Source organism: Strigops habroptila, chromosome 1 (genome assembly GCF_004027225.2).
Source record: "Strigops habroptila isolate Jane chromosome 1, bStrHab1.2.pri, whole genome shotgun sequence".
NCBI lineage: Eukaryota > Metazoa > Chordata > Aves > Psittaciformes > Psittacidae > Strigops > Strigops habroptila.
Genome location: NC_044277.2, coordinates 91,901,330 through 92,037,012, shown reverse-complemented (window position 1 = coordinate 92,037,012; position 135,683 = coordinate 91,901,330). Strand labels below are relative to the sequence as shown.

Genomic DNA, 135,683 nt, shown 5'->3' with positions numbered 1-135,683 from the left:
GCAAACCAGATGACAATAAAGGAGAGAGTAGGGGGAGAAAATGTCCATGTGGTTGCTCGTGAGTATGCTGCTCCTTCCCTCGAGCGCAGCTATAAGCAGGCAAACCATCACAGGGCTTGTAGGGTGAGAACGTTCAAAGAAAGCCTGCAGAGCTGCTGCAAGTTCATCCAAACACAAACCTTCCTTCTTATGTCTTCTATCGCTGCCATGGGGATACTACTGCATTAAAAAAAAAAGAAAAATACAAAATTTGGGGCTCTCAAAACCCTTTCTTGCCCTGACCTTCTGCCCTTGGCAGCTTATTTTAAAAAATGCTGGAAAGGTACAATTGCAATGTAGTGTGTTATAATTCACCAAGACCAGAAGGCGAGTAAAAGCCATGGGGCATTTTAGATTGTTGCAGTCCTGGAGCCGCAGTGTGTGTGATGATTTTAGCTCAGCAGTCTCCAAGCTACAACCTGTTGCAACTCTCCATATTGCTTGTGGCTGCTGGTGCTTCAAGGGCGGGTTGATAGAGAGAAGAAAGGCTGTAGCCAGGGGGCCAGTGCAAGCTGGAGGCTGCTGTTTTCATGTATTTTCACTGCTGGCCTGTACTGCAGCTACCAGGTTAAAGCATCTCCTTCCTCTTGATCCAGAAATTTTTTCCAGATGCAGCGTGAGAGCCACTGAAGTTTCTCTTAGGCTTGCGGATACATGATAGCTGCGAAAGACCAGGCGCTTGGGACAAGGTTGCTGCATGCTCCACAGTGTCCTGCACAGGATTCCCAGGTATGTGACAACCTGGTGAGAGCAATGCCACCTGCCAGATGAGCCATTTCAGGATGTGTAAGATGGCTCTGCTGTGCGTGTACCCTGCAGCTACTCTGAGAATACACTGCAAATACACCTTGTAGAACAAGCACACGCTGCCCATGCAGCTTATAGGATGTGTGTACGTACCTGTTTGGGGAAAGTGGCTACTGGTCATTGGTGTAAATATTTTCGTTGCACCTTCTGAGAGAGAGCACCTCTCCTATAAAGACAGGCTGAGAGAATTTGGCTTGTTCAGCCTGGAGAGGAGAAGGCTCCAAGGCGGCCTTAGAGCAGCTTCCAGTACCTGTAATTCTGATTTTCCAAAGCTTCCCAGAACAGCGAGAGAAATCCTCTGAAATTGCAACCTCTGCATTTGGTCTTTTCCAGCGTTCTCTACTGCCAGGCCACGCAGTAAGCGCCTCTGGTGGTACAGAAATGCCCCATGGCTATCCTGCAGCAGGATAAATAGCCTGGCGGCGGTGCGATGGCGCGGTACCGGGGCGCCTGTGCGGATCTGGCGGGTGTTGAACCGCGGAGGAGGGCCCGGGGCGGAGGGACCCCCGCCGGCAGCGCCGCAGCCCACCCACAGGGGGCGCCCGCCCGCCGCAGCTGCGCAACGCCCCGCCCCGCCCGCGCCGCCCGGCCCGGCCTCCCTGCGGCGGGCATGGCGGCGGAGGATGAGGCGGAGCTGGGGCTGCTGGAGTGCCGGGTGTGCTTCGAGCGGTACGGCCACGGCGGGCAGCGGCGGCCGCGCAACCTGCCTTGTGGGCACGTCCTCTGCCGGGGCTGCGTGGAGGCCCTAGGTGGCCCCGATCGCCGGCGGCTGGAGTGCCCCTTCTGCCGGCGGGCCTGCGGCTCCGCCGAGACCAGCGACTGCCTGCCGCTGCTGCAGCTGCTGGAGGTCCTGGGCCCCGCCGGCCACAGCATCCCCTCGGCCCTGGGCAGGAGCGGCGGCCGAGGGGCGGCCGGGCCGGGCCCCGCGGGCCTCGGACTCCGGCTGTCGCTGGGGGGCTGGGGGTCGCTGGTCAACCCCACTGGGGTGGCAGCCTGCCGGAGGTCGGGGCGCCTGGCAGTGGCACATGACGGCAAGAAGAGGATCCACGTCTTTGGGCCGGGTGGATCCTGCCTGCAGCAGTTCGGGGAGCGGGGGGACGCGGGCAACGATATCAAGTACCCGCTTGATGTGACGGTCACATCAGACGGGCACGTGGTGGTCACTGATGGTGGGGACTGCTCCGTGAAGGCCTTTGATTTCGAGGGAAGGGGGGTCCTGGCTGTCCGGGAAGGTTTCTGTTTGCCCTGGGGCTTGGATGCCACCCCGGACAGCGAAGTTATCCTGACCGACTCGGAGGCAGGTGCTCTGTACCGCTTGACGGCCGACTTCAAGACGCGGAAATTACGGAAGTGTCAGATGATCCAGTCTCGGCTCATCAGCCCAAGAGGGGTTGCAGTCTCCCAGACCTCGGGTGCTATCGTGGTAATAGAGCACCTGAAAGCTCAAGGACCGAACAGCAGCAGCACCCGAGTGAAGATATTCAGTGCACAGATGGATCTTGTCGGCCAGATGGATAGCTTTGGTCTGAACCTTGTTTTCCCTTCCAAAATATATACTACGGCTGTGGCCTTTGACAAAGAGGGTCATGTTGTAGTAACTGATATCTGTAGTCAGGCTGTAATATGCTTAGGGAAACCTGAGGAGTTTCCCATCTTTAACCCTCTAATTAGCCATGGGCTTTATTATCCTGTAGGACTGACTTACATGGCAAACAACTCCCTTGTTGTTTTAGACAGCGGTGATCATTCAATAAAAATATTTAGCTCCACCTGAATGGGTTTAGATGCTCACTGCTATAGGTTCAAGCTGCTTTTGGCCACAAAGCACGCAAAGTTCTGGTGCTAGTAGTGTGTAGGAAGGAAACATTTTCTGGGCTTTAAGTGAAGCTGTCCTCTTTGACCAACGTGCTGTGCTTCCTGCAGAACTTACATTGAATCTCTTGCATGTCCATAGGAGAAGACCTGGCAGTTGCAGGCTGTAATCAACAATGAATCAAGTATAAAAATAATTTGGCATTTTAAAACTATTCCATGCCTTGACAACCAAATGTTTTGGGCACTTTTTGACAAGGAAGAACAATGACATTTGCAAAGCGATGCATCAGTTGTTTACCAGCATGTAGTTTTCATTATTCTTTGTTAAGCAGATACACTAATAAGAGTGACAGTTTCTGTTTCCAGGATTTCTGCCTGAGAAAGGAGACTGGCTTGGCAAAGTGATAGGAGAAATGGAAGCTTCAGTTCAAGGTCGCCTGAATTCAGCTAGGATCATTGTGACGGAGGAGCTACCGCTGATGAGTGAGTTGTGTGAAGTGAATTAGTGCTCGAAGCCTATTTTTTCCATACTGGGGAAACACTCTTCTGGGAGCACTCTTCCCTCTACTAGTTTATTCCCACCTTTATTAGGGTTCTACTGGAGTACTTGATCTTCCTGTATAATGCACAAGTCTGTGTCTATACTTGGAGATAACTTGGTGTGTGGCTACCAGCATGTGCAGCTTTCCCTAAAAGCTCCTTGAAGTATTTGTGTTTAGACCACAAGTACTTCTGCATATATAAGATTGAGTTGGCTGTGCTACTAAGACACCTATGCTTGTGGACTTCCCAATACTGCCCTCCACTGTCTAGTCAATAATACGGTACTTTTGCACCCATAACTTCAAGATTCCACTAACAATTGAAAGGTTGTTGAGACATAATAAAGAAAGAGGGACGTAAGGCTCATTTTTTTTCCGAGCATCCAGTGAGGTTTTGTTGACTGTGAGTACACAGCAGGTTTAGGTCAGTTTATATTTTCACTAAAACAGTTTCACTGGGGACACAAGTTGCCTTATTTCACAGTGGAAATTAAGGTTTATCTGAATGATTTTGAGAAGGATTTAACACCCTCCTAGAAGTCACTGCTGTGTTTTTAGGCATATACCTGCTACTAAAATGACTACTTAGGTGGTTCAACATTAGAAGGAAGTTAGATACAAATGTAAATGCTCTCTGAGTTAGAGACAGGTAGGTTAAAGTGGCATAAAACTTCTAGGGTCATTTATTTAGTCACTGAAATCATTAATACTAACTAGCAGAATTTGAAATTCACATGCAGTCTTTCTACCAGTACATTTTTAATCTGCCTTTTGGTCTGACTTCAGGGCATTTAATAACTGCATGTATTGCTGCACCAGTGATTTACCAATACTTAATTCACATTGCGGTTTAGTGGTTTAGCCCTCTAAATCAGACAATGTATTAATCTGTCTCATGTTAACATTTATATAAACAAAACAAATCTATTAAATGCAGCTACTTGTAAAGGTTAATTGAACAGTGACATGCCAATAAAGTGTGATTTGCTTACTCCTGTATTGAATAATTTAGTGAAAAGTCATACCTTTATTTTTCATGGGTTTCTCTGTTACAAGCCCATCCCTCTATTGCGGTTGCCCTGTAGATAGTTTCTTTTTTTCCATTTGGAGATACCCTGCTAAAGTTGTGGTAGGATCATTTGTTGCTATTGGAAAATATAAGGACCTGCATATTTGGTCTTTTCCAGCCTGGCCAGAGCCTCTGGTGGGACCAGAAATGCTCCTTGGCTACTCCACAGTAGGAGGTGTACGGCCCTGAGCAGGAGCCCTCTTGACGGGCCAGGAAGAAAATTTACTCAGAGAAGCAGCCCCCTGGATTATATGTTCCTTTTTAGGTGCCAAGGAGACGTCTGTCTTTGAGGGATATAAAAATAATTAGATAACACTTCCTTTGGGGAACTGCTTTGTTTCAAAATGCATGCAATACCATCACTGCTGTATTCATACATAATTAATAGTTTATCACAATAGCATTTCCTCTGAACTGAGGGCTGTGAGCTTTCATCTCCTCAAACCTTTGTGTGCCTCAGGAGCTTGGTTTTGCTGCTGAGCTCATGGATGAGCAAATTTCCTAGCACCTACTGCAACTTTCCAGCAGCTCAAATGCCGATTTTCAAGTATTTGACTCATGCTGGCTTAAAATCTACAAAAACTCCCATTGTTGCCCATTCTGCTTCTATCTTCTTTGGTATATGCCTAGAAATCACTTGGTGTTTGGGTTTGTAAGCAAAAGAAACTTTGTGCCTTTACCTAGTTTGCTGTATGCTGTCTCCTCCAGTCTCTGCTTCAGCTACCTACCGAAAGCAAATGTAGACTTTCTGTGTGAATGGTGTGACTGTTTTCATTTTACTGTAAAGCTTGGTGCTTACTGTTGTACAATTCTGCATTGAGGAAACCATTACATTCTGTCTTAATTCACTTTATGCAGGTGCCTAAATTGAGAAGCCGTAAAGAACTATATAAAACCATGTATTAAAAATCATTCTTCAGCATGTAAGGAAAATGCAGCAGTAAACTTGAAATCTTTCTTTTGTCACACAAGAGAATTAAAACAATAATGGGAGACAGAGATCCACCAATATGTTGATAACAAACTAAAAAGCCTTTGACATTTTTACTTTCTCTTGCCTCTTTCTTTATGCATATATGCACATTTCCCCTGTAGCTACTGTAGATATTTGTTGCCTTCAGGGTGGTATGTTAATGCCATCTGCTTTTCAAAGGCCCAGGGGATGCCTAGTGCCCCTATCCATTGGCATATCTGTGGGAATTTAGTCACAGATTTCAACAAAAAACAAACTTATGTTCTGAGAGAGAGATGGCAAAGGGTGAGGGGCCCATACATGAACAGATACCGTTAGGTAGGTGATGCTTTTGGGGTCTGACAGGGGATAGCTAGATGTGTGCTTAGCTTTGGAAGGGAGTGGTGGCTATTTCATCTAGGAAGTAAGGTGGGACTGCATATGGTCTCATCAATGATAATTACTGTTGTGTTGATTTTAAAACAAGAACCTAAAGTAAGCTTTGCGTAACCCTCTGCACCTTGTTCTTTAACGATATGGATTAAACCCAAACAAATATAATGGATAGTACGCCCCTAATGTCATCTCTTCAGGCCTACTATAGAGTGGTATGTCTGTTGTGCACACACCCTCTGCAATTCCTCTTTGGTTTATTTTTAAGCACTGGTGTCAGGTTGCTATCGGTGCATATAAATATACCAGAGTATGTTTACAGTGTTTAGGAATAAAGAAGGCAGAGGAGTTTCAGAAATGGGTATTAAGACTGTGTTCTGTAACATACATGTTTCTTGGTTTGCTTGTGAAGAAGATAATTTTAGATAAAGAATATTTTGTTTTCAGATTGATGAATAAAGAGAAGAAAGAAATTCGTCGGGGCGGGGGGGGGAGAAGGAAGGTTAAATTTACTTAATTTTGGCCACTGTCTGTTCAACCATCTGCCCATTCCCTCCAGCCACATTGCCACGCACATCAGTTTGAGGTTTGTATTTTCACAAAGCATGGACGTAACACCACTGTAGCATTTTTTTTGACATGGACTGATTCCAGTGAAGAGGGGGTCTCCTGTACTATCCAGCTCCCAACCACTAAGAGTTTTATAGAGCAGGGTCCATCAAAGTGATGGCCTTGAATCCAGGAGACCTGTCCTTTCTGGAAAGCAGGTAAAAAAGCTTTCTCCCCTGGGACCTAGGCTTTCTCTGGGGTGCTCCTAAGTATAACCTGTCTGATTCTTCTGGACAGTTTCAAAGCTATCTGGTGCTGGAGAGGTTCTCAGTGAGCAGATGATGCACTGCACTTAAGCCTTTTTCTCACTGCTGCTTTCCAAGAGATTTACAGATATTTGGTAAGTTGGTGCTCCAACATCTCTTTGAGGCAAACACAATATGAATGTCCTGGCCCTGCAGCTGCAGACAGAAGAGCTGAGAATCAAGGTAAGCCTTTGGCAGTTTTGAGACTAGATCTCAGACTTCCCATTACAAGGCTGGTGCCATAATAAAGCAGGGAGAGTCTGTGTTTAATTATCCTCTTATCTGGGAGTTGCCTTCCTGATTTTGGAAGAAGTTTTGACATTTTACTGATGATTTTCTTGTCACTAATTCCTTTGGTGTTTCCTACAAATCATGAAAATTAATACTTTTCTAAACCACAGTGTATTCCTAGATAATTGCTTCCAGTGCTCTCCACAAAGGTGCGTGGTTTCCAAGTTTTGAAATGCTCTGTCAGGAGGCGCACTGCTGTGAAGCCCCAGTGAAGCGATCAAGTTACTTATTCCATGTTGAGGATAGAAAGGAAGAGATCAACTCTGAAAAGGGAAAAAAAATGTAATGAAAGGTGTCTGTGGCTTAAGCAGAGGGCGAACTCCGAGTCAGAGCACAGAGCACACCCATCGTTCCAGTAAAGGGAATACATTCTTAAGATGTGAAGCATTTCAGCCTGGAAAATGGACAAGACGATAAGGGCTGATGCCTCTTGGTTAGCATTGACCTCTGGCAGGGGAAGAACCTACATTTGACAGATTTCCCAGCCACAATTAGGCACTTTTCAGAAGATAATCCCTAGGAGAGCTGTTACTTTCAGCTCTGTATTTGTAGCAAAAATCTGTGGGAAATGAAGAGCTGGAGCCAACTAAGCATTTTAGGGAAGTATGTTCCCTATAACTGAATAAAAACATACATAGCATTTTTCTAAAATCTCTCTTAATGTAGGCAATTTTTGTTCTTTTTTCATGGGAGAGTGCTATATGGGCAGTGAGTTGAGGTGAGAATAAATCCAGCTTTCATGGAATATAATGGGGTTTTAATCAGGAAAATACTGCTAGTTAGAAGATTCTGTAAACCATTTTAACTAAATATAGTTACATGCTTTGTAATGAATAAAGGGTAGGCAATTTTAAGCAGGATATAGGATTAGAGCGATAAAATTATAGATGAGAAAATGAAAGAATTTATTTTGAGAAAACTTTGAACATGTAAAAAAAAAGAAACAAAAATGTCCCTTATCAAAGCTTGATTTTAAAACTTCTGATACAAAGAAGATGATCTTGAAAGAACTATCACACCTACAGAATCACAGGAGGTAACTAGTTTATTTGGTTTTTTGTTCCAAATATAAATAGGTAAAAAATAAAACCCATATGAAAGTATTAATGCTTGTCTAGCATGATTTCCTGGATAATATGGACTATAGAACTTAACCGGTATTTAGTAACTACTGGCCTGTATAGAAAGTAAGAAACAAAGAACAACCATCCTTTACTCTCACAGGCTAAGGAGCTAACGTGAGAAGAAAGATAATGTCATTAAAGGTATGACTTTAAAGATATGGCTTTGTAAGAAATCCATCAAAGAGACAGATTAAGTATTAAAGATGTCTAATCATCTTCATAAGAAAAGGATGTGCCTGGCTGCCTTATTTGTCACTGTCCTTACATAGGTAGGAAACAGGGCTCTTCAGTGAATTCCGCACCAACTTCCACTCCACTTACAGCACGATTTTATGGAGCCAGAAGTATTTCAAATACGTGTATTAGGCTTTTTCTATGCTTATTATTCCTTGAAGGGACTTGTTTGAGTTGAGGCGTGCTCTGTCATGAATAGTTTATCTGTGCAGTCATGACTACTGCAAATGGAATTGTCCACATAAATAAACGCCACAGGACTGGGCTTGAAGTCGGGGGGATTCAGGCTAGTGCAAAGGTTTGCCCTGGAGAAGTCTTTGCAGCACACTTTATTATGACAATTTCTGGGAAAGCTGCTTTGGTTGTTTTTTTTTTGCATGCTGAAAGCCCTGTGCATGTTTAGACTAAATTATAACTAATTACAACTTTCAACATCAGAAATCTTCTGTGAAACAAATTCAACGTAATGGTTTAGCTTTTCTTATTTATTCCTTCAAAACATACTGAACCCTTGCCTGGTTCCTAACAGTCCATCAGACTTAGGTGGATCGGTACCACACCTCCGTTTTGGGATGTGTGGTTGCTCAGTTACCAGCAGGCTGGGTCAAGACTCACTCTGGACTGGCATTAGTGGAGACCTTACACCTGAACTGCTCTTGCAGATCCTGAAGAGGACATTATTGGTCTTAGCCAATAGGTTAGGAAACCTTCCAGCAGGTTAGGAAACTGACAGTGTTTTCACTGTGCTAGAGACAACACTGTAGATTCTAGGTCCCAAGAAGACTGTCAGTGTCAGAGGGTTTTTAAGGTCGCAGGGTAGTTAGCCCCTTTTTGTTTCATTTCAGATGGAGGAATGCTGGCTTTTAAAGACCAGGTGAAAAGTTTCTTCCCCAGTATAGCAAAGTGAAATTGAACTTGCCCCAGGCCCAGGATGAGAGCTACAGGTCTCTTTATCATTTATTTTGTGATGTTCATAAAGCTGTTCAGTATTTGGAGGATGTTATTGTTAAAATGCAGCTGACATTATTGTTCTTATATTTCCACTGTGTCGGTGTTACTGAGAAAAAACCCAAAACCAGCTACTTTTTCTAAGTGTGCCTTGAAGGCAGAAGTAAATCTTGTCTTCCTTGTATCTTTCACTGCAGTAATAAAAAACATGCAAGTGAATTATTTTCCAACATCTGTATTGCGTGATGGACTTTCGCCCTTTTGCTTGCGTTGAACTTGAGCCTCAAGTCAGTTTTCCTGATGATAAGCCTAAATTTTTGATTACTGAAATTCAGCCACGTTGCTCCTATTTGTGCCTATTTGCACAGCCCTCACCCATTCTTCCCAGTTGGTTGTTTAGTCCATTCCAGAACTGTATTTCTCATGAGCTGTTGCTCAGTCAAACGGTGTGGTGTATATGTGTGTGCTCACACCACTTTGATTTCAGAACAAAGATTAATTCCCCCAGAGGTTCCGTCCATGTTTTAGTTTTGCTGTTTCTTTTGTAAAACTGCCTTTCATCTTTACTGTCAGGTTAAAGGGAGGAAACCTCAGATCACAATATGAATGGTGGGAAAGGACTTCAGTTATTCAGGGAATACATTTGGGAGACAAGCGTGCAAGCTTTATTACAGGAGAGAAAAGGGTGAAGGACAGTATCATTTAAACTGTGTGTGGACTAACGGTTTTAGGAACCCTTCTATCCCAGCTCCCCCTGTGCAGCTCCATTTGTAATAGTGACTGTGGGAAAAACTAAACCAGAAGTTACTAACTTGCAAGACATTGGCTTCTTTCTATGGTTATCAGCAGCAGACTGATCCAGAGGTCCTCCCGTATCAGATTTAGTGGATGACTCCTATTACTGGTCTGAGTTTCCCTGTCAAATGCTGGCATAGACAAACTACAAGAAGGCTGGAAGCCTGCACAGGCTACTTGTTTCTCTAATGTTTTCCAGCCCATAAAGAGCAAGCCTTTTTGCCATGAATCAAAGAGGATGACATTTGAAGTAACATGACAACAAAGGACGCCCAGTGGTTGAGCTATTCGACAATCTTCAATCTAAAAATGAGGGCATGATCTGTTGCTGATAATTTTTTTGTTGATGATTACGAGATGGTAATATTTGGTATGTGTTCTTCAGGCCGGGGAGAACTGGGAGGAGGAGTGATTAGATGTTTTGTTTTCTAAATAAAAGATCCTGAGTCTTGTGCTACACCTTAATTAGCACCTTCAGCACTTGTTTCCACCTTCTATGGGGACTGATGAAACCTGTTGAACTTAAAGTGAATCTTCCTGTTGACTCCAGTAGACAGCAGTATCTGTGCTGAGCTGACTTCCGTATGATTTAACAAAGGCAGTTCCACCTCCTCTCAAGGTTTTGCTTCACTCAGCTTCCTGACATGCTGACCTCCCGGTGTGTACTCTTCTCCTTTCTAATCTATTTCAAGCAAGAGCTTCTTTTCTTCTCCACACTTTAGAAAGATAACTCACATTTGGCTGGAGCGCACATCTGCAGGCATCACTAAAAAGTAATTGCGTAAGGAGAAATTTTGGCTTCCCAGCATGGTTACTAGCTCAGCTTACTTAGTAAGCAAGCTTGGTGGATGCACTCCTCCCTCCCCACCCTCCTTCTCCTCCCAGGGGCAGAGCTCAGGTTCTAAGTCTGAGGCAGGGTAGCCAGCAAAGTTCAGCTTCTCTCTGAAAGCAGAAGGTAAGCCAGCAAGGGGACTGTGACTGAGTGCAGAAGGGTTAATAGGAATGCTGCACTTCTGTTCCAAGAGACTGCTGCCACTAATCAGGCTGTTTATATTTACAGCTTTCCCATTCATCCCTATTGAGCAAAAAGGCTGCCTCTGAAAACAGCCTGAGCATTGCTGTGTGTTAGACAGACTGCGTGTAGTATCTGATTGCTAACTGAAGAGACTTGGAGAGTGCAGACTCACTTATTTTTTACCCGTGGTAAGGCACACACCTGCACTTAGCAAAATGCACAATAATTAGTGATGCTTTGGGCAGTGTTTGTGAGCCAGCGCCCTGCTCACAAGTGCCTTTAGTCTCCATTTGGGACTCACAGTCACAAGAGAGCTGCAGAGATGTGCTGGAGTGACGCTCGCATACCAGACATTCCTTATCATAAAGATGAAGAGGGGCGAGACCTCGCTGGGTAGAGGGAATAATGGAAGGGTTCTTTTCTTCAGTTTGCTGGGGCCTGCCTACTGATTTAAATTGTAAATAATGTTAGAAACCAGCTGTGGCAGTTTGTTGTTTCTTAGGAGAAGCTTCTGATTTCTGCTAATATATAGCAGAAAAGGAAAAAAAAAAGGAAAAAATATAGATCTACCAATTTAACATCAATCCCTTATCATAATTAATAGTTATATTAACCACAGGTAGGTAATGTCAATTCTTTTGGGACCCCGTGATCTTTTTTAACAGTACAAAACTCTTTCATTTTCCTTCCCTTTCCACTACCATAAACTATTATCATCACCATGATGTTTAAAGACTGTATAGTGGCATGTGTCTGGTAGCGTCAGCAGGACAGGTTCCCTGCTCTCATGGCATCTAATACAATCAAGCTCACTCTTAAAATTAGCTAGTTTTAGTCCTCTGGTCTTCTGTGTAAGAGGCCATTCATTCCTCTGAGGGTAGAAGTCAACTCATTTCCAGCCTGAGTGTGTTATGAGACAGAATCACAGAAGGGCTGAAGTTGGCAGGGACCTCTGGAGATCATTGGGTTGAACCTCCCTGCTCAAGCAGGGCCACCTATAGCTGGTTGTGCTGTTGTACAGGATCGTGTCCAGATGTTTTTTGAGTATCTCCAAGAACGGAGACTCCACCACCCCCCTGGACAACCTATGACAGTGCTCAGTCACCCACAGTGAAAAAGTGTTTCCTGATGTTCTAAGAGAACCTCCTGTGTTTCGGTTTGTGCCTATTGCCTCTGGTCCTATCTCTGGGCACCAGTGAAAAGAGCCTGGCTTCATCCTCTTTGTACCTTCCCTTCAGCTATTTATGTACCTCGAAAAGATCCCCCACTGGAGCCTTCTCTTCTCCAGGCTGAACAGCTCCAGTTCTCTCGGCCTTTCTTCATAGGAGAGATGTTCCAGACCCTTAATCATCTTTGTGCAGCCCTGCACTGGTCTCACTCCCGCAAGACCACGTCTTTCTTCTGCTGGGGAGCCCAGAACTAGGCACAGCACTCCAGAAGGGGCCTCACCAGTGCTGAGTAGAGGGCAGGGATAACCTCCCTTGACCTGCTGGCAGCTCTCCTCCTAATAGCCCAGAATGAAAGGGCTGCATAAAGACAGTTCACACCCATTTGTTCTTGTGCTAGTGTTTTCCTTGAACTTGAGTAGCACCATACATTTAACTGGCCTGAAAGGAAGCATAAACAGCCATATCCCCTCTCGGTCTTCATTTCACTAGACTAAACAAACTAAACTTTTATAGTCTGCTCGTTTGATAATACTCAGCACTCCCCAGTTCTTCCAGTAACCCTTTTGTGGGTCTGTTGCAGCTTGAACTCCCCTTCCCTAAATGCTGTACTGAGTTTTCCAAGTGGAGTCTCAGCAGTGCTTTTTACAATGTCATCCATACCTCCTCTTTCACTGTAGGAAACAATGTGCTAAGAGCCCCAACGACATATGTTTTTGTTATGGCATCACTTGGTTGTGAATCCAGGATGAATACCCACAGCCCTACTCCCCCCAGTATAATTTAGGAAAACAAATTTAGGAAAGTATTTGAGTTGGGGGTGGAGTGTTTCCTGAGGTGAAAAAGAGATGGCATACAGATAATTAACATCAATAGCAATAAAAATGTAAATAAAGCCATCAGCATATAATTTCTTCCCTGACAGCTAAGGAATGTGAGCTACACAGCACGTGGCTAGCTGTCAGAAGAGGACAGAACTATTGTCCATATCTGAGGTGAGGATTGCAGGGATGTTAAAATCCCTGCCAAAATCCAAACCCCGCCTAAGATAACAGAAAGGTTCACTTTGGATTCAGTAAAAACTTCGGTCAGATTTCCAGGGTGTAGGAAAACGTATCTGAGCAATATAAAGGATTATTCTTGCTACTTTTTTCCCCTTTTTGGTTCCCATCAGTTTCTTGGCTATAGCTGCATTAGTCTGCTTCTAAGCTCATTTATTTCATTAATACAACTCCTCACCTATAAGCAGGAATGACCATTAAAGTTCCCATAGAAATGTGAAACAGTTTCTTCCTGCTAAGTGATAGGAGAAGGGAAACAGAGCTCCCTGCCCCTGTTCTTCAGTGAGTGGAGCGAAGGGATTATCCTCTGCAGAATGGTCATGGAGTTAAATGCAACTAAATTGGGTGGCTCCTCTCACAGATGGGTCAGTCTCATCCACTGCTGCATCTTGGGGTGAAGTTTCTAGAAGACTATTGTAATACTGTATCAGAGGCAGGGAGAAAACATCGTACCTGATCAGTGAAATTACATTTGGTATTTTCTCCCTCCGCAGCAAGGAACGTTTCAGCTTGATTGAGATGTGGATGCGGCTGCCTCAGGGACACTCGCTGTGACTGTTCACCTCTGATCCCAGGGTGCCATCTACACTCAGGCACTCCAGGGTGGGTGTGAAGGCAGAGGTAGGGTCCTGCAAGAGGTTAGGACCCCATCTAGGTAAAGCCAAAGGGGTCACATGTAAATTAGCCTGTAAGAACAGATTTAGTCTGTTCACCACTGAAAGAGCCTGTAAGCCAACTCTGTTCAGAGTAGGTTTAAACTGCAGGGCCTGTTAAAAGCAATATCCTACACAGCAATTGAAATACATGGCTGTCAGCCGTGTAATGTGGCTTTGAGCAGCATCTCTCAGGCAGGGTAATGTTTAGGTGCTTCTATTCTGCACTTATTCCTAACACTTGCAATTAAAACTACTTCTTTCTGAGTGAGCAGCATCTCTCAGGCAGGGTAATGTTTAGGTGCTTCTATTCTGCACTTATTCCTAACACTTGCAATTAAAACTACTTCTTTCTGAGTGTCAGAAGAGCACTTGTCACCACAGTCCCTTTCTGAGCCCAGAGTGTTGCCATAAATATGCTGGACAAGTGTTGCCATAAATATGCTGGACATAGGAGACGATTTTTATGCCTCCAGCACAGCTTTAGAGACAGTCAAAACAGATCTCTGGTAAGACAAGCGTGGCAAACATCCAGCCTGACTAACATCCAGCTTGAATTGGGACCACAATGGAAGTGGAAAAGCAGCCCAAAAAGTGCCCTCAGCCAGGTCACTGGGTAAAATCCTGCTGTTGAATACTCTGACATAAATTCATCGTATGTGTCCACTGGGGTTACTTGTAAAGTAACCTGCTGATGTGTGTGAGACATTAATTTGGTTCCCTGTGTACAATTATGGGCAGGCACTTGCTTCCCTGGGCGCTTTCTAAATGCATTTCATTCTATTAAAAATACAAGTTTGTGTGCATAACAGGACAGTTATTTGTGTGTTTTGCCACAATTGCAGAGTCATGTTTTATCCCACCTCTCCAGTATGAAATATTTCTCCATTCACAAATGGCCAGGACTCTTTCCTGAATGCTAAGTGCTATTTAAAAACACCCTAATTATCCATTCTTCTTTTCAAACGTCAGTAGAAGATTTATCAATTATTTTATTAGAGCTATGATTTCTTCCTAGGCTTTTTCCCAATGTAAGTGTAATATATTAGATTATTAACCTTAAAATATCTGTTGGTTTCATTATACAGTATTTGTTCATTTACCTCTTTCTCTCAAACTGGATGATGCTGTAATTCGTTTGGGTTGAAAGTAAAGTTTTGTTTTCTCTGTTAATTCCAATTTAAAAAAAATGCTCAGTAAAAATTTGGAAACTGAAAGAAAACTTAAACTTTGGTCAATCTTATAAAATATGTGCCTTGGGTTAAATTTAGTAGTAAAACCCCTCATCATAAGCACCTTTTGGACTTCAGGTGCTGTAAAATTAAATTTTTGTCTTTCTTTTGACACTTTCAACACCAAAGGAAAAACACTGCTTTGCTTCCTGTGCTCTCACTGCTGCCAGCTCCTCCTCTGCTCCGGCTCCTGACACGAGATGGAGTTAGACGTGCCAGTGACAGCATGCACCAGTCAGGCACAGCAAGATACGTGCTGGGGACGCTGCCGACAAGATGGATATTCTTGGCAGGCACTGTGACATTTCCCCCTGCCCCTTGCTGAAGAAAGGAGGTCAGTGGAATGCCGGCCATACCGGTGGGACTTTAGGCATCAACTCTGGCTGCACAGCGTTGCTCCCCTGTTTCCATGTCAGGAAGTAGAGCAATCGATCCTTCTGCTCAGAATGCATGGGAAGACATGGGTATGCCTTCATGTCAAATCACATTATCTGTGTTATGCCTTGGGAAGATGCAGAGCGGTTGGAACTTCCCACTAGATTACAGTAAGGAGTGACGTTTTCTTTATGCTCTTTGCTGAACTATGGATTGATAGACAAATGTATGGAAATGCTGAAAGCAAAGAAACAAAAATGAAAGAGATGGAAAACAAGAGACAGGCAAAGATTCAATCCTGGCTCTAGTAAAGCTGCAAAAATCCTGTTGACTGCAGTGGTGCAGAACCAGAACAAAATAGGGGGTGGAGGAAATCAGGGAAAGGAAAAGGAAATCAGGGAAGGATGGCTTCACATGATATGGTCCCCATGGTCCCATCCCTTTTCCCCTCAGCCACCATTAGTATCCGCTTTCTAGAGCTCTCCTCTTTTCTCACCACTGAAGCAGTGAGCTGTCATTTCTTATCTGGTTTCTCCCATCCATCCATCAGCATGTCTGGGTTAAGTGGCAGCTAATTCTGATGGGTGAACGATCCATCAGTACCTCTTGCTGGTTCCCATGGGGCATATAAACTGATCAAGCTAACAAATGCTGACAGGTGAGAGGCAGTCATCCACAGTTGCTACTGGTAGCAAAGACAGAGGTGTAAAGGGTTCCATATGTTAGCTGTGTTCAATGGGGAGACACAATTCCAGAAGAGAAACATCACCCTGAATTGCACTTAGCTCCTCCAGTCCTTCACAGATCGCTCTTTGGGCTACCTAACGATCTCATGCGGCCCCTGTAATGTAACCCTCCTCCTATTCTGCTGTAATGCCAAAGGTTAGGGGAGGCCAGAAATACATTCTGCTGCATGCATGCTGCCTAATAGATGTTGTTAGGTCACGATACAGATCTTGCTAAAAGCCCTTCCTCAAGAGGACAGAAAAACTTGGTGGAACCAGCACCTCATTCTTGGCAGTTGTTTTTCAGGGCATGTTGGTGTGAATGAAAGAACAAAAATCCTTTTCCCAGTTACCTAGCACTAGAAAAAAAAATCAGGATTTCACAAGAAGAGAAAAGTTGCAGCCTGTATTAGGAAAAACTAGGTTGCATCTCCCTTGTTTTTTGCATGGCTGGCTTTCTGCACCTGCAAGTGGTGCAATATAATTCCAGACATTAGCAAAAATCTTCCCAGGACTCTTCCCACTGCCAAAATCATAGTCAATCTCATAAAGACTCCCTTAAGTTTCTCTTCAGCTAATATTGTTTTTATTTAATCTTGCAGTGATGTAGTTTTTCCACTAAGAGGTGGAAAATTGAGACGGAAGGGAGTATTTTCCCTTCCCTCTGTTGGCGGTCTTCTCTTACCCAATTGTGTCCAAGTTTCACTGAACAACACCCTTTCTGCACAGCCATTTCAGACTTCACGCCTTATCTCGAGCCAGCGCTTACTTTGATCTGGGTTCTTACAGTCTGCAGGCATAAGTAGGATGTCTCATTTCAACATCGTTCCTTTTCTCGTTGAGCCACATGCTTATGATGCATTTCATTAGGAACTTCATTCCTTATGCCTACTTCCATAGGCAAGAAATCCACATGCCCCAGCTCCTGCTGCTGACATTCTCCAGATGCCCGGCTCTATTTGGTAATGCTTCTCTTTCGCCGCACTAAGTGCATCTCTCACTTCCTGTCAGCATTCTTGCAAGCCATGGCCTTTTGGGGCAGCCAGGCCTTCTCCAGAGATGTTCGTCTCAGCCACTTTGCAGGGCTCTTCTGGTTGGTGTGCTGGCAGCCAGGGTGTGTGTGGTGTTGATCTTCTAAGCTCCATCCGCTGTTTTCACCTCTGTTAGAAAGGTCTGCTCTTTCTCAGTGCAGCAATCTATTCATCATGTTGTTTAACCCATTCTACTTGCAATGGGAGCAGACAGAATAATTCCATCTGGGTTTCAGCCTGTCTTTTCCGTAAATAAAATGTTACAGACATTGCTATTTTGCACTAGGATTTCTGCCAGTTAGCTGCATTGATGATAAGGATTGATTCTTTGGAAGATATTTTATTGAAGCTAAGGCAGCACTTCTGGGGAGAAAATGAAGTTTTAACAGGACACTTCAGAAAGAAGGCTATTCTAGGATCATAAGCCTACTGCAGTTTTAACTAAATCTTTCTCATCCTGTCCACTGGAAACTGAGCCATCCTTGGAGCTTGTGCTTGCTGGGGTAACACACTGCTGTCTGTGAATACTTTACTCCCTGATGTTCAACTCCCACTCACAGTAGATGGACGCAACCTTGTCTTCTGGCGTTTGGGCAAGCACTTGTCCACAATGGCCCACCACTGCCTGGAAAAGCAGTATGGTGTGAGCAGCCTCAGCCCTGTTGCAAGGAGGCAAAGCACAAGCTGAGGCCAGGGCAGGGCTTGTTGCTCCCTCACCTCAAGATGCAGCACTGCTGCCAGGCCTCGGTAATGTACAACACACACATTCACCCGGTCATCCGTGCTAGCTCCAGGCCTGCGCTGTGACATGCAGGTCCTGCATCTGGGTCAGGGCAATCCCAAGCACAAATACAGGCTGGGCAGAGACTGGACTGAGAGCAGCTGTGAGGAGAAGGACTTGGAGGTGTTGGTTGACAAGAAGCTCAACATGAGCCAGCAGTGTGCGCTTGCAGCCCACAAAGCCAATGGCATGCTGGGCTGCATCAAAAGGAGCGTGACCAGCAGGTTGAAGGAGGTGATTCTCACCCTCTACTCTGCTCTTGTGAGACCGCACCTGGAATATTGTGTCCACCTCTGGGGCCCCCAATACAATAAGGACCCGGACCTGCTCAAGCATGTCCAGAGGAGGCCATGAAGATGCTCTGAGGGCTGGAGCCCCTCTGTTATGAAGATAGGCTGAGAGAGTTGGACTTGTTCAGCCCGGAGAGAAGATTCCAAGGATGCCTTAGAGCACCTTTGAAGTACCAGCAAGAAAAGGGACTTTTTGCAAGGACATGTAGTGACAGGACAAGGGGGAATGGCTTTAAACTGACAGAGGGTAGATTTAGATTAGACATTAGGAAAAAATTCTTCCCTGTGAGGGTGGTGAGACACTGGCACAGGCTGCCCAGAGCAGCTGTGGCTGCCCCATCCCTGGCAGTGTTCAAGGCCAGGTTGGATGGGGCTTGGAGCAACCTGGTCTAGTGGAAGGTGTCCCTGTCCATAGCAGGGGGTTGGAACTGGATGAGCATTAGGTCCCATCCAACGCAAACCATTCTGTGATTCCGTGATTATCTTCTAATGGAGCATTGCACATCTCTTGTCATTAGAAGTCCCCTAGTGCCATGGCATTCCATTCGGGGTGCTTTGTCGGCTTGTCTCTGCGGCCTTTCCTTGCCACAAGAAAACCCGGTGCCCACTCGGGCGCTGTCACTGTGCGGTGTCAGCGCGCACCCGCCCAGGCCGTGACGGCGGCTCTCGGGAAGGCCCCGGGACACAGCCCCTCAGCAGCCGCTGCCCCCAGACCCGCCGCGCTGCCAGCCCCCGTCCCTGCCGTCCCCGCCGTCCCGCCCTCTTAGCGCATGCGCGGCCCAGCGCGCCAGCGCCACCTTCCCGCCCTTTTCGCTACTGCATGGAGCAGCCTGTCGCGCGTGCTCACTGGGAGGCAGCGGCCGCCCGAGGCGGGGGGGGTGGCAGGCGTAACTCCCCCTCCCCGTGTACCGAAGGCGCTCGGGTGTTTCCGTGCCTTTCCGTCTCTGAGGCCGCTCCCCGCCCCTCGCCGCTCGGCTGGGCGCCGCAACCCCGGCGGCGCGGCGGGAGGAGGCGGAAGATGGCGGTCGGGATTGGCGGGGAGGCGGCGGCAGCAGGAGCCGCAGCAGCAGCAGTTATGCAAACGAGGCCGTCGGCAGCCAGCGCCAGAGCCCGTGTGGACCGCGGCTGAGCAAGGAGGCGGCTGGGGCTGCGCCACCACAGCCCTCCCCGGCGCCGGACCCTGCTCCTCCTCCTCCTCCTCCTCCTCCTCCTCCTCCTCTCCCTCCCTCACCGCCTCTCGCCTTCCCCGCCTGCCCCGGCCCCCCCGCCCTCGCCCCGGCATGGACGTTGGTGCTCCGCCGTGTCGCTGTGCGCGGCGCTGCGAGGCCGCGAGCTGCCGCTGAGCGGGGCCGCTCCCGGGGGAGGGGGGAAGATGTCGGACACCAAGGTGAAAGTTGCCGTCAGGGTCCGGCCGATGAACAGGAGAGGTAACCGGCCGGCGGCGCTGGGGAAGGGGCGGCGGGGTGTGAGGAGGGGGCGGCACCAGGGCGCGCCTCAGGCGGCTTCTTCCCCCGGGCCGGCGGGAGGATAAACCCCCTCACTGCACCCTCACCACCGCCACCCCCCGCCGCCTGCCCCGCGGTCCCTCGCACAGGCACGGCTGCCCCGGCGGCGGGGAGAGCGGGGGGTGCTCTTTCTGGCCCCGGCTACAGCCCCCCGCCGTGTCGCCTTGCAGAGCTGGACCTGAATACCAAGTGCATCGTGGAGATGGAAGGGAACCAGACGGTGCTTCACCCTCCGCCTTCCAACACCAAGCAGGGAGAAAGGTAAAACCCCAACTCGCCGTGCACCAAATGAAAACCCCAGCCGCGCCTCCGCCGCCTCACCCTCGCAGGCGCTTGGCTTTGTTAGGGGAGCGCCGGGGTCCCGCTGGTCTTACGCGGTGCCTTTCGGGGCAGTGGGCAAGGGCCGGCGCTGGCCAGGGGTCACTGCGTTGGGCTTGCTGCTCCGGGAAGCAAAAAGCAGACCTTCTTTCTTACCTGACCTCCAGAGGGGAGTCGGAGGTACCCACATTAGGGTGTGCAGACAGAAGATCCCTACTGGCCTGCCAGGTTTATAAGCTCGTTCTTGATTAACTGCTCAAAAAAAAAAGAGCTGTTGATTAGGCAAGGACTTAGACTGATTGTGTGTGGTGGTTTCACAAATTTCCCCGGAGTGGAGTGCAGGCTGCTAATAACTTGGTGTAACATGTGAGGGAACAAGAAGCAGAATCCGAGTTTTATGGGAGTGATGGTATTTGTTTTAAGTTTGTTTACTAGGTTTTAATGTGTTTGCATTTGAAAAGGCTGTAATTGGTAGATTCTCTATTAATTCAGTGTTGTTCTGTGAAGTAGCCTATGAGAATATGCTAAAATAATTTTGAAATGTGGCATTTAGTTGTGATGCCCCAGTAAAGAATACCCTTGGAAATAATCCAAAATACCAATGCACTAGACTGTAAAAATAGATCAGAACAGGAAAAGATTTCGTTCCTTTGAGGGAGTGTAGGGAAAGACGGGGAGGTGCAAGGGGAATAGTTACGTTGTATGCTTTATCTGTTCAGTTACCTGTTGACTGCTTAACTTAAGTTGATCTGTTTAATGCCAAGAAGTGTGAAATCATTTGCATGGTTATAAAGATTTTAATCTGAACATGTTCCTACTACTCAAGGTTTTATTAAGAATATTTCCGATCTAGTTCATAGTAGTAGTTATGAAGAAGCTAATGTGAGCTTTTTTCTTCAAAGGCAATATCATGCTTTTGTAGTTTTACAGCAGAAGAGGTTGAGACGTTTTCTACTTTTACGTGTCCAAGATGTGAAGCGGCTTCTCGCATTAATCCACATACGGGAATATAGCTGTAATCACAGCAGTTTAACTTAAATCCAATTTGCATTGTCTTCAGAACCATTGTTGTGGCTCGTGTGCTGGCCTGGGTCTTAGAGATCTGTGCTTGTTTCCTGCCTTTTTCACAGGTCTTTGTGTGATCTTCTCCAAGCCATGCTGCCTCTGTGGGCCTTAGCATCCCATCTTGATAATGGAAATCTTATTTTTCTGGAGACTATTCTATTTGAGAAAGTATGGGTTGGGTTTTTTTTCCCTCCTGTATATATGGCTTCCATCACAACACTGCTATAGTAAGAGTTACATTAACTCTTTAAAGTGAGTAGATTTGACAGATATAAAACACGAAATACAAATCAAGTTTACAAAGCAAGAACAGAATTAAGACTTAAAAATCGTTACTTCAGTAGACTAAAGAGCCTAAGGACCAGATGGCTTAGTAAAGAGCCTGTCGTGTGAATTTTGCTTGTTGTGCATGTTGGCCGCAGGTATTCAGTGGGACGGTGCCATGGCTCTCTTGTCTCTTGGGAGCTTTTGTGGCTTGTGTTTATCTGGCTTTAATACCTGTAATATATATAAGTTCTGTTACTTGCTTGGAATTTGCTTCTGGTTCTGTGCCAGGAGCCTTCCGGGTGAGCTGCGACACTTGTGTGCGACCTCGCTGTTGACAGCTGCGTTGGCAAGTGATAGCTGTCCTGCTTGCAGCCCAGAGTGAGGCCAGGATTTGGCTGGCTGTTACATGTGTAACTTGTGTGTTTGAAACAACTGCCTCACGTGTTACTGGACATAACAGTCAGAAATACAGATCTGAAGTAACTCGCATGCAGACATGTAGTTTGGGTGCCGCCTTAGTGGCAGATGTTGTATGTAACCTGCTGAGGTGCCTAATGGACTTGGCACTTGCCTAGTGCCTTGTGGAGATCCTTACATTTTCTTCAGTGCTAAAATGCTGATTTCTCTATTTTTGTTCAAGATAAATAGTTTAATTTCTCATGACAAAAAATGAATTCTGTTCTTCTGTGTGTACGCACCATTAAATGTCTGTATCAACTGGCTCTGAATTGCTGAGTAGTTGCTGCTTGTACTTGGATTGATGCCTTGGCAGGGCTAGAGATGTCAAATGGATTTTTGGTTTTCTTTGTGTAGTTTGTTTTTATATAGCTCAACTGGATTTTTCTTTCAGAGCAACCATGTCATTGCAGAAATGATTTTGCTTGTTAGGGTGATTAATTGGTCTGTCTCTACTATATGCATTATTTTAATATTCTGTGTAGTCTTACCTTTTCCATTTTGCATTTTATCTTTTTATATGGAAATTTCCCTTTTCTAGCTGAATGGAAGTACAAGTTTGTACTGCACTTTGGAATAAGAATAAGTAGCCTTCTAAAGCAGATTCTGTTTCCAGGGCTGCTTTTCTTAATTCATCTGAAGCCAAGAGACTATAGGGTGTGGGGAGTAGAATTCAGGACCATGCTCTTTATTTGTTTTGTTCTCTCAGTTACAATATTAAAAGATACTGACAGACTTTTCAAAAGTAAAATTAGGTAGCTCTTTAATAATTATAACATCTGCTCTTGGAAAAATATCCAAGGTTAGGGGAATCTTCTGTAAGGAGTTATTGAATTAAATCTAAGTTCAGATGCCCGCTGTTAATCAGTCTTTAGGTTTTATTTAAGGGTAGTTCTGAAGGATTTTTGATGGGCAAGTAATGATCGTTTTACAAGTGGTGAAAAGAGCCTAAACTGCCAGACAATGCTGTCATTTGTCCAACTTTCCCTATCATATTAGAGCTAAAGCAGTAATTTATAACCATAAATTAGAACAGGGTTCTAACTGCATTTTTCTAACTGGTAGACCACACAGCATCTGCACCTTAACAAACACAGCTACAAAATAGTAGTTGTTATTAAATATAAGTGGTGTGTCTTTTTATAAGCAGCAGGCCTGCTGTTCCCCACAGACACATGACTTGCAGTGTTCTAAACTAATGAAGGAGGAAAACAGAAACATAATAAAACTGAATAGTGAGTCTGAAAGTTCAGCACAGGAAAATCTTTATCAGCTGAAATAATAGGAGGCAGAGTTCAGAAGGGAATGGTTTTCATTAGCTTGTATCAGGTATAATCTCTGGTGGTAAGTTGGTGGTTGGACTTCATACCTTTAACCCTTGTCTTATTAGTAGGAGTAGTTTCTTTTACATCTGCCTAAGTGTGCTTGTGTGTTGTTTAGTTACTTCTGTCTCTCATCCATTTCCTCCCTCAAACCAATACAGATTTCCCCAGAAGAGCGTTTTGTCTTTCTGGGAACCCTCTGTTATGTTTTTTTTTCCCTCTGTCTTCACCTGGGAATCTGTATTTCCTTTCTCAAAGTACACTCTCCCTGAAAAAAATGTTCTAACTTGCAGTCTTTTAAAAGTGGGCATTATGTTTCAAACCCAATTGTATACATCCTGCTGTCTTCCTTTAAATGTTGGTGGTTGGCAATAAGGTACAGCATTAAAATGTAACTAAGAGGTAATTACAGTGTGGAGTTACAGTGTTTCAAAATATTTTGTTTTTAACAATGGAAATTTCACACCTCTCCCTACATCTTTGAAAGATCTGACTTTACGTTAGGGATTTTATTTCTTACTAGGACAAATGAGGTTTTGCCGGGTTCCTCCTCTGCTTTTGATTGTTAAAATATGCTTTCCGCCCTTTCCTTTAAGCAACAATTTTAACACATAGGATCTGAAAAGTTTTAGTTCCCTGACAACAGTTCTTCATGACATGATTTTTCCTTTAGTAAGCATAACATTTGTCTTGACAGAAATAAACAAGGAACTATGGAGACAGTAGAACTGAAATACTGTTTCAACTGCAGTTTTGACCGAAACAAATACTTGTCTATTGGGCAACTTACTCCATTAAAGCACAGCACCCTTGTGCAAACTTTGCCTTATTGGAAATTTCAGGGCAGAAAATAAGAAAGAAATCTCAGAATGTAGAGCTGAACTTAAAATTACCACTTTTTTTTTTTTTTTTTAATTGTTATTAGTAATTTATTTCCTGAAAGTATCTTTCTTGCCTTTATTTAAAAAAACATTTTATGGCCTGCTTGCTGTGTCGTCTTCCATCCTCATTTTGGTCACAAAAAAGTAGCACCAAGGCCCAATTCTACTTAGGTAAAACTCTTAGAGCTCTAAACTACTAAGAATGTGGTGGCTTTTTTTGAGTAGGTTTAAGCTCTTTAATAAAATAAATATATAGGAAGAGATGTGAGTGTATCTAGGTTTTGTAGCTCATGATACTTTTCAAAGATGAATATCTGAAGCACAGATTTTATCCCGAGGCAGCTTGTCCTAAAGCTCTTGTTTCCAGAAAACAGCTGTTGCTCCCCCTGCCTCAGAGAAAACATGGTTCTGGATGGTCTCTAGCGCATCGTCCTTCGTGTGGTGGTTGTGACGCTTAACCTTCTTGGATATGTTGCTTTGAATAACATCAGAGATGAGAGAAGAGTGCTGCTGTAGGGAGAGGAGGTGCATTTCTGGTAATGGTCACTTTCTCAGGCTGAAACTTGTGGAAGCTGAAGTAGGACAGCTGCTAATTATGTCCTTATTGGAAGGAATGATTGATGAGATCATGCCTTTGATGAAATATACTTCAGATTACCACCTGTCTGAGGTAGGTCATAAAATAATAGCAGGCAGCAACTCTTATCTTTGTGTGCAGGAAATTGTAAAAGTCATCTGACTTAAACCTCTTCTGTTACCTTTCCTGTTAGACATCCATGTTCAGGATGTGAACTGTTAGCTTTGAACCTTTGCAGAAGAGTTATATTTGAGTTATGAAATATGCGTGGTTGGAAAATGGCATTTTGGGAGCTATTTTTGCTTTACTTTAATTCATTCATGCCTCAGATGGGACACTAGATGCAGTTCCTTGAAATAACTTTTCTTAAATTCCATGTAATTTGAAACAAAATGAGAAAACAACAAATTTGTAATGCAAAATACTGTGTGGCATGGCCCTTGGTTCTTCCTGAGGTGGCCTGAACTGTGAATAAATGCAACATCCATTATATTACCATGTTTATAAGATCCAGACAGCTGTTAGGACCTTGTGCTCTGGCCTTAAAATGGCATTGCTAGAAGAAACTACCGTTGGAGGCTGTTGGGATTGTGGGTAAGTAGTACTTAGCTGGCAGTATTTCAGAACAAAAATAGATAAAGTGTTTGAAGGGAAGGAAGACTGTGCTTGGTATGACCATGTTTGGGCAATCATTGCTTTGTAGCCATTCTCTGCTTTTGGACTAGTGAGTGTTATGTTCAAATAGTTCTGAGTAAAGCGAGGTTCAGCTTTGAAGCTGTCAATTTTTTCTGTTTTGTGATGTTAGAAATGCCTACATTGTGGAACATGAAAAGATTGGTTAAAAAGATTAGCTGGCCTTTAGGCACACTTAGCTTCTGTGTTTAGAAGGGGCAGGTACACATGTACTTGCTTGTTACTGCAGTCAGAGGTGTTTTTTGATACCTGGATTACTAATCAATACACCTTGAACCCAGGACAATTGTTCATTTAAATGAATTATGAATTTTAAAAATGTGCAGCTCTTTTTTTGCCTTTTTCTTTGGGGAGATCAGGACTAAGGGAAAAGTTCTATTTTCACCTCTTTTGCCCCCTTAGTATGAATAGTAGACAGCTTTCTTCTTTTGAAAACAAGATTATCTTTGCTCTGCTGTGCATCTAGTAGGTTTATTAACTGTGCATGTGGTAAGATTTCAGACTTATGATTAGATTCACTGTAATTTAATAGTTTAAATTTTTCTAAGTTATACTTGTGAACATATTGTAGTGACCCAGGCATGGACTAGATTCAGAACACCTCAGGAAGTGCTTCAGAAGTCCCTGTTCTGCAGAACCTGGGCTCAGAGGGAAGCAGTGCACACCAGCTGCCTTTCCCTGGAGGTCTGTACCACACAGTGCTGGGGTTGCACATCTTAGTACGAAGTTTTGGGGACAAAGCAAATCCCTTCTTGGTCTCAGGTCTGCGGTGGAGCATGCACAGGCTGTTGTTCAGGGAGTCAACCTGGTGGTATGTCTGGTAATAAGATTAGAGCTAAATCTTCAAATTGATAAACGTCCTTGTTGCAGTTGTGTTTGAGAAGTTGGACGCAGATCGAGTAGCAGAAGCTGCCTCTGGCTGTGTTACCGGTGTCTCTTGCGTGGACAGACTGTCCTTAACAGTGGGAAAGTAGTGCAGTGTCTTTGCCTATTTGGCCCGCCCTGGGCATGTTTTAAATCTATTAATGGAAACAATTACTGCCTACTATAGCAAAATGCCAGCTGCTTCAGCAGTGCTGTGCAGATGCTGTTGCTTAACTGAATAATTTCACCAGTTGCTTGGTTCCTTGTATTTTATGAGGATGTCTGTTACTGATGGCCGTGTGGACAAGGCTCGTCAAGGAGGTGTGGAAGTGTTGGCTAGAGACAGTGACTTTTAGTCTTCAGTAAGTGCAGCCTACAGAGAAAAGGCCCGCACTGTGCAATGATGTGCACCACAGGACTCAACTGTCAAGTTAACTTGTGACCCAAAGCACCAAGTTAACTAAAACAGTCATGCTGTTGGCTAGAAGTAATGTTGCTGTGTGTCTTTTTACAAGAGACAGTAGAAGGGATACAAGCTTGTCTAGTCAGTACCTGACTTTGTTGATAGGAAATTGGTCATCAGAATTTGAGGTGGAGCTTGAGTTGACTGTGTGTGTCTTTATGATCATTCAGTAGCATGTGATGGGTGTTCACTGGTTGCTGAGGGAGGAGCTCAGTGAGTAAACGATGAGCAGATTGAAAAGTTGCTGTATGAAGGTCAATCAGAAAAATGCATTGCTGATAGGACTTGAAAATCAATGGCACAAGCTCAAGATATCCATGTCAATGAAGAGCAGGAGTTACACAAGCTGTTTTCAATGCCAAGGGAGGGTGTCCCTTTATGTCATTTCTTGTTTTGGGAGGAAAAGGGAATCAATGGCTTTCTGACGCTGTAAGTGTTAGTTAACCTCTGCAGTTCTGGCCTTTATTTTTGATAGTTGCCTTTTAATCTAAAAATAATAACTAAAAAAACCCCAAAACCCAACAACCCTCAGTCATCAAAAAAATCTATTTAAATTCATAAACATATCCTGGACTAATACATTCCTTGGTTATCAGCTACAACCTTTATTGGGCATTTTGCTACATCCTAAATCGAGACATCCTCAAGCACGTACATGCTTACCAAATACATCTACTACTTCCTCAGATAATGTGAAGTTAGTGGCTTGTAAGATGTAACTTTTTCACTAGGAGGTAATCTGAATGTTCTGTCTCATTTCACATAGATTACCACAGGGCAATCTAAATGGTAACAGCCCCTAATGAAGTCCTTAATGATTTATCTTCCTGTAGTAACTTAATTGCTATTTAAGTGTTATAACTTTGTCCTAAGTTTTATACCACAATTACTCTTTTGACAGATAAAGCCATTAATGTATTTTGGTGCCTATTAATGGCATAATACTTATTTTGAGGTGTATCAATCAGCACTGTGGTAGAAAGGTGTGTCTGAAACGTTGCTGTATGCTTGTGTTAGTCTGTGGTAATGAGCATGGTTAATGATGGTGCTGAAGATAGGGGCAAAGAGCTTCACTGTGTATCAGCACCAGGATATAGTCTGTTTTCTAGGTGCTAGCCCCACCAAACCTGTGCTGCTGCCTCTGTGTGTTCAGTAACAGCATAGAGAGTAGGCTAGTATTGGCTTACTTTGTGATTTGTGGTGTCATTGCATCTTCTTTTTGTAGTGTATGTATATTCCAAGAATTTTAAGCATTTAATGAACATGTATCAAAGCAGCTGCTGTGGCTAGAATGGCATGCTTATCTCTGCATGTGTTTATGAAGATACTGTTCAATATGTGTAAAAAACTACCAGGATGCATTGTGAATTGTAAACTTTATAGAAGGTATGATGCTTTGTTTTAAAAACGCATTGCTGAAAATGTCAACACTTGAATTTTTTCCTGACTTTTTTTATTAGAGAATATTTTAAACTTGCAAATAAAATGAAAAAATGCACATAATGCCCTATTTATTGAGTTACATTTTCTTAGTTTCTTCTGTAGAGTTAGACTCCACAGTCTCTTTTTAAACATGAATGTCAATCCCAAGTATTGTACAAAAGCCTCCAGGTGAGTTTTAAGTTTTCTTCTAGTATAAGGCTTCAAAATCCTGAATCTTTCTTGAGCTACTGGAATAATTTTTCTAGCATCAAATCCAAGTATGTGGAGCTGTCTGTTTTGCTTAATATTTTTTATAGAATGACAAGGAACAGCAGATCTTAGATAAGAAAGCACAGTACTCTATTCTTCCCATGTGGTTTCCACTTTTTGTCTGACTTGATGATTAAAATCACATGCAGTGTGGCTGAGAAGGCCTTTCACAAATTTGATTCTTTCAGAATTGAAGGAAAATGATTGGGAAATACTTCATAGTTCTTGGTTTTGTTGCCTATTTACTTCAAATTCAATTTTACTTTCTGATTCTAAAGCCAAGGCTTGTTTTAGAGTAGATGAGCTTTTGCTAAAGATAAGTCAATGGAGGATTCCAGTGGAGGCTCAGAGCTGGCAGAAGTTTTCTACTGGCAGAGCTGCTTTATGGCCCTGAATGAGCAGCATCCTGGTCTGCTTTGGGAAATTTCTTTGTCAGCATCTTTCTGTGTGAGTTTTTTATGTATGCAATGTGGTGAAGTTTGTAGTGCTCCAGACTTGTTTTGGCTCAGTAGTGCCACCTCCCTGAATGATGCAAGTCCTAAGCATTTTGATGGTTTTGGGTATTTTTTCCTTGCTGTTATAGCATGTTGTCATTCCCTATTTCGAGATGTTTCTGAATTTCCATTAGATTTCAAATATGTTTTCAGAGAATTTTATCTAATGAAATCAGGCTGAAATAGAAATTGGTCATTTGACAAAATAAATATTCCTGTGTTCACTGTGTGTAGCTGAAGACATTAATACATATCTATCCTCCTAGTGCTCAGCAAGAAGTTTTAAAGTTTGAGTATGTATTTTAAAGAGGACTTTGCAGTTATGTAAGGAAGTAAGAGTAGAAACCATCTGCAGTCTTCGTCTACTTTGCTGTTGTACTGTATTGGGATAAAAGATGGTTCTTGAATGTTTTGTTGGAAGTGTATTATGGAACATCATCCCACCACTGAGGCTTTCCTGCTTTGGAGCTTTTACTGTGACCACAGTGGATATGCTATTCTGAAACAGTCTTAAAGACAGTCTGGTATTTTCCGTAGTGCCTGTTATGTTTATAAAGAAGAAAGTTTTGAATAGTTCTCATTCTTCTTCTGGTGTAAATCTAATCCTTCCACCTGCATTCTTGACTGGAGTGCCCTTGAGAAATGCTGCTTCAGTGGCTGCGGAGAAACTGACACATAAGGAAGCGCAAAGAATGGCTTGTTAATGGATATGCTGCTGACGTGGTAGAATATAGAGAAAGGATATTTGGGGACCAGGACTAGAAGGATAACAAAAGGCAGAAGAGAGATACAGAAATGGATGCCCAGCAGTGTGATGAAACTCCTCAAAGTACATGTTGGAGGAAAACAAACCAACCAAAACCCAGCAGCATCCTCTAAGCTTTTTTCCATCCTCCTGAAAATGTGTATGAGAAACTGGCATTCTCCAGGGTGGTACTACAGTCTTCATGTGTGTTCTGATTGAGATCCAAATTGAAACAAAAAGGAAAACCAGTTCTTGTAAACAGACCATTGAACACTGTACAGCTTGCCATGTAGTTTACTTGTCAAGAGCTTCCAAGTCCTTAGTATGTTTATTGTTTGAGGTGTTTATAACATTACAGCTAAGTTCATGTTGTGTTCCTAATTTTCAATGCATAGTCATAACTCATTTTAACACTAAACTTTTACTGTTTATTACATTAAACATCATGATTGAGAATCTGTGTAAATTGGCTGTGAAATAATCTAATTGGAAACACTTGTGTGTCCATCAAAAGGATGATGAAAGTCTTTTTGAAGATGCAGCATTTAAGTGTTCTTAATTCAGTAGACGTTCTGTCCCTCTCAGCATCCCAGTTCCATGGTTGGATTCCCTCTTCCTGTCAGAAGTGCTGTGACTGAAAGAGGGGGATGTCTGACTTGCCCATGGTGAAAGTTAGAAGGTAGCTTTTGCCAATTTTGTTTTCAAGTGCTCAGCAAATTGTAGTGGATGAGTACTGAACCTAGATAGACATCAGTCTAGTCTCTCCTCTTGTTTGATTACCCTTTGGGGCAGGCTGAATTCTCTCAAGTAGCTCTTGAAGTTTCAGTTTTGCAGCTGTGAATGTGGCAATGGGAAACTTTTTTCCAGAAATACTAATGGTGTACAAGCTTTGTGCCCTTAGTTTAAACTACCCTTATTGGCATCAGCACATACAAACTGCTTTGCACGTGCTTCAAGGAATGTAGTGTACCTTTATTCGAAATTTCAGAATGGCATCTAGCAACTTTGTGCTAGTTTAAACACAGAAATGCAGATCTGCAGTGCTGGGCAGGCTGAATGCCCTTTAGTGTTTCATAATGCTCATGTGTGTTCTGAGTTACGGTTCTTCTGGTGTGTGGTCTGACCCATGTTATTGGCTGCTGTTTGAAAATTTATTACCTGAATGAGGAAGAAATTCATGGCTCACGCACAAGATTGATCAAATAGACTTTGAGAATGTTTTTACATTCATGAGACCAAGGTGTAAAATGAGTTTTATGACAAATCTCTCTAAGCCAACTTGATCTTGATCTGTCATCCTTTGTTAAGAAGGGTGTTGTAGGATGACTCTTGGAGGATCTCGCAGTTTAAATGCTTGTGTTTTTCTTAAGGTATGTGCATCTTCATCATGGCTGAGAAAAGACAGAGGGAAGTGAGTTGCTCACATAAGTGACCTCTTGCCTGCTTGCCTTTGCTGTGATTAAAAGGGGAAAGTAAATGCTAGGGCTTTGTCCGTGGACTTTGAAATGAAATCTTATGAAATGGAAGCACAGAACTGAAATCTGAGGGAGGAATTTTTCACCAGGGTATATAAATGAAAGAAAATAGAAATATTAACAAGGAAGTGCGGTTGTTATGTAGGAAAATTGAAAACTAAATTAGCTAATTTTCATATTTTCAGGAAACATTTAAGCGTAATAAGAGTCTGACAACCTGTTGACTGGTAGCTGTAATGAGTTATGATGCAGTTTAGCGAACTCAAAGTGAGTGTTGAATTAGACTAGGAAACTTGTATGTTTTTTACACATAATGGTGGACGAGGTTTGTACTTGAAATACTTTTATAATTATCATTCTACTTGACATCCAAAATAGCAGGCAAGTTATAGATTCCCTACCGAGAAGTTTTCCTCTTAAAGACCTAGATTAGGTAATTCATGATTCTTTTAAAAATCACATGAATTCTTTGTGTTCTCTCCCTATAGCTGTTTCTGCATATGAGGTAGGTCACTTCTTTTGCCCAGTACTGTTCATTAAGAGTATTTGAAATGGGATGCTTGCCTTAGGGTCTTTCTACCCATACTCTTTTACTTTAAGTCTCAGTTTGCAAATGTAGTAGATGGAAATAAATTGAAATGGGCTGGAGTTACTAGTCAAAAAACATGACTTTTAGCTGGTTTTGGAGTAGAATGGCTAAGCAACAAGGAAGCAGTTGACTCCTTATTACATTGAAAATTGAGTGCTGCTGCTACTGCTTTTTTAAAATATTAGTGATGATGGTCAAAGTGGGAAAGCTGCACTGAAAAATTAATGTGATCAACTTTTTAAGTAATTTTGAACTTAATTCTGTATTTTGTTTGCACTGTTGCTGCTCACCTGCTTGGCAAACTGCTGACCTCACTAATATTTGCGTTCTTGCATCAGTAATTAATGTAATACTTATCAGAGTTCAGACCCTGCGTACCTTTCATAGGACTTTTCATGGTGTTTCAGACTGATCTACTTGTTCTGAGTCTTTCTTCTTCCTTAATAGATGACTCCTCATTCTCTTCTAAGTATTTTTGCCAACTTTGTGAGCCACCACACCTAATTATTCTGCTTTATTTCTTCTGGCTTGTTTTGTGTAACAACCCTATTTGCTATGCAGGCAGATCTGTAGGTAGATCATTTTGGCTGCGGGTTATTTATGGCAGAGCTAATTAGCTGAGTTGCATCTCCCGAAACAGAAGAATCGCAGCTCAGTTTCATGGAAGTTCAGCTGATAAGCGTTGTGGGGCCTCACCTCCTCCTGTGTGGAGTCAGATCAGAAGACTCAGTGCTGGACTCCCACACCCTGGTTGCACAGTGGAAATACTGGGTGCCTAGTAAGGCTTCGTTAGCCTGTGTTCTCCATGCTGTACCTGGTGTTTGTGGCTGTCCTTGTGAACTTGGAGATGGGAGGAGGTGGCAGCAATGGAGTCAAGAGCAATGCCAAGGATAGGAGAGGGCAAAAAGTAGGTGGGTGTGTTTTTACTAGTTCAGATACAGTGCAGGATGAGCACATGTTTAGGTAATGAGGGGGGGTCTCCTAAAACCCAAGAGTACAGGGGACTGGCTTTGCAGGGATAACTAATTGACTCCAGTGTTGATTTGGTGTTTGGGAGTACCTGCAATATGCTCCCAAGCATACACTTTGTGTTATCTGGAATTTTCTGTTCTTGAGAGTGTTTCAGCCTGTGCTCGTTGTGAGCAGTAGAGCTGACTGTGATCACAACACAGATGGTGCTAAATGGAGCTATAAAACCATGTATAAACATTTTAGGTAAATTTAAAGTACTTCATTAAGTATTAGAAACAATGTATTTGAAATACTTTGCTGAAAAGTGGGGTAAAACTCCTATTGACCTTACTGATTGAGCTGAATGTTCAATGGGAAATTTGCAGTACTGCATGGGTATTTGCAGTACCAGGAAGAAAGTATTCATTAGGAAAGAAAAAATTTTTCACTGTTCTCTCTGTGAAAGAGACTTTCTATTGTGTAACTGCAGTACAGGATCGCTTGCTCGCATTTCATATCCCAGTGCGGAAAGCTAGGTCTACCTTCTTAACTGCCTCTGAAGAGGTGCCAGCACAGGCCATAGACTGTATGGCAGTTCATGGGTCAGCATGCACATGGCTGGACCAGTAGCCAGGGCTGATTTACCAGCATGCAGGCTCTTTAAACATACACAGCTAATCTTAATACTAAGCCTCTGTGCAATTTCTGTGTGCAAACATATCCATAGATAAAGTTTATGCCTTTCTCTGTTCTTCTCAAATGTGACTTTCATCTTTCTCTACCTTTCATCCTCCTGACCTTCTACCTGCATTCTCTTATGCTCTTTAAAGATAATGTTTAAAGTGCTACCTCTGGAAATGATGGTGTTTCAGAATAAGACATTGAGTGCTGTTAGCAACTCCCAGCAGCACTCTGCTGCTTATTCTGAATTGGAAGCTTTGATTACATTTAGTCATCTACAGTTGGTATGGTAGCATGTGTGTGTGTTGCTTGTGTCTCAGCATCTTTGTCTGCTTTTTGTGTCTGTCTCTGTTAAGTAACTTACCTTGTAGAACTCTCTGACAGTGGTTGTTGGCATTTTTTCCTTCATGTTATCAACTACTTCAGATTTATGTTCCTGTGTGCTAAGTATCTCTCTCCTCTTCTGAAACTCATAAGGGCTGAAAGGATGACCCTGTTTTCTAATTTAGATTTTGATTATTATTTCCCCCCCTCTTTTCCCTGCAATAAGACAAGTCTTAGAAGGGAGTAACTTTATTTTCACAATGCAATTGTGCTTAGCATGCTGCTGCATGGGAGCTAAAACAGTAAGCTAGACCCCAGTGAATTTCTGTGGGTTGATACAACCTCTCATGTTCTTAAACTCTCCCTCCCTGAACTTTGCATGTTTCTTTGCTCACAGTCTTCAGGCAGGGGCTGTGCACTGATTTGGTACCTAATCAGGTGCTCTCCAGCACCTGAAAGTGTCCATGCACCTTCTCTGTTTTTAGACCTCAGCTTGTGTCTTTGCCACTTTTTTGCTTTGTGCCTGTGCTAATAAAAGCCTGGCTGAACTCAGTGTCTGCTTTTTATCTGGCCAATAAACCTGCAAGATGAGCAAAATTCTCACAGGTCATGGCAGTGGGAAGATATTTCAAACACCTTCTACCTTTCCCTATAACAATACAGTAGTGTTCCACTCTGTTAAACAAATGCTCATAAAATGAATTGTGGGTATAAACCTGGCTCTGCAGTCTGAGATCACAGCTCAAAAAAACATTTTGAGGGGATAATACTGTTGGCTGCAAGCCAATGAGGGGAAAAAGGTTCAGGGAGGACTTAAATAAGAATGAACAATTTTTCAAGAAAGAAGGATTATCCTATCTTGAAAATATTTGAGCTGTAGATAGACTTTGGGCTATTTGAGTAAAATCCCATTGAGAATACCGCATGTTGTTTGGACACGTGTTTTAAATGTAAATGAGTATTTGGAGAGAAACAAATTGTTTAAGGAAACAACTATTTTGTGACAGTGGTATGCTGTGCAGGCTGGTAGTCAGAGTTCAGGATTTCTCTGCTTGTGTATTTTGTAAAGATTCCTGTACGATGTCTACCATCAATAGAGGTAAGAGTTACATAAAGTAGGAAGTTAGTTTGGGAACATGATTATGATGAGTGGTAATCTTTGATTAAACTGTCTCAAGAATTTGGTAGAGAAGTTGCTTAGTTTGTCAGTGTGGCCTTTAAACTATCTGAAAGATCTGAGAAGATCCAAAATGCAGTTTTTGTTAGTAATTGTAGCCTTCTGGAATTTTCAGAAGCTAGATTCCTGATCTCCTGATTTCCTATTGTTAGTTAGTTGTGTCTGTATTGTCCGTTACTGTGTCTCTTGGAGCTTAACACCGGTTGTGTTGGGAAGTAGACCCGACAGCCTTTCCTGTAGTGGCTTTTGAGAATGAGAATAGTAATTTTGCTACCAAAGTCATGATGTTGCTTCAAATTCATGGCCAAGTTCTGTGTAGAGAGAAGTTCTTGATCTCCAGTAGGCACTTTTTTAGAGTAAAATTATCTTTAAGCTAATCTGCCAGGTGCCTATTTCAAGCATGTTACTGTGCTTTTATCCAGGGCAATGCATGGAATAAATCGATGAGCAGAAGTTTGATGAAGCATGTGAAAGGAGTTGCATAAGTAGTTTGGCTGGGCTTGTGTGAAATGCTGGGGTTTGGGGGAATGGGACAGGATTGAGCTGAAGATGAAAAGAGGTTTTTAATGCTTCTGTTAAAGTTACATTTTAAATTGGGTTTGATATTAAAGGCTTCAAAATACTTTTCAGAGTTGCTAAGCTTATAGGTCAAAACCCCAAAAGAACAATCTAGTAAGCAAATCTAATAGTAAGTTAGAGATCTCTGTAGATTGTTTACAAGTTTTGACTTGAAAAGATTGTAGAAACAGAAACAGGGCATTCCTCTTTTTTTTTTTTTTTTTTTTTTAATATTTGACGTAGTGTTTTTCAAGTAGACATCAAATAGCTCCTATTTTCTGTCCCTTTTCTAGAATTGCCTTTTCTGAATGCTCAGTTCTCTGGTGAACTCAAAGGCAGGTGAAGAATAATCAGTTCTGAGTGCGTTCTTGCTGTGAGAAGGGTTATTTTTCATCATGTTCCCTGCTTCCTTGAACAAAGTGTTCCAGCTGTCTTTATTCAGCAAAGATACCATCAGTTACAAGTAATTATTGGGGCAAATCAGGTTATGAGCTGTGGGTTTTCTTTTTGAGAGGTAAAATGATGAAAATGTCTATTGCAGTCTAATAATTCTGCATATGGCAGATCTGACCTGAAGTTCTGTTTCTGAGGAAGAAAAACATACTGTGGATGCTTTCTCATGTTGAACTTTAGAGTTCAAAAGATAAGATATGAATGAGTGCTGAATTCAACAACAGATGTGTTCAAAATTGTCTGAATCATTTATCCCTTACACACTGGAGTATCTTTCGTATATTTTGAAATACAAACCATGGCATTTCAAAGGGCTAAAAATAGTTGGTCAAAGTGTCAATGATGATCCTTTCATCATGCAGCTCCTCCAGATGTGTTGGAGGAGTATAAGGGAGAACATATCCCATCTACTTAATTCTTTTTCAGGAACCTGCAGAGGTAAAATACTGTATTCTCTCAAGATTAAATTCAGTTTGCAAATTGCTTCAGGAGACTTGCCTAGTAGGCACACATCAGCTCTCCAGTAAGGTTTTTTCCTGACTGTCTTCTAACTGCGTTATGTTCATAGTAATGAGTATAAAATAACACCTCTTTTTGGGAATAGATAACAACTAATTTTAATTATATGGTTGTAGCTTTTTAATTTACATATGACTGGCAGGAAGCCAAGGCCTCCAAACTATTTTGTGCATCAGTACTAAACTTAAAATCTAAAGCTGCCAAAAGGAGCAAGTAGCAAAAAAGTAAAAGAAAAAGACAATCAAAAGCCACAATTTCATGTAGGTGATGTGAACTGGCTGAAGTATCTGGGCCAGGCAAACTTTGCTACCTTGCAACTGTTGCTTGTGGCTCAGCTGATTCTTGGTAACTTCATTATGTCTGAGCTTATTTGAAGTATTGAGATACATAGAATTAATGGCTGTTTACAACCATCAGTTTGCAACATATAATAATTTATGCAGAGATAGTATCTCTGAAGAAATATTATTTGAAGGCAGTTTATGTACTGAACACTAGGTTTGCATAGTGTTAAATCTTTAAATTTGTCTAAAAAGGAGTCTTCCTGCTCTTCACCCATTTCTGTTAACTGGTTTTGGATGTTTGCAGCTAATGCAGCTTCCTGTTTTAATAAGATGATAATGAGATTTCCCCAAATCATGATACAGTGATTTAATCTTAGTCTCTATTGAATTGAAGGTGTCCATTGTTAAAATTGCAGCTTTGCTCTTTTATAGACTGATCACATTTTGTGTTGATGTTTTATAAAAATCTGTTGTAGCTGATAAAATGACTTCAGATCAAGGTTTCTCTCTTTCTTTCTTGGAGCTGCCCAGGTTATTGTATGTCACTGCTAGGAGTGTGGTCATTTAAGTTGAGCATTGAGAAATCTGTGAATGAAAGCTTGTAAGCTTGATTAGTCTTCTGGAAGCAGTGTTACTTTTCTTTCAGTTTCCATACCTACAGAATAAGGTACACTGCTGGCTTTCAGACTGCACTGCACCTCTGTTGGTAAGGCATGTAGAAAGTCATCAATCACCTAAGATTCAACTGACATTTGCTTGTGGTGTTAGTAGCAATATTTTAGGGAGGGTAGGGAAGATGGATTTTAGGAAGGCATTGCAAGGGATCACCATGTGGAGCGGTCAGTCCTTAATTTCAGTACGGATTTATTGGACAGTTTGTAGTAGCTTAGAAGCAAATATTTGAGATATTTGGAAGTTGCAGTATCAACATAGGTTCTTAAACCCAGCCACAAAAATTCCCTGTGTTTGGGATTTCTGTGTGTTACAATGGTCAGTGTATTAATAAATAGTAAAACCATTCTGATTTTATAATAGGAAAAGTAAAACCTTTGAAAATAAAAATAAAACAGGGAAGAATCAACATTAGTTTAATTTTCATGTAATAAAACCCACACAATCTGACCCTTGCTTTTGGTTCATGGCACATTTTCAAAAGCTGAAAGATCTTTACTTCTGGCAAACACGATTAGTGTCTACCATTTTCAGGAAAAATTTCACTTTTCAGTTGCTCCTGTGCAGTAGTCACCTTACAAATTGGTTGTGAAGGGGAGCAAAATGCTGACAAACTTACTGTGATGTATGAGATACAGATTACTAAATAGAAATATGTGAAGAAAACTAAAAGTCAATATTTATTATCAATAGCTTTACCTATTCATTCTCAACTGCACCTTTTTCTATATGAAGTCCATGTGAGGTGCAGTGCTGATTAATTCCTCTGAGTTGATGAGGTCAGGTTGCTTGGCATAGTAGCTACACCTCTGCCATGTACCTACCTTCTTACTCCAGCTTCTTAAAATGAAATGCTGCATAACTTAGGACTGAAGGTTTCAGGTGTTTTCTGCAGAAAAGTGAACAAAACTGCAGACAGCTAACTTAGACTAGGTGAACAGCTCACCTCGAACTCCAAAGTGTGATCAGGTAGTGCTTTGAACATCAGATGAGGTGACATCAGAAGTTACTACCCTTCAGCTGTTTAATACTGTACCCTGAAAGTTAATTTCAGTGCTAAGTAGTTTTCTTGAAGAAGATTCTCCTCTTGAAGAGGTGTTTTGTAGCATTTAAGTTTCTTCCCCCATTCCCGTGATACTTATAAAATGTTTTAATGAATATTGTTGTAAAAAAGGTAAATGAATAACTTTACAGATCTATTATACCAGGAACAGAAGGTTTCGTAATGTACCAAAGACAAATAGCTAGAGCTCAAGTCCAGTGAAGGAAGGGCAGAAGTGCAGTTACTTAGTTACTGGAAGAAACTGCTAAAGGGAAGAAAGGATGTACCTGCTAACTTAAGGAAACAAGATAGGTCTTTCCTTTTGCCTTTGACCATCTCGTGCTTCTCCTCTTTCTGGACAAGTCACTCTCCGTTCTGAAATGTAGAAGGCTTTGACCTTGTGTGGCCTTGGACGAAGCTGGGATAGTGGTTGCCATCCTCTAGGTTTCTGATGCCACAGAAAAATGTTGGGGTTTTTTCTTCAAAGCCTGCACCAAGAATTACACCTCTGACCTTTTCTTTGTTTAATATTGTGTCTCAGGGTGCTGGTGGGGTGGGTATTGGCAAATCAAGAAGAGTATAGTGAAAATTTAAAAATGAACAGTGTAATCTGAGTCGCAGTATGGGATTTCATAGGTTTGAGAGGAAGTATCCGGTAACAGATTTTTGTAACTGTCAAAGAGAGATGGTTAATTAACATGTTTTCATTGTTTATGTCTACCAGCTAGGACCACCTTCTTTAACAGCAGCTTTTTCTTTGATATTTGTCTGTGTATTTAGGCTCAACAGTTGACTGAAAGATAAGAGTAATAATTGGGAAATATGGAAAATTGAAGCCTAGTGCAGGCAGAAGAAGGTTGATCACTGAGACAAGTAATGCTTTGAACAGAAGCTGTAGAAGGACAAAACATAAAAGAGTGTTATGGATTATGAGCTGTCAAGAGGGTTTCTTACAAAGTATGTGGATGAGGAAGAAGAGTTGTTTAGTTTTGGGAGAGCGTGATAGTCAAGAGCTGGTGACAGTTCACAATTTCTGCTGTATGTATGCATGTAATAAATAAGCAGAAAGTTGCACATACTCAATTAAACAAAGTGTGTTTCCTTGGGTTTAGTGCTTACTGCTGCCTACAGTAATATTGCTGTGACTTCAGGGAGAAGGGAGGATGGAAAGCCCACTAAAACTGTGGTTAAATTTCATTTTTAGTATCTCACAGATCATAGTCCCAGAATTCTGCAGTTTGCAAGCAGAGGAGCATAACATTCCCCAGTGTGTATTTAAGATGACAGATTGCTTGAGTGTTCTCCAGTAGTTTGTCAGGTGTCTGTTTAAAATATGAAAGGACATTTAAAATCTTAATGAACATTCAATTAAGTATTGTTTGGGAGAGGAAAAAAACCTGTTTCCTGAACACTTGCTTCAGAGGTGCTCAGTCTCTAACTTCCTCTTGAAGTGTTAGGGATGTCTTTGATTTTAGAAATTTGTTTCAGTTTGTATACAGGAAACAGCTTATTGCCTTGATGTAGCAGCTTTTCATTTTTGAAAATAATTTTAGCCTAGTCGATAGGCATGCTTGGAATAAAAAGTACCTGTAATGCTCTTTGAGATTGTTATTAAAAACAGGTGCCAGGTGAATAGAGTTGCTTGGTGTTGGGTGGATTTTTTTTTTTTAAATGGTGAAAAGGTTCAAGGAGATGTTTAGTTGCTTCCTTGAGATAAGCAGAAACTTTGCTATGCAAGGCTGCTGTTAATGAGCTTGACTTTTATTATTGCCAGCTGAATAAGCAGCTCAGAGCAGCTAACAGAATTTTGTATTAGTCTTATACCAGCTGGAGTCAGCACAGATGGCAGTAATAGTTTCCATCACTGGGCAAAGATAAATGGCTGCTCTGTTGTAAACATGGAGGAGTGTTAGAGACCCCAAGTAATGTATTTGTTAGTATTTATTAAGATGCATTGAGTATCTGTAACACCAAGTCCTGAAGCAAACAATGTTAAATTTCTGTGAACTTCATTATTATAGACAAACCTTGATGTTAAGGAAAGCACCTTGTTAATAAATAAACTTAAATCAAGAAGATGGAGAAGTGAAGTGTTTGTAAAGTGGCAAGGTGTAATGAATCAGATGGTGTATACGTGCAGTCATGGTAAACTGGAATCATCTGTGTCTCACATTTGGAGGAAAAAATGGAGACTGAATTGTTGAGAAATGTTTTCTTTTTCCTCAGTCTGTGGCAGAGATGGAGAACAGAGGCAATGTCTCACATAGGGACTGCAGGAGGTTGCAAATGGAATGGTCAGTGTTCAGCATTGGAAGAAAAAAATCCTGTGATGCAAGTTGAAGCTTAGATGAGTTGATTTAGCTGGAATTGGGTCAGAAGGCACTGGTTTCTGTTGGGAAGGGATAATTGCTGTAAATCTCTTATCACAATTTTCTGAGATTATGGAAGTAATTTGCAGTAATGAAGAATAGATGGCTTTCAAAAGCTCTTCAGGAATTGGTCTGCAAAAAAATTTTTCATAAAAGTAACTGGTCTGGTTTGGCTTTCTATGAATGCAAAAACATTTGAAATGTATTCTCTGAAGAAATGCATCTGCTTGTGTGTTGGGGTTTTTTTTTTTTAAGTCTATTCCACTTCCTTCCCTGCTCTTCCCCAAAACATGAGAATGTAGGTATTTTTAGTTATGCCTTATGCTCTTACTAGGTTTTGGGGTTTTATATTCTACATTTTGTATCTTTGTTCTATTCAGCACCTTAATATTTTTGTTCAGCATTGTTTTAGATCCACAGATAATACCATCATTTCAGATAACTTTCTGTACTTGGAGGTGGTGCGACAGCTGTGCAGGAATGATTCTCTTCTGTTGTCTTTTGAGAAGTGAGTGATGAAGTGAATGATGAAGATACACAGAAGTGACCTGCATAGGAACAGTAGTAACTCATAAAAAAACCCCAAAACTCCAGACTTAACTGTTTGGGATTTTTCTTCGATTATGGCATGGAAGAAAAAACCATTAAATAATTGCTTTGACTGTGGAGCTCACTGCAGGATGTGGTCAAGGAAAGAATTGAGCAAGACTGGGAGAGCAAAGATGGGCTTTTTCGTAGTTCCGTGCCAGAGTAACTGAGCCTTCCCTTGCTGAATTGCCTAGACAGATTGCCTGGAGAAGTGGTAAATGCTCCATCCCTGGCAGTGTTCAAGGCCAGGTTGGATGGAGCCTTGGGCAGCAAGGTCTGGTGTGAGGCATCCCTGCCCATGGCAGCAGAGTTGGAACTGGATGATCTTAAGGTCCTTTCCAAACCAAACCATTCTATGATTCTATGTAGAAGCTCTAGCATCTCATGCAACGTTACAGGTAAAAGTGAGTGAGCATATATATCTGATATGGGTTTGAATTGCACTTGTTTGCATAAGTTAGTAATGGTTCAGATGACATCTTGGAAGACTGTTTCTAAGGTTGAGTTATTTAAGAGTTCTTTGCAATTCTCCCACTAGTTAATCTAGCGTCGCTGTTGGCAATGAAAGAGGAGTGAAGGTAGGCTGGGTGTAAGTAAGTCTGCTGCTTTTGGGTGACAGAAACACTCAAGGTTCTGTCTAATGTTGCCATGTTGTGCTGCCCTTCTGGAGAAGAGTTAATGTGAAGGGATTAAATTCTAACTTTGGTTTTATGTTCTAGGCTGTCCCATGTTTTGGTACCAAGGTGAGATGTGTGAAAACAGTAATCGTCCATTCAGGGAAATCTGGGATGTATTTCACTGTGTCTTCCTGGACAACAGTTCGGGTCTGACCATGAAAGTACGATGGGGACTTGCAGGTGCTAAAGCATACTTAGTGGATAGAGTACACTTTTATTTTCTTTTGTGTTTTTTCACACACACGCACGCACACTCACACTTTCCTTTCCCTACCCTCTCCCTCCCTCCTTTCTTCGTGTGAGCTGTGTCTCTGGAAGAGAGTTGCTATTGTGTGATGAGGAGACCTCCAAGAAAAACTTTTTGAGACAGTTCTTCAAATGGGCCATATAATCAATTTTTTTGAAACAAGCTTAAAGAGAAGTTAGGTTTGTACAAGTCTACTTCTGAGCTGCTTAGTTAGTTGGAAATGACTACTTCACCCAGATCTTCCTGTATTCTTTTCCCTGCTACTGCCTCCCCAAATTAAAACATACATTTCCAAAATCTCTTGCAGTTGGTTGCTTATACTCTGAAAGCTTAACTAGGAGCTAGTTGCTTATATTGCAGTAACGGTAGGTTTACTTTAGATATACTAAACTATTCTCTAGGACTGGCATTGGATACATAGTCTGTGCTTGTTGTACTATTCAGAACTTAGGTATTTTCCAAAAATTCGTTGTTGTTTGTTTCTCTGCCTTTTAAACAGAGAAACTATCAGTCTCTTTTTCTGGCCTTTGATTAGCATAGTAAATAAACTTGAGTCACATCACTTGTTTATACAGATCAGGAATTTTTTTCACAGCTTTGCTCCATTTCTACAGAGCATCCTTTTGCAGTAGTTCAGCATTACATTTGTCCTGAAGTGTGAAGTGCTTATGGGAACAAAAGCTCTGCAAATTGTTCAAGGACTGATTTGCTTTTGAAGCAGAATCCCTGATTTGCTTTCATGCCAATAGTTAGGCAATGCCAATAGTTAGGCAATGCCAATAGTTAGGCAATGCCAATAGTTAGGCAATGCCAATAGGGAAACAACTGCTTTTGCTGGTAATTGTTTCTTCAAAGACTTGTTTGGGGCTGCTCCTTCAGGAGGAGGGCGCATGTTTTGATGGAGATTATTATAGTGTATTTCTATCACTGTTTTTCTGAGGAGAATCTTGGGAAAAGTGTTAATCGTCCTTGAGGTATTACTGCAGCATAAGAAAGAAAAGCTCCTCTCTTGTGCCTCACATATTTAAATGATGCTGACTGTGCAGTTTGTGTTGTTTGTGCTGTGGGTTAAGCATTAATATGTAGTATGTATATGTAACATGCCCCAGGACATAGACACATGAGTCGGTTAACCCATGGCATTTCAAGCACTCTGTTTTGAAAGATTGCAGACACCTCATGAACCCCTTAAAGGTGATTTGTCTATAGATACAGGACTAAGTATATCTCTGGATGAATTCAGGCTGCAGTTCTCACGCTTAAGTTCCTGCTTTTCAAGGCACAGTCCTCTGTTTCTGTTTCTGACGGGGCCTGGTTTATATATACACCTGGCTTGATCTAGGGTTATTACTTAAAACTTGCTCTTTCTAGTCTGGATTCAGAAAGTGTTGTATCTTTAAGTTCTTTGGAAATCTGGTAGCCAAATACTGAAGGGTGATGAGTCTAGCCAGCCATTGGATTATCATTCATGTTATTGCAACTGGAAGTGCTGTGTTACCGTAGCTTTTTCTGCTTTGTTTTTATACATCATGTATTTTCCCTGTGGAACAGACCAGGTGATTTACACATCCTGTTCAGATATTTTGTGAAGAAACATTTTCTGTCCTTGTATTTCTTTTACTGTTGATTTAGAGTCTGAGCCTATTATGAAACTATCTTTGCATATAGGAGAGGATAGATTCAGTTGCTTCTTTGGCCTAAACAGGTATATGCTGAATTTCCCATCAGAATCTACAGTGGCTTACAGAGCTCTCCCATGCACACCCTTATCTTATGTTCATCACATCTGACTGGACTGTTGCTCTGGAAACCGCTGCAATGTCGCAAGTGACTTCATTATGATTAAATGAGGGGAAAAAAAATAGAACAAAAGAGCACATTCCTGTTTCAACATGCAACTTGGAAACTGTCTCACATACATTCTCTGTATTTAACAGCACTTTTTGATGATGGGACACAGATCTGCTCTGCTAGTCGGGAGAAAACTCTATAATTTGAAATTGCTATTATTTGTTTCCTTTAAACAGAATCAGTAATCGACTGATGTAGTTACAAGGATAGCTGGTTTAGATGCTATTAAAAGCTTTGTATGAATCTGTCAAAAAAGAGCCCATTAGTGTTTACAATTATATTTTTGTCCCTCACAGAGACTTAATTAGTTGTCTTAAACACTGAGAATGCTTTAGTTTCCAATTATACCTGGGATTATTCTCTATTTATTTCTAGTACCTGTACAATATTTGAGTTTCTAAAGCAGGTCTGTAACTGCCACTAAACAGAAGACTATAAAAATGTGCCAAGATGCTGCAAAATTACTTGGCACTGGCTTAGCATTCTTACTGATTCGCGGTTACTTACGTGTGTTTTTCTTATTCCATACTTAAGAGCTTGTCTGGTAAGTTTAAATCTTTAATTCTGTATAGTAAATAAATACAACTTAATAATGACTAAAAAAGTGGAATACAGAGTTAAGGTTTTCTAGACCTGACCCTTGTCTTTTTCTTTCCACTTAACTCTCTAGAAGCTGCTTGCTGAAGGTTACACAGTCTCTGGTTTTCTGAATGGAAAACTCTTCTATTGGTTCAGCTTCCATTCAAAAACATGGTTGGAGTCAACTCAGTGGTTCTTGCTTGGAGGTGAGAGGGAGAACAGTAGCTCTGCAGAGGTGCCACCACTCCCTGGCACAGGGGTGAGTGTACAGTGCTGGTTGGATGTCTGGCTAATTCACTCTGACCGTCCTGCTGGGCCCCAGCTGTGGGCCTGGGTTACTTGCTGGTTTCTGTAGTAGTGTGGTGTGCTGCTGGTCACGCGTTGGTGCTTCGCTGGGAATCTGTCCAGAACTAGTTTCTGAGCTGTGACAGCCTGTCCTTGTTCTGGGCCTTACAATAGAGGGGGCTGCTCGATGAGGGATGGGCATTTGTTTGCGTCATTGTTTGGAGCACTCTTTGCTGCTCCAGCTTCTGTGCGAACATGAAATTGGTAATAGGTCTGCAAAAGTTTAGAAAGACTTGGCATACATATTTCCATTAAGACTTTAAAGAGGATTGCAAAGCTGAGGGGCATGCGTACAAGGAGAACTGATTCCAGTCATGTTCAGCTTGATAGGTGCCACCACAAATTAAGATAATGAGTTTGGGACAGGTGTTTAAATCAATTTTTTTTTTCCTCTCTCCTTCTTTCGTTTGGTTTTTTTTTTATTGTCACTGGTTTGTTACACTGAATGAAGTAGTTGACTTGTGAGATAGTGTCTCAGTAGTGGCTGAAGTATGGAAAGTAAAGAGGGTGAGGCATGCTGCAGACACACAGGAGTAGGTTTTTCTTTTGTTATATCCATAGGAATGGCTAAAATCGTCATTTGCAGCCATTGATAAACTTTACTGTCATTAATACTTTTAAGTAAGTTGTCATTTTCTTCCCTAACAGTGTCTAACACCTTCCTTTTTTGGCAAAGCAAAATCAGTAAGCTTATCCTGAGTAATACATGAATTATCTTTTCCATTATCTCTCAGGAAGTTCTGGTTGTTTCTGAAACCTTGCGTACTACTGATCTGCTACCTGAGGAATGTGTCCACTCCCTCTATTGTATAACTATGTGCTGTAACCATTAATATGAATCTGTTGTTCAGTGGTTTTTTTCTGGAAAAATAATTAACAGTATCAAAACAGTGTATTTTCTTGTACAAAGCAATCATTTTCTCTGAATGTATGTTTTTATCATCTGTGTAGGTAGATGTGCATGAATATCTTATCTCTAAGAATCTTTGCATAATATCATGTGCCCTGTTGCTTTTGTTGCTGGAATCCTAAGTTAATTTCTGAATCATAAATTCTGATCACAATATGAAGACAGTCACTTAGTCATGCTATTTCTGAAGCTCTAAAGTAGGACTTCATTATGAAGTATTGTGAATACGTATGTTCCTGAATGACTTAAATACTGGTAACACTCACATGCAATGTGTGCATTTATTCAGTCAAAACTCCGTCACAGTAATCCTTTGAATTGTCATCATGTATGAGGTAGGGTGTGTAAACAGCTATTTAATTCACAAAATTCAGACAGACTTATTTTCATTGCATGCTGTTACTGAACATATTTGATATTTTTAGCAGATACACATTGTACTGACGCACCATAGTTGTGAGAGGCCAGTTCTTTCTGAACTGCTATTTATAGGCTGGCCTGGAATGCTCACATGATGATATTGTTTGTAATCTTAGGCATTTATATTGCCAGCGATGCTATGGCAAAGAGCTGGTCAGTATTTCCATTATACAGTTCCATTTCCAAGCTGTATACCTAGTGCCTAACCTAAAGGTTGGCTTGGAGATTGAGGATGTATGTCCTCTGCAAGTGGCATAAATGCTGTCTTCGTATTTTTGAAAGAGTTGTGTGATTGTAATGACTTGTACATTTCATTATCACGTTGCTACAACAAATATTAAAACACGTGGAAGTTAAAACAGGATTTGAAAAGTATCCATGGAAAAATAATCAAAGAATAGGCAGAAGACTGAAACCTAAGCATTGCAGTTTGTATGCGAGGTCACTCTGGTACAGTTCAATCAGAAATGTCCAAGGCACGAATGGTTTAGAGCTGAGTTAGTGAGACCCTGTTGAAAATACAGGGCAAAATTAATGTTGGCAATATGTCAATGCTTTGTTTCAAAGTGCTCTTTAGTTTTATTAACTTAGGTTCACTCCAGTTCCTTAGCCCAGTGATTAAAAAAAATAACCAACAACTTCATTTGAGGAGAGTAGAAAAGGAGGAACAGAAAATAATCAAGCTAGGAGGAAAAAACTACACTTATGTGTATTTGTTATAGAGTATGTCAAGGCAATAAGGGGAAAATCAAATTTATTTTTTTTTTTATCTGCTTAATGGATTTTTTTTCTGTCCTACCTATGCTGATATTCTTTCTCCTTCCTTTCTAAGCTGGTTTGAGTTGCTTACTTTTCACTTCAGGATAGTTAGCTTTGATTGGTTAAGTACGGTAAGACTTTCCTGTGTTTGTCTTACGAAGTTCAACCCTCAATACTTTATATCTTCCGTGTTTATTAGCCCTCAATTTTATTCTCTAATACCATTTCACTAGCTTAATTTACAACCCAGCAAAGGGTACTCTTGGGTATTTAAACATTGGCTTTAGAAGCAAAACTAAACTTCTTAAGTTTAGTTTAAATTTTGAGAAATCTTAAAATCTTACCAGTCAGCTTTTGGATCTTGAGCGCTTGCTTTCTGTTTTAAAGAATTTGTTTTTATTGCCAAGTTAATCTCAGTAGCAAACAATGGGAAGGAGGAGGAGTTGGATGTCTTCATGGAATCTCCGGTCATCTCTTCTGATTGTTTTTCTAAAGCTCCAAAAGCAGCTTCAAAAGTTCACACTAATTAAAAAACAAAATAAATGTACATTTACTAGTAATATTCTTTCTAAAATCTCTGTTGCTCAAAAGGTGTATTTTCCTGCTGGTTATGAGTAGAATCTCACCTAGTGGTGTTCTCAGAGCGGAGTATTATTACAACACTGAACAGGTTGTCTTAGGACAGCAGCAAAGGTGATACTTGAAAAAAGGGTATTTTTTTATAATTAGGCCCAGGCTTTAACACTTGCCGTTGTGAAGATTTTTCCCATCTATGGGTGTGCAGAGCAGCATCTTGGTGCTCCGTTCCCATTTGCTTAGCATAACGCCACTATGATGGCATTGATTGTCAATGCAGGTTTTGAAGAAACTAATTTATGGTTGCTCTTTTCATGTCTTTTCTGTTAACAAAGAGAAAGGTGGTCCTCTGAAGAAGCACATCTGGGGGTGTGCAGAAGAAGAAGTAGCTATGCTGTGCAGAGCGTGAGTCCACAGTGCTGTCACTGCGGGGTCTTGTGTAGAGATTTCAGTCAAGGGGGTGTTAGTATATCTGTGTCCAGCTTCAGCTGCCTATGGAGGGACCTTTGCTCACTAGCGCTTACACTGCTGCAACTAGGTGCTATGAGGTAAAAGTTGGAGTTCACCACCACTGTCTGCTTCTGCTCTTTACTACCACAATACATGGAGAAATGACCACTGATTGTCATTCTCTTCTATAAGGAAAAAATAATCTTTCTCTTCTACTTGCTCTTTTATTGTCCCCTTCTCCTGCCCAAAAGATTGAAGATTTTCTTTATCATGCTTGAAATGAAGAATGAATTAGTTTTACAAGAGAATTGAGCGCGGGATCCCCACTTAACAAAACAAAGTCAGGAGAGGGTTTTATGAGACTTGGTGTACAAAGGAGGCTTTCCCTCTCTCCCTCTAAAGGGTGTAGAACGGTAGTAAAGATTTTTTAGTTTGACAAGCTGGGGTTGCATTTGATTTGATGTGTGCAATGTTATCTTCCAGAGAGTTGTTTGAATGAGAGAGGATTTAGAAAATTTTGATGCTTCCTGCAGTGCTTTACAAAAGTTCTCTCTTATCTGCCCAGAAGTCAAGAGTTATGGTTCTCACAGTAACTAGAGTACTTACCCTAAATATCTTGATACAGATAGTCTAAAAAAGTGCCATTTGGAAAAGATAGATTTCTATTAAAAGGTTACAGTTTTTATGTAACCTTGTTTTGTGCAACTAACTTATTTTTGGCTGAGCTTGACAGTAATTTTTATACAACTGATGTGTGACTAAAGGAAATGTTATATTGAGCTTTTGAGTTTTGATTGTACCTGTTAGGGGTAGATTCCATTGCCTAAAAAGAAGGGATTTAGATTAGGAAAGACACATTACATATGAAATAATTGCTTTTCTGTTGACTAGTTAGCTACAGGTGTTGCACAGAGGAATAGGTTCAGTAAGAACCTATAGAGAACATCCATTTCTGTAGGTGGGTAGGTACATTAAGGGAGGTACCTTAAGTAGAAACAAAATTGCAATTCCAAAATGTAGCTGCTCAGTTTATAACATAGTAATGGAGATGGAAAGATGTGTGTTTGAAGGAATCTTTTGTGTGTTACTTTTGTCTCGATCTTCAGTATTTAGAAAGTGAGGGATAGAATCATAGAATCATAGAATCGTAAGGGTTGGAAAGGACCTTAAGATCATCTAGTTCCAACCCCCCTGCCATGGGCAGGGACACCTTGCCCTAAACCACGTGGTCCAAGGCTCTGTCCAACCTGGCCTTGAACACCGCCAGGGATGGAGCATCCACAACCTCCCTGGGCAACCCATTCCAGTGCTTCACCACCCTCACGGTAAAGAACTTCTTCCTTATATCTAATCTAAACTTCCCCTGTTTAAGTTTGAACCCATTACCCCTTGTCCTACCACTACAGTCCCTAAGGAAGAGTCCCTCCCCAGCATCCTTGTAGACCCCCTTCAGATACTGGAAGGCTGCTATGAGGTCACCACGCAGCCTTCTCTTCTCCAGGATGAACAGCCCCAACTCTCTCAGCCTGTCTTCATACGGGAGGTGCTCCAGCCCTCTTATCATCCTCATGGCCCTCCTCTGGACTCGCTCCAACAGCTCCATGTCCTTTTTATGTTGAGGACACCAGAACTGTGCACAGTACTCCAAGTGAGGTCTCACGAGAGCAGAGTAGAGGGGCAGGATCACCTCCTTCGACCTGCTGGTCACGCTTCTTTTGATGCAGCCCAGGATATGGTTGGCTTTCTGGGCTGCAAGTGCACACTGCCGGCTCATGTTAAGCTTCTCGTCAACCAACACCCCTAAGTCCTTCTCCTCAGGGCTGCTCTGAATCTCTTCTCCACCCAACCTGTAGCAGTGCCTGGGATTGCCCCAACCCAGGTGTAGGACCTTACACTTGGCTTGGTTAAACTTCATAAGGTTGGCATCGGCCCACCTCACAAGCGTGTCATGGTCCCTCTGGATGGCATCCCTTCCCTCCAGCGTATCAACTGAACCACACAGCTTGGTGTCGTCAGCAAACTTGCTGAGGGCGCACTCCATCCCACTGTCCATGTCACCGACAAAGATGTTGAACAGGACCAGTCCCAACACCGATCCCTGAGGGACACCACTCGCTACAGTTTTCCAACTGGACATTGAGCCATTTACCACAACTCTTTGCGTGTGGCCATCGAGCCAGTTTTTTATCCACCGAGTGGTCCATCTATCAAATTGATGTCTCTCCAATTCAGAGACAAGGATGTCGTGCGGGACAGTGTCGAACACTTTGCACAAGTCCAGGTAGATGACGTCAACTGCTCTGCCCCTGTCCATCAGTTCCGTGGCTCCATCATAGAAGGCCACCAAATTGGTCAGGCAGGATTTCCCCTTAGTGAAGCCATCTTGGCTGTCACCAACCACCTTGTTGTTTTTCATGTGCCTTAGCATGTTTTCCAGGAGAAACTGTTCCAAGATTTTGCCAGGCACAGAGGTGAGACTGACTGGTCTGTAGTTCCCTGGGTATTCCATATTTCCCTTCTTGAAAATGGGGGTTATATTACCCTTCTTCCAGTCATCAGGAACTTCACCTGACTGCCAGGATTTTTCGAATATGATGGACAGTGGCTTAGCAACTTCATTCGCCGGCTCCTTCAGGACCCGTGGATGGATTTCATCAGGTTCCATGGACTTGTGCACGTTCAGGTTCTTAAGATGGTCTCGAACCTGATCCTCTCCTACAGTGGGCCTAAGGTCTTCATTCTCACAGTCCCTGCATTTGCTTTCCAAGACTTGGGTGGTGTGGTCAGAGCATTTGCTGGTGAAGACTGAGGCAAAGAAGTCATTAAGAACCTCAGCCTTCTCCAAATCCATGGTAGCCAGTTCTCCTGATAGCTTCTGGAGAGGGCCTACATTGTCACTAGTCTGTCAACGAAGATGACTGTAAAATTTTCCACTGCGACCTGTTGAGAAGACAACTGCAAATAAAGCAAATACTTTTAGTCCTTTAGATTATGAAATTACTGTTTCTAGCCTTCTTTCCTGGAGTATTATTTCATGGATGAAGCTTTTAGATTGGATAATGCCACAAATCTGCCTGACGCTTCTTTTTATTTTTTATTTTATTTTTTTTTTCTTTTCCCAATAAGAGAAGAACAACCAACCCCTGAATATTGTATCATGTCCTAAGCTTTAGATTTGATTGTGCAGACAGGTCCTAAGAAAGAAGAATATTTTTGCTGTATTCCACAGCTCAGTACTGTCATTTTGGTTTTGGACTTCTGTATCATCTTTTTGATTGCTGCGTTTTTTTAATCTGCAACTTCTTCTGAAACAATGGTAAATGATGTGTTAGTAATGGCATCATCATTTCAGATAATTGCAGAAAGCTGATCAAGGGGCTCTGCAGTTAATTTATCAACGCTGTTAATTTAGTTTAAAAAGTGTCTAGCACAAGCTTTGATAGCATTTTTTTTTTAGAGTCAGACAATTATTTTGTAGCATGATTTTCAGCAATTCCTATGTGAATGGTATTGGGTGCATAGTTTAGCTGAGGTCTTGTACACAATTTTGTTCCCTGTGGAAGAGACATATTCCTTCTGCAAGTTTCCTTAGCCTCTTTGTAAAAAGACTTCTGGAAGATTCATGACTTAAAATAATTTTACAGGTCCCAGTGAGTTATTTTAAGCTAACAAGGCAATGATATTTATGCTTCAGGGGTTTTGGAGGAAAAGAAGCCAGTCACAACCCATGGACCGTGACTTTCAATTTCTCTTGGTTAATAAAAATCACAGACTCAGTAAGGATGAGCCACTAAAATCTTCTCCCCCATTGCTGCACATCTTGTGTGGAGTCCTGGAGAGGTCTCTGCTTGGTTTGGTGTTTCTTTTATAAATGAACCGGGGAAGGGATTAATACTGGTATGACAGAATATGTTGGCAGCACTACGCTGCTGCTGCTGTTGTTAGAGCATGGCAACCACAGAAAGTTGTGGGAGGACCTTTAGGTGGGTTGTGGCTGGCTCATAAAAGAGTACATGAAACTCTCTGTGAAACACAAATCTCTTCTAACGTTCTGTACCCAGCATGGTTTCTGGAGTCCCTGTTCTCAGGAGAACTATCTTGACATTATGCTCATTCAAGGGGAACACCAGCTTAGCATTCAGGAAATGGGTGAAAAAAGTTAAGAGACTGCTATGATCTACTGGGAAAGCATGTTAGGAAAGAGCAGGGAGTGAGGGAGGAAGCTTCGTGTCTCTCTGCAGCTGCAAAGTGATCTTGACTGCTGCGTTCATTGTGGCCCTCCCTCTTCAAAAAGGCATGCTGGACCCAGGAAGAAGAAGAGAATGGCAGTAAGGGTGGTGAGCTTACAGACCACTTTTACATGAGAAACCAATACAAAAGTGAGAAGTCTTTGGTCTAGAAGACAACAGCAGGGGAGGGGAAACGGGTGTGGTTAGAGATCCGCACATCCATAAACAGCAGGAGGAATGATTTACTGTCTGTGATCTCACAGGAACTGTGGGATTTTACCTTAAATTGTCAGGAGATAGGTTCAGAACAAATAAAAAAGTATTCCCATAATTAAACTGTGGACTGTGTCACAGGATGATGTCACTTTTAAAAGTTCATATGATTAAAAAATGGTTAGGTAAATGAATATAGAAGAATAATGATCAAAGGCCATTAAGCTCAAACATACCGGTTAATTCTGTCTGAAGTTTCTTACTGCCTGTGGCTGGTGAGAGTGCCTGTTTTCTGCACCTGCACTAACCTGCTGCTGAGCTTTCCATTGTGTTCCTCAGGTGGCTTGATTAAAGGGTCTAATGCCTGTTAGAGGTAGGATCTGTCCCTTATCTGATATGCCAGTGGCCTAGTACTCAGTGCAACTTCACCTCTCTCTCCCTGGCTTCATGTTCCCATTTGCACATTGATGTTTACTGTGCACATGCCCTGCATTGGTACAGCTGCTTTCTGGTTCTGTAAACTAAATCAGCAAAGATAATTTTAAAAATAAAGAATGGCAAAGCAAACCAGTGCTCCCCCCTGACACTGCAGCCCCTCTTGCACTAGATTTATCTAGCAGAGGCACAGCTGAATATGACAGACAGTGGTACAGAGCTGGGAACAAGAAGCTGGAGGAGATCAGAAACTTCTTAAACTGGCTTTGCCTCTTGAACAATTACAGTGAGGTTTTCTTAGAGCAACTGTTGCCAATGTCTGTTAGTCTGAAGCTTACTCATTCTGCCTCAGACCTGAAACAGAGCATGCACACTTGAAACCCTACCAGTTTTTCCTCTTCCCCACCCCTGCAGAGATAAAACTATTTCACCTGCAGCCTAATTAAAGATACAATCTCTGCTTTCAAAGTTTTCCTTTCTCCGTTTCTGATACGTTCTCAGAAAGAATTCACTTGCTAAAGTAGTTCTTCAGCTTTTAGAAATTAAGTGATTTCTATGGTTCTTGTCTCCTTTTTTCTTTCTGAGCTCTAATGCAAACTGAATTTTTTTGTAATTCAGCCCTTTGCAATCCACAAAAGACCTGGGCAATGGTTCTTCAAGAGTCCTGTAGGAATATAGCAAAGACTAGTTATGCTTTCTATGCAAAAATATTCTTGTTTCTACAAATGTACATATTTTCCAAACTTTAAATTTGATTGTTACTTCATAAGCATTGCAGTCTGAATACAATGTAGGAACTGCCATTCTAAAAGATATTTGGTAGAACCCCTTTAGAATATTATCTACACTTCAGTTCACTATGCTTAAGAAATACAAATTCAAACTGATTTTAAGATAGCTAGAGGATTTCAGAACCTACATGGAAGTGGAAGAGCTAGGAGGGAAGAGTAACATATGAGAGCAATATGTTGGAAAGCTGAGTTGGATTCAAGTGTTAAATTACAGGACAATGTTGATACAAGAACAAATAAATAAGATTTAATTTCTTCAACATCAAAAATTGGGAAAGCTTTCTAGACAGCAGGAGAATGAGTAGCCTTCCATGAGGCAGAACACGACTGCGAATTGTTCAGACTTTATCTTAAAAGACTTTATGGCATTTTTGGCTGTAACACTTGTAGACTGCATGTCCTGGAGATCTTGTTTGATCCCTTGCTGGGTTCTTCATAGCAGACTGACTGTATCTCTTTGGAGACATGAAAAAATTTCAGGCATAAAAACCAGGTGTGAAGGTTGCTGGGCTGCTACAAGTTTTATATTTCATGTTGAATATTTCTTTCTATGAAACTGATGCGTACGGGTTGGTGTTGGGACCACATAATCTAAGGATTTTTAGAGGTGGTTTTTTTTAATTGATTCTTAATTGACACAAGTCTGGAATGATAGTAATGGTTAAAAATTCCTGGATCACAAACCTTGCAGATCATCTTGTAGGGCCACATAGAGCCGCTGGCCCAGGACCACATCCAGACGGCTTTCGAGTGTCACCAAGGATGGAGCCTCCACCACCTCCTTGGGCAACCTGTGCCAGAGCTCAGTCACCCTCAGAGTGAAAAAGTGTTTTCTGATGTTGAGAGGGAACCTCCTCTGTTTCAGTTTGTGCCTCTGGTCCCATCACTGGGCAGCACTAAAAGGAGTCTGGTTTTGTCTCTTTGCACCCTCCCTTCAGGTGCTTACACACATTGATGAGATTCCTCCTTGAGCCTTCTGCTCTCTAGGCTGAACAGTGCCAGCTCTCTCAGCCTCTCCTCACAGGAAAAATGCTCTAGTCCCTAATTTTTAACTTTTTAACTTTTAAATGTTTTTTCCTGATTCTATTATTCTCCAGTATATAAAGCCAGGCTTTCTTAAGAACATGAATTCAACCATTTAGGATTCAGTTAGATCTAGAAGAAGACTGTGTTTAATATTGAATTCAAATACCATTTGAGTCTTTTAATCTGTGATCTGTTAAGGTCATATATTCCAGTCATAAGATGATCCTTGTTTGTTTTTTTTAACCCTGCAGAGATGTTATTGTTATTGTTGCTACAGCTCTGAATATTTCCTATATTGTTGTACATAAGTAGTGTGTACTTAATTTTTCAGTCCAGGAAAATTTAGGGATCTTTTTCCACACTGCTAGTTGTAGTGGTTGCACTAGAAGACTGGAGTGTTTGTCACTTCTCTCATTTATGTCTTATTGTGTAGTATGTGTTGAGGAGGTGGTTGTCATTACTACCAAATGCATGTTACTACACACATAACATCATGCCTGCTAGAGAGGTCTTGCCTGCAAGCTTTGCTGTAAAAAAATAGAAATCTTTGTGGCTCAAAGTAAAATAACATTTATACAACCTGTCACAAATTCACAGCTCTCTGGGAAAGGGGGAGCCTGTTAAATTTTGTTGGTCTCATCTCCCCTGTTGTATAGAATGTGTTCTCTGACAAGGTATTCAGCCCAGTAACTCATTTACCTCTTTAGTGAGGTGTGTATTGTAAAATACCTCTCTGCCAGAAAGGCATCTAACCTCTGTCTGAAGCCCCCAGATGGAAAATCTGTGAGTGCCATTGCACTTGCCGCCCTTCTCTGCCAGAAATTACCTGTTCACAGATCCTAAAATGAGTTCAGGTTGTGCCTTTTCTGCTAGGGTCAGTAACTCAGCGCTTGATATCTTCTCTTCGTGAACATCCCCTGCCTTGACACTTGTTCTCTTTTTGTTAACTGATAAATTTGGAGCACGCACTGTGGAGAATTTTTTTCTAGCCTTCGGGTGACTTGTGGTTCATTTCATGGCACACTTGGTTACTAGAGCTAACCGGCTTGCTGCCTAGGCTTTGTAGAGGTAAGTGGTCTCACTTGTGTGAGTGCTATACAAGAATAAAGTCTCCTCAGTGCTTTTAGGTGTTGGTCCTGCAACAAATCAGGACAGCTTATTCACTTTGTCTATTTATGTAGAATTGATCTGAGTTCACATTCTTGGTCTGTTGTTCACACAATAAGCCTTTTCTATCCCATGAATCATCATCACCACCTTTCTCTGCATAATGTCCACTTTCTGGCAAACGGTAGCAGTTGTTAACACTGTCTGTTAAAGCAGATAATGTCATCTTCTCAAAGTCATCCAATCATTCTCAAAGTTGCAGCCAGCCAAGTTAGACTTTCTTCTGCAAAATCTTTTTAGAGAAGTGATGAAAATTGCTATGCTAATGTGTATTGTCATCACACCTGGGGAAAGTTTTAATTTTGAATACAAATTAATGAACAATATTTTCTTTCTGATAAGTTCACTTAGTATTCATGTCACTAAAAACGCACGCCAGGGTGAAACAAAAACAGTACTTTGTGAATTTTGCTGTGTCTTAGGCAACTTTTCCATTCAACAGTTGCATTTGAAGAATGCTAACACATGTTTGCAGAGCTATGTGAAAGGATGAAGTGTCAAGCACAATTAGCATCTCTCTTGAAATCTCATTAGTAATATAAAGCAAAATGGTAATTTTTACTGTTGTATTCAAGAAATATGACAGTGAGTCTTGGGGGTTCTTGCCTGTTATCCGGCCTGAACACATGGTCAGGCCTGTTGCACATGTATCTTCAGTATCTTCTCAACTGTATCCTTGTTCTGATCGAATAAGAAAGGTTATGCTTGCACCCCCAGCAAAGAGAGTGATATCCCACCCTCTCCCCGATGAAAGTAAGGTATTAGAATCCAGGTTCAGCTCCAGTTACTTGGTTAACGCTTACGGTTCAGTTCTTTCCAGTAGTATTTCTTTCCATAGTATTTCCACTGACTAGAGATCTTCTGTCTTGATCCTCTTCAGTGAAGCTCCTAATCACTGTTTATATCTTTATAGCCAATTGTAATGTAATTTTGAACAGGCAGAGTAACAAAGTTGAGTTTAACTTATGAAAAGATAAAAGATACGTTGCTTATCAAATTTCCTTCGCATGCCTTTGAAGGTGATCTGTCTTGCAATAAATACTGTATATAGTGATAAAATAGCAATATTATTTTTCAAATATCTTTGAGTGCTACCTGCGCAACAGGTCTGTCTTAACTGCAGCCTAGTTTTTTGATGGTTCTTAGAGGCAGTATTTCTGAAGGAATTTCTAAGGAGCAGTAGTGTTGAAAGGAAACATTTTCCATTGAAGTTAGAGACTAAGGAGGTAGCTGATACCTGGGAGCAGCTAGCCCAAGTGACTGGTTGGTTGGGTGAAAGAGCCTCAACAGAGTATGTGCACAGAGTTGAAATGCCAGTTAATGCTTGGGGTGTTTTTCTCCTCGAGAGCAGTAGTAATAAATGCAACAGAACGAGAATAATGGGTGCCTAATAAATGCCACATAAATTTTTATTAACAGTTCTAGAATATGTTTCCACATTCAGGCTAAGAATCATTCATTTGAGGCTAGTCTTAAGAGCTAATAGATCTAGGGTTCCAAGGCTGGATTCTTCTTCCCCTTCCTCTTTTCCTCATACGGACTAGTTACTACTCATTTATATTTTTTCATATTCCGCTTTATTGTAAAGGAGTGAAAAAGAACTGTTTTTTAAAGGGTCAGGACTACTTTGTAGTGTAACTACTATTAGTAGGAATCATGAGGTAGACTTGCCTTTTTGTACGAGTCTAACTGGATGTTACAAGAGCAAGTGTAATATGCTTGTGATTGTGGTTATGTTGTACTTCTAATAGGTGTAGCAGGTTTTCGTTACAATAACTAGAGTCTTAGATAAGTTTTGAATGAGTATAATTAAAGACTGGGGGGAAATGGATTATTTAATGTGGTAGGGGGCAGGGTCCCAGCAGTCATGATTGATTTAGAGCTCTTATTGCAAAGCAGAATGACAATTTTAGTAAGTTTTTGCCTATTCAGTAAAGCAAATTAAAAATTAACTCAGAGATTTTTCTTTTGCTGAACTTTCTAGCAAAGGGATAGATTAATCTCTCTGCTTATGGTGACTGTTCTAAGCTGGTCGCTGTTTGCAAAGTGACATGCTGTTGCATGTAGGACAGGTATCAGCCCTTTTCTGAGGAGTCAGTAGAAGTTCTTTTTGCATGAATACCAAGGCTTCAGTGTAAAGATGAGAACAATTTGAACTTCAACAAATTGCTGGCATTGGAATAATAATGCCTTGGGCAGGAAAAATAGTCAGAACTTGTGAGTGAAGGTAAGTTAAGGACTAGTGGTGTTCCAGAGCAGTTGTCACTTTGTTTTCCATCTTGTAAATGTCAGAATATAATGTCTTTCACTTATTTTAATGAGCTTGTGTTGGTTTCATAACCTGTGGTGCCTTTTTTTTTTTTTTTTTTTTTTTTTTTTTTGTGGATGGTTCATCACTGCCTTAGTGAATGAACTTAAGTTCCTGGAGCAGAACTGTGTTATGGTGGAATATGCAGGCATTTTCCAGGTTTCTTTTGTGTCATGGAAGTCACTCTGCTACTGTAATGTCTATTGTGCTTAATTTGCTTGGCAGTAATTGTCATTTTGATTTCACTGTCTGTCTTTTCTCTCTTGCATATGGTAGGTTTACGGTGAGTGGCACAGATTCTTCATGCAGTGTTCCATAAAGCTGGGAGAGCAACATATTTTTACAATGTGCATCTTTTTCTGGTGGTGTTTCTGATTATGCTAAGCTTATTATGCAGGCACTTGCTCAAATGGTTTTACTTGTTAAAATGTTTTTTCTTTGCTGTTCTTCAAAGGATTTTTTTTTTTTATCTGTAAAGAGACTTTTGCAGGGTAGGAAGATTAAACAGATACAACAGGGCATGTGCTGCCCACTTTATGCAAGAATATAAAATAACTAATCATCTATATTTGTGTATGTATGTGTGCTCATTTGGTATGTAAAGTAACTCTTCCAGGAATCCTAGGATCGATTTGTGATGTCAGCTTCATTACTGAGCTCTGCAGGAGATGCCCCAGCCATGCACAAAGATGGGACACTGTTCCCTTAAGGGGCGTTGCCCCTGCCATTTCCTTTGATCTTCTTATGCATTTAGAAAAGAGAAGGGAAAAACGGGCAAATAAATGTGCTTTTTCTGTGTTTTTTGTGGAGAAAATGGTGTACTGTCAGTAGTTTGCAGTACCTGATCAACTGAAACTGTTACTGTGGCAGACTTTGATCTTTTTCTAGATAGGTGCTTTTGTTAAGTAGTAGAGTGTCCATTAATAATACATAGGCATGCTTTTTAAGATGCTTAGTGTCAAGCCTGCAAGTAACAGCCTGCAGTGATAAACCATGAGACAAGGAAGGGTGCTAGAACTCCTTGATCTTCCTGCAAGGGTAGGAGAAACGTCATCTCCTTGCTTTTACATAATTTACGTTGTTTGCAGGTTTGGAGTGCTGAATGTCTCTGCTGCAACTGCTCTGAAAGCCTTATGTACATGTTAAACAAACAATGCAGTTACTTCAGGAAAGCAAGGTGCACTGGTTATGATGGTCCTACCACTGGTTTGTTCCCGTGCACTCTGCAAGGCAAATGCACACTGCTGATTATTTTGTCAGCCTGAGTTGTAAGGCAGCCTTATTTAAAAAGCAACAAACAAACGCTCAAAAAAATGCTACAATATTTGTTTTGAACATCTGGCCTTTAGATTCCAAATATGCTGGAATGTAAAAAAGTATTATTTTTGGCAGAATGATCTTTTCAATTTGTTCATCTTTACGCTTACAGCAGAGAGAAGGAAGACTTTCTTTCACTCATCGTACAAAAACCTGAGGACTCCTGTCCCTTTTCCAATATATTGATAGTTGCTTGTAATAATTCTTTTGATCAGTGATCCTGAGGAGTACATCAATGACTATGTAGCCACTACATATAAACACTTCATTATATATTTGGGAAAACAAGGAGTACCATGAATTTGCTGTGGTTGCACATGTGACGAGAGCAAAAAGGTATTTCAGAGTCAGTGTCTTACATGGTGATTTCTGGTGTAGTCAGCTTAGAAGAGCAAGCCGCAAAGCCATGTGGTTCATTCATCATCTGCTATAGATACTATGTGTGGTTACTGAACATAGCTGCTTATGATTGCTTCATCTTCATTAACTAATTGTGAGAAAGGAAAAGAATCCACCGAATACTTTCCAGAATGTGGAATAATTATAGTACAATTGTGACCTACTTGGCTGCTTAGCACAGCCAAATTGGAGATGAATTGGGCTGTGTGGATGTTGTTCCAAAGAATCTTAAGACCTGTTTTTCGAAGATGCCTTGTTCCTCTGTCTCCTTCAATGTGGACTACCTAGTTTTACACCTACGGTCTTGTTTTTAAACATAACTTGTCCCTACTGAAGGTGACTTTCTTGACTGGGAATGAGTGGGGTGATGAAACCCCATTATATGGAATGGGGAGAAAAAACCAATTCTTTCAGTTTTTTGATATATAAAATGTTTTTCCTGCTGGTAGAAGTGACATTTTGTCAACACCGGTTAAGGGACAAAAAATCAAGTGTGGATCTGAAAGTGGTTAAGTCTTTAAGCTGACAGTATTGTGTACTTCTGGATGCTCATATTGCAAGGATGTCTTCTGTTGCTTCCTATTGCACGTGACTAGTTTTCTAGTGAGAATGTGTAGTGCCAACTTACATCAACTTTTTGTATGACAAAGGGAGACTGCTGTGAAATAGTGTGGGTAGTTAAAAAAAGACAGAACAACCTTTGCTGCTGTTAATCTACTAGCAAAGCACACTCCTCTCATTGTATGCTGTCAGATGCAGTGGGTAAATGGTAGAGAGAAAATGTGGATGTAGACAGGAAGAGTTCTCATGTGCTAGCATAGACCGTGAGAACTGGCATTGTGAATCACTTCTCTTAGCAAAGGTGAGCAGCATTAGGAATCCAGTTTTAGCAAGAGACAACAGGAAAAAAAAAAGTTTGCACTAGCACAAAGCTTTCTAGAAATTGGTTTTCTGCTTCTGGATAAAAATTTGAAGTAGCTACACACTCTGTGATCTTGATGTGTGTTAGCCAAGCAGGACAGGAGAGGCTTAGTACTGTTGTAAAAGATAAAGCCTGAGTAGATACCTGCAGCAGACATACTGCTCAGTGAAGTTAGAAAATCATTCTAGTGATATTTTACTAAAGTCATAATGACTTAAGGGCAAAGGCACAAGGAAATTCAGAAGCTCAGTGGGCTTCGTGGTCATTGAAATTCATGCTTTTCCTCTGACCTATGAGAATATTTTACAGGCTCTTGGTGGTATTTACCTTGGGTTTAAGTTCTAGGCATGTGAATAGAGTCAGTCTTCCATCTGAGTGTGCAGATGGAAGATGCCTTTCATTAGGTTAAACCAAAATCCACTGTTGTGCTGATGCATTACAAGTTTAGGTAACTGATAATTTCCTGAAGTGTACTAGCTGTCCACTTTAGAGAAGATTTTGTTGTCATTCACCACATATACCTGCATGTTGTCATTGATGCCGTGGATGATTAGACATGGACTCAAAAGTTCTAACTGTTGTATCTCTGTGATCTGCTGTCTGTTCCTCCTCCCCCTGCCCCCCCCAGCCCCAGCTGTGACATGGAATCACCACAGTTTTATAGTCAGCGTTTGGTAAAAATTCAGGCAAATTCACTTATATATAAAGCTGAAAGCGGCTGGTTTGTGAGGAAGGAAAGAAACCATGAAGCACATATTAAAACAAAATACGAAAAATTGATGGATGCTAATGCAGGTTTTATAGCACATCTTTAAGCTGCTACAGATGTGATTTCTGGTAAACTGTAAACAGTTCTTTATTTATTAGTCTGAGCCCTTTGAAGAAAGTATTTTGGAGTGTCTCCATCTGAATCACTGCCAGAATAATGGGTACAGTGAGTTGGCTAGCTGGAATTTCCAAGTAGCTTAAGAAAATCTATCCTGTGAGCCAGTATAGCTGACTTAGTCCAGAAGCTCTTGATCATTTTGGTGCTGGTGATCCTAGCAGGTGACTTGTGGAGTTGCTAGTTTGGTCTTAATAGCGAAAGAGTTCAGAGCAGTAGAATGTCACATATGATAGGAAACTGCAACTCCTGGTGCTTTGAAATTCAGAGGATCAGGGGTGAACATCTTCCTTCCAACTGGGAAGCTCTGGTATCCACCAGAGGTTTGAAAAGTTGCTATTATGCTATTCTTAAAATGGGCATCAGAGGAAAATAAGAGGAAACCTCCTAAAAGAGGCTTACATTGTTTAAGTAAATATCTTAAGAAATGCGTTAAACCATTTGTTTACTTCAGCGATGTTCTGTACCTTTTCCAATTGCGGCTTATAAGAATGATCTCAGGAAAAAAATACAGTTAATACATTTTTCTGTTGGTTTTTAACTTCAATTAAACTGTTTAGGGCTTCTGTTGAACCTGTACAGCAGTCTGTCAGGAATTCCCTAGGAAAGTTAATGTATTCTGGAATTATTTTTCAAGATACGAGTGTATTTAAAAACTTTATAAAAAACTTTTGAATGCCTTTCTTTGAAGGAATTGGAAGTTTAGAGCTTGTGCTGGGCCTCTGGCTGGACAAGTAGATGGAGAACTTTCATCCATATCCATATCTTAGAAACCTTACTATGTTCTCTGCTTGTGCTTTGTCTGTAGACCTTACTGGTTTGTGTTTTTCCTCTCCGTCCGTATTTGTATGATTTTTATTTTTGGCCTTGATGTGAAGAGCAAGTAGAAATTTCTTCTGTGTATCACTTAAAGCTTATTTCAGTACATAATGCAAACCTATGCCTAAGGTTGTAGTCTTCATGAATGGCCTAAGTCACTCTAATTCTGTACCATATTTTCACCTCCTCTCACGCATTGGTATTAGCAACCACAGGGCTGCATAGTGAGACAGGGCAGTGATCTCACTTGAAGCCAATCCCACCAAAAAATCTCAAACTGATTTAAGTTACTGTGTGGTCTTATGGCTGCTAGTAGAAGCATAGAAGCATTTAAGGACAAGTTGAAGTACTCTGAGCTGGTGTCTTTAGTTTGGGGGTCTGTCATTTCTGTTTTATTTCTGACGGCACTCATTGGAGTTCTATATAAAGGGTAATGGTGTTTCTTTGTTGGCTTCCTATGCTCTGTGTAGGCGTTCTGTGGCTAGGGAAAACAAAACACAGGTTTATTTTTCTTCACAATTCTATAATCTCTACAAGAAACATTTATTTGACTCTTACCTTGATCTTGCATGTGTACCATTGCTGAAGTCAGTGGGGCTTCACCCTGGCACCGTGGTCTGCCAGTTTGCAGGCTCAGTTTGTTTGCCACCCACGATGGGCTGTGGTTTGACTTCTGCAACAAAACAGATGGTTGTCTTCCTTCTAGAACTGAGTGCTGTTAGATTTTTATGCTTACAAGGAATCTGACATTTTCCTTTCTATTTAATGTGGGTCTGTATTAGTAGTTAAGTAGTTACTTAAATGGTTAAAAATCTGTGGTGTATCATACAAATACCTTCTGGTTTGATTATTCTTAAATACATTGTGGATTACAAAAAAGTTCAGATTACAGTAATAATGTACACTGACTATGTTTCTTTTCTTTTTCTTTGCTCCCTTCCCTTTATGTGAATGGTGTATTCGTACTTCTCATCATTGTTGCTGATTTTTTTGCCAATCATCTAGAAAACCACCTAAGGTAAGTGTTTTGTCTCCTTTTGCATTTGTACCGGCTTGCAGATGTTGAGCAATGCAGAAGTGTTGAGTGTATTGCTGTAGTATGTGATCAAATACAGCTTTGATAAATGAAAATACATGAAAAAATCTATTCCTCATACTTCTAAGTTAAAGACTTTATAATTCCAGAAACATACAGTTTAATCCAACTGACATGCAGGCAAAGCATGACTTGTTAAAGCTGTGACTGGGACAAGCCATGATCTTGCTGCATTCATAAAAGCATTAGAAAGAGTAAATACGTATCATGTGTTAAACATTTAATTGCATACAATTATGCTCAGAATTTAAAATATTGTTTTTAAAAGATGGCAAAATACATCTAGTGAGAAACAGAACTGTTCTTGTTTGTAGTTGGTGATATTCAGGGGATTAATGATTTGTGTAAAAGTAGCCAGTGCACTGGAATTTGCCTAGAAAAGATTCTCTGTGTTGTTTGTAATACAGGGAAAGGGAGGGAGAATGAGTGTTAGGTACTCATTGGGATAGAAAAGGAGTTTTATTGAGATGGCAAATACAATATCGGTACAGGGCTCATAGCAATGATAAAGTAAAAGGACCGTGAGAACTACATCACATCAGCACATGCAAAACACTGCACTGGTATTTTGCTTCAGCAATTTAATGATAATTTTATCCTTTCTGTTGAATGGTACTTTTTATAGCAGAAAGCTGTAGTTAGCTGTGAATGAGCTATTACATTATAGTATTTTCTTTGATTTGTAGATTTTCAAGGAATAGAACATGCAAATTCTGCAGGTATAGCAGATCATTCTGTAGGCCTCTTGGGAATAGAAATTGGGAGGCATATTGATCTATATATCTGCCTTGTATGGTTATCTATGGACTTATGGTTCAGACAGCTATTTTATATGTGTGCGTGCATATATAAAAATTAAATCTAAATATCTATTGTTTTGATTAATTTTTTTAAGTGTCAGAAGAAAACAGCTGCTCAGTAGTGATGTGTCTTGTTCCCAATAGGCAGGGAAGAATGGAACAAACTATTTTAACATGAATTGAAATAATCATATTTGAAAAGAAGAAAAAAGCCAACAAACAAAAATGTAATGTAAGGTCACAGCAGGTGAAAATGCATAACACTGATACTAAAATTTAAAAAGGAAGGCTGTACTGATTTACACTCCTCCCCCCCCACCCTCCCACCCTGATTCAATTTCTTAAAATTATGGACCTGGTTTTTTTTTTCTTTTAATTTTTCAAATTTTTTGGAAGTATTTGATAAAGCTCTATTAATCAAAATTAATATATTTAATACTAAAGTTTCATCATTGTTATTTTTTTTGAAATGCAAACACCCTCCTTCTTTCTGTTATTTCACAAAAACTTTTTTATAAGTTCATTTTCTGTACTTCATCATTCATGTTCCATTACAGGCAGATAAAGTTGTTCTTGACATTATGTAAAAGCTTAATTATAGCCTTGCATTTCTTGGACAAAAACACAACAGTTGCAGCTTGTGCATATATGCCATGGTGGTAGTAGTAGTGTTAGATACAGCTAGATGATCATCAGCACCCTTAAGCTATAATGCCTAAATTTATGATGTTGTATGAAATGTTTATCACTTTGAGACAGAAGAAGGTTCTCACCATCAGTGGAAGTAGACATTGTTTGTTTTTAAAGATACGAGATTGAATGTTTCATGATTTTATACAGTTTTTAGAGTGCTGTGCACGTAGTTGATCTTCAAATCAGGATATTTTAAAATGAAATTTCATAACTGATGGAAGTTTCTTTGCTTTAGTGAGCCAGTTCATCATCCGTAGTGGATGAATTGTGATCCCAGTTCAACCTGGTAACTCTGAAGCACTGGTAGGAAAAGTTATATTAAGGATATTAAGGCGTTTTCCTATTTCTACAAACATTGTGTTTAAGTATGTTACTTATCTTGGGCTTTTCCTGTAAGTTTGTGATAAAGGTTAAATGCCTGTTCTGAGCTGAGATTTGTGAGCTGCTCCCTAGGCTACCTTTAGGTTTTCTGTCCTTGCTTCTTTAGGCTTGTGATAGGTCTTGTGTTTTTCATACAGTGACCAACTTTCTCCCCCAACCCCCCCAATTCTTTAATGGTTTCCTTTTACATTAAGCTTACTGGTGTAGTCTGTGTTTGCCATTTCCTAATATATCTCCTTTATCACTTATCCCTATCAGCAGTCATAATAGAGATGTAGGAACAGCTGCCTGGTGAATGAAAACTTGCCTTCCCCAGTTCTCCCTTGTTGTTCATTTTAGCAACCAGGTAACCCTGTAAATCATCCTATGTCAGATGGCTTCATTGAGATTCATGTGAGCAATATCTGTGCCTGTCCAGCATAACTTTTTTCTATAAAAACAAAACATGATTAATTTGCCACCTATTGGTCAGATGGAAGTGGCTATTAAACCTTAGTTGTGCATTTACTATATTTTACAGCTACATAGGCAGTATGTTAGGGATTATGTTCAGTCTGGGCAATGTGTTGCTAAATACTGGAAGCCCCAGACTCTGTCTAGTCTGTACCGAGGATTAGGCTTCAAAGCAATGAATAATGGATGTGAAATTAGACTCCTTTTTAAACTAATTATGTCATTTGGCTTAATCTGGTAAGCAGTTAATATTGGATATGGTACTCATTACCTGTAAATAGTTCACATAAGTATACTTCAATGTGTAAACTCTTAAAATTATTAATTCTTCAAGCCATTGGTTAGGGGCTTTAATAAAAACAAGTTCTCCAGAATATTGGTTTGGCCGTTTAAAATGTAACTACCCTGTGGCTGTCTTTTCTGGTTCTGTAAGAAGTTAATGCTGTATAGTGGTCAGGTACAATGGCTCTTCTAGTTTAAAACCTGAAATCTCATTTTAAGCCACAAGTACAGGTGAATTTGAAACAAAACTCCAGATTTTTCCCAGTTATGGTGGGTGCATGGACCTGCATCACAGTCTTGCTGTGGAAGCCATAACCTCTAGCCGCCTCCTTAGCAAAATAGTAGCCAACAGCTGTCTTAAACTGCTGTAGGTGTTTGCTGAAGAAATCTGAATCAAAGCTCTGTATCTTTCCTTTACTTAAACTTTGTGGTTACCAGAACAAGTCTTTTGTTTAATTTCTAATAGTTACTAACACTTTGAGTATTGTCCTCTATAACGTAAAATTGGCCTATGTAACTATTAAATAGGGTAATGTGCCCACTTACGATGACACTGGATACAGTAGTACCAGGATCTAGCACTTACTGGCTAATTCTTTCTCATAACATTCCATTTTTATCTTGGTGATGTAATGTTTGAGAGTTAAAATGCTTACGATGAACATACAATGAGTACATACTCAACCTCATGTACTTATTTTTACTATGGACTTCCAATTGCGCAAGATCTGTCCTGGTGAGTCGTGTTCCATTACTTGTAGCTGTGTTACTTGACGAGTTCTAGATGTCTAAAATGCAATGTCCAAGTTTTTTTACAACTGTCATACCACTCAGACTGAAAGTACTGTGCAGTTTCAAATGCTGGAATAATAGAGCTGGGAAAAAAACCCACCCTGTTTTGTCCCTTTGCTCCACTCAAAATGTTTGGCTTAGAAGCTACTACCCTACTGTGGCAGGTTCTTGGCGGCTTCTTTTTATCTAGCTTTCTCTTTAGATGCTAGGATGAGGTATGAGGTATAGAATCTTGGAAAAATAAGAACATTTTAAGGCTTGTTTGTTAATTCCCTCTGTAATTTAAAAGCCCAGAATAATTTTGGGTCCGGATGTGAGAACTGGCCAACACCTGTGTGAACTTCAGTCTGCTTGCGGTTGAACGCCAACCTGTGCAGGTACTTGAAGTAGGTCTATACCTGCCTTTCGTGGCTTTCCCATTTTGCTTACCTTCTAAAAATACATTAAGCTTCCTGGTTCAGTGGCTATGGAATTGACATCAGAGTAGTAGGAAAGTAGAAATACTTGCCCATATAGTCAGAGGCTTACTCAAAATGCTTAGAAGGATAACTGTAAGTTCAGGAAATCTTAGTGGAGATACAGGTAGCAACTTTAAACTTTGAATTTCAAACAAAAATATTTGCTTTTTTTTCTTTTGATGTTAAAACACCTAAATGGAATAGATTTTCCATTTATGTTTCCATTTCCATTTTCCATTTCCATTCCAAAAAACGTAGTTAAAAGTTTATTCACAGAGTGTGCTTGAAGTTTAAAAAGTTCTGATTGTGTGTCACAAATTTCTCTCTTCAAATATGTTTCAGTAGTAATTTTGATATAGTTGGTTGATATAATTTTAATATAAGTTGGTAAAGATTTTTTCTTTCTTCAAAAAGCTAAAAAGGCATTTTCAATGCCTGGTAATTCCGAGTGTGTGTATTGGCTACTGAGTCTGAGACTTCAGCATTATCAGAACTCCTGATAGGTTTGATAGTTATATTAACAGGGGGTTTAATACCTTCTTCAAGGAAATAGATCTTGGGGAGAAAAAAACAAAACAAAACCCCACAATTATTCTGCATACTCCTATCAAAAGAAAAAGTGATACCCAACATTTTTGTTTTCGAAGAATAATAATGAGTGAAAATGGAAGAAGGGAGCACCAAGGATGAAACTGAGGGTTTTTTCTTTTCCATCGTAGCTTAGGTTCTATATCTTGATGCCAAGTATGCTTGCATGCTCTTCTTGTGACCGCGTGTCCTGCAGTTCCTGCTCTGGAGGTCAGGCAAATAGAAACTAGTGAGTCATCTTTGAGCAGAAAAGATGATCAAAAGGGTCACTCTTCAGGTAGGACACTGCTCTACAGGCATTTCCTGTGAATGCCTTCATTAGGTACGTGGGGAAGAGCAACACTGATTGAGGCCAAGTTTCTTGTACTTTTATACCTTCTTACTCTCTTAATTCTTGCATTTGGAATCTGTTTTTCCGAAGGTCTGCGCTGTCCTGAAAATTTCTTTGATTAGGCACTTCCTTAAATTATCATTGCCGGGGATGTTCGAGGTTGCTGTTTTGTCACCATTGATCAAAATAATTTTGAAATGGTTGCCCACCTGTTTTAATGGAGAAGGAATTTTTACTGCCACTGCTCTACATGTTTTGCAAATAGTGCATGCCCCAGCAGCAGTTCCCACTTTATTGCCTGATGGTTGGTTTTTTGTTTTTTTTTTTAATATTTTAATCTTGTTACTTCTGCTAGAAGGATTTGGTGATTTTTCCAGAACAGATTTTATATATAGACCAAGTCCATGCCCTGGCTTATTATGTATAAAAACATTTAGTATGAAAACATACTAAAATGCTATATTTACATTTGTTTTATCTTGAGACAGAATTTTTGTCTTCCTCTTGCATAATCATTTTGAACTTTCAAAAATCAGTCTGACCGATTTTCACTGTTTAAAAAAAACCCCAAATAAAAGCTCTTTTTTTATGAGAAACGCTTGGCTGAAAGCACATATTTGAGTTTTTAAAGTCTCAGTGTTTAAATTAGGAGTCACTGAATAATCCTGTCATGATTTTCCATGTTAACCAAGGGGAAAATGCATAGGACAACAGATTAAATTGGCCTACAGTACTGCTGCGTTGGCACTGAAGTCATGACACAAAAGCATGTGTAGCTGGGTAACTCTTTTAACCGGGCGGCATGATCCGCTGCAGGTAGATATTGTTACCAAGTCCCGTGAAGAAAAGTTCGTACAAGTGGAATGTGAGAAGAGAAAGAGTAGTTCTTCACTTATAAAAGTTCGGAGAAGGGTTAGAGCATTCTTATGGATGACAGGGAGTTCTTTATGCTTAGATCTGAAGCACTACAAATGCACAGAATTTAAGCCCCCTACTTATGTGGAGGTCTGAAGATGAGGTAACTGCAGCATTTTGCTTTTGTAGTTCAGTAGCAAAGCTACATCTTTAACTGAGCCACATCAGGGAACATCCTGACTCATGAAGTCGCCTCATTCTATTTGTGCTGCAGTTAAGTGACTCAGACCTCCCTGTTAGATTGTTATTATGAGTTGGTTTGTTTTCTCTTCAGAAGGGAATTCCAGAACTCATTTTCCTCTTGTGGACTAAGTGTTTTCTCAGTATGGAGTCTTCTCTCAGGCCATTTGATGTGTTTTGCATTAAGTTGGGGGAAAGGGAAGGAGGCGAGGTTACTGTGCTACCTGGTTTAATCCATCTGAAATACTTGCAGCAGCAGACATTTTGGGAAGAATTAGGTTACAATATATCTGTAGATCAGATTGCATAGTAATTCTGCAGTAGCAGGGAATCCAAGATGTTCTACATCCCCAAAAGCCAAAAGGAAATGATCCATCTTCTTCCGCACTTCAGGGTTTGTCTCACAGGGAATTTGGTGTCTCTGCCAATAGAGCCTGTGGTTCTTGCTCTACGTTGACCTTCATGGTTTGTCTCACTAAGGAGATCAGCTGTTGGAAGACCAGGCAGAGAAAATCTTGGCTGATGCAGAGTTTTAACAAAGAAGGTTGTTTGGGTTGTTTCCCCTCCTCTTGGGATCCCAAAGGGAAAAGAAAAAGAGTTTGTATAATTTACTCATCCACAGTCAGTTCGCTATGGTAAATATGGAAAATGCACTGCAGCTTAAGGTGTGTTTGTGGCAATATAAAGCTGTCAAAACAGCAGTGTTAAATGTCTATACCATGATGTTCTCGAATGTGCAGAAAAAGTAACTTGGATCAAATCCCAGCGTGTTAAGTGTTTTTACAGGACACTCTTCCAGGTCCACAAGTCCACTGAGCACAATATTGAATCTCATTTGATTTCTGCCCAGCTGGAACTCTTGACTGAAGTGATATTAAGTCTTTTCATTAGAGCAGGCTCTGATAGCTTGTTTGTCTAATAGAGCTACATTTTCTGTTTGTACATTTTGAGCTTCCTCTACTGAGATCCACTACTGTACTCTTAGTTTCGGCAGATAATCTGATAGTACTTATTTGCTCCTTAAGGCTCGTAAGTAGTAATGCTCTTCTTTGAGCCTTAGAAGTCCAGCCTGTGATAGAACTTTTGTGTGTCTTGTATTGGTGTCTGCTAAATAGTCATCTCATCATGTTCCGTATATTGAGTCCTTTTGGTGCTATTTCATTACTGCTGGCAGAAACTTTTGTCAGCGTTAGTGCCTGGAGAAGAGTGGAGGTAATTATTAGGTTTTGGCTGAGTTTTGAAGTCTGTATTAAGAGATTCAGTAAGCAGTATTGTGAATAATGCAGATAGAAAATAAGTATTGCAATTCCGTGACTCAATATTTCCCAAAAGTATTCTCGCAGATGAAGCCTTTCTACAGTTCTGATTTAGGATCCATAGAAAACAGCACAGTCTAACTGCAATTCAACAGTCACGGATCATACTACTTTAAGAGATGTGCTATGTAACCAGAGTTCCTAATTTGTCTTTTTGTATACTTCTACAGGTATTTGCCTTTGATCACTGCTTCTGGTCCATGGATGAATCAAACACCACAAAATATGCAGGTAAACTATTTTCCATACATCTGACAGTGTAAATAATTTGAGAACGCGTGAGAGTTTGGGTTTTTGTTTCGTGGAGATGTTTTGGTGTTTTGAACTGTGATGCTCAAGTGATTTCTTCACAGAAGCAGACTCCTCATTTTTACAGGGATTGATTCGTCTGAGTGCTGGTGCCTCAGTTCAGAAGGAATGAAAGCTTTAAGGTGCCCAGGACACTGTTTAGGAGGGGTGATTTTGCATCCAAGCTGTAGTGGTCTTTTCTGTCTCCTGGCAGAGCCTTTTGTGAGGACTGCTTCTGTCATTTAGAATGAAATCTCAGTTCTGCATCAGTAATTTCTTCTTACTAATGCTAGTGATGAACATGTGTGTTTTCAGTGCTCTGTGTTCCTGTGCATAAGAGTAGAATAGAGCATGTTCTCCTCAGATAGTGTGCTTATTTCAGGTCTTTCAAGTCATTCATAGTCTAATCGTTCAGATCCCTAATGTTCTTGAGTGATCAGCTTTTTGACTCCTTCCTCCCAAAAGCTGGATAATCCAGGCAAGACTGTAATCCCAGTAGTTAGTTTTCTCATAACTGGATTTGTGTATTAGCATATTCATACTTTATAAGAGGACTTGTTTTGATAGAGCTGACTCTGAACACTGAGATTTCAAAGCTGTGGTCCATGCAAAGGAGTTAAAAAAAAAAAAAGGCACTCATTTTAGATATTCATATTGCGAAGTTCTGTGGCCCGTAAGAAATCTTGAAGGTTGATGGGGTTAATTAGCTCAAAGATTAGAGATCAATGGTCTAATATATGAACTGTCTTATAGTTATGTTAGAATATATCTCTGACTGCTGTAGTCTCTGGTATCAAATCCTAAATCTTGGGAGTTGCACTTGATCATAGATTCCACTGTATTTCTTGCTTGCCTGAGCAAAGATAGGTTTCATCAGGAAAAAACTTCTGTGTCTGCTTGTCTTTCAGTAACTGTCTTTGCGCTGATCATGTGCACTGCGCTGTATTCTTAGTTCAGGCTGGTAGAGTCTGGAGCATGCAGCACCTCTTTTTGTGTCTGCACGTCTCTGTTTCTCCTAAAGGAAGGAGGTGATGGTATGTACCCAGATCTTGGCCCCAGGTGCCTCCAGTGTGCTGGTGGTAGCTGTGTGTTATGAACCCACAGAGAACAGAAAGACCACAGAAACACCCCTAACCAGTTAAACTTGTTTCTGTCTCAGTTTAACCCATCTACAGGTGAATTCAGTGGGGTTCTAGGTCAAGCTAGACAGATGCATTAAATACTCCCTGCCCAAAGTAATCTCTGTGGATACTGAAGTTTAATGTCATTGGCAAGCACAACTAAAAGGAAACATGTATAAAGCTTGAAATCTAACTCCAGAGTGCTTGTAAATGTAAGTAATATATGAGCTTCAGGCTTAAGTAAAATTCTTGAAATATAAGAGGCATGTGAGACAAATTTAATTACTTGAGAAACCCTTTTATCTGCATCACAGAAATATACTGGCAGATGTGACAGTGAAAGGTTTAACCAGACTTTCTCAAGTACTAGGCTACCCTATCAGTCATTGCTCTCTGTGCAAAACCAAAACATGCTCATCTTGCGTTATGATGAATACATGTAGTGTGGTGTATATCACAACATATTAAAGATTTTGTCAGCGGATATGTAGGACATCAGAAACCTCACAGTATGGTGTGCACTGCAGACAACATACATATGAGTTCTCTGTTGGCTTAGGTATATAACTCTTCCATGTCGGTTTTGGGGTGTTTTTGTATGTCAACAAAACCAAAACTTGTGCTTCCTGGAAATGCACATTTGTTACAGGATCCTTAAAGCTGTCACACATGGTTATGGGCTAGGTTTAGTTTTCACTTTGCTGATTGATCTACAGTACTACCAGCACTTCTTATTCATATTTTTTGCACAAGAGAGAGGCTCTTGTTTGGATAAAGTTCATTGCTTAATTGGGTAATTGGTTACAACTTCCAGGCTGTGGGGGAAGAGGGCTGAACCTGAAATGGGATTAGCCATCTCTTTCTCTTACAGTCAATTTATTCTGTGAGATGTCTCCAACTTTTTTTGGCTGAACATAAGGTTTACTTTGTACGTACTAATTTTCTTTCTGAACTCATGTTCAGGAAGCACAAGGGATCTTATTCCATTTTGGAAGTTACCTTCTCTTTCCAGCATTTGAAAACACAGGGATTGTTGCTGTTGGTAGCAGAATTGCTTTTTTAGCAATTTTTTTTTTTTTTTTTTTTTAATTTCTCCCTCTGGAAAATTGGGTTCTAAAATTCTAAAGCGATCCATCAGTCTCACTAACAGAATAGTGAAGGTAACCTTCATGTGATGAAAAATACCTAGAGGGCATCTTTGCAGCTGTCCTTGCAGGGCTGTATCTCTCAGAGACAAGAGGGAGTTTGGAGCACAGAAGAGGAGTAAGCTCTTTACAAGACCTTTGTGGAAGTGTGCTTTGGTTTCAGATGCTGTAGGAGATGGAGGCTCTTTAACAACTTAGTATCACATCTTAGAGATTGAAAGATGCAGAACCCTCTGAATTGCTTTAAGACTGAAAGGAAGTGTTTATAATCGATGTTAAAGTGGATGGGTGGTTTCTTTTGTGTGTGTGTGGTGTTGTTTTGGTTTGGTTTTTGTTTTGTTTTTTTTAATTCAATGAGTTAGCAGATAGAGGGAGAATTACTCTGAATACTGATGCTCTGTGCTTCTGAACAATTTGTGGCTGTGTTGTTCCAAGCAAGGAACAGTTATAATCTTTGGGTTTGTGCCGATCATCAGATGCTAGCTCCTGCACCTTTTTTGACTGTTTAATTCTGAAAGACATACTTGGGTATTTGGTGAGAATATGAACCTCTTATCAGAAAAACAAAACAAAAATAGGTCAATGAAATAAATTTTTGAGGAGGGAGGGAAATTTGCTTATAGGATAAAATGAGTTTGCCTTGATCTGGAAAAGGGCTGGAGCTTTGCCTGACAGGCTGCAGGAGAGGTATTTTGAGAGTAAGCAGAATAGCTTCTTATTGCCGTTTGTTTCTTGACTTGAATAGTTCAAGAGTCAGTTCATGGATAGCACCTGCTTGCCTTGAACAGCTCACAGAGGCAAATAACAGCTCAGCCTTTTGGTGTAGAGGAGGACATTGAGAAATTCTCAGAGTTGAGAACAAAGAATTCTTTTTACAAGCCTAGACAACAGTAAGAGCCTATTGAAGTCTGCAATGAAGTGGATTTGTAAAAGGAAGGAAAGAAACCCTTCAGTTTGGGAAGGATTCAAGAGATGGTATAAATAACTACCGTGGCACTTGGGCAGGTCGATTCCAAGGAACCCATGCTGTATCAAATTGTTGGTGGATTTTTCTGAAATACCCTAAGCTGCATCACATTTGGTCTGAAATCTCAGCTCTGTGTTTCTGCAGGCTGCATTGTCCTGGAAGGCTAAACATCTGACTTTGGGCTATGATTGAATTTTATAGGAAATGCATGCGCTGACTACTGCTCTTTCAGCAGCTCTTTTAAAAGGAAACAAATTGCCTTAAAGAACTGTACACTTCTACCCTCACAAGAGATCGTAAATTGTGGATTTTGAGCAGGGATGAGTGTCTGTCTGTAGTTCTGACTAATATTTAAGCTGTTACATGGGAGAAACCTATCCCTTCCGTTTCTTGCTGTTCCCTTGACTTTTTTCCTCTTCCTCTTTTCCTTTTCTTAAGAGGAACCTCTACATAGTATGTGGGGCTTAATTTCATGTCACACAGCTGACATCTGACATACACATTTTGGAGGGAACTTAATCAGTGTGGCTTTAGTGCTGTATAGGTCAGGCACTTAAGACACAGCACCTAATTTGAAGCACTATAGAACTTTTAGTGGATTAAGGCTTCTAACATTAAAGACTCCAATGTTTTGTCAGTACTGTAGTGTTAGACTGCAGTAGTTAGATGATGGTAGCTGTTGTGCTTTTAGGTTCTTGTTAAGGTGAACCATAGGCATCTGTCTTCCCATTTTAGTGAGATTCTTTAAAAACTATTATCTAGTAGAGCTTTTAATAATTCTGATCTCCACAGATCAGGTTTTATTGTAACTATGAGGTCATGGAACCAGCTGTGATTTATTGCTGTCAAGATTTGCTTATTCAAATGTTCTGTCTTAGAGATTAAGCCCTAAAGAGACTTGATTCTTCGGTGTTGTACATAACAAGTTGTTACTTGGTTCTAGCTGGTTTTGCCATGTAAGGGAGGGGGTTTCAGGAATGGCAGTGGTGTGTCATAACGTTGCAGTCACAACCTGGCTGAATGAATCTGTGCTAACATGAGACAATTATCCCTATTTCAGATTGACAGGTTGGTGTGAACTAGAAATACTAGATATCTAAAAACCACACACTGAAATTTTTGTGACAGTTCAACTTGAACATGTTTGTCGCTAAATGGGCAGCTCTTAAGAAAGACAGCAACTGCCTTTTTAAAAGGGAGTTTTTTGGAAAGGGAGTGGCCCTCCTTCCTTCCCTCCCTTTTCTTCCTTCTCCTCGGCTGTCTGTCACCGGTCTAGCGAACTTGAGAATGTTTAATCTTTATCTGTAAATAGCTTAATTCTCCAGATTGTGAGAAGGGGTCCTAGGGTTCCTCTGCAGTGTGGAGGTTTCCCCAGCAGCACTGTCAAATTGGATTTCCTGACTGGGGCTTCAGGAAATGTAAGGGGATGATTTGGAGGAAGAGAAGTAGAAAGAGCATAGAGATGTAAGAATACTTGAATTCCTTGTTCTGAAAATTATGTGTTGTATTTTCGCATGTCAGGGTATTTATCTTTCTGTTTTCAGGGACTTTTTATCTTACATATTCTCCAAATTTAAATGTTCTAATAATTCTTCTGGCTCAGACATTCCAACGTAAGTTTTTTGCATGCAGCTCTGTGGGTAGATAATGTGGAGGCTTTATTTTAGGTTTGTTAATAATTTAAGAGCCACTATTAACATATGCACTGCCATATTTTGCCACCTTTACTTTGTTCTGTATTTTTTCTGTTGGAATACCCAGCCATTTCAGTAGGTAGACAACATGTGAAAAAACCTTTTAGCTTCTAAGTGCCATGCTAAATGCCCTTGATGCATAGTGATAGCACAAGCATGGCATTTGAAAGTTCCAGGAATGTAGGTTAAAAATGTAAATCTGAGAGGAGGATGGGTTCCTTTAGCTTTCAGGTAAGTTGCAGATACCACTTTGAATGCTGAAGTCTTCGGTATCTTTAGTATGGTTACTGCAAAAAAAGAGAAATGTTTATGGAAGAATGTCAAGAGCATGTCAAAGTGATGAACACCACTGAGTGAAAATCATAGAATCATCAAATGGTTTGGGTTGGAGGGGACCATCAAGATTATCTAGTTCCAAGTCCCCTGCCTGTAGGGCTGGAAGGAACTAAACCATCCACTACACCAGGTTGCTCAAATTCCCATCCGGCCTGGCCTTGAACACTGCCAGGAGTGGGGCAGCCACAACTTCTCTGGGCAACCTGCTCCAGTGCTTCACCATCCTCCTAGTGAAGAATTCTTAGGACTGAAAATACTCAGTCCTAAGAGCTGATGGAAAGATTCTTGGGTCAGTCTCCTCCTGGAAGTGGCTGCCTGAGAGATTGAGAGTTATTAACTTGGTCTTTATAAGATTTACTGTTTCCCCCCTACTGTTGGCATGAGGCTTGCTGTTGCGCTTGTCAAAATGCGCAGATAATGTCTTGAGGCTATGAAGACCGTTACAGCTGTCTGGTAAAAGCAGAAAAGGTTTTCCTATTGTCTTGATATAAGTCTTCAGAACTGAGTGGGCATCCACCAGTGTTTCTCAGGTTTTGATTAGCAGAGCATCTCTAACAATGTCTTAGGGTTTTGCGCCTTGCAGCATTAGGGGCACCGCCACATGGGCCATAACTAGAGGTGTAGAGCATATAGCAACATTGATAATCTTTCTTGCTGCATGATTTCAGGTTAACAGTCTTGCTCTTTAAAGTAAAGGAAACAAGATTATTTAGGCTGTCGTCTGTAAGGAGAATTCACCAGGCTTAGCTCCCCAGTCCTCGACGGGTTGAGCAGATGAGAGATCCTGCCGGTGAGAAGTGGCAGCTTGTATGCTTACCCAGGGTCCCTGACAGCCTTGGGTGCGCTTTCCTCAGCTTGGCTGGTTGCACATCTGTCAGTCACCTAAGGCTTGCCTGTGTTCTGAGCAGAAGATGGGAGAGGGGACAGGTTTTTCAGTGTCAAGCCTTTAGTTGCCTCTGTGAGACTGTAATGTAATGGTCTTAGCCAGCTGGAAGATTGGGAAACCCTGTCTTAAAGACAATAAAGGTCAGTGTAGGGGAAATCTTTCTGTTAACTGAGTATGTTTTTCTTTTCTGTATTTCTCCCTTTTTCTGTAAATTAAGTTAGAATCAAGTTAAAACTTCTGCTTACCTCTAAGCACTGGGTGTCTGTGGAAGTGAAGTCCTATAAATAAGCAAAAGTGTTAATTGCAGGCGGTATAGGTTTATTTAACAAAACAAAAATGCAGTAGTGTAGACAACGGAACTGCATTATCTCTTTTGACTGTAAGTGCACATAGACATAATTCTGTGTAATACAGATCTTTTTAAATCAGTTTGCAAACCCACTAATTAAATTCATGGGGAAGCAGTGAGGTTTCTTAATGAAAAATAACAAAATCTCATGGATGATACGCTGTTACCCTCAACAGTGCATTGCATTAGCAAATCAATAAAATATCCATGATCAAAGTTTAACATCTTATGTTCTTTTCTGTTAGTGCACTTAAAAACAGATCTTATTTTATCCCATACTAATTTGACCATTAAGTTATCTTATGGTTATTATGACCATGCACAGTTTTATAACATTTTGGTATCTACTGTTTTTTTGTTTGTTCCTTTCCACCCCCACCCCCCGCAAAACATGAAGGTTACTGGTTTGTTGCCAGTCAGAAGTTTTCTCCTCTTCTGACAACTGGTTTTGTTCTCCACTCATAATTATTGTAGAATATGTATATTTGTCTCTTAATAATTATATTCAGCTTCAATCTTTGCTTGATTTTTGTGTTCTTGCTCAGCAAGATAGTAAGTGGCTCCCTGCCTCTTTGCTATTTGGTAACTTCAAAATGGGCCCTCAGGAACTGGTTGGAAAGCAAATTTTTCTGTATTTTATGTTCTTATTAAAATATCCTGCTGATGTATTTTCTTCATTGATTCTTCAATAGTTTAACATTCTCTATAGTTGTTTCCAGGTTGTTCAACAGTGCTCTCTCAGCCTAGATGTTATTGAATAAGTGAATGAATGTGCATGGGGAAGGAGATGGAGTTATTTCAGAGTACAGCAGATTCTCTTCTGGTTTTAATTCCTGTATTCCTGTATTTAATTCCGTATCTGAACTGTGTTAATCCAAGGAGCAGTGACACTTTGGAATTTTAGAAGATCAACTGGAAAGATACACAAAGACCATTTCATAGGGCATCACTGAGCTATTTTTTTCTTTACAGCAGAAGAGAAATTGGGTTATAGTTAAAAGAAAATGAAAGTAATGTAGTACTTGTAGTTCTAGTTATGTGCCTATAAATCATTCTGCAGGTTGTTCTGCAGAAATTCTCTGGCTACCAGTTACTCAAGGATAATGGAGTGTAAATATTCTCATGCAATGTATAAAGGTATAGCTAGATTTTTTTTTTTATGTCGGTATGTTCCATTTTGAGAACTATGGAAGTCATTATTGCATCCACTGTACGAAATAATTTATTGTAGCTGACAAGTGCTGAAAGTAACTTAACAAAGTGAGAGATGCAGTGATCATAGCTGTTCAGAAAGTCACCAGGCAGTGAATGTAAGATTAAAACCAAACATCAGAAGGTGTATAAATACTGTCTTTAGCTCAGCTCTGCTTGTTTTGGGTATACACACTGATCATCAGAATTCTCTTACCAGAACTCAAAGCAAACAACCCATTGACCTTCTTCGTGGTGTACAAATTCTTTCCTATTAAAAAAAAATAAAATCAACCACCATGCCTATTTTCATCTTCTACATCTAAAAGATTGAAGTGCATCTGAAATATGCCTGGCACAGGGAGACAATTTTCAGACTACGAAATTCTGCAGCTGATGTTTCAAACTGTGGATTTGGCAGAATACAGCCTCAAACAGCCCTATTGAAAGTCTTGCAGCCTCCTAATACGCATTTCCTTCCTGAATGTCATTAGAGTGAATATCATCTTGGTTCTAGCATCACCTTGTTACGGGGTGAATCGTAATAGCTTACGGTGAGACTTCAGGCCAGTTCCCAAGAGAACAACTACTGCTATTTCTAGCATGGTATTTGTTGTACCTCTAATATGCTAGTTCACTCATGGGTTACATTGCAATTCAGTTACAGGACTCTTGATTTTAGTTTTTGAATAAGGAATGTATATTAATTGCAAAATTTACACTTAAATAATACAAAATTTAGGCATTTATTTTATTTTCTAAGCAATCAACTTATTTTGATTGCTCAAAGAACTGCTTCCTTCACAGGAAAATCAGCAATACATTTAAACACACTAGTTTCAGGCCATGGTTTTGAACTTGTCACTCAGTTGTACGTGAAATCATTTGTTTGTTCATCAGTGCACTCAATAGTATAAATAATTTGCAAACCTTTTTTTTGCTTGTTTTCAGAAAATTTTAGTCTGTTATGCCATTTAAAATAAACTTTAAAATATTTATTTTCTAGGTCAAGAAATGGTGTTCAAGTGCCTTGGAGAAGGAATTCTTGAAAAGGCCTTTCAGGGATATAATGCTTGTATTTTTGCCTATGGACAGACAGGTGGGTCTTGTATGCTGAAGGGGAAGAATACTTTTCATGCACATGGGAAGTGGGATGAACAAAACATAAATATTAATCTAGATAATATTTTAAAATTGTATTTTGAGATATCATGATGTTAAATGCCAAGCATTTAGCACAGTCAGTGACAATATAAAGTTCTTAAAGCGGCTCTGTAAATATGTTCTAGTTAGTGCCTGTTGGGGCTGCTTTCAAAACCTGAAAGCAGTAGTTCATACCAAAGGCTCATTCAGTCTTTAATGTTTGAGGGTGTTCAAAGGGGCCCCAAGCAACAGCCGTGCTAAAAAAAACACGTTTAAGATCGTTTTTCTTTTTGTTTACCTGTACCTTGGAGTCCAAAGAGCAAGCTATCTGTCTGGAATAGCATGTCATGTTGTTCAGATATGTGCTTCTGGAGGAACAAAAAGAGAATTAAAACTTGCTTTTATGAACAGATGAGTAGCTCAGAAACTACATTCTAAAGCATTTTCTTCTCCTTTTTTCCTTTAGGTTCAGGAAAATCCTTTTCAATGATGGGCAATGCAGAGCAGCTGGGTCTGATCCCACGGCTCTGTTGTGCTTTATTTCAGAGAATCTCTGTGGAAGAAAATGAATCTCATACTTTTAAAGTCGAAGTGTCCTATATGGAAATCTACAATGAGAAAGTCAGAGATCTGCTTGACCCAAAAGGGTGAGTAGCTTCACTCTGTCCCACAGCCTTCCTTATTTTTGTCTGAAACTATAAAAGTAGCAATCACTTTTGGAAGTTCTTGAGAAGTTGTTTGGTTTTGGTTTTTGGTTTTTGTGTTTTTGTTTGGTTTTTTCCAGATTGTATAAGACTTCTTTGGAAAAGATTAAACGTCAAACACTAGAAAGGAAAGAATATCCATGTAAAGCCTATATATGAAGTAGTAACTGGTGTGGATCAATTTAAATATTGGGATGCCATTGAATGATGCAAACAAATAATATATGAACAATGTACAAGTGAATTCTGAGTATTTGTGTTATATGATCCAGACCATATTCATGTATGAATTTTCATCAGCTAGAAGGAGTTTGAAACTTATTTCCAACTTGGTTCTCATGATTTAAATGTCAAACTTTTTGAATGTGGAAAGGTAATACCTCAGAATTTACTCATGGAATTCTTTCTTCCATTTTGTCTATGCAAAAATACCGGTTAGGCTCTCTGGCTTGGAGATGTCTAGACAAGAAGTAGTTTGATAGAGTTTTTCATCTGAGCATTGATTATATGTGGTATATTTTGAACATAATTGCAGTAGGTGCAGAAGTATGCAAGTTAGTTAAAAAGATAGATTTGAGACATATATGTCAACAAAGTGTGGAAAATGCAAGAATTGAAGCTTTAGCAAATTGCTGGGGGGAGGAGAGTAAGACTTTTGTTTCCTTTTTTGTCAGCATTCTTTCTGGCTAATAAGGCATCTCAGTTTTTGTTCTAGCCACAAATATTGGGGTGGAAGGATGCGTTAAAAGTAATTGACATATGTAGATTAAAACTGGTTAGGTTAATTTGAGTCTTTATTGTTAATTTGAGTTTAAAAAAATCTGGAAGACTTTTTTTCTTCCTGTTACAATTAAAAGGCATAAATTGACTTCTATTATATGGAAGATTTTTATAATTTCATACTGCAGTTTTTGTTTTTCAATAAAGTTCATTCCAGTGGATTGTGTGTAAAGTCTACTTTATTTCATAGGAGTCGACAGTCCCTTAAGGTTCGAGAGCACAAAGTGTTGGGACCATACGTAGATGGCCTGTCTCAGCTGGCTGTTACAAACTTTGAGGTAAGTCTAAACCAATGACAAGTTTATAATAACATCTTTTACCTAAGCAGTAGGAATGTTACAAGAGCTAAACTAGTGTCTATCCAGACATTTTGGTTCTTGAGTGCATTTATGGTGTCTGGCAATTGCAAAGATCTTCTCTAATGCTTCAGGAGTATTTATTTCACGTAAAAGTACTGGAATTGCCTTTATGTTGGTTAAAAATATAATAGCGGTATCTATTTTGCTGTTTTCGATGCATGCAGTATACATCAAGAACACAATGTTTCCTTGGCACATGGAATGTGAAGCTTCCTAAATGAGAATGTTAGTCTTCCAGCATGCATTCTTTTGATTTTGTTGTTGAATACAACCTCTTATTTTATACAGATGTATTGCAGGAGAGGCTACAACATAGCTTTTATAATTCATAAATTAAATCATGGCAGCATCTGAGCCCACTTGAGTTACCAAAACACGTTCAAATAAGTCAGTAATAAGTCTGCTAATAAGTAGAAGCCAATGAACTACTATAGCTACAACGGAAATAATTAAAGTGGAGCAGTTGTTTGAATTGTGGAAGCTTCTTTTTATGAGGAAGTTAATTTGTAAATGTTGGTTTTTAAAAAACGTTCGTGCTCTGTGTAGCACTATGTGGGAACCATTTAGCTTTTTAATGAGGATTTTTATTTTTCTGAAGCATCTGTACATATTTATAGAGTAGTAAAAACTGCTTTTGCAGCTCTTTATGGTGAACTGCATGCTTTGAAAGCACACCTTCTTTGTTCAAATTCTAGAAAAATCTATTCGTAATTAGTTTTTGGCTGATGACTTTTATGAAACTGTCTTGGCAGACTCAGCAAGCACATATATCAGACTCGGCATAGTCATCTTTGGTTTTATATATTTGAGAAGGTCCAGGCTCCAAGTGAGGTAACCCTTTGAGCCAATTAAGTGAAGATAGTGTAAGTGCAGTTCAGTGAAGAGGTGCATTGTGTTCAGTTGTGTAAGTTCACTTGTGCTGGCCTGATTACTGGCATTAAACAATGTGATTTGTAATGTGGATGTGGCCAAAATATTTTAGCAGCAGATAAGGAGAAGGTGCATTGCCTGTAGTTGAAAAGCTTTTTAAGTGTAGCACTTATAGCAGATGTGATCTATCATCATTCTGTGGAATTGCATACCCTCTGTCCCTATACACCTCAGAATGTGCAAAGAATTTTCTCATTACTTCTGCCTTCCCCTCCTCCTCTGTCCCACGTGTACACACCCTTCCATCTAGACGGGTATTTCGTTCAGCAAGCACAATATGTGCTTTTATCCTAGCATCACTTTTTACTCTTTTTGCTCTAGGATATTGAGTCACTGATGTCGGAGGGAAACAAATCACGAACAGTTGCTGCAACCAACATGAATGAAGAAAGCAGCCGCTCTCATGCTGTATTCAATATTATAGTGACTCAGACACTTTATGACCTGCATTCTGGTGTATGTATTTCTGATGATTAATTATGAAGTCATGGTGAATTCTTCTTCCTTCCTTCCTCTTCCACGTGTTATCTGTTTAGCTGTGCTTCTACTTTTAATGCCATGGGGTCCAATAATCAAAGCAGTACTGGCAATACCATAGGATTGAGAAAACCCTGGAAGAGTGAGGAAGCACACCAGATAAACAGTTGGGTCACTTCTTAAGATTCTGTTGTTACCGTGAAACCTGTCTTAGGTGTTAACTGTTGCTGAAGTTTATATGTTTTCATAGCCTGCTCTGCCAGTAAGGTTATTGGTATTGCCATACAGCTGATTCTGGTTCATTAGTGCTTCATCCCTTATTACAAAATAAATGAGTGACTCTTAAAGAGCTATAAAAACTCTAACAATTCTTTCTTCTTTTGTATCTTGAATTTGGTACTTTAACCTGCGTTATTATGAAAAGCCATTATTATTCACTATTATGAAATGGGGCCAATGCCAGATACGTTAGCACTTGGTGCCAGTGTTTCTTAGCTGTTGTTCTTCCGTGTCCTATCTGCACAGAATTCTGGAGAGAAGGTCAGCAAGGTCAGCCTGGTAGATCTGGCTGGAAGTGAAAGAGTGTCCAAAACAGGAGCTGCAGGAGAACGCCTGAAGGAAGGCAGCAACATAAACAAGTAAGACATTGGCATATGCAGGTTGCAGAGCTTACTCTTTGTAAGAATCACTGTTATTCCCCTGGCCACCTCTGTTGGTGTGCTGTAAGTCAGTTCAAATGATAGACCTCCTCAGAAGCAGTTTGATACAGCTTTTTCAGCTGCTCCATGCTAAACACTGTGTTTCTTTACATTGGTATAGGGACCCTGATTCATACTTGACTCAGATGAAGGCTGTATGAATTTTATCTGGAAAAAGTGACAGCAGCACTCTTTAATTAAGTATATACCTTTTGTGATTCATTTATACGCCCTGTCCCCAGGCTCATGTGTTTTGTCTCATCATCTGCTCAAGGAAGAATGCAAAGTTGCAGAGTTGAATGGCTTTGTTCCAACATGTATTAAAATACGTAAGGGTATAATTCATAGTTTAAGAAAACCGGATCAGAATGAAGCTGTGTTAGTTTAGCATTGCCTTGGGCATTTGTACTCAAGCAAGGACAAGTTTCAAGGCACTTTTTTACCGTAATTACTGTGTTACTGCCCAAAAGCAAGAATTTAGCACACTATTACTGCTGTCTTAAATATACTAATTTTCCTGGGAAAGAAAGAGTTCAACTGTTACATTAAAAGCCACTACTTTTTCAATGTAATTTTAAAATATTACAAAATGTTTTGGTATTTTAAGTCAGCAATGACAGCACAAAGAGTGTTTGAACAGCATTCATACTTAAAATGATTTAAAATTACCTCTTTTTAGAGTTTGAACATGTTTGCTCTTTCTAGCTTAATTTCTAATTTACTTTGTGGTTAATATATCATATTGGTAGCCACACTGAGTAGTCCTTGTGAAACAAAATTATGTGTCTGCCCAATGGCAGGTATAGCACCTTTACCCCACAGGTTATTAGTTAAATTCAGATTGGTTTTACTAGAAACTGTATTTGTATTTTGCATAAACAAAGGTGAAATTAAATGTTTCTTGAGGAAGAATTCAAATGCCAACTCTCCCAACAGCTATTAACAAATTGGAAGTGTAGCTATAGATACAGAAAGACACTTGTTCCTGTTAGGATGTTTACTCAGTGTTAAATTTTTACGGTATTGATGCAGTAGGGGAAGGCTGTTCTGCCCATGCTGAACCTCTTTGACAACACAGGACTTCAGATGCAAGCACCAAACTTTTCTGTAAAAGCTATTTTAAAAAGAAAATAGACACCTCTACATTTTCCCACCATTTAAATTCTTGCATGACATAAATTTGAATTTCTTAGTCCATTTATTAATTAAAGTCCATCTTTTATTTGAAAACTCCTTTGGAACTGGTAGGCGAAAGAGAATTCTTAGTGCTGTGCTTGGTGTCTTCTGTTAGATTTTTGCTGTTACTAGGAGCTTTAATAAAGTCTGACTTTCACAGGAAGCCTCAAAATTGGTATACATGTTTTATCAGACTAGTTCTTCAGAGAGCATTGTATATGGTGTTCTCTTGGGTGTGATGCATCTTATTAGGGAAAGGCAATATTTTCTGGAGTGATACAGTATACTTAAACCATATACTTTACCATGCCAGCTCCTTTTTTTATTACTTTTTATTCTTTTATAAAAAAGCAGTAACATGTATTGGTAGCATGTATGATGTTTAGTGAGATAAAAATAGAGCTGCTGAAATTACCTGGCAAATAAATTTGCTTGTGCTATATTTTATTGCCTTGAAGAAAAATGTGAAAGTAATGTACCTGTTTCTGTATTTACAAGGTAGGGAACAAGTACACTCAGCTGTGCACAACAAAACTGTATAGTGTGACTTTCTGTCAGTCTCTGCAGGTGTCTGTGCTCTTTGTTTCTGATGAAACCTTGCTAGGGCCCTGGTAGCTGCCCTCTTGGTCCCACAGATCATCCTCTTTCCTATCTTGGGACAGCATGTTGCAGAGGGGATGCGATGGATTGCGCTCCCGCTTCCTGAAACAATGGAGAGTTGTGTCATTTTGTTAAAATCTTCATAAAGTTGTAATAAAGATTACTTCTGGTTTTTCTTAGAGCTGATGAAGAGTTGCCTTGGTGAAGGTACTGGGCATATGCTCTTTATTATTGAGGGTTCTGGGGAACTTGCCATACCTCATAGGAAAGCTGTATGTGCTTGTTCCTTCCCAGGATGTGCTAGTTCCCATACAGAGTGTAGAAACGCAGGTGCTTAACAACTCTTTGTGGTGTAGTCAAAGAAAATCTAGAATACAATAGTAGGAGGAAGCAGAATGAACAAACTGACAATTAGTGGCTAAGAAAAATACTTTCTGTGAGCAGTCTGCAATTTTAACTCTGATTAGTAAAATCATAGCGGTTGTCTTTTTAACTTGAGAATGCAAAAAGAAGTCTTTTAAAACGTAGGCGGGGAAGGAATGCGTTAGGACAAGTCTGGCTCCAATCTGGTTTTAGGGAGGCTTTTTTCTGTATTCAGAGTTAACTAACAGTAAGGTGGATTCTGCTCATTGAAGAGTTTGGTAAATTGTACAGAAGTGGCCTGAATGGGTGTCATGGACAAAATTGTTCCCTGCAGTGAGGAAGCACCACTTCACTCTGAACACGGCTGACTCAGGCTGGTGGTGGGAGTGTGCAAACTTCCCACCACCTGCTAGCAAGGCCAGCATGGTCATGCCTGAGGAATAGGGACAAGGAGAACTGAAAGTGTGCAGAAACGACACTTTCCCATGCTCTTGCACTACATAAATTCTCTGTGCTACTTCTGAACTGCCTCAGTCTGTGCCGTGAGCTTAGGCCTTCCAGTTGATTCATTATATAAGTAGTGAGAGATAGGATCAGAGTAATGACGGATCTTTGATGCATCATTTAGCATGAAGCAAAGCAGCTGATCAGTCCTGTAATTATCTTGTTGGGCAGCCATTTCTTTTACTGCTTTCCTTAAAGTCTTTAAACAGCTTCGTATTATGAAATCTCAAGCAGAATACATGAATGACTCCAGTTTGGTTTTTATTGCAGATGTTAACAGTCTTAAAATAAAATCAGTATTTATAAGGAGCAGAAATATTATCACATCTTTTAATTGTGTGTTAATAAACTGTAGCTTATAATTTCCTGTTTATTAAAATGCAGTGCCCACTCAAATTAGTGTTGCAGCCCTGTTGTGAAATAGTTTTCAGGGATAGGCATTTTTGGATCTCCGTTCTTCCTATCTTCCTTCTGACTGTCCTTTTTGTCCCTCTCCCTCTGTTTTTGGCTTTGGTTTTCACATTTCCCCTCATTTAAAGAGGGGAAAGAGGAATCTCAGGAAAATAGGCTAGGGCGGTTTTTTAACGTTATGCTCCTTGAAGATGGACTCCATTGGGAGTGTGCTGGTGGTACTTTGCAGTTGTGCTGTAGGAGGAGGTTGCTATGGAGCAGCATAGAGCATCCTTCTGTTTGCACTCTCATGTTTAGCACATTGTCATCTCTGTCTGTGGAGGCTGGAGGCAAGAACCAATTTTCCCTCCTTCGTCCTCCCCCCACAAGCTTTCAGAGGTTGTTAGGCTTTTGTTTAGGTTACAAACTAAAACTAACCGTCCTTTTTGCTATGAATTTTTCAAAGGTGAATTGGAAAGTTGTCCTATAGATGAATTTACAAAATAGAGTGCTTTCTGGGAGACCAGATTGCATAGCCCGTCCTTAAATTTCTTTTTCCATTTTGCTTTCAGGTCTATGCTATCTTTATGCCATATGTAATATGGGACATCTTTCATGACACATGTGATAGTTCTTGTTACCTTACCCTCAGATATCTTCCTTGAAATACTCTTCTGCAACATTTTTGTCAGTTTTGAAATGTCATTTCTGAACCACTGGTAGTTTCAAGCTGCACAGATATTGCGCAAGCACTGCCTATCAGCTAAAATAGTGCTATTGCTTTGGAAAGAAAACTCGATGGAGTGGAACAGTAAAATTAAAGATGTATTTGACTGTCTAATTGTGATGCTGCTGAAGTTTTCCTTGGTAGTTACAGAGAGTAGCTGGATATATGGGCACGAGCATGACAGAACAGTATGCTCTTGGGCTTCAGCGCTGTCTGTTTTAAAACCCTTGAGGCGTCTGTTTAATGTTCTCAGGCTCCTGAACTAGCTTATTATCTTAAACATACTCACCCCAAGAGCCCCGATGTCATTTAAAATTTACACAGGGTTGTATAACAATTGGATTATATAATGCACATATGCTTTGCACAGATTTTGCACAGGTTGCTAGTACAGTTACAGTTCTACAGTTGGTAGAAGTGGTACATGTACCAAAATAATGAGTTATCTCTATTTTCTTCATGACTCGAGCGATGTTTGGGATGTGGCTGTCTGCTAAACAATTCTGGGGCTTTTCTCTTTCATGAATGTGCAATGTTTTTGTACCTAGGAGATTGTTTGATCTGTTCCCCCACAAGAAGCTAGTGAGGCTCCACCTCAATTATAAGAACCCATTTATCAAGGGACCTCCTAATCAGTCTCTTCTAATGAGCAGTCTTCCATTATTGTGTGATGTCTGATTAGTTACAGGTTCACCAGGCAGACTAGTTCTCCTGGCCATAGCTGGCTTTGTCTTGAGGATGCCTCCTTATAGCTAGAGAATTACTCAGTTTTAGTCTGTTGTTGAAGCAGTGCTCTTAAAACATGGTTCCTAGGGAGGGGGGACTTGTGCTGTGCTGCCAGAGCTGACTTGTAGGAGAGTCACGAGGCAGTGTCCAGGATAGAAAGAGTTTTAGTCTCTGAGAAAAGTAGATGTCTAATCAAAGACAACGGTTCTCCATGTAGTGAAGCAGTATGCTTTACACTTTTCAAACTATTTTAAATACCTGAATAGTTAAACTTGGTCTTAGTACCAGATGAGATGAAACACTGCAGATATCAATTTTTTTCTTCCAAATGCATAACTTTAATAATTAATTATTTCAATTAATTAATTATCCAATAAATAATTAGTTATTTAGTAATTGTTTAATAATTATTAATTATAATAATTATTACTTAATAAATAATTAATAAATATTGCCCTGTATTCAGCAATGGGTTAACTGATCTCCTGTTGTCATTTCTGACTTAAATTATGCTATGATATTTTAAAAATTGGGTGTGTGGTTCTGCAGAGTACAAATTGAAATCTTTAGCAAATCCCTTTTTCTGTGTTTTATTAGATCTACATTTGGAATATGTGTTAAAGCTGTTCTACTGTGTTACATTTATAGATCACTTTCAACACTAGGCTTGGTTATATCATCACTTGCTGACCAAGCAGCAGGAAAGGGGAAAAACAAGTTTGTGCCTTACAGAGACTCTGTACTCACTTGGCTTCTCAAGGTAATTAATATTTTCCATTCTCTCACAAGATGTTCACAAGATGTCAGCCTAATAGTTTGTAGGATCATTGTAGCATACCTTTGTGTATGTGGACTTTTCATCTTTTTTACAGAAACGAGCTACAAAGGTCTATTAGCTATAAGTTATTCCGAGTAATAGAGACGTTATTGGATCTTGTGTGAATTCTATGTGAAGTCTTATTTGGCTGTTTTCAGTTGTGGTGGAATCAAAGCTGGTGGAGGTGGCTGGAAATATTTATGGATCATACTAGTTAGTTTATATCCAGAGTACCTTTCAGTGTCTAAATAGTAAGCTTTGTATTTTAAGTATCTTTGTAAAGACATTGTATAGTCTCAGAACAATTTTTAACCCTCAGACTTTCTGTGGATGTACTCTACAGGACAATTTGGGAGGAAACAGCCAAACTGCCATGATAGCCACAATTAGTCCAGCAGCAGACAACTACGAAGAAACACTCTCTACTCTGAGATATGCAGATAGAGCCAAAAGGATAGTTAATCATGCTGTGGTGAATGAAGATCCAAATGCTAGGGTCATCAGAGAACTACGTGAAGAAGTTGAAAAACTGAAAGAACAGCTCTCGCAAGCTGAGGTAACACTATTCACAGTACAATGTAAACTGAGTTTCCCAAGGAAATGTCAAAATCTGGCTGGAAGACTAGTTTTCTGTTTAAATCTTACAAAATGAGGAAAGGAAGAGTCTTGCACTTCAGGGTTTTTCTGTGGGTTGTTGGGGTTTTTTTTCTGTTTTAAACAGTTAACTTTGTTTCCTGAAATAAATCCAACAAAATTTTTACTTAGTTTTAATCACTTTTAAATGAGGACATTGTACTGATGGTGACCCTTGTCAGAATAGTCTGTTCTTGGAGACTTTCATGTCAAGCAACGGTTGATGGAGCACAGATAAGAACTAGAGTACAACTTCATTATGTAGACTTACTAGCAAACTTTTTTTTGCATTGGTGGACTATGTAATTTTATGATGTCAAATGGAAAAATGAAAAGCTGTAAATCTGGTATTGGACCACAAAATACATGGGACACTTGACATTTGTAAAAATCTATTAAAAAAATAGTGAAAATCGCAGCACTGAAACCATCAGCAATTTGCTTTTCTGCCTTACCAAATAACACTGTGTGATTGCGGCTTGTCTTAGATTTATACTTGTAGTTGGACAGTCAAGTATCAGAGTAGGATAGCTTACTTGGTGATATCTGGGGAAATCAGGCATTGCACTGGGAAAATATTTTTGATCTTTTCAGGCAAGACACAAAATACTGGTGGAAAAAGAACAGAAGTGTATCTGAGGGTAAATGTGTGGTGTTTAAACTTCACATTCATTTAAGGTATAGTGTTTCTTGTATGAACAATTCCTTACAGGCTGAAATGGGAAAATAGGCGTTAAGAAAAAGGAGCCATTCACTTTCTTCTTAAATAAAAATCTGTTTTAATCCCATATTTTAAATTGGAAAATATTATTGTAGCATGTTATTAATTATGTTGGCAGACTGTGGCTGAACACAATCAGCAGGAAGGTGTCCAAATTCTTACTATTTTTTTTTTTTTTTTTTTTTTTTTTTTTTTTTTTTTTTTTTTTTAAGTTTTTCCTCTTACACCTTCTGTTAAAAACAGTTACGTAGAGCCAGCCAGCCTGGATGTGTTCAAGCCCTTTGCTTTTGTTTCCTGTTGTGAAATGAGAAGCCTGTCATTACCTCCAGAGCATGCCTTCCTTCAAAGGTCATCAGCAGGGTCAGTCTGAAAACTTTAATGGAACTCTAGGAACACTTATGAAACAAAGATAGAATGGAAGGCTAAATATCGAGAGGAATTTGTGTTTGAAACTACTGTTAGAAGAAAGACTTTACAGTTGAACTTCAGACAGCTGAGACTTAAAGTTTTAAAATACTTAGATATTTTTATACAGACACTGAAGCTTGAGTGGCCAGGCCCAGAGATTTTGTTGGTTCCATTAGCCTCTGGAGCTATGTCAATTTTCAGCAGTTTCACATTTGTACCCATTATAGGTTGATTCCTTCCTCTTCCTTTGCAAGTGACCTGTTTCTTCATCATCTGCCATGAAAAACCTGGGGATAGAGTTGAAATCTATACGTGCTGCATTTCACATTATGTTGCTGTGTTCTGTTTCCTTGTGGAAGCAGATGTTGCAGTGGTAGAGTAGCTGAGGGTTTTAGCTGAGGGTTTTAATTTCTATCTTTTAGGCCATGAAGGCACCAGAACTGAAGGAGAAATTGGAAGAATCTGAAAAACTAATAAAAGAACTAACAGTCACCTGGGAAGAAAAACTAAGGAAGACAGAAGAAATTGCACAGGTATTTCAGAAATTATGAGGAGGAAAGGCCACATCCTCATATAGTGCAAGTCAGCTGAATTTCATGAGCTTTAGTGGACTGTGCTGTCTTTCCCACCAGCTCTTTAAAATTCCTCTGGATTTTTGTCTTTTCCGTTGCTTGTTTGTTTGGGGTTGGTTTTTGTGGGTTTTATTGTTGTTGTTTGGGTTTTGTGGTGGGGTTTTTTGTTTGGTTTTTGTTTCGGGGGGGTTTTTTGGTTGAATTTTTTTTTTTTTTTTAAGGTGAAATTTTATTAGAATAAGTGTAGTTGAGTCATGATATCATTGATAAAAACTAATACTTGCTTTTAAAATGAAACAGCTCATTTATTTATAAGGCCACAGTGGGGTCTTGGGCATGTTTCCCTTGAAGTGGCTAGGAAAATGAAGAATTACAAAAGGATCAGAATTTTGGGTGGTATTTGTTGCTCTTCCTTTTAGTGACTTCTCAGCCAGAGAAAGAAAATGTTTATGTGTATTCACTAGAGATTGTTCATTATTATTGTACTTAAATATATTGTACTTAAAATAAGACTTCCAGATTCTAGTGTACTTTTACATAATTTCCACCATGTATAGCTTGGAGAAAAGTATTGTTGGTTTCCCTTTCTAATCCTAGTATTCCAAAAGCAACGTCTGGTGCAACCACTGTTTAAATAAAAATAAAAGAGAAAAGAAAAGAAAAAAAGGTGTGGGGGTGGAACCAGACCCAACCAGGCAAACAAAAAACCCCAATCCCCAAACTGCAGCAAAGCAAAATATGTGTGAGCAAGTAGATGCTTTAGCTGGATTAATAAAAATACTGCAAATGAATAAACCTAAATTGGGGCATGCTATATTCTAAATGATCTATGACTGTGATTATCTTTGAAGTAATTGCAACTGAGACTAGTTTTTAATTAACATAGAGTTTCAAAGCCACATTGTGTTACTTATGAGTAGCTCTAATAAAATCAATAGGGCTACTCAGGTAAGTTTCGATTTAGGGAAGCAGATGTTTGAGGATTAGATCTAACTTTTTATTGTTGATGTGTAAAAATAAACTCTATTCAGCTTATGGTACTCGACCAATGTCTTAAGTTCTGTTTCTGGTAGTGACGTACAGAGTATGTGCTCAGCATGTGCACCTTCAGCTTTAGTTGGTCTGCTTTCATTTACTTGCTGTACTTGTCTCTATGTGTTCTAGCAGGCAAGATTAACCTATTTTTGTGCTTGCAGGAGAGGCAAAGACAGTTAGAGAGTATGGGAATTTCCCTTGAGTCTTCTGGTATTAAGGTTGGGGATGACAAGTGTTACCTGGTGAATCTGAATGCAGACCCTGCACTCAATGAGCTTTTGGTTTACTACTTAAAGGTAAGAATGCAAACAGGATGTTTGTGCGGAATGAAAGGACACTTCTTTCTTGTTTTGAATTTCTGGCTCAATTTGTTACTCAGGGTAAATTTAGATTTTTTTTTAGACTAGTTGCAGCAAAATAGGATGGGTTTCCCAGGTTCATTGTTTTCCTAATTGATCTCCTGATTGCCAACAATGGGAGAAGTGCTCAATGCGTGCTAGTGTTGAGATAAATTCTAGCTCTTCCAGGCAATATGCGGGTAGAATCGCCTTTTGGGCTGAACTTTGAGAGCCTCATGTTAGATGCTTCCTTTTGATAGTGAACTGAGGATTGCTTTAAATACTTAATGAGTTAATCATAAAGAGATGATGTTTAGTAATAATCAGTAAGAGTAAACATAGTTTTCCATGACAGAAAACCTTAAGAGAAAGAGGGGGAAAAAAGCACTGGTAAAAATTTACAGAAATGTATTTTCCTAGCGCCACTAGCTTTCATACCATTCTGTTTAGCGTAGTTTCATGTCCAAGTGAAATAGTGTCAAATACAAACCTAGTGAGTTTGTAAGAAGACGTGAGCTCCTTGTGAGTAAGATATGAAAGACTATCCTATCTATTTTTATAATTACTTTTCTGCCAAGATAGGGTTCTGTATTTGAACAGTAGCAAATCACAATTCTCCAACAGCAGCAAAGTCCAGTATTTCAGTAGAATTTGCAATATGACTTGGAATTATGTAGAGATCAGTATGTTTAGTTGAGTTGCTGTTAGCTATTTTCTGAAAAGCAGCCAGCTCTGTGCACCTTATTTTACTATCCATGTTGTCCTCATCTATGCCTATATGATATGGCTGGTTTTCTTTACTGTTTGCATTTATTGCTTGTATGCAAGCATAGTTTGAGAGTATTTTTAAATAGCAATTTTTGTGTCAACTGTTTTAGTCTGCTTTATTTAAAAACATAGGAAAATAAAGTGCAGAGCAGAAGAACACTTTTCTGTGTGACCTTTACAGTCTTCAAATCTGCTGTGGCACCATTTCTGCTCGACAGAAGTGCTTAGCAAAGGAGAGCATGTAGATTGTGTAGTCTCAATGCTTTAGCTAATATTTTCTTAGTTATATAAACAGTGATAGTTTACTTGTCTCTTAGTAACAGCTTATTTTCTAGGATCACACAAGAGTTGGTGCAGATACCTCTCAGGATATACAGCTCTTTGGTATAGGAATCCAACCAGAACACTGTGAGATTGATGTTGCTTTAGATGGAGAAGTTACACTCACACCAAAAGAGAATGCAAGGTAAGGAAGATCAGCACTTTCCAGTGAAGTGTTTGCTTGTCTTTACCAGAAAATAACTTGCATGCATTTTTATTTTCAATAGTCAGAAACATCTTGTGTTCTGATCAATGAGTAGCTTCAGTATAGGTGACTTAGATACTCAGAAGTGAAACTGAGTAGTAAAACTGAGATTTCCCCACATGTGTACACACCCACCCACCTACTCTGTAGCGTAACAGGCTATCAGTGATTTGGGTCAGAATAAACCATCACAAGAAAGTATCCAATAAGAATGAGGGACCATTGCTTGTCTGTATCTTGGGTGGCAATGAGATCACTGAGATGCTGCTGGCTATCCCGACCTGTGGAATGGGATAGTGAGCTGTGTCTTTATGGGAGAGGGTAAATTGTGCCTCATGAATAGTTTCTGTTATAAAGCCCAGCATTTTGTGAGAAAGAGGTTTGTGAAGATCTGAAGATCTTTATTTTCTAAATCTAATTACTGTTGTGCCTCATAAATATGCAGGGCGAAGTCACGTTTCTCCTTTTGTTTCTATTTCTGTATTTTAATTTTTCATTTTGGGGGCACTGTGGCTTCTTGGGTGGAATTGTAAATGTCTGTCACTTCATCTCCAATGGCATGTGATAAGCAGTACCTTTGTTCTATTTAGTAGTCATACTGCTTATCTGAAATCTTGAATATCTAAATAATGTATATATAAGTATTTGAATGAGAAACAAAGATTTGAGAGACATCTTTTAAAAAATCTGATCTCTTTTGCTGTACCTTCAGTAAAATACCTCTTAGCGTTTGTATTTTTCTTCTGCAGCCTGCAGTACAAAATTCCAAACAGATGGGGTTCAGACTTGTGGTGATAGAGTTACTGTACTGGAAATCAGTCATTTTGACTGGCAAGAACAAAGGCACAAGTCAGTGGAAAAAAACATATTTTGTTTTACTCGTGCCTGATCTGCAATGCTTAAGTAGCTGTTCTTAAGATCCGAGTGTCAACAGAGATTTAGTTACCAGGATTTCATTGTAAAAAAAAAAATAAAATAAATGAAAATCTGGCTTTAAGTCAAATGTGCATGTTTGTGTTGATTTACTTGAGAGAGACAGCTGAATTCAGAATGCTCCATCTGAAAAGGCTTTATTTTACTTTTTTTTTCCTTTCAAATAAAATGTTCTGCTTTGTGACTTCCATATGCAAAAGTTCAACAGCTCCGTTTTTCCCGTTTTGTGATTGAAACTTAAATACAAAGAGACTTAAATACAAATATAGCAGTATACCAGATGTTCACAAAAATAGACCCTTGTTAATAATAGACTCCATTTGTTGAAAGAATGAAACTTGGATCTAAGGGTCTTTTCTTACGCTTGGATGCAGAGTATGTTAACGGTATGTTTTACAACTCTCTGTTGGCTAACTTGTGTCTTGGGTAGCTTTATCAACAGGATTCACATGCATCCAAGTTTACAGACTGTTTATAAGAAACAGGCAGTGACCCAGTTTGAGACATGGGCATTTAAAGAAAACCGTGTAATTAAAAGCAACCCTGTCTGTGTGTTTACTGAAGAGTTGTACCAGCCAAAGCTAGAGGGGAAGGGTGCTTTGTGCTCAGTTCTGACAGTAGAAATCAGAATGGCATCTTTCCTGTTGATTTCTTTAATGAGAATCTGTCAGATTTGTGCATCATATGATACAAATCACTGTCTGTAGATGGGAGAAACATAGATCTTGTGGGTAGTTTTCCACCTTCTATTTTTAGGATTTCACTGAAATTGTATATTTTATTTTTTTTTTTCAGATCCTGTGTAAATGGTGCACTGGTATGTTCTGTCACTCAGTTATGGCATGGAGATAGAATATTATGGGGAAACAACCACTTTTTTAGGTAATAGTTGATATTTATATTCCAGCCTCTTTACTTTCAGCCTGGTTTTGTGTTGTTTTTTTTTTCTTTTTCTTCCACTGCTCTGCATAAACATTTTTAGAAACTGAATTTCAATTTTTACACAGAATCAATTTACCAAAGAGGAAACGACGAGATTGGCTGAAAGACCCTGAGAAGGAAACATCATTAGGAGAGCATGATCTGGATGCAGCTAGTGAAGCTTCTTCAGAACCAGACTACAACTATGAGTTTGCACAAATGGAAGTTATTATGAAGACACTGAATAGTAATGGTAAGGCAATTGCCAGATAAAAATGCTCTTTTGCATTGTCTAACAAGTTCAGCCTGGAACTTAATTTCTGGGTAAAAATAAGTGGTATACTTTCTCCATTGAAGCTTTTTCAGAAAAAGATACTTTACAGAAACAGTGTAAAATATATGTACATGTAGATACATACATACATATATATAACAACGTATGCACAAATTAGTAGTTGGTTTGTGCCCTGACACACAATTGTATCTCTGCATCCACTGTCCTTTATAGTGCAGCTGAGTTGTAATCATATGCCTGTCAAATCATCATCCAGTTCCCTCTAACCTCTTGGGTTTACAAGTTACTGCAAACAAAAGGGTGCTCAGACACGGCTCAATTAGTTTCATCCTTTTGTATCAAATATTACTGACACCATTTTAACCTTCGTAGAAAAACACAGAAACAATAACAAACTGATAGTCAAAACATCAACTAGCGCTATTTTTAATGCTTGATCACTCTCAGTATTTTATTTCATCTGTGTTAAAACCTATTGTGATGCTTTTTTTGGACAGTATAATAATTTACATTCTATATAAAATCATGGTATGGTCTATAAAAAACTATATGGCGTTGTCATGATTTCCAGGAGGCAAGTTATAGTTCATATGATAGGGTATGAAGAAATGCTGAAGAGCTTGGTAAACTACTAAATGCTTTGTACAGGTTTTTTAATAGACAAAATTTGAGAGGCAAATGCCTTGAGTTTTGGCTGTTAACCAAGATGACACAGTAGATGGTATTCTACTGTCCTTTGTTCTCCTTTCTTCATATCTTTGCAGTATTTCCATTGTTTGCTGTGGCTTACTTGTTGAAATACAGTATTTACTTTTTTCTTGGTCTCCTCTTATTCTTTAACTTTCTCTGTTTTGCTGTTGAGTACAGCATGATGGTTTCATATGCTTGATGCTCTAAGCAATAGTTGTCAGGTTTTTTACAGTTTAATGGGATTGCTTGTCTGAGTTACAGGGTTAGGCCATTTAAATTGATGTGAAATTAACTGTTTGATAACAGAAATATTCTTGTTATGGTTCACTCATACCAGGAGACGAATTTCAGATGAATCTGCCATCCTGGTGGTCTTCAGTGTTGTCATCCCTCCTGAAGATTCTGTTGCCTGTTTTAAGGCCTCAAACCATCCCGTATCTGTGCCAAAACTGGGACAAAGGTTTTGAACTCGATTGGCTCATGCATGAGACTGCTGGAGAAATTTGAAAGCATTAATTGATGCTTGATCTGCTTGTCACTAACCGGGGGTTTGACTAAACTGTAGCAGTCTACAAAAAGTCAGTGTTATTTGACCAGGGAGTCACATTTTTATGGAGTTTTCATGTGTTGGTATCTATCATATCATGATTGAAATGATTCTTCCCAATATTTCAAGTGTCTTTACATTTTAGTTCAGTAGGCTTTTTTGATGTGGTCCAGGCCAGTTTTTGTCTTGGTGGTTTTCTGCCTTTGCTCAAGAACAGTACAGACGTTGATGTTTCATTAGGGCTCTTTCCTCCCTAATGCACAGCAAATGTTAGCAGTCATCCATGTCACACAGTTTCAGAAGCATCATAACCCAATTATTCTGCTTGTTGTCTCTTCTGCTCCCTCCCACATAAGGGGAGCAGCAGACGCAATAAGAAGCTTGTTGCTTAACTAAGTTGGAGTAGTAAGTGATAATAAAACCCTGACAAAACAAGTGGCTGTGACGGTCATAGGCTGGTCTTTTGAATCAAAGCTAGGTAGTACTTCCAGGTTCTGTTCTTCTCAATGGCATAGCTAAAAATAATTTTTTTTCTGATAGGCTTCCAGTTTGTTAGGTAAGAAGTAAAGCAGCTTTGTTACGATACCATTATTTATTCTTCCATGAAATGAAAAATAGATATGGGTAAGGAAGAAGAAATAACTAAATAACTGATGACGGTTAATTCTACTGGAGAAACTATAGGGGGAGAATAAAGGCATATTTTAAATATTTGATTAGATAATTGTTTTACAGGCATGTATTGGTATAGCTCGAAACAAGAGGGTTTGGGGGTTTTTTGGAGGTTTGGGGGGATTTTTATTATTCTCCTCCCACCCCCCTTGATCTATTTGAGAACAGTAACCCTCTTTAAATAAATAGCCTAGCTTCTCCAGGGCGCAAACACATTTGTTTTTATGGCATGTAACCAGTACAACAGTGTCACATACTGCATCCGGCTCCAAAGAAGCTCTGAGGAAAATGTGTAACTTTGGAAACAGCTCTAAAGAAAACATCCAGATTCTTTCTTCCCTTCAGCATGTTCACTTTCTTTGTGGGATTCTGTCAGATCAGCTTTGTACTGCTAATTCGTGATGCTGGTCAAACACGGAATGCAGCAGAGAAGTTTACTTTATTCTTGTATGCTGTGCAGTGGTTAAGAAAACAATGTGATTAGATTATGGAGCTTTTCATTTAAGCAAACAAAACTGTTACAGCTCAGGGTGGGAATTTTGATGAAACTTAGTAAAGCAGCCTGTGTCATAACCTTCTTCTAGCTTGCTTAGGAAAATGAACTTAAATGAAATCCTAATGAATTAACTCTGCATTGTTGTTACTGGATTAACAGATTCCAGATGTGAATGAAGTGACATTGCAGCAAGGGAATAAATGCTGTTCATTTTATGGAGAAAGTGTGTTCCTCTGGTTCAAAGTTAATATTCCAATATTTTGCAGAGGATTAACTGCGTATGAATGGTCTTTTCATGGCCACTGAACTTTTGTCACATAAATATGTAAAGGATTGAGACTTAGGGCTTTTAACACTGTATGGAATTTGCTGTGAGTTTGGCAGGCTTTGGGTAGAATCTTCCCTAATTTATTTGACTTGGCATGAGAAATCCAAAATTGTGGAATGTAGTGTTTAAATCTAACTTAAACACTATTGTAGTTCTTTTAAATTGTGAAAAGTTTGACTTTAGTTTTTCATCTTCCAACTAGGTAGTTTATAATTCACACCATATTTTGCTTTCTCACTGTGAAAGGTATGGTTTTTTTGTGTAAGCTCTTTCAAAAGTTAAATTGAAGACTTTTCTAGAAGTGTAAATTTACCTTTTTCATTTCGATACAAGCATAACTACTTCCTCCCCTTCCTCTCCCTTCCCCAAGCAGTAGTGGATTTCATTGAAATTGGGAACTTTTAGACTAGGTTCTTGCACCTTGTTCAAAATATTTTCCATGGTATAATTTGATGCTGTGGGGGTTGTGTTCATGTAAATCTAAGTTGCTGAAGATATCACTTTTATTAAGGAAATCTGCTCCCTGAACTTGAAGCTGGTGTTTGAGCAGTTTAGGAAAGTCTCATCCTAATGAGTCAGCCTTAGTTTCATTTCCTGTGTTTGCAAACACAATAGAAGGCTTTTAATTTCTTCCATGCCTCTTCTCTGTCTTCTGCGTAATACCTGATTTCTCAGCCATTCTTGCACATAACTAAAACTCTTTTGGGGATTATGCAGTAAAACCTATGCATGTGAAGGTAATTCTGGTATTACCTGTAGGAGTTAGGAAAATAATGATGGTGCAGTTCAACATTAATAACTTGGTTTGTAGTCTAGAACTTGGTCAGTCAATTGTTTTTGCTGCACTGTCTGTTTATAAGCTAAAAATAGCTGTCTTTCTGAGAATGTCATGTACTAAAATGTAATATTTCTGGTTATTTTAAGACACTCTTATGCATCACTGTTTTGCTATTTGGTTGCTATTTGTACTGACTGATTTTAAACTTGTGCTTTATAATTACCATTGTAGTGATATTTTATGATGCCTTTGTGTGAAGCCAGTGATTTCTCCCATGGAGAAGTCTAGGGCCAAAGTAGCAGCTTTTGCAGAAGTGTTTGTTTTCTCCTAAAAATAAAGATGTGCTTTACATCAATCTTAATATTTCAAAAAAGGTTGCTGAGAGGCAAAACCAAACCCACTGTAATAACAGAACCCTGGAGATGCTGTTTGCTTCTCTGACATTTATAATAGGAAGGGATTTGTTTCATGAAGTGACTTGTGTGTTAAAAGCCATGTATGTTAAAATTGCAGACAATGAGTTAGTTTGTCTTTAGCAAAATTAGTTTGTCTTTAGCAAAATTAGTTTGTCTTTAGCAAAATTAGTGGGTTTAGTACTCAGTTGTTACAGATTACTAAATATACTAATGCTACATTGGTTTGCAAAGATACAGGAGATGTGGGTTTTGGGAGGGCATATATATGTGTTTCAGTGACCAGCATACATTATTAGTGATGAAAACCGTACAGAACCTTTAGTGTGAAGCCTCTATTGCATGCTATAGTAACCCAGTTTTTGTTTCATGTAGCATTGTAGTATCAGGAGAGCTTGTACAAAATCTCACAAGGACTGGGTTCTGGTAATGAAGGCAAGATAGTTATGATTAAATCACACTGATGTGGGTTTCTGCTGTTGCTGTTGTTGGTTGTGTTGGATTTTTTTTTTTTTTTTTGAGGGGGAGAGAGGTGGGGAGCTTTTTTGAGCACACAGCTCTAGTTCCAAAGTAGGACAGTGTGGTTAAGTCTAGATGCATGTATCTCCCGGCTTTGTGGCAGAATGGCCTCCTTAAAAGTCACAGGAGCTCTTTTTCAGTGTTTGCAAAATGGAAGAGGTATCACAAACAATTATTTTAAAGCTGAAGGGTTTTAGCATTTGAAAACCCTGGTGTCCTAGAGCTGCAGTGTTTCTTCCCTTAATAACCCGTTGCTCCAACTATGGAACTCTCATCCTTTCCCCTTCCGATGTACAGAATCAGCAATCTGCTAGGAGATGTGCTGTTACTCAGATACTCATCTAGATTGGTCCTCTTGCAAACCACTTTTTTTACTATATTTGAGCTTTCAGATACATACATAAAGCAGATATATACTGGTAGTATATAGAAGCAGCTCATTCATCGAATTGCTTTTTCAGAGGCACAGTCTGGCATTGGACCTAAAACCAGAGTAGTGTTTCTTTAATTTGAATGCAATTTAGATTTAACCCTAGCTGATTGACACAAGCAGTTGTTTCAGGATAGAGTATCCAGCTGGATGGATACTGGGTTGATACTGTGATGAAGTGTGGTTTGTAAAGCTAAAAGCAGAAATTCCCACCAGAACGGACTTTGTCTGCTTCAGTGCTGTGGAGCGCGTTGGCGATGCGTGACTAGTCAGACAATTTGTCTAAATTTTCATCCACAGCTCTCCAACATGTTTAATTCTCTGCCAAAATTGAGAAAGTTAAATTGCTTTTTACTTTCTTAAGTCGTTTCCTCCTCTGCTTAACATCATCTTCCCTTGTATTTTGCTTTGTTTCTTCTTATTAATTTGTTCCCTTTTCCATCTATTCTTTCTCCTACTGGGATTCTGAAACATATTATAACTTCACAGTACTGAATATGCAACATGAGGGTCTTAACCATTGTTCTAGCCTCTTTGCATGCTGTTTTTTTTTTTTTCCTTTTTTGGATTTGTCTATTTAATGCGATATTTATTATTTTGGCTTTTGTTTTGGGGGGCAATGGCTATCTTGTTTTGCAAAGACTCTGGGATATGTTGATTGCTGTTAGCAAGTAAATAATGAGTACTCTCTGATGCTGAAATGACATTTTCTCACTTTTCTGTTTCTTACTCTCTCTCTGTTTTTTTGGGGGTTTTTTGTGTCTTTTTAGACCCAGTACAAAATGTGGTCCAGATCTTGGAAAAGCAGTACTTGGAAGAGAAGCGGAGTGCTCTTGAGGAGCAGCGACTGATGTATGAACGTGAGTTAGAGCTGCTGCGGCAGCAGCTATCTCCAGAAAGGCAGCATCAGCATGGCAGCGACAGGCTCTCCTACACTGCACAGACTGCACAACAGAAAGTAAATCTCTGGACAGAAGAGAGGTGAGAATACTGTAGTTAAACCAAATGAATTAATAAAACTACAAAGGGTGAAAGATGGGGCTTGAACTGTATGTCAGAAACTGGCAATATTTTTTTGTGGAGTTGACGTGCAGTACAAGATCTGCCTCCACCAAACTGTTCGCATTTCATTTAGGACTAGGTCCTGATGTTTAACATGTTCCGTTTGATTTAATACACAAATGAAATAAGAAGTTAGCTTTTATTGATCTAGGAAGATGAGAGCAGAGTTCAAGCAGCATGTGTGTGTTTGCATCTTCGCAATGAGAGAAGCTTGCTCTTGGTATCACTGGGGAAAGAGGGACAGCAGCTCCATGGAGGGAAATTCTAGGGGCAGCAACTGACATGATTTATGTTTTCTACATACACATGAGTATTCTGTCATTGGATTAATTCAGCAGGCAGAATGACATGATGTATTAACAGGTTTCTTGTAAGTTTCTTTTAAATCTATTTTCTTCTAAACCAGAAACTTCATTATTCACTCAGCATTTTCTTCTATATGTAGTGAGTTTGAGTGGTCTTGCCTGTTTTTATTATTTTTGCTTTATTCTCCACCATTTAAAACAAAAAACCAAAACCCATGTACAAGAGGTGTCTAAACAAAGATGGCCAAGACTGGCAGCTTTCAAATTCAGAGTGTTAGGAACAGAACAGAACATGTCTTGGTTTACTTCTTGTTCAAGGTTTTGTTTTGTAATTTCTGCCCAATTTGGTCTGGGAAAGAAAACTAAACAAATAACAGACTGTTGACCAGCAATTAATAGAATGTTTTATATGGCAAGTATAGGGAGAAGTAGTGCTGTGTTTCAACTTTAATTAAAATAATTGCCCCTGTAAGAGCTAAAAACAGTATCATTGGGAACTGAATGTAAAGCATTGAAGAGTTGTGGTTGGGATTTGCAGGCTTTTTTAGGGCTCCAGGAGGAGTGCAGAATGAGAAACATGCTAGTTGGAATCATTGCATTTCAGAACTGCTTTAAGCAGCACAGCAAGGCTATCGTGAAGTCATTAATAACCCACTTAAGCAGCAGCAGAGATGAGAAGTAGGCTTACTGCCATGGGAAGCGATACCTCTAAAAAGATTCAGCAGAAGGGAAAAGGAAGTAGCAAAGAACTTGCATTTCCTTGAGAGTTAAGAAGAAAAAATTGTAATAGATTAACTTAAAGTTAACCAACCAGCATAATCATGTAATGACATAAATATTTAGAATCTGGAGAAATATCAAGGCTCAGTGTTCTGCCAGCCTTCTCGGTAGCTGTCAGACATTTCTTAGGAGGGAGCTGTGCTTTAAATAAGCATTTTTGCCTCTCTTATTTCATGGGTGAATGCTTTAGTCTATACAATTGTTGAACTACACAAAGACTGTACTTTACTGCATTGTAAAAAAAGAGGAGAATGAATGCTCTTTGTAGCAATCAGTAAGGACTCTGATAATGTTTTGGTGGCACTGCCATTGAATAAGCAGCTTTCTGGAAGAAGTAATATTGTCAGTTTCCTGTCTTCCAGAAGATCCTCTTAGGTATACCTTTTATTTATTTATAGTTCTAGAAGAGGTTCGGGCTTCAAAAAAGAGCAAAAATAATTGCATCTGTTTAAATAAGAACAAACAAAATCTTTGAGGGATTTCTGCTGTAAAAGCATGGCAACATGGTGCTGAGAGGGGGTACCAGCCAACTGGCTAGAAGGCAAGAAATGCAGGAAAAAAAATGGGAAGACTGTATGTGAAGAATGCACGAAAGAGCCAAGTGACTGGGTTGCATGGGATTTGATTAGTGCAGTTTTAGCTCTTGCTCTGTTGCCATTGCGGATGAAGCTGAGCTATACTGGATCAGCCAGCAAAATTAATTCGATAGGTATCAGATGTAGGAGGCACATGGTTGTATCTGTCAAATCAGCTAGAACACATTGCACAGAGTTTATTCTGGCTTTATGCTGACCGTGGAAGGACAGATGATACCTGACTTGGTGTTAAAACCTGTTGGCATAATTTTAACCCATTGTAACTTTGAACAAATTGAATTTATCGAGGCGAGGGGGGTAGAGAGGGTGTGTTTATTTCAGCATATTCTGTATTTGGCATAGGAATCCCAGAGACTTGCAATGGTACCTCATGAGTATCAGATTTAAGTTTCCCTTGGTTTTGGCTTAAACTACTGTTTCAGGATTTCATGTTCATGCTTTGGTTAATATGCTAATGGAGCTTGTCATATGTTTTATGCAGTGAGAATTAGGAAATACTATCTGAAACAGGTTTTTTTTGCTGAAGTTTCTGGAAGGGTGCTGGCACAGCTATATGTAAAAATCCATAACTGTAGTGAGAACTACCCATAATAATTGGTTGAGTTACTCATAAGTCTTCCTTATAGTCTTAAACTATTCCTTTCTTGAGAATCTAGCTAAGATTGGCGTGGGAGTCTCCCCACAAAACTCGTCAGATGACCGTGTCCAAGATCATGGAAGGGTGACTGGCTAGAGCTGAACCCATGAATCTTACAGTGCTTACAGATCAAAGCTGCCTTCTGTTTCTCAAGCTAGGCAGCTGTCTCGCAGTGGTTGCAGGTGTAATGCACTCTCAATATTAAGTACTATTTAGTGACTAATTCTTGACTCTGCCTTTGTTTTCTGGGTGAATCCAAAATTATAGGTGTCTGTAGAATGTGTCACTCCCATGGTCTGGAATTGCTCATTTAATCTTGATGGCTTGGATAACAGAAGCAAGAGGCAGCGGGAAGGGAATTTCCCATATAATGCCAGGAGCAAATATGGAAGCGGACTAAAAATCTGCTGATAGTAGCAGTTATTTCAGATCCAACAAAACCCGCACTGTTGCAAACTTAGGCCAGATAGGGGAGCAAAACAAAGCTGCATGTTATAGCGTGTCGAAGGCACTAAAATTCAGGGCTGCTTGCTAACACTGCTGGTCATTTACCACTTTGGCTTGGTATCGGGGAACCAGCAGCGTGCAATTTGAATTACCCAGGCTGCTGTTGGAGGTGTTTTGAAAAAAGATAACTACTCAAGAAGAATTCTGTTGGGGACAGAAAAGCACATTAATTGTTTGTTGTTTGCAGTTGGTACTATAAAGACATACAAAAGGTCTAAGCTTACTTGAATAAAGACAAATAGGCAAATTTTGCCTGTATTCACAGCAAAGCCTATGAGTTTATTTGGTCCTCCTACGCTTGTCCGTAGTGTGTTTTGTAGATATGAGAAGTGAAATACAGTACCAAATGTACTGTGTTTCAGTAGGACTTTACTTAGAAAAACTAAAAAGTCATACAGGGGAGTGCAGGTCACCAAAATATCTGAAGTTTGATCATGAGTTTTATGAAGATGATGAGACACAGTAAGTGCTGTTGGGATTACAAAGAAGGCAGAAAGGGGGACTTCGCATTTGCTTAGAGGATAAGCGTGATACTTTTAAAAGGCGAACTAAAGATGAGAATTCCAGGTGAGAGCGTATCTTAGTATCACAGGTGGAGGTATAGTATGTGTCATAGCAGGTTTGCCAGCTGGTATGTTAGAACAGATTTGCTCAAACAGGCCTTAGAAACCTCTTTGGAATTTCTCCAGAGACTAATAACTGTTCAGAGTGCAAAAGCTTTAACCTGTGCTCCTTCATCTAGTACTTAAAAAGTACTTTGGGTATATAGGACTTAAATAAATAAATAATCTTAATGGGTACACTTGAGATGGCTTAACTATATGCAGGGAGCTCTGGGGGTCTATCACACTGCAGACCTATCTGTGATGTAAAGCTGTGGCCTGCAGTGATTGCAGGTTCCACGATCTGAGGAAAAGCAGATTTTATCAATATGAAGTCCGCATGTTGGGACTGGTAGTTTCTGTGGAACAGGACTCCAGATTAAAGACAGACAGCTGCAATTATTTTGTTTCTTGAAAATTAGGAACGTCCCTAGGGCTTTTAACAAATCATCATTGTAACAGCTTCCATAGAGCTGTGCCCTTTTTTTTTTGGGCATTACTGTGCTAGACTCACTGCAACAGTCATATGTTCGTTTAATGTGCGATCACTGCTTTTCTTCAATAAAGTTGTCTGAGGCTTTCGTGTTTGCTGACATAGTTCTATACAGGGTTTCTTCTTAAGCTTGTTTCAGAGAAGTCTTTGTTAGCACCTCTATTTGCAGCTTTCCAATAATAGAAATAGGTTTCTGTGTATTTTTCATGTTACCTACTGCACCACAGGGATGAATTGTTTCGACAGAGCCTGGCTAAACTTCGAGAGCAGATAGTAAAGGCAAATACACTGGTGAGAGAAGCAAACTTCTTAGCAGAAGAACTGAGTAAGCTAACAGATTACCAAGTAACACTTCAGATCCCTGCTGAAAACCTCAGTGCCAACAAGAAGGTAATGACAACAAAGAATCCTGGAAAATGTAGTTTTGTGGCTGATCTAAGATATGTAGACATATATAACAGTCATCTAACTTGAGACTATAATATGTTACTTTTGTTAGATTATGCATAGGCAAAATATGAGTGCTACCTGACTTTAATATATTTAAAGTGAATAATTTTAAATGAAAATGGGAACAGAGCACTAAATATGACTCTTGCTGTTCTTTCAAGTGTATGATCATCATATACTCATGCGATCTGTCAACAGGCATTTGTGCTCTGTTGCTGTAAAACCTGCATTTTAGTTATGCTTGCAAAAATTACTGGGTTTTGTTAGATACCTGCTATTTTTTTTGTCCTGAGGCTTTTCTAGTTGTAGTCCTGCTGTAAACATAATGATAGCAATTAGGTTAATATGCTTGTCATAAGTGATTTTATTGAGAGCGCTAATGTTCCTCTGTGAATAGTAGTTGTCTGAGGACAAAGAGGTCTGGATCCTCAAGGGTATATAGGGTATGCTGTGTTTGAGAGCAGAGATAGTATGGCTGGCATGCGGAGAGAAGCCAGATTTTCGGCATTTTATTCCTTTTTAGGAATGCAGTTTGAGAGAAGAGTTAAACTACTTACATCCACCTTTCCTGCAGTGATTGGTTTTTTTTCCCTCTGATTTAGAGGGGTGCAATAGTAAGTGAGCCTGCTATTCAAGTGAGAAGAAAAGGCAAAGGTACTCAAGTGTGGACCATTGAAAAACTAGAGAACAAATTGATTGACATGAGAGACGTCTATCAAGAGTGGAAGGAAAAAATTCCTGAGGTATTGTATGTATTTTCTGAAAGGGATCAGAGATTTTATTTTCTTTTAACCCCTTTTAAGATGTTGTACATTTTGGTGGGGTAGAACTTGATCTTAAAATGTGAAACATTCTGTAATTTCATTTGTATGTCCCCCAGTCTTAAAGCAGGGAAGAGATCAATTGAAGGTACTTAGTCTACATCAGTATCTCCATCCAAACTAAGTGGCGTTTCCAGGGAATTTAAGTAACATGTTAGCCTTGGCAAAGTAGTTTAAGACTTGTCAAAGCTTGCTTGCTTACTGACAAGAGATAGACATGAGATTTAGTGTTCCAGAAGATGTCCTGTAAGTATCCAGGTAGAAGTGCACAGGAAGTATATTTTGCTGTCTTGTGGCTGATGGGGAGCACCTAAATTACTTGTATCAAGAATCATTCTCAAGTATGTTTGAACAGCTGTTGTGCCTTTGTTACATGCCTTGGACGGGACAATGGGAGTCTCTAAAATCATAACACAGGGGAGGTCAAGCACTTCATCTGTGCCCATTGAAGACAACGATGATTTTGCTGCTGACTTTAGTAAGAACTGATAGCGCATCCTTTGAATTATGTCTGCCTGAGCCAGGATTGTCCTTGCCATGACCTATGTCATCCATAATGCATGTGTTCTATGTGCTACATAGAAACATGTATGTCAAATGCATGTGTTGAAGAAGGACAAGGGAAGGAGCTAACAAGCCCCCTGAGGAATGCCTATGGTGCTAGGAATCTGCATGATTTCTTTGTGGCTGTGTATGGGGTACTTGCGTAAAAAATGCTGCAGGTGTGAGCTCTGTGGGAGCCATAAGAACACTTACAGGCCTAAGTGGGAGTCATCCTGCACCTTCCCTTTTGCCCCTGTAGCGGTATCCAGCAGCCAGACCAGCTGTTCAACTTGGGGATGATTTGTCCTCTCATTTAAAAAGTGTAAGCAGAGCCGGAAAGTAAGGTGAAAGTTACTGAAATCAGTGGCTACTGTGCTTGCTCATGGTAAAATCTGCTTTGTCTTGACATCACTAAAAAATCTAGGTCATCATATTACTATATATCGTCATAAATAAAGGATCGTATAATGGCTCATCTCAAAGATTTCATTTCAGACTTGTGATATGCTTCTAGTCTCTTTCTACTTCTGTAACAGGAAGGAACAGAAAAGATTGGTAGTGACTTAATTTTTGTGCCATGATCTTATACCGTATAGTTACTTGGGTGTGTGTTCTCACACCTACAGTTTCTGACATAACTTTTACAATCCTTCAAACAGATCAGGAAGCTGATGGGCAAAAGAGGTGATCCTTTTTATGAAGCACAGGAGAACCACAACTTAATTGGCGTGGCCAACGTGTTTCTGGAGTGCCTTTTCTATGATGTTAAACTGCAGTATGCTGTGCCCATCATCAGCCAGCAAGGAGAGGTGAGTGGATGGTGGGCTGGGCCTGCCTGTGTGGGCACCCTCTATGCTGGGAGACTTTACACTAGTTTTCTTTTTAACAAGCAAGTGATGCTTACCGCCTTGTTTCTCAGTGAAAAAGTGTTTTACAAATTGCTGTGTGTGTTTTCTGTTTAATTGTTTACAATTGCCCAGCTGGTAGAATGACATTCCTAGTATTAACGTAGGTAACTGAGCAAAACCTGGCATATTAAGGTTCTGAAGTACAGTGTACCTTTTCTGTTGTGCATGAATTAAAAAGTTCAGAGTTCTGAACATAAATATTTTATTCCTTTCTTCTCTTTTTTGCTATGGTTACTTTTCATTTGGTGACTGAGAGTTGTCCAGTTCTGCCTCTGCACACCTCCTAGAGTTAGATATCTACCATCTTAATGTCTTATAAGTCCCTTGTGCACAGATTCTCAGTATTTGTCTTGCCTTAGGTTGCAGGACGGTTGCATGTTGAAGTAATGCGAGTTACTGGGTCTGTCCCAGAACGTGTAGTAGAAGGAGATGACTCATCGGAGAACTCCAGCGAGAGCGGGAGTCTGGAAGTCATGGATAACAATGGAGAAATTATTCACAGAGCAAAAAAGCTCTCCTGCAGGGTAAGTGAGAACACATGATGAAGTTAACAGTTTCAGGCCTTTGGAACTCTGTAGTCATTCCAATGTAAAGTACTAAGCAATGTAAGCTATTACTTGCTTAAAATTCTCTAAAGAGAAAGGAGACTTCTTGGCTGTTGGTACTTTTGGATTACATATTTGGTTTTTGTACAATTTACCACTGAAGAAGAAACAGTCATATATATGACAACATCTGTTTCGTCTCCTCAGGTGAAAATAAAAGAAGCAACCGGACTGCCACCTAATCTCTCCAACTTTGTTTTTTGTCAATACACATTTTGGGATCAGTGTGAGTCAACAGTAGCAGCACCAGTGGTAGATCCAGATGTGCCTTCACCTCAGAGCAAAGATGCTCATTTTACAGTGACCTTCTCTCACTGCAAGGTAACTGTTATTATGTAGTGTTACCAAGAAGACGATATGTTTGAGATAAGCTATTTAGAATCTGAGCCTTGTTTTGCTGAGGGAAGAAGGAGGAAGTAAAGTCATGTAACTAATGACTTTTGACTATACTTTGAAATACCATTGTATTTCACTTCATCACTTCTTCAAAATGTAGCAAAAAGAAAAAAATCTTTTAAATAGTGGTCTTTTAAATTCAGATGTCATCTCTAATGCATGGGAAAATCCATAGTTTATATAATGACATCTTATTATATACTTGTTTGGTAAGCTTGGTAACTTAAAGATCATTGGAGCTGTATTGTTTTATGGAAACTTTCAATGCATAAAACACAGTATGCAGAAACAGGAATTGCTGAGGTGATGTTTCACAACTTTCTTGACTAGATTCAAGCTCTGTGATCCAAACTGTATAGTTTTACCATGCAGGAGTCAGTTGTCAGGTATGTCCTTGCAAGCTAGGTGAGGAGATATAGAATTATTTCATTTGATTTGTTTTTTCTTATTGCCAGGACTATGTGGTGAATGTCACAGAGGAGTTTTTGGAGTTCATTTCAGAAGGAGCTCTTGCTATTGAAGTGTGGGGTCACAGATGTACTGGCAATGGCAGCTCTGTTTGGGAAGTTGATTCTCTTCATGCTAAAACTAGGACACTGAGAGACAGGTACAAATAAATTACCCATGAATGCTTCCATCAGCTTTCCAAAGGCTTTCCAATACTTGTGGTACACAAAATATACCTTGGTGAGGCAACCATTAATTTTTGTGGGGATGTCATTTTAGGTGGAATGAAGTAACTCGAAGAATAGAAATGTGGATTTCCATACAAGAATTGAATGAGATGGGAGAATATACTGCAGTTGAACTCCATCAGGCAAAAGATGTTAACACAGGGGGAATTTTCCAGCTTAGGCAGGTATGTATCTTTTCCCTGTCTTCTTATTCAGGTTTAAAATTGATTCTTCATTTTATTCTTAGTTTATCTCGGTTTCTCTCTCTCTGTTTCTGTGTCTCAATTACCTGTTCAGGGTCATTCTCGCAGAGTTCAGGTGACGGTGAAACCCGTCCAGCATTCGGGAACACTGCCTCTCATGGTAGAAGCAATTCTTTCAGTCTCTATAGGTGGTGTGACTGCCAGGTCAACCAAATTGCAGAGGGGCTTGGACAGCTACCAGGTAAGACTGTTATTTTTTCAGTTTGGTTTGGTTTTGCTGTTCTAGGCCCAGCCTAACATAATTCCAAAAGGGACTTTAGCACACTGGTACATGATATTTTGCAGTTTTACACATGTTTGAGATTCATACATGTAATGTGAGCATAAGGTGCGAAATCTGCTGCTTTTTCCTGCATATAGCTCGGTGTGTAACTGATAAAGTACCAAGTGTGCTATTTGAATATATGTAAGCAGGAGTAATAAGTATTTTCACCTTTATGTGTACAGGTGATTAATTTTAGTTGCCCTCCCTTACAAGGATGGTGAAAGCTGAGGAGGAGAAAAGCAGAAAAAAACGTAAATTAGTAGAAAAAATGTCTTATAGTCAGATCTTATTTACCTTTTCAAAAAGACTGAGTTGTTACTTGATCAGAATCAAAAAGAGCCATCACTGAATGGGAAAGGGCTAGTTCATATAGCAGGAAAAAGTCCTTAAGGAGTATAAATGACTTCAAGCTGATACTGGACAAATTCATATTGGAATTAAAGCATGGTGTTAACAGTGATGGCAAAGAACATGTGGAATGGGCCACCCAGGGAAGCAAGGTGCCTGTTGTCAGAAGTGTTGCATTCAGAACCACAAGTAATTATAACCTTAAATACAGACAAAACTGTAAAACTTGAAGATTGGTGATACATTTGCTCAGTCCTTTTTCTGGCACTGTATTCTGGAGGGGGGTATTAATTTATTCTTTTTATTAAATATACTGACTAACACTCAAATCATGGCTGAGCTGCTATAGCCTGTAATGAAAAAAATATCTGTTTCTACCTGTTAATAAGACTTTGTTTGAGTGTTGTAATTTTAACATTTTACAAATTTGTGGCAGAAGTGTTTGTATTCATGTTTTGGGGTATTTGTGTGAGTTTCTGTTGAGAGAAATGCATGTTGTTTTGTGTTTTACAACATTTATTTTCTCCTACCAGAAGGAGGAGGATGATGGTGGTGATATGGATAGTTACCAGGTATTGCTGCTGTTGCTGTCAATCCTGTGGCATGGGGCACAGCTAATGCTAATAGCCAGCAACTTTCAAATGAACAAGCATACTGGAGCAAGCAAAAGTGGCTTTGAAATACATATATGCTATTTAAGAGGCTACCTGGGCTATATAAACACTGCTATTTCAGTTTACCTTGTGACTTTATACTCTTGCAGTGTGCGCTCTTCTCTAGTACTTAGCAGTCAGCTCTCCTAACTGGCTACATGAATTCCTATGTGAATAAAAGCTTAGAAACCTTAATTTAGAATGAAAACAGTTTCCAATGACTATCGTAGGGAAAGCCATAGCCACCTGCAGCTGCAGGCATCCTTCCCAACCAAATTATACAGCATAGGATTTTTTGTTTGTTTTCTAAAGAAAACATCGTAACCTTTTAAGTTGTGCTGTTTTCTGAAATGCGTGTGGGAGACAGGGGGGAAGATGCCAGGGGGGAGAATACAGACACTTCAGTGAAGCAATTCTTTTTTATCTAAAAAACCATTGAGCCTGTTTTTTTGTGTGATAAATAAATACTAGACAGTCACAGGTTAGACTGTATAACAGAATACTTACCTAAGAGGCGGAAAAGGGCAGAAGAGGAAATGCCTAAAAAAGGAAAACACATTTCAGACTTATTTCTGATAGGCAGCCTTATGAAAATAAAACCAGTTAGGTGAGAACGCTGACATCTCTTCAGATAAGGTTTTAGGTTTTACATCAATCTCAAAAATACCAAGGTACTAACTTCTTGCGGGCTGTTTATGCGCTTCCTGACATATCACAGAGAAGAACGAACCAGATTTTCTGTGATTCCACAAAGCATGATTGCATGATGGGTTTTGTTTGCATGAGAAATCTTTTAATTGCACTGATGGCAGCTGCTAGCAATAGAATTTTGTGCAGGTTTGAGGGCATACTGACCTGTCTAATCTTCAGGAGAACTTACGATCAGCTGATGATACCTGTTTTTTCCTATTCCATATGCTATTAAAAAGGTTGATTGCCATTTCTGTGAGTAATTAGCCTATGGTGTATAATTCTATTCAGCAGTCACATTTTCTTTTCCTTCTGTTGGAATCTGAGATCTGAAAGCAAATAAATTTCCATTCGTGGGTGATGAGGTACTTAATCAGTGTGCATGTCATTCGGGGGGAAAAAAGTTTTCTGCATCATGCAAGCTGTTAAATATAAATTCTGATGAAATTATCACAAAATTCGCTGCCCTTTAATCTTAACAATGTAGCCTAATAACTTTCTTTTCTCCTTCTATTTTAGGAAGAAGATTTAAACTGTGTGCGAGAAAGGTGGTCTGATGCATTGATAAAACGCAGAGAATACTTAGATGAGCAGATTCAAAAGATCAGCAATAAACAAGGTCTGAAGCTTAAAAATCCTGTCATCCCTTATTCTCTACACCATGAAACATGTGTCTCGTATATGACAGTAGTCTCTTTCACTGCAGAAAAATCTGAGGATGATCTAGAACGAGAAGCCCGGCTGGTCGAACAGTGGGTAGGGCTGACGGAAGAGAGGAACGCCGTGTTTGTTCCAGCACCAGGCAGTGGAATTCCCGGTGCCCCTGCAAATTGGTATGTTCAGAGAAACCATTGGAGTGGTTAGTTTTCTCCACATGAACATTACACATGAGAAGGTAAAAATCTCAGGATGTTTTAGAGCTTCCCATGTTTTTCTATAATACTACAAATTATGCCCAGCAGGCAGAAGGCTGGAAGAAGGTCAGATGCTGGCTGAAATGTAAGAAAGGTTTGCTTAGTTAACATGGTGCATAAAGTAGCTTTGAGGTAGCTTTCAAAGTTTGAAAATCACTTTTGAATTTAACATAATATTTTATAATTTTACAAAAATCTGAGAAAATTATCCTGGTTTGACTCCTTTCAGAAAAAGAGTGGTTCAGAAATGAATGGTAGAACCCATGATAATTTCATTGATAAGGAATGGGGAGGGAAGAAATTCTGATTTCAAAGGATGTGTTCTCTTCTGTTTCATTTGAATTTCTAATATATTCCTCTTAATTTCATTTAAATCTGTGTTTTAACTAAGATCACTGGAAATGACATGCAAAAATGAGGAATGCAACATTGGATTTGGGAAAGTGTGGACAAGAAATACAACTCTAATCAAGTGTACACTGATGATACTGATAATACCTAATATATCTCTTCTTCATTGGATTAATGATGTAGTGATACTCTTTCTTTGCCATTTTTTCCTGTTATCCACCTGAAGTGTGCTGTGGGCATATATTTAAAGGGTATTTATTGATAAAAAGTTCTTTGAAAGGCTGTTAACCCTTATGAATGAGATGACTACAACCAGTTAACTTTATGAGAAACAGAACAGGATGTTTAAAACTGTCATACTCACAGCAACTGAAATGTGCTGTGCGGTTTGAATAGAGTTTTGGCAAAGCACTACATTCAGCTGCAAGTGTAGATAAACAAAATATTGTCTGTGCAACATAGGCATTCAGATTAGCCATCAAAATGTTGACAGCTTTAGTCATTGATTACAGTTAATGAATCTTGCATTGAGATCTGTTTGCCTAAATTAGCTTAGGTATGAATTTGCCTGCCTTGTTCCCAGCAGTTTGTTTTGTTTCAGGATTCCACCTGCAGGAATGGAAACACACATACCCGTCCTCTTCCTTGATTTGAATGGTATGTTGTAACAGCAGATTAAGAAACTTGGGAAGGGGGGAACTTAGTAAATGGAAGAATAAATCTGAAATGTCTGAAATCAAACAAGTCCTGGCGATGGCACTGCCTAATATGGCTTGTAAAATGCTTTTCAATTCTGATTCTGTATGTTGGAATAATCATGTACAACTATTTTAAAGTAAAGGTAAAAATTGGGGAACATGTGAGTGAAGTATAGCCTATACAACAGAAAATTGTGTAAGAAAGAGAGCAACTTTAGTTTAAGTCAAGCAGCAGATAAGAAAATCCGGTAAACATTTTGATGTACAAATCCACATGACATTAAAGCACTGATGGCGAATCTCCTAGTGCTTTCAGACCTCCTCCTACTGAGGTATCTGTAGAGTCTTAAACAGCTGTTTTAATGAAGAGTGTGTTAGCATTTTGTCAGAGAATCTAAATGTTCTCCCTTTGAAAGTATTTAGTTTTACATGTGAGAAGACTATTGGTATGTATTCTTAAGACACAGATACACACTGTGAGCAACAAGAGACTAGAATTTGCATGATATCTATCTAAGGACTGTTTAGGAAGCAAGTCTTTAAGTATAAACTTGGGGCATAAAGCAGAGGAGGATCCAGAAGCCTTGTCACATCCAGCACTGCAGTGAGGGCTACCAGATGTGTTTATATAGGCAACACATGAATACCTGCTTTAGAAGCTGCTTTTGGAAAATTGTTTGCACTCTTTCCTTCATCTGTGCTCACAAGGAATGTTTTTATTTGGGGTTCTTTTCATTATCAGCAGAGATTAGCAGGCAGAAGATCAAATAGGATATTTAACTAGATTGATGGATCATTGCACAACTTGTTTGTTTGGTTTTTGTTAGCTTTTAGCCTAATATAGCCAGAACTGCTATTCTTGTTTTAAATATTTCCTGAGACATCAGAAGTGATTTAACTAAGAGATGAGCTGGTTAGGTGGATAAATCAAAAGTTTTCTGGCTGAGCACACGTTAACATTATGAATACCTAGAAATAGTTTTAAATTCAGTTTAGGTTACGTGAGAATGTATTCTTGCTGAGTCTTAGCCTGGTTTTACTTCCCTTCTTTTATATGCCGAAATAGTATTCAAAGGACTGCGTAATAAGAAGATTAATCAGGATTAGATGTATTATGAAATATGGGTAGGACTTTATTACAACTTTGTATTACAATTTTGCCTCTATATATTAATATCCTTTGGTATAAAACTATGTCATTCTTTGCACATTTGTTTCATTAGCTGATGACCTCAGTGCCAATGAACAACTTATAGGTCCCCATGCATCAGGAGTTAACTCAATACTACCAAAGGAGCATGGGAGTCCATTCTTTTATCTGCCGATCATAAAACACAGTGATGATGAGGTAAATTGTTAGCAAGCCTCCTTGACAACTGCAGCTTATGTTAACAATTTCTTTTTATGTTTTATTTTCTACTTGTATTTGTTTAATCATTATTATTATCTTTTTGTCTTAGAAGTACCATCTGTATCTAGTGCTGCCTTCATTTTCTGGCCTGTTTATTTGGAATTGAAGAGAGTATGACTTGTTAGCTCTACTGCCTTAATTCAGAGGCGACAAGTCTTAGCTGCTCTTGGCAAAAGAGTAATTCAGCTGCCTGACTCAAAATCCCTTTTTCTTCTTTCCTCACCCCTTTATCATTCCTCTTGAAGGCTCTTGATTCTTCAGAGAAAGCCACTTCATTTATTATGCACACTAGGCAAAGCTTAATATTTAAATAAAACCTTTTCCTTTGTAGTACACAATTACTTTTTTAAACATAAATTTTGGAAATTGGTGGAAACGAATTGAGCTTGAACCCATCTTGGAATTTCTTACCTGATTTCTTTCACGTCCTGTGCCAACTCAGGCCATTGCTTAAGAGACCTTTCCAGAATAAATGGGACGCTGAAGTTGGGGAGGAGGGAGAGGGAAGAAAAAAGGTGCTCTGCAGGATGAGAGCATGTTTGTTCTGTATGGGCCTCTATAACCTAATCCAACACAGATGAAAGATGTAACAATGAATTTTATTAAATTTTAGTACATTTGCAATAGGATTTGTATTCCTACCTACAGTCTTGCTTCTGCATTCCTTTCTGTCTCCAGCTGTGTGAAGGCTTCCTTTTGCGGCAGGATTTGCACAGTGCAGGGATCGTGTTCATGATGGTTTTTCCCAATATCTTAATACCTTTATTATGCTGATTCTGATAAATTCCTTACTATGAAAAGGAGGTTTGACTCCACTTTGTTCAGTGATGCTTATTTTTCTCTCATGAAAGAGTTGTTCTACTTCATTTTAAATCATTGCAGATTAAATCTGTTGTTAGAGTAGCTGAATCTTTTGATTTTCCCTTTCTTTCTTTCCACTTTGTTTCTCTGAGTAGGTTTCAGCCACTGCTGCTTGGGACTCTTCTGTCCATGACTCAGTGCACCTGAATAGGGTAACGCCTCAAAACGAGAGAATTTACTTAATAGTGAAAACTACTGTGCAGCTCAGCCATCCTGCAGCAATGGAATTGGTATTACGCAAAAGGATTGCAGCCAATATTTATAACAAGCAGGTAGTAAGCTTATGTATATTTTTTTTAATCATTGATTTTTTTTTCATATCCTTAATTAATTTTCTGAATGTGTTTTCTTAGCTGCTTGCTTAATTTTGTATAGGTTTGGTCCCTCCTATTCTTATGAAAGATAGCTTTTCATAGGCTGTAGTGAAGCTGTACACTTCTGGTATATTCCTTTGAACTGTCTGGTTTTCGACCTGATGTGTTTCAGAGTGTAACAGGTGCTTTCCTTTTGTAACAAAAAAATGACGTTTACCTTTTTGTCTGTACAGCTTGCAATGTTCTTTGATTCAGAGAAGTTTGCAGTAGCTTATCTAATATAGGGTCACTGTAGCCACTCTACTCCTGAAAGCATCTTTGGGGCCTTTAAATGTTCCGTGTAAACACAACAGGTACTTTTTCTTTCTGTCTGCTACTTTCTCTGTTAATTACAAACTAGGTTTGTTTCCCACCACTACCCAGATGTATACACTTTCTACCCCCTTTAACATGGTGACTTTGGTTAGGGTGGTTTTTTCGGCCATAAGAGTGGTTGCTGCTTCCCTTGCTTTGCTGCTTTGTGGGTTTAGACAGTGAGGTGGTTGCTGAAATTATATTCCTTTCTTTCCCAGATGATTGAGACCAAGATGTATTTCAGAATTGCTTCAGATTTTACAGTGCAGTTGGGTGGGGGAGAGCGCAAACCAGCTACTAAGCGGTTGCTAAGCAGCTTTTTACATTTGGCATATTATCCTTGGTCAGTTTCGTTTCTCTAAAACACTTTATTAGATGAAAGTTAAGTAAGTTTACAGCTGGTGATGTAAGGCTAGCTGGTAGTGAAGCATGGTAAGCTTGTGATGACAACAGTGAAAACTCTGGTTACTGTTTCAGTTATGGCTAGAAAGCAGAGTTATGCTTTGCTATTGCAAAAGGAATTTTCTACCTGTTTAACAGGTGGCTGACAAAATGAGAAATGATGGCGGAACAGTTGGACTTCATGATCTTAAAGGTCGTTCCCAACCGAGCTGATTCTGTGATCTGTACATTAGGGACTTCTTACAGCTACAATTTTGGTGTTAAAAGTTACTGCACCAGGATAGAGCATCAGTGCAAAATGGGAAGAAACTGTTACTGATTGAACTTACCACTGTTGTGTACTGAGCACAGGGCTGTAAAGAGTACTTAAAGGATGATTAATGCTAAAAAGGAACTTAATAAATTATAGTCCTTTTGTGACAAAATAAGTTTTTGCATTGTGACCTTTTATTTCTTAGGATGTCATGAATAATTGCTATCAAAACAATAATTGAAAATTACTTTGTTTCTAGAGTTTTACCCAGAGCCTGAAAAGGAGGATATCCTTGAAAAACATATATTTTGCCTGTGGAGTGACATATGAAATAGTATCCAATATACCAAAGGTAAATTATACCATATTTCTCTGGCAAATTCACTGAAAGGAACAGAGTTACCTACTGCAGTGGGGTGATACTGATTGGGAAGTAAATGTCCTACTTTGCTGATATGAGGCAGCTTGCCAAAGTGTATATACTAGAGTTCAGGGGTGAGATCATGTTTATCTTTAAACAGTTGAAAACTGTGGGGATTTTGTTTTCTTTTCTACTGTGTTTAACTGTGTTCTTGTAGTAGAGCTGTTTTTGAAATCACATTAGTGTCTACAGGGAAAATACAGAGGATATTCAGAGGAATGTCCAGGTCAGTGAAAACAGAATAGCTAGGAAAATGAGTTTGCAGGAATATAAACTGCTTTATATAGGAAAATCTCATACAGATTTTAAATGTACTATAAAATTTATTTTAAAAGTAAATAAATTGGACAAATGGAAACACAAGTAGTCTTGTCACCATGTGATGGTTACTTTTGTGCTGTAGCACTTCTATTTTGAACTCTAGAGAAATCACACAGCATATCTGAGATTTGGGAAGGAAGTTGCATTTACTTGCGTAGGAAGTTTTCTTTAGTTAATCCTTAACATATGTGATTTCGGGTTATATATGCATTATTCCTAGAAGTACATTGACTACAGCAAATATGCAAAACCTCTCCTAAACACGATCTCCTCTTAGTTCAGCATCATTTACATGTGTATTGAAAAGTCCTGGATCATTGATTGTAACTAGGAATACTGATTAACGATTATAGATTTAGTTTGATTTCTAGATTGAGGTGGCCTAAAGATGTGAAGCAATACCTTAAAAACAATAGGCTTTAATTCTTCAAAAAACTAAAATAGTGTAACTTGTAATTTAGGCTACAGAAGAAATTGAGGATCGTGAGACCTTGGCGCTGATGGCTGCGAGGAGCGAGAATGAGGGCACATCCGATGGGGAAACATACATTGAAAAGTACACACGTGGTGTGCTGCAGGTGGAGAACATTCTGAGCCTCGAACGACTAAGACAGGCAAGGAAAAGGCACTTCATGCACCTTTTGAACAGGATGATGAGAATTCAAGTAGAGATGATCGATCTTTTAGAAATATTAAGTGTTTGATGAGTTTTAGTTTGGGGTTTCTTTGAGAATATTGGGTGGATAAATGTAAGACTAAGTTACTTCTGTGAAATACAGAATTCCAATACTGGTGGGTCTAGTACCTATAGCTGGCAATGGTGTAGTACTCGGAACCTGAGCACGCAAAGACCAAACAATGAATTTCTGATAGATTGTGGTGGTTGTGTGTGCAAATTAAGATTTGTAAATGCAAGCCCTTTTTGCTGTAGGTAGCCACACTGGAAAAACTTGCTATCCTGCTTGATCATTTCCCATGAGAAGACCATGGCGTTCATTTTAGTGTGTTCTTCTCTTTATGCAGGCAGTCACAGTCAAAGAGGCACTCTCCACCAAAGCGAGAAACATCCGTAGAAGCATCAGCACTCCAAATGTCCACAATGTAAGAACCCTTTGTTCTTTTTGTAAATTAGTACAAATCGGGCAAGGGGGTGCTGTTTGTGCGCTGATGTGGTGCTTGCACAGTGTAATATGGTAATGATTATTGTGACCTAGGACTAACCAACCTGTAGGAAAGTTGTGAATGGAAATTGCGAGTTGCTCGAAGCGCCTCCCCACAGCTATCTATCCTAGGAGATAACAAAGTTGACAGGGAAGTGGGAGGGTTGGTAGAAACTCTTCTTTTAAGAAGGTATTTGTTTTGGAAGTAGTTGAGGATGACAACCGCCCTGATGCAGATGTACTTTTACTTCAAAGTCCCTTTAACTTTTTTCATAGTGTAAGAGAGAGTTTCCATTTTGTGTGCATTTCCTGTGTTCTCTTATCACCCACTCATACAGCACAAACACAGCTGTCCTTATAAATAATCTTATCTGAAAAGAGATAACGGAAAAGTTGTTAGGATTAAGGGATCTCAGTGTTTCCTCAAGACCTTGTATTTTATAAAGAAAAGGTAGGCATTTTGTCATTCTGCCTGTTGGTGTTCTGTAGGTATCCTGTAGCCGACTAGATCTTTCTGCCTGTGATGAAGATGAAAAGGTATGTACATGTGACAATGAAAGGCACATATTCTCACAGACTTTTTTCCTCTGTCTTGAAACATCTATTTGAGAATTGAAAAAAAAAATAGGAAAAGCGGTATTTTTAACGGTGTGTTTAAGTATCTTCAAAATGCTGCACTAATTACATGTTGAGTTAAACCTCCTTGTCCTTCTTTGCTCTCCATCTTAGAATTGTAGAAACTCATATGTAAGGGGGAAGGTATAGCAAAACTTAATATACTGCACTGAAAAGCTAATTAGCTTTTAAACAGTGCGTTTGTGTGAGAGGGAAATTGTCTTAAGTCAATAACTTGACGTTCCTTTGGGGCTTTTGCGGGGGGCGGTGTTAGTTTTGGGGGTTCAGGGGGTTTTTTTAACCTACTTTTGAGCTTACCTAGTAATTTTTCCATGTTTGCCTCTATCAGCATACGCATATTTATGTATTCTTGTTTCTTAGGGTTGGTCTGAAAGTCACCTAGATATATCTGACTGTTGTTCCAGTTATCAAGATGTATCATGCTATGGTACTTTACCCAGGGAGTCACCTCGCAGGAGTAAAGATGGCAGTGGTGAGACTTTAAAGCATATATGTAATGACAGTGTTTGTGAGGTTTCTAATTGCTGCATTAAACTGAAAATTAAATTCTCAGTGATCTTTTCCTACTAAATGCATTATCCAGCTTCTTGCTTTAGCAGCTAAACATAATCTGGAGGTAGGGGTGAAAGGGAGAAATACATGAAGACATCCAGGAAAGGATGGGAAGTTGGGGGTGTCCAAAAATACAAGAGGAGAACAGAAGAATGAGCTAAATGTGAATCGAAACAGTAGGAGGAGGTTGGGGGGGTGAAGGGGGAAGAAAAAGGAGCTGCTGTTATTTTGCGAATTTGAAAATGAAGATGCTCTTGTCAAAGCGTGAAGGGTCCTTTTGCAGGTTCTTTACATGATTTGGGTATTTGCTGTGCTGTGTGCCTTATCTTCTTCAGGTCAAATGGTAACATGCTCTTCTTGATCAGGCAATACAAGTAGAGATATTGCTGCAATAAAGTGAGACTGAGAGTGTATTCATTGCTTCCTTGCCTGTAATTTCCTTTTTGATTGTCCTGGTCATGCAGAATTGCTGCCTTGGTTCCAGGGCAGAACTGCAGTGGGCAGTGGTCAGGAAGCAAAGAGCTGTCTGTTTCAAGGATACTTCTTACTGTTTTTATGACTGAGACGAAAAGGAGAAATAGTGGAGCCTCAGAAAGGAGGGCACAGATACCGCTGCTCTCTGCTCTCCTTCTGTTGCCAGATTTCTCAGCAGGTCATAATCTCCCCTCACTTGAGCTCTGGGTTATCTCATGCTTAGGCCAGTGGTTGAATACTAAAATACGGACATTTTTCTGTAGCAGCAACTTGCCAAATGCATGGCTTCACCTTCAGTTATTTTGAACTACGTTCCTGCCTTTAAGATATGAAGAACTGAAATACAATATTTTTGCTTTTTTACCTAGGTGTTGTAGCGGAGAATTCCCATGCTTTAATGGCCAGCCCTTTTAAAGCATTTTCTCCTCAGCCACCAAAGTTTTTCAAGCCCTTAATGCCAGTGAAAGAGGAACATAAAAGGAAGACCCCGCTTGAAAGCCGACCTCTGCTTAGTCAAGAGGTAATCTTTGAAAACCACCTGCTTTTTTAAAGGAGATTGAGTGGGTTTGTGTGCTTGGCAAATTGTTTGCAGCATGCATCTGTTGCAATAGAGTTTTGTAATTCTCTGGTAAAATTTATCAGGCTGTTCTTTATATGTAGTGGGGTTTTGGTGTTTGTTTTCTTTTACCTGAAACACTGGGGTGGTTTTTCACTTCTTGGTAAGTATTCTCCTTTACAGGGTACTTGTATTTTAAATGAATAGTAACCAGCATTTCTCCAGCAAGATGTTGGTGTGTTTTTTCATAGATAAAACACAATTCTGTGAAAGTGTTCTAGGGTGGTTATAATTCTGACCTTTGTTCCTCGCCCTAAATCTCTTTTGGGAGGGGTGCATGAGTTTCTCTACCTGTTAACTTGAATTTTGATGTATGTATGGCCAGCATGGGTGTTTCACTTTCATCGTGTCTTAATGCCTTTCTAACTTGCATGCACTTAGTGTTGTGGTTTGTGTGATGTGTTGTGTGTCTTAACCTTTGCAGAGCATGCCTTCACCTCAGGTGCATTGCGCTGGCTGTGTTGTGCCTTCAGGAAGCAATGCCAGCAGCATGCCTGTAGAAAGCAATAGCGTACGTGAGGAAAAGATTGTAAGTTTTGAACCAGTTTCTGTTATGAGGCCTGGTGGTGGGCTTAGGGCCATTTGGTGGTGGGCTTCATGCTACTGCAGCAGAAAAAAATGTGTAATGTGGATGTAATCACTTGTGATTGATGGTTACTAAGGTTTATAATGAACAGTTGCTTGCCCGGCTTGCAAATGCAATCTGTCATTGGAACTAACTCAACTGGGTTTTTTGCATTTTGTGTTTGGTTGGTTGTTTTCTAATTGTTATTTTTATTTAAACCGATAGGTGATTTGTCTTGTGAGATGGGTGGGAGAGGGGCTGCTTTAGTTCTTACAGGGCACAAACGATCAAGTAAAGGGTGGTTTAGTGAACCATGTTGTCACTCTAATATACTTTGTATGTTACCCAGATTTTGTGACTATACCCCAGAGTAAATGGAATGATCCCATTTGGTGTAAGTAACCATGCATTTAGGTGTGGGTACACTATAAGAAGCTTCTCATTGCCTGATGTCGAAGTAATATGACTAAAATAAGATTGCCGCTCTAAATTAACCTGCAGCCTGCCTTCATCATAATTCAGGCGGTGAATTGAGGTGGAGGGCTTTTATTTTAATCTTCACCTGCCAAATCCTTTTCTCATTGCTGCTTCAACAAAAGGTGTATCATCATTTCTGCTGTATGATGGACTCTGTTGTGGGGCTGTGGAACATGGCTGTAAATACTTGCTTTAATCAGAGCTTTAGATTTAAAATTCAGAACCTTCAAATCATTTCCCGTAAGTATTCTAGGCCTCTTTTACCACAAAGCGCTAGTGATGCATTCTTCATATTTAACAGTTATTTTTATTCCTTCCATATAGCCCAGCCATTAAAAAAAATCTGTTCTGGATTTCTAATCCTATTCTGTAGGTTGTTACACCAAAGTATCCTGTATATATTTGAAGCTTGGCTGCTGGTTCTGGGTAGCAGCTGTTTTCTTCTCAGTCATGTTAGTTTTCCATAAGGTAGTTGACTTACTGACTCACACTGAGTCACTGCTACAAAATAGCATTGAAGGTATTTGGAAGACAAAATCTTCTGGTGGATTGAAAAACATCCCTTGGAAAGTAAATTGTTAGAAAAATTTCCTTAGCAACTTCAGGGCAGTTTTAATCCCTTGAGTGAAAACAGGGTCCCACCCCATGCGTGCCTGGAATTAACCCAGGCGTTTGCCTGTGCTGCTTTCCAGAGATAAGCAGAAGCTTTCAGAGCTGGAAAAGGGCAATGTCCCGCACCAGGCTTTTCCAATTAGAATGCAACTAATTCACTGTCAACCTACTGCAGCCAACAGGGCCCTGGAGAGAGCTGTTGTTTCAGTTCTCAGCTGTTTGCCCCTACCCTTGCACTGGCTTCTCCCTTGTATCGACTGAACTTCTTGTTCTGTTGCATAAGAAGTCAGATCAAGGGAGCTGATCCATCCAGCTGATGGCTATGCTACCATGGAGTTATATGTCATTTGGATCTACTCCCCTGTCTGGTCATATAGCCACTTGAGTGGGTACGAGGGAGGCAGGCAGGAACTAGCAGCCACTCTTGGGAAAGAGGTTGAGATGGCTACTTCGCATAGCCCTGCCAGCTTCTGGTGTTGGGTTTACCAGATGGTGGCTTCTGGGGTATTTTATCACTTTAAGGAAGCCTTTGTAAAATGTAGGCTTCCCAGGCTACCCTATCTTTTTCAGAACTGGAGAAAGTCTATGTTTTAACTAGGCATATAAGGAGTATATAAGTAGGTATATAAGGAGTATACATTTCACATATTTGGATGAATAGCGCTCTTGGAACGAGTTCAGAGATTACACCAGGGCAGTGTCACAGCTCCACATGAAACTTCAGCTGTCAGCTCCTCTCTGTCTCATCCAAAGTGAAGTTTTCACATTATTAATCAATACTGTAAATTAGCATGCCAAGGTACAGAGCCTCATGCTCCTAATTAATCACTGGCTGATTGGTGTCACTTCAGGTGTGATGCTTACTCCCATCTTGCAGCATGTAAAAAATGCAGTAGAAGTGACTAAACAATACAGGAAGCTAATATTAACTAGATTAATATTCTGCATCTAAGTAGGCATAAGAATGATGTTTGTCCTTTTTTTCATGTTTCTCTGAGATCTGTTCTTAACTTTTCATGAATATTCAAAACACATCTGTCAAAGGAAGGAAAAAAAGGCAGTTAACAAAACGTATTTTTATTCAGTTAGCCTGAAATAGAGCATTGAACCTAAAATTTCAGACAGTACTTCCACGTGCATATTATATTGCAGCTATTTCAAAACAGCAGCATGACATGAGGGCATGTTCCATCTAATATGCAAGTACAGTGGAATATGTTTAGTGGTGGGCTTGGCAGTGTTAGGTTAACAGTTGGACTGCATGATTTTAAAGGTCTTTTCTAACCTAAAGAATGCTGTGCTGTGTTAAGGTCAGATTAAATGTTTTCATATTAGTTATGTTTGAATACTGCCTGTAATTAACACATCTAAGGGGGGTTTGGCTAATGGCAAATCTTCCTAGCAGGCGATGAAAATTAAAGCATCAGTGTGCAGCCACTAAATAAGCCTCACTGATTTTTAAATTGGTAAAATGGGAGCTAGCATCTTGACGTCACTTGAGAGGCGTAATTTGGGGATTTGAAAACCCAGATACTTTAGTTTTTAACTATGCAGTATCTTTGTTACAAAGCAGGTGTAAGGAAGCTGCTCTGTGTTCTTGCTTGCTTTGCTTCTGTCATTGCTAAATATTGATGTATAGTCTTGTCTCCTTGTTCTTGCTGGCACATTCTTACTGTTGTCACTGCTTAAGTCTGTTTTTCATTATAGCCTTTCTGTTACGTCCCAGGGAGTAGCTGCAGTTTCTTTACCATCTCTTCAAGGATTTTATCATTATTTCTACCAGTAGCCTAAGCAGTACAAGGCGGCTTCCTTCTTTTTTCCCCTGTGTTAGGAATTTGAAGAACCCAAAATTGCTTTGTTTCTGGAATTTCCCAATCGAGAAGCTCAGGAGAAGTTTTGAAAGGAAATATTTCTTGTCCCCACAAGGCACATCTGTTGTCTGTCACTAGGTGACGTCTCGTCACCTATTTGCAGCCTTCTTCACAACCCATGTTCTAGTAATAAGACTGCTTCTCTGTATCTTAGCTTTTGGATTTACAGTGATAGATAACCCTGAAATGACACACGACTGGCAATATCGAGTCACTGGCGTCTGTGTGTCTGTGGAGCCATTTCTCAGCTACAGCACCTCTTGTACAGTCTGATTCTGACCAGGAATCCTGTGTGTTCTGAGACTTTTTTCAGTCAGATGAGGAATCTCGCAGGATTCAAAGGAGGAACAAAGAACTCTGTTATGATAAAACCTTTTGGTTTCAAGTGGATGCTTAGCTGGTGTCAACTAGAAATACTTCATTAAATGCTTACTGGTTTGGGGTTCATGTAGTATCTTAACCCTCTATATTTGACAAACACAGGAGTTTGTAATACTTTAAAAATGACAAACTACAAGGTTCTGCATAGGGTAAAACTTTTGCGTAAGTAATAAGGCTGCAGGGGAACGAGTAAGCAGACGAGCAACAGGTGTACTCTGATATGCAAAAAGATGCTTTGCATAATGCTTTAGTGCTTCGAAGTATATTCATAGTCTCAATAAAGCAGATACTAATTTTGCCCTTTACTTTTAAAGAGACTACCTGTAGATTTCAGATGTAAAGAACAATGTTTTTCAATAACATGAATAATTTTCAGTAGTCTCATGTGACATTTCATAACACTGTCACTCCTCTTCAGAGAAATAAATAATTGTAAAATAAAGCCTTCGCCCAAATTCCGTATCAGAAATAACTCTGAAGCAGAGCTGTAAAAAATAGTAACTGTAAAAACTAGTAGGCAAAGGATGCCAAGCCTGTACTTGAGCAAATATTAATAACCTGAAATCTGGTTGGATTTAGAAGCATCTTTTTCAGATACTGATTGCTCTGCCAACAAAAATTTAATATTATTGAAAATCTTGAATCAAGCTGAAGAGGCCATTCTGCATGGGTGATATGACTGAATTATATCCACTCTAAGCTTGAACATGGTAGTAATGAAAATGAGACCTTGTTATAGATAAGGGCCATAACAAGTAGTGATCACTTCAAAAAATGCAGGACAAAAGAAAACTAAGATAATTTAGAATGTCTTTACAGGGTTTTGTTTGGTTGGTTGTTGGTTTGGGGTTTTTTGGTTGTTGGGGTTTTTTTTATCAAATAAAAACTTGGGGAAAAAACCCCACCTCCAGGTTAGGAGAAAGATCTTGTCTCATTGTCACATAAGCATGTTTCCTTATATATACCTACAAGAGTTTTTTAGTTAATTGCACTGCTGAATGGGGCAGGGGAACTGGTCACAGATGATTTGGAGAAGGCCAACTAAGTGCCTTTATTTTAGTCTTTATCTGTGAAACTAGCCTTCAGGAATCCCAAGTCCAGGGAGCCAAGGGAAAGCGTGGAACAAAGAAGACTTACCCTTGGCAGAGAGGTCCACCAGGTTAGGGAGCACTTAAACAGACTGCATTTTTGTTTAAGTAAACATGCCGATGGATGCTGGGGGAGCTGCTGATGCTATTTTAAGGCCACTCTCAATTGTCTTTGAATGTCATAGCAATTGGGAGAGGTACCTGGAGACTGGAGGAAAGCAACTGTCACTTCTGTCTTCAAGAAGGAGAAAGAAGAAAAATTCAGCTAACTACAGATTGGTCAACCTCACTTCTGTCTCTGGGAAAGTAATGGAGGAAATACTCCTGGAAGGCATTTCCAAACCCATGAGGGACAAGAAGGTGACTGGGAGTAGTCAGCATGGATTTATAAAGGGGAAATCATGCCTGACCAACCTCAGTTGCCTTCTACAATAAGGTGACTAGATTGGTGGGTGAGGAGAGAGCAGAGGATATTGTTTACCTTGACTTCAGTAAAGCCTTTGACACTGTCTCCTGTAACATCATCATGATGGGCTGACAAGTAAGTAGGTGGACAGTGAAGTGAATTAAAAACTGGTTGAATGACTGAGCCCAGAGGGTTGTGATCAGAGGTGCAATGTCCTGTTGGAGGCTGGTGACAAGCAGTGTACTCCAGGGCTCAGTACTGGGGCCGGTGCTGTTCAACACTTTCATTAGTGACCTGGATGGCTGGACAGAGCACACCCTCTGCACGTTTGCAGATGACACAAAACTGGGAGAAGTGGCTGATACACCAGAGGGTTGTGCTGCTATTCAGAGGGACATCAGCAAGTTGGAGAACTGAGTAGAGAGGAATCTTAGGAAGTTTAACAAGCGGAAGTGCAAAGTCTTGTATCTGGGGGGGGAATAACACCAGGCACCAGTACATGTTGGGAGCTTATGGGCTAGAGAGCAGCTTTGCCGAGAAGCACCTTGGGGTCCTCGTGGACAACAAGCTGGTCATGAGCCACCAATACACCCTTGCAGCAAAGAAGGCCAACAGTATTCTGGACATTGCCAACAGGTTGAAGGAGGTGATACTTGCTGTTTACTACCACTAGAGAGACTGTATCTGGAGTATTGTGTCTGGTTCTGGGCTCTCTAGTACATGAAAGATAGGGAATTACTGACGTGAGTCCATCAAAGGGCCACAGAGATGATTAATGGCTTGGAACATCTGATGTGAGGAGAGGCTGGGGGGAGCCAGGACTGCTCAGCCTGGAGGACACCAGGCTCAGGGGCACCTTGTCAGTGCATAAAAACACATGATAGGAGGGAATGAAGACAAGGTGGATTCTTCTCAGTGGCGCCCAGTGCCAGGACATGAGACAAGGCACAAATTAAAGCACACAAGTTCCTCTACACTTTAAATACTTTAGCAGTTTTAATTTTTCTGAAAATACTATTCTTTCTAGTAGGAATTTGGTGTAAACCATTTTTAATATGTGTGTGTCTGCATAGATATATATGTGTGTGTATATATGTTTATATATGCATATATATGTATAAATAAATGCATATATTTATATGAAAAATTAAGTACTTACAAAGGCATCCATGTGGAGTCCTACCTGCAGTATTTATATTGGGGGTGCAGCCCAGCCATGTTGCTGGGGTTTTTCTGTGCTGCACCTTGGCAGGCTGAAGTCCTCAGCTTCAGATGGACTCTGTGAAAGCCATGGCTGTGGGCTGGTCAGAGTGCATCGCTGCTTGTTATCAAAGGGAGATTCAGGGAGGTACCTCCGAATCCTGCCAGGTTGATTAGTGTCACTTATTTCCCTCCAAACATGTACATATAAGAGCACAAATACTTCCTTGAAGATTTCCTGTAGTATTTGATCCTTTTGCCTTCCTTTTCAACCATGGCGAATGTGTTCAGGTGTAATAGCTAGGGATAAGCAAAATTATTTCGTCTCACTGGTCTCAGATTAACAGAAAATCTCGTGCAGGATAGTTTTTAATAATCAGTATTGCAGTGGAGACCCTGTAAGAGCTCTTCCCTTCATATTCATGTTTATCTTGTTAGGTGGTGAGTTAGCTCCATAGAATACCTTCAGTAACCTGAATTAGTCTAAATCATGGGGGAAAAAAGTTTATAATATGTGGCTTTAAAAAAACTGAGCATGATGAAAATACATAAACATACAACTTTTTCATGTTGTGAGCTTTCCTTATGCCAAAACTTACAGCTCTATATTTTCTGAACTATTTAGAATTAATCTTTATTTTCTAAAAAGCCAGTAGCTCAGTGTGGACAGTATGTGTTCCCAGCAGCTCTTCGAGAGCTGCCTTCCATTCTGCAATTAAAGGATATTAAAGGAATACATTTCTGCCTGTTCAGAAAGGAAAAGAAATCAAGGAAGGTTAGTTTATTTTGAAAACTTTACTGTCCTACATTCCTAATCCCATGAAATTCTCTCTTCTCTTGCAGGACTCGGAGGAGGAGGACAGTGAGTTGGAGGCCATAAATAAGAAGCTGATAAGTCCACAAAGTTTTCAAAATTTCCGGCCTTATGTCCCGGAGGAGTTTGCTGACTTCAGCGTTTACAATGCTAGCCTGGAGAACAGGGAATGGTTTTCTTCTAAATCAGACTTCATGAGTTCACGTGTTCTTGAGAAAGAGGTATCCCGCAGCCCCACCACTAGCAGTATTACTAGTGGCTACTTTTCCCACAGTGCCTCTAATGCTACTCTGTCTGACATGCTTGTTCCCTGTAGTGATAGCACAGACCAGCTAGCCAGTCACACGAAGGAGCTGGACTCCAATGATCCCTCAGGATCATCTCTTGCACATGATTTAAGGTCTTCCTTGAATAAGGAATGTCGAGAGTCAGAAAAGGAGCTAGCAAGAGAAAAGTTACCTGTGTCACCACTGAAAGAAAACAGTGCCTTAACAGAACAAGTACCACTGTCCCTCAATGCCACTGACAGAGATTCTCAGCAGTTCCCCAGAGCTGGATCATTCTCAGCTTTAAGTTCCTCAGATAGCAAAAATACCTGTCGTACAATTGAATTTTCAGCGCGTGAAGCAACAGTTGAGCACATGACGGACATTCTGGAAGATCACTCCTTTACAGAGTTCATGGGTGTCGAAGATGGGAAGGACTTTGACCATTCGACAGCCCCACAGTCGGGTTCCCTTGTGTCTTCTAATGGAGTGAGCTCTTCAGAGTCACCCCGAGGCACTGGCGAGGAGCAGAGCGTGGGCCAGCTGAGCTCCACAGCAGCAGCAGCAGCGGGCGACCGGCGCACAGGTGCGATGGAGAGCCCTCTTCGTTCTGTACTGGTGAAAGAGACTGCAGAGCGTGAGACTGACCCTGATGCTTCCATAGACGATTTTATTGGGAAGGACCACATGGATGGTTCTGACGGTGAAGAAAGTGCTTCTGCAGATCAAGCCCATGCCCTGCCTAGCTGGGTGGCTGTGGGTGAGCAAGTCTGTGTTGGAAGTAATAAGATGGGCACAGTGAGATACGTTGGAACGGTGGATTTTTCAGCTGGAATCTGGGTTGGAGTTGAACTAAATGTTCAGCTGGGTAAGACTGAATATGTTCTGGGTTATCAATGCAGCTAGCATGATCTGGTTTTAATGTTCTACCATCATATGCTGTTCAGTCCTGGGAAGTACCTCCATTTCCATATAAGCTTGGTATCTGATGCACCCCATTCTAGACTTTCTTTTTAGAGGGGTGCTTGGCTTAATTTTTAACTGTCTTAAAGCCCTGTTGTTCTCACGTTATGCAGAATAACGCTTTTGCTTGTTGTGGGAGTTCCCATTAGTACCCAGCTGTTTTTATAGATCAGAAAAACAAGCAAAGCCTAAAATTGGCAGATTTGTTTTTCAAATCAACATGCATGTCCATGGGCAGTACGAACAATGGCCACTGCTTGTCAAACAGGTTTGCTTTTTGTGGCTTTCACAGATTTATGGGGTTTTCCCCCTCACCGGGGAAAGTTTTTAATTACAGAGCACAGGTTTTCTTTCACTTCAGTTTAGTGGGGTCAGAAAAAGTGAGTGCTCTGCAAGTGTTGAGAGACTCCTACAGAAATGCCTTAGATCTTTTAGAAAGATGTTTTTAGTAATTTAATAGATATTAAGCTGATACTAGAAGTTTCTCTGGCAGTGAGGTTTTAGGCCTCTCAAGGAACTGGTTTTGAGGATAGTTTATTTTGTAAAATGAACAGATATTTGACTTTTTAAACTTTGTTAGTTAGCAAAGCAGTATTTTGGGAAATCATCTTTTTGGTCACAATTCATGGCTTCCTTTCCCGGTTTTGTTCTCCCTAGTGTGTGGTATGCATCTGACTTCATCACTCAGCATTAACAATCTCAACTGTGTGACGGATAACCAAGGGTATTCATGCTTCAAGGCTGCAGTTGTACATGCTAAAACAAGTGCCAACAACTAATTCTGTGCATTTGTTTTCATTGAAGGGAAGCATGATGGAATTGTAAAAGGCAGAGAGTACTTCCACTGCAAACCACGACACGGTGTCTTTGTTCGTCCTGGGCGCCTCAGCAAAGCACCAGCTTCCGTGAGGAAATGGAGTAGCACTTCACGGTCTCAGGCATCTTCCACTTCAGAGAAACAGAGAAGTTCTGCGCTTCAAGGCTCATCACCCACTTCTAAACCAGGAGGAGAAGTCCTCTGCCATTCGGGAGATGCAGCAGCTTCTGCTTTTTCTAGGAAACAGGAGAACAGGAAATCTTGGATTAAGTAAACTGCAGTATTTTTGCACTTACTACACGCACCACTGTGTAGAAAACTTTATGGATTTTTGAAGCTATTGTACATTTTAATCTGTCCATATGGAATGTGTATTCTCTAGAGTCTTTGACTTCATTCTCTAATTTTTTATAAATAATATATATATATTATATATATATATGAATGTGTATCTATAGTTTGTCTGCCAGTGGGCAGATACGGCTGCACACTAAAATACGGTTAAAGCTGACCTGTAGATAACTGAGGTACTGGACTATTTGATACGCAACAACTTGGAAGATATATTTTAAACAACAAAAAATATTTTATTGCGGAAAAAGCAGGATGTAAATCCATATTTGGGGGCGGGGGGAAGCTACGGTTTGCTGTTCTTAATTACCAAAGAACTTGTTTTAGACTGACACATTTACTGTTTCTATCTTTCTATTGTAAATGTTTTAACTGGTAACATGGTGCCATGCTTCTTTTAGTCACCGGGCACCGTGCAGCCTTACGTTTTGTGTTTAAGCACACTGAAATATCCAACTGCTTCGTATTTTTTGTCTTCCTAGAGGCCTGCCACTGTGCTGACTTGGCGTTGGATTGAAATGACTAACAATGCCTGAGGCTATATGTCTGGCATTTCATATGTTCACATAAGCCAGCTGGGCAGTTTGACTGCAGGAACAGTATTACTGCAAGGGTGTGAGAGGACAACATTTGGGCTTTTTTTTTGGTGGGGAAGGGGGTTGATTTTTGGGTGTGTGGGGGGAAATGGGGAAACAAAGAAGCAGTAAATGGATCATGACTGCAAACTTTGCACTTGTTACTTGCTGGTTATTATCAAGCTGAAATAGAACCTGCTAAAGTAATTTTAATCTGTAAAGTTTATTTTAATATTGGGAATGATGGAGGGATTTATGTCTGGTGCTCATGAATTCCTAAGAAGGTTGTTCCACATGTAGATACTGTAGATGCCTGTACAAGCGTTGTGGCTGTTTGTAAAGTAACACGGTAAAAAAGGAGTGAAGTGAATGGCCTGCTGTATCTGTTCTTCTTTGTTTCTTAGCAAGTGAATGATTGAGATACCTGGGACCTTACTGAAAAGCTGCTGTTCTTTCTTTGATTGTTGTGTACAGTAAGCGGACTCTTGTATTTTACTATTTACTGTAAAGAACTGTAATTTATATACTGCCATACTGTATTTAATTGGTACAGACCTACTGTGTGTTAGAATACAGACTGTTTACTTGGGATTTAAAAACAAACATGGTTTGCCTGTATTTGGTACAGTTAGGTCTCGTGGTCAAATAGCACACTGTTTCTAGCTGGAGGTGCTCAGATGCAAAGTCATTTGTAAAAGTGCTGGAGAACGGTGTTACTGGAGTAGAAGACTGGATGCTGGTTATTCATTGTTTCCACGCTGACCGGGTCGTGCAGCCTACGAGGAGAATAGCAGTCCCTGTCGATACAGGTCACCTGCTGTTTTCCCCATCCTTCATAGGAGGAGGAGCGGAGCTGGGGAGCTCCTGCCAGAGAATGGTATTATATGGGTCAAGGGGAGAGAGGACAAGTTCCTGGGAGACGGACGGGACAGCCTTGTGGCTAAATATGTCAATGCCTCTGCTGAGTACAAAGCAGTTGGCAGCTGGGAGGGCAGCGTGCTGGGGGAGGAGTGAAAGGAGGGAGGGTGATGTTCAGTGTACTTGCCCTTGACATAGCTTTTGGCTCTTCAGAGGCGGGATTCTTACATGTTAATTGATTTTGGTGAAATGACTGTCTTTGCAGAACATTTAATACTTCTGGTGTCCACCTAGAGTTGCATTAATGATACCTCTGCTGGAGGAAATTGCTATAATAGAAAAGACCTGTCAGAAGTATTTTATCAAGCACAGATGATCATAGGACACTGCCAGGTATCTACACCCAACACCACTGCTTGAAATCAATTTTAGATGTCAATCTTCAATCTTTTTATGAAGCTTTTTAGAAAACACATTCACACATTTGCATAAACATTTGTCCAAGGCCGCTACAAACAACTTTGAGAGCTGATGTGGCCATTTTCTGACGGCAAAGATTCAGTGTTTGTACCAGGTTAGCTTGAGCTGAGCTAGGCTGTCCATTCAGACACATTCTGTCAGACCCTTCAGAATCCAGAATGAGCAATGGATTGCTTCAGAAACACTGGGGTGATTGTGCTGCTTGGTGTATACAATCTACACATGCCAAGGAAACCAAGCCTCATTTCATGGTGTACCCATTTTGCGTAACTTGTGCTATCATGACTTATTATTAAAAGACCTGTACTTTTGCAAACCTTGCATATTAACATGCCCTGCCCTTAGTTAATTTGAAGTTAGGAGGATATCTAACGAGGACAGTGGGGTAATGTGAAAATGCAAGCATTTTAGTTTATATGGTCCTCAAAGCCCTCGTACATGAGCAGAAGCACTAATGTTAGTAATGATAGACTAGTAGTTTGCTGTCTTGAACTTTGTAATCAGGGGAAGAAAACTGTGGTGATAATCTAAACGCAAATTGATTTTCATTGTTGGTTTGTTGGGTTTGGGGTTTGTTTGTTTGTTTTACTATTAACTAGCATCTAAAATACCCTGTCTAATATGCAGGATGTACAATCCATACTAAGACTTCAATTTAAAAAACCAATCCAACCCCAATTATAACACTGCATAACGTAGGGCAGAGCCCATCCCTCCTCCATCTGACCTGCCAGAACAAACCTGCCACCGCAGTGTTGCCTGACTTTGATGATCAGGATAGTTATAATGTTAAGATCATGCTGGTCTTCCTCTTGTTTTTCTGAATTTAAGTGGTGTTTTTTCAAGCACACATGGGTTGTGGGGATGCAGCCAGAGCTCTGGGAGAGCAGCTGGTCCAGCCCAGTGAGCATGAGCACTGCTCCATCTTGAATGTTCCCCGGCACAACGTCTCCTTCGTGTTTGCAGCTGGAGGTGGACTAGGGCATGCTGCCATGATGCAAGCAGTAAGAAGCAGCAGTGTAATGAAAGTAGTGCAGGCTGCAGGCTGCTGGGAGCAGCCTCTGGGTATCCTTGTTCTCTGGCTCTGCGTAACTGTATGGAAGGGCTAGGTCAGAGGCAGGAGCTGCTCCCAGGACGGGTGAGCAGGGTCTGGATGAGACTGCAGTGTGGTGGGACACTTGCCTTTCAGCCCTCCCCATGTCAGGATATGCATTCTAGGGACCTCTCCATCTGTTTAGCTGGTGATTTATGGAATTCAGAGGGAAGAAAAAGTGTAGCATCTCAGATTGACTGAAAGGAACTAAAGACTGGAGAGGGTGGGGAGGGAGAAGCTGGATGAAAGCGCTTGGTGTCTTGTTTCTGCAGAAAAACAAGCTAAAACCAGATTTCCTCATAAACACTGTGG

General features: G+C 39.9%; 2 protein-coding genes across 5 annotated transcripts; both read left to right on the top strand.

Annotated features, from left to right (window-relative positions):
• The first annotated feature begins 1,276 nt into the window (after window positions 1-1,276).
• NHLRC1 (NHL repeat containing E3 ubiquitin protein ligase 1) lies at window positions 1,277-5,322 on the top strand. Its single transcript, XM_030480388.1, has 2 exons — window positions 1,277-3,144; window positions 5,131-5,322. The coding sequence occupies exon 1, from the start codon at window positions 1,277-1,279 to the stop codon at window positions 2,618-2,620; it is 1,344 nt and encodes a 447-aa protein (XP_030336248.1). The 3' UTR covers window positions 2,621-3,144; window positions 5,131-5,322.
• Window positions 5,323-19,477: 14,155 nt separating this feature from the next.
• KIF13A (kinesin family member 13A) lies at window positions 19,478-133,543 on the top strand. 4 transcript variants are annotated; one of them, XM_030497954.1, is made up of 40 exons: window positions 19,478-19,619; window positions 19,868-19,958; window positions 63,545-63,557; window positions 70,995-71,055; window positions 79,808-79,900; window positions 80,411-80,591; window positions 81,619-81,706; window positions 83,039-83,173; window positions 83,720-83,832; window positions 89,027-89,138; window positions 89,539-89,751; window positions 91,380-91,490; window positions 92,726-92,860; window positions 94,006-94,136; window positions 95,925-96,011; window positions 96,137-96,303; window positions 101,989-102,199; window positions 106,428-106,590; window positions 107,253-107,393; window positions 108,674-108,823; window positions 109,282-109,446; window positions 109,675-109,848; window positions 110,379-110,530; window positions 110,650-110,782; window positions 110,895-111,041; window positions 112,007-112,045; window positions 113,336-113,435; window positions 113,523-113,649; window positions 114,683-114,738; window positions 116,003-116,127; window positions 117,147-117,323; window positions 118,634-118,726; window positions 119,578-119,730; window positions 120,140-120,217; window positions 120,766-120,813; window positions 121,273-121,384; window positions 122,307-122,458; window positions 122,979-123,083; window positions 129,998-131,102; window positions 132,002-133,543. In XM_030497954.1, exons 1-40 carry the CDS (start codon window positions 19,565-19,567, stop codon window positions 132,286-132,288), a joined length of 5,979 nt encoding a protein of 1,992 aa, XP_030353814.1. In that variant the 5' UTR covers window positions 19,478-19,564; the 3' UTR covers window positions 132,289-133,543. The 4 variants fall into 4 exon arrangements, with proteins under 4 accessions (XP_030353814.1, XP_030353799.1, XP_030353790.1 ...); XM_030497939.1 differs by lacking the exon at window positions 122,979-123,083 and having other exon boundaries at window positions 112,010-112,045; XM_030497930.1 differs by lacking the exon at window positions 122,979-123,083.
• The last annotated feature ends 2,140 nt before the right edge of the window (window positions 133,544-135,683 follow it).

Excerpts from the sequence above, each read along its gene's own strand:
- NHLRC1 (XM_030480388.1), top strand. The coding sequence starts at position 1,277 with ATGGCGCGGTACCGGGGCGCCTGTGCGGATCTGGCGGGTGTTGAACCG.
- KIF13A (XM_030497954.1), top strand. The coding sequence starts at position 19,565 with ATGTCGGACACCAAGGTGAAAGTTGCCGTCAGGGTCCGGCCGATGAAC. Across the intron at positions 79,901-80,410 it reads TTTTGCCTATGGACAGACAG|GTTCAGGAAAATCCTTTTCA; the intron begins GTGGGTCTTGTA and ends TTTTTCCTTTAG. Across the intron at positions 121,385-122,306 it reads CAGGAGTAAAGATGGCAGTG|GTGTTGTAGCGGAGAATTCC; the intron begins GTGAGACTTTAA and ends TTTTTTACCTAG.